General features: G+C 47.4%; 5 protein-coding genes across 5 annotated transcripts; 2 read left to right on the forward strand and 3 right to left on the reverse strand.

Annotated features, from left to right (window-relative positions):
- The first annotated feature begins 55214 nt into the window (after nt 1-55214).
- LOC138675149 (aldo-keto reductase family 1 member B1-like) lies at nt 55215-73805 on the forward strand. Its single transcript, XM_069763153.1, has 10 exons — nt 55215-55360; nt 69690-69857; nt 70012-70128; nt 71746-71823; nt 72074-72196; nt 72346-72452; nt 72661-72742; nt 72829-72912; nt 73004-73086; nt 73592-73805. The coding sequence occupies exons 1-10, from the start codon at nt 55238-55240 to the stop codon at nt 73632-73634; spliced, it is 1008 nt and encodes a 335-aa protein (XP_069619254.1). The 5' UTR covers nt 55215-55237; the 3' UTR covers nt 73635-73805.
- Nucleotides 73806-74854: 1049 nt separating this feature from the next.
- Nucleotides 74855-99941, reverse strand: PRDM4 (PR/SET domain 4). Its single transcript, XM_069763143.1, has 12 exons — nt 99792-99941; nt 92272-92342; nt 89559-89692; nt 89006-89191; nt 88062-88871; nt 87720-87869; nt 81696-81847; nt 81487-81572; nt 79219-79346; nt 78546-78872; nt 78298-78466; nt 74855-75283 (listed from the first exon to the last, which is right to left on the reverse strand). Exons 3-12 carry the CDS (start codon nt 89689-89691, stop codon nt 74992-74994), a joined length of 2433 nt encoding a protein of 810 aa, XP_069619244.1. The 5' UTR covers nt 89692; nt 92272-92342; nt 99792-99941; the 3' UTR covers nt 74855-74991.
- A 213-nt stretch (nt 99942-100154) lies between these two features.
- Nucleotides 100155-100838, reverse strand: LOC138674422 (keratin-associated protein 16-1-like). Its single transcript, XM_069762268.1, has one exon. The coding sequence runs from the start codon at nt 100836-100838 to the stop codon at nt 100155-100157; it is 684 nt and encodes a 227-aa protein (XP_069618369.1).
- A 165-nt stretch (nt 100839-101003) lies between these two features.
- On the reverse strand, nt 101004-113508 carry RTCB (RNA 2',3'-cyclic phosphate and 5'-OH ligase). Its single transcript, XM_069763148.1, has 12 exons — nt 112800-113508; nt 104746-104824; nt 104405-104472; nt 104200-104299; nt 103951-104107; nt 103716-103872; nt 103472-103631; nt 103221-103396; nt 102948-103136; nt 102663-102773; nt 102464-102583; nt 101004-102380 (listed from the first exon to the last, which is right to left on the reverse strand). Exons 1-12 carry the CDS (start codon nt 112890-112892, stop codon nt 102273-102275), a joined length of 1518 nt encoding a protein of 505 aa, XP_069619249.1. The 5' UTR covers nt 112893-113508; the 3' UTR covers nt 101004-102272.
- FBXO7 (F-box protein 7) lies at nt 113013-121318 on the forward strand. Its single transcript, XM_069763149.1, has 10 exons — nt 113013-113150; nt 113437-113565; nt 115533-115743; nt 115817-115987; nt 117818-117962; nt 118187-118270; nt 119191-119286; nt 119374-119550; nt 119739-119779; nt 119879-121318. The coding sequence occupies exons 2-10, from the start codon at nt 113444-113446 to the stop codon at nt 120194-120196; spliced, it is 1365 nt and encodes a 454-aa protein (XP_069619250.1). The 5' UTR covers nt 113013-113150; nt 113437-113443; the 3' UTR covers nt 120197-121318.
- The last annotated feature ends 578 nt before the right edge of the window (nt 121319-121896 follow it).

The following is a 121896-nucleotide window of genomic DNA, read 5'->3' on the forward strand; positions in this document are numbered from 1 at the left end:
CACACTGTGCCCCTATATTACCCCCTGTACACACATGATATGGGGTGCAGATATATCATATATCACACTGTGCCCCTATATTACCCCCTGTACACACATGATATGGGGTGCAGATATATCATATATCACACTGTGCCCCTATATTACCCCTTCTACACACATGATATGGGGAGCAGATATATCATATATCACACTGTGCCCCCCTATATTACCCCCTGTACACACATGAAATGGGGCGCAGATATATCATATATCACACTGTGCCCCTATATTACACCCTGTACACACATGATATGGGGTGCAGATATATCATATATCACACTGTGCCCCTATATTACCCCCTATACACACATGATATGGGGTGCAGATATATCATATATCACACTGTGCCCCTATATTACCCCCTGTACACACATGATATGGGGTGCAGATATATCATATATCACACTGTGCCCCTATATTACCCCCTGTACACACATGATATGGGGTGCAGATATATCATATATCACACTGTGCCCCTATATTACCCCCTGTACACACATGATATGGGGTGCAGATATATCATATATCACACTGTGCCCCTATATTACCCCCTGTACACACATGATATGGGGAGCAGATATATCATATATCACACTGTGCCCCCCTATATTACCCCCTGTACACACATGATATGGGGCGCAGATATATCATATATCACACTGTGCCCCTATATTACACCCTGTACACACATGATATGGGGTGCAGATATATCATATATCACACTGTGCCCCTATATTACCCCCTGTACATACATGATATGGTGTGCAGATATATCATATATCACACTGTGCCCCCTATATTAATCCTGTACACACATGATATGGGGGTGCAGATATATCATATATCACACTGTGCCCCCCTATATTACCCCCTGTACACACATGATATGGGGGAGCAGATATATCATATATCACACTGTGCCCCTATATTACCCCCTGTACACACATGATATGGGGGAGCAGATATATCATATATCACACTGTGCCCCTATATTACCCCCTGTACACACATGATATGGGGTGCAGATATATCATATATTACACTGTGCCCCTTTATTACCCCCTGTACACACATGATATGGGGAGCAGATATATCATATATCACACTGTGCCCCCTATATTACCCCCTGTACACACATAATATGGTGTGCAGATATATCATATATCACACTGTGCCCCCTATATTACCCCCTGTACACACATGATATGGGGTGCAGATATATCATATATCACACTGTGCCCCTTTATTACCCCATGTACACACATGATATGGGGAGCAGATATATCATATATCACACTGTGCCCCTATATTACCCCCTGTACACACATGATATGGGGGTGCAGATATATCATATATCACACTGTGCCCCTATATTACCCCCTGTACACACACGATATGGGGGTGCAGATATATCATATATTACACTGTGCCCCTATATTAACCCCTGTACACACATGATATGGGGGTGCAGATATATCATATATCACACTGTGCCCCTATATTACCCCCTGTACACACATGATATGGGGTGCAGATATATCATATATTACACTGTGCCCCCTATATTACCCCCTGTACACACATGATATGGGGTACAGATATATCATATATCACACTGTGCCCCTATATTACCCCCTGTACACACATGATATGGAGGAGCAGATATATCATATATCACACTGTGCCCCTATATTACCCCCTGTACACACATGATATGGGGTGCAGATATATCATATATCACACTGTGCCTCCTATATTACCCCCTGTGCACACATGATATGGGGTGCAGATATATCATATATCACACTGTGCCTCCTATATTACCCCCTGTACACACATGATATGGGGTGCAGATATATCATATATTACACTGTGCCCCCTATATTACCCCCTGTACACACATGATATGGGGTACAGATATATCATATATCACACTGTGCCCGCATATTACCCCCTGTACACATATGATATGGGGTACAGATATATCATATATCACACTGTGCCCCTATATTACCCCCTGTACACACATGATATGGAGGAGCAGATATATTATATATCACACTGTGCCCCTATATTACCCCCTGTACACACATGATATGGGGTGCAGATATATCATATATCACACTGTGCCCCTTTATTACCCCCTGTACACACATGATATGGGGAGCAGATATATCATATATCACACTGTGCCCCTATATTACCCCCTGTACACACATGATATGGGGGTGCAGATATATCATATATCACACTGTGCCCCTATATTACCCCCTGTACACACACGATATGGAGGAGCAGATATATCATATATCACACTGTGCCCCCCTATATTACCCCCTGTACACACATGATATGGGGTGCAGATATATCATATATCACACTGTGCCCCTTTATTACCCCCTGTACACACATGATATGGGGAGCAGATATATCATATATCACACTGTGCCCCTATATTACCCCCTGTACACACATGATATGGGGGTGCAGATATATCATATATCACACTGTTCCCCTATATTACCCCCTGTACACACACGATATGGGAGTGCAGATATATCATATATTACACTGTGCCTCTATATTACCCCCTGTACACACACGATATGGGGTGCAGATATATCATATATCACACTGTGCCCCCTATATTACCCCCTGTACACACATGATATGGGGAGCAGATATATCATATATCACACTGTGCCCCTATATTACCCCCTATACACACATGATATGGGGTGCAGATATATCATATATCACACTGTGCCCCTATATTACCCCCTGTACACACATGATATGGGGTACAGATATATCATATATCACACTGTGCCCCTATATTACCCCCTGTACACACATGATATGGGGTACAGATATATCATATATCACACTGTGCCTCTATATTACCCCCTGTACACACATGATATGGGGTGCAGATATATCATATATCACACTGTGCTCCCTATATTACCCCCTGTACACACATAATATGGGGTGCAGATATATCATATATCACACTGTGCCCCTATATTACCCCTTGTACACATGATATGGGGTACAGATATATCATATATCACACTGTGCCCCTATATTACCCCCTGTACACACATGATATGGGGTGCAGATATATCATATATCACACTGTGCCTCTATATTACCCCCTGTACGCACATGATATGGGGAGCAGATATATCATATATCACACTGTGCCCCCTATATTACCCCCTGTACACACATGATATGGGGTGCAGATATATCATATATCACACTGTGCCTCTATATTACCCCCTGTACACACATGATATGGGGAGCAGATATATCATATATCACACTGTGCCCCCTATATTACCCCCTGTACACACATGATATGGGGTGCAGATATATCATATATCACACTGTGCCTCTATATTACCCCCTGTACACACATGATATGGGGAGCAGATATATCATATATCACACTGTGCCTCTATATTACCCCCTGTACACACATGATATGGGGAGCAGATATATCATATATCACACTGTGCCCCCTATATTACCCCCTGTACACACATGATATGGGGTGCAGATATATCATATATCACACTGTGCCTCTATATTACCCCCTGTACACACATGATATGGGGAGCAGATATATCATATATTACACTGTGCCCCTATATTACCCCCTGTACACACATGATATGGGGGTGCAGATATATCATATATCACACTGTGCTCCCTATATTACCCCCTGTACACACATGATATGGGGTGCAGATATATCATATATCACACTGTGCCCCCTATATTACCCCCTGTACACACATGATATGGGGTGCAGATATATCATATATCACACTGTGCCTCTATATTACCCCCTGTACACACGTGATATGGGGTGCAGATATATCATATATCACACTGTGCACCCTATATTACCCCCTGTACACACATGATATGGGGTGCAGATATATCATATATCACACTGTGCCCCTATATTACCCCTGTACACACATGATATGGGGGAGCAGATATATCATATATCACACTGTGCCTCTATATTACCCCCTGTACACACATGATATGGGGTGCAGATATGTCATATATCACACTGTGCCCCTATATTACCCCCTGTACACACATGATATGGGGTGCAGATATATCATATATCACACTGTGCCTCTATATTACCCCCTGCACACACATGATATGGGGGAGCAGATATATCATATATCACACTGTGCCCCTATATTACCCCTGTACACACATGATATGGGGTGCAGATATATCATATATCACACTGTGCCCCTATATTACCCCATGTACACACATGATATGGGGTGCAGATATATCATATATCACACTGTGCCCCTATATTACCCCTGTACACAAATGATATGGGGTGCAGATATATCACATATCACACTGTGCCCCTATATTACCCCCTGTACACACATGATATGGGGCGCAGATATATCATATATCACACTGTGCCCCTATATTACCCCTGTACACACATGATATGGGGTGCAGATATATCATATATCACACTGTGCCCCTATATTACCCCCTGTACACACATGATATGGGGTGCAGATATATCATATATCACACTGTGCCCCTATATTACCCCCTGTACACACATGATATGGGGTGCAGATATATCATATATCACACTGTGCCCCTATATTACCCCCTGTACACACATGATATGGGGTGCAGATATGTCATATATCACACTGTGCCCCTATATTACCCCCTGTGCACACATGATATGGGGAGCAGATATATCATATATCACAATGTGCCCCTATATTACCCCCTGTACACACATGATATGGGGTGCAGATATATCATATATCACACTGTGCTCCCTATATTACCCCCTGTGCACACATGATATGGGGAGCAGATATATCATATATCACAATGTGCCCCTATATTACCCCCTGTACACACATGATATGGGGTGCAGATAAATCATATATCACACTGTGCTCCCTATATTACCCCTGTACACACATGATATGGGGTGCAGATATATCATATATCACAATGTGCCCCTATATTACAACCTGTACACACATGATATGGGGTGCAGATATATCATATATCACACTGTGCTCCCTATATTACCCCCTGTACACACATGATATGGGGAGCAGATATATCATATATCACAATGTGCCCCTATATTACCCCCTGTACACACATGATATGGGGTGCAGATATATCATATATCACACTGTGCCCCTATATTACCCCCTGTACACACATGATATGGGGTGCAGATATATCATATATTACACTGTGCCCCTATATTACCCCCTGTACACACATGATATGGGGTGCAGATATATCATATATCACACTGTGCTCCCTATATTACCCCTTGTACACACATGATATGGGGTGCAGATATATCATATATCACACTGTGCTTCTATATTACCCCTTGTACACATGATATGGGGTGCAGATATATCATATATCACACTGTGCTCCCTATATTACCCCCTGTACACACATGATATGGGGTGCAGATATATCATATATCACACTGTGCTCCCTATATTACCCCCTGTACACACATGATATGGGGTGCAGATATATCATATATCACACTGTGCCCCTATATTACCCCCTGTACACACATGATATGGGGTGCAGATATATCATATATCACACTGTGCCCCTATATTACCCCCTGTACACACATGATATGGGGTGCAGATATGTCATATATCACACTGTGCCCCCTATATTACCCCCTGTACACACATGATATGGGGGTGCAGATATATCATATATCACACTGGCCCTATATTACCCCCTGTACACACATGATATGGGGTGCAGATACAGTGGGGCAAAAAAGTATTTAGTCAGTCAGCAATAGTGCAAGTTCCACCACTTAAAAAGACGAGAGGCGTCTGTAATTTACATCATAGGTAGACCTCAACTATGGGAGACAAACTGAGAAAAAAAAATCCAGAAAATCACATTGTCTGTTTTTTTTAACATTTTATTTGCATATTATGGTGGAAAATAAGTATTTGGTCAGAAACAAAATTTAATCTCAATACTTTGTAATATATCCTTTGTTGGCAATGACAGAGGTCAAACGTTTTCTGTAAGTCTTCACAAGGTTGCCACACACTGTTGTTGGTATGTTGGCCCATTCCTCCATGCAGATCTCCTCTAGAGCAGTGATGTTTTTGGCTTTTCGCTTGGCAACACGGACTTTCAACTCCCTCCAAAGGTTTTCTATAGGGTTGAGATCTGGAGACTGGCTAGGCCACTCCAGGACCTTGAAATGCTTCTTACGAAGCCACTCCTTCGTTGCCCTGGCGGTGTGCTTTGGATCATTGTCATGTTGAAAGACCCAGCCACGTTTCATCTTCAATGCCCTTGCTGATGGAAGGAGGTTTGCACTCAAAATCTCACGATACATGGCCCCATTCATTCTTTCATGTACCCGGATCAGTCGTCCTGGCCCCTTTGCAGAGAAACAGCCCCAAAGCATGATGTTTCCACCACCATGCTTTACAGTAGGTATGGTGTTTGATGGATGCAACTCAGTATTCTTTTTCCTCCAAACACGACAAGTTGTGTTTCTACCAAACAGTTCCAGTTTGGTTTCATCAGACCATAGGACATTCTCCCAAAACTCCTCTGGATCATCCAAATGCTCTCTAGCAAACTTCAGACGGGCCCGGACATGTACTGGCTTAAGCAGTGGGACACGTCTGGCACTGCAGGATCTGAGTCCATGGTGGCGTAGTGTGTTACTTATGGTAGGCCTTGTTACATTGGTCCCAGCTCTCTGCAGTTCATTCACTAGGTCCCCCGCGTGGTTCTGAGATTTTTGCTCACCGTTCTTGTGATCATTCTGACCCCATGAGGTGGGATTTTGCGTGTAGCCCCAGATCGAGAGAGATTATCAGTGGTCTTGTATGTCTTCCATTTTCTAATTATTGCTTCCACTGTTGATTTCTTCACTCCAAGCTGGTTGGCTATTGCAGATTCAGTCTTCCCAGCCTGGTGCAGGGCTACAATTTTGTTTCTGGTGTCCTTTGACAGCTCTTTGGTCTTCACCATAGTGGAGTTTGGAGTCAGACTGTTTGAGGGTGTGCACAGGTGTCATTTTATACTGATAACAAGTTTAAACAGGTGCCATTACTACAGGTAATGAGTGGAGGAAAGAGGAGACTCTTAAAGAAGAAGTTACAGGTCTGTGAGAGCCAGAAATCTTGATTGTTTGTTTCTGACCAAATACTTATTTTCCACCATAATATGCAAAAAAAATGATAAAAAAACAGACAATGTGATTTTCTGGATTTTTTTTTCTCAGTTTGTCTCCCATAGTTGAGGTCTACCTATGATGTAAATTACAGACGCCTCTCATCTTTTTAAGTGGTGGAACTTGCACTATTGCTGACTGACTAAATACTTTTTTGCCCCACTGTATATCATATATTACACTGTGCCCCAATATTACCCCCTGTACACACATGATATGGGGTGCAGATATGTCATATATCACACTGTGCCCCCTATATTACCCCCTGTACACACATGATATGGGGTGCAGATATATCATATATCACACTGTGCCTCTATATTACCCCCTGTACACACATGATATGGGGTGCAGATATGTCATATATCACACTGTGCCCCCTATATTACCCCCTGTACACACATGATATGGGGGTGCAGATATATCATATATCACACTGTGCTCCCTATATTACCCCCTGTACACACATGATATGGGGTGCAGATATATCATATATCACACTGTGCCCCTATATTACCCCCTGTACACACATAATATGGGGTGCAGATATATCATATATCACACTGTGCCTCTATATTACCCCCTGTACACACATGATATGGGGTGCAGATATATCATATATCACACTGTGCCTCTATATTACCCCCTGTACGCACATGATATGGGGAGCAGATATATCATATATCACACTGTGCCCCCTATATTACCCCCTGTACACACATGATATGGGGTGCAGATATATCATATATCACACTGTGCCTCTATATTACCCCCTGTACACACATGATATGGGGAGCAGATATATCATATATCACACTGTGCCCCCTATATTACCCCCTGTACACACATGATATGGGGTGCAGATATATCATATATCACACTGTGCCTCTATATTACCCCCTGTACACACATGATATGGGGAGCAGATATATCATATATCACACTGTGCCTCTATATTACCCCCTGTACACACATGATATGGGGAGCAGATATATCATATATCACACTGTGCCCCCTATATTACCCCCTGTACACACATGATATGGGGTGCAGATATATCATATATCACACTGTGCCTCTATATTACCCCCTGTACACACATGATATGGGGAGCAGATATATCATATATTACACTGTGCCCCTATATTACCCCCTGTACACACATGATATGGGGGTGCAGATATATCATATATCACACTGTGCTCCCTATATTACCCCCTGTACACACATGATATGGGGTGCAGATATATCATATATCACACTGTGCCCCCTATATTACCCCCTGTACACACATGATATGGGGTGCAGATATATCATATATCACACTGTGCCTCTATATTACCCCCTGTACACACGTGATATGGGGTGCAGATATATCATATATCACACTGTGCACCCTATATTACCCCCTGTACACACATGATATGGGGTGCAGATATATCATATATCACACTGTGCCCCTATATTACCCCTGTACACACATGATATGGGGGAGCAGATATATCATATATCACACTGTGCCTCTATATTACCCCCTGTACACACATGATATGGGGTGCAGATATGTCATATATCACACTGTGCCCCTATATTACCCCCTGTACACACATGATATGGGGTGCAGATATATCATATATCACACTGTGCCTCTATATTACCCCCTGCACACACATGATATGGGGGAGCAGATATATCATATATCACACTGTGCCCCTATATTACCCCTGTACACACATGATATGGGGTGCAGATATATCATATATCACACTGTGCCCCTATATTACCCCATGTACACACATGATATGGGGTGCAGATATATCATATATCACACTGTGCCCCTATATTACCCCTGTACACAAATGATATGGGGTGCAGATATATCACATATCACACTGTGCCCCTATATTACCCCCTGTACACACATGATATGGGGCGCAGATATATCATATATCACACTGTGCCCCTATATTACCCCTGTACACACATGATATGGGGTGCAGATATATCATATATCACACTGTGCCCCTATATTACCCCCTGTACACACATGATATGGGGTGCAGATATATCATATATCACACTGTGCCCCTATATTACCCCCTGTACACACATGATATGGGGTGCAGATATATCATATATCACACTGTGCCCCTATATTACCCCCTGTACACACATGATATGGGGTGCAGATATGTCATATATCACACTGTGCCCCTATATTACCCCCTGTGCACACATGATATGGGGAGCAGATATATCATATATCACAATGTGCCCCTATATTACCCCCTGTACACACATGATATGGGGTGCAGATATATCATATATCACACTGTGCTCCCTATATTACCCCCTGTGCACACATGATATGGGGAGCAGATATATCATATATCACAATGTGCCCCTATATTACCCCCTGTACACACATGATATGGGGTGCAGATAAATCATATATCACACTGTGCTCCCTATATTACCCCTGTACACACATGATATGGGGTGCAGATATATCATATATCACAATGTGCCCCTATATTACAACCTGTACACACATGATATGGGGTGCAGATATATCATATATCACACTGTGCTCCCTATATTACCCCCTGTACACACATGATATGGGGAGCAGATATATCATATATCACAATGTGCCCCTATATTACCCCCTGTACACACATGATATGGGGTGCAGATATATCATATATCACACTGTGCCCCTATATTACCCCCTGTACACACATGATATGGGGTGCAGATATATCATATATTACACTGTGCCCCTATATTACCCCCTGTACACACATGATATGGGGTGCAGATATATCATATATCACACTGTGCTCCCTATATTACCCCTTGTACACACATGATATGGGGTGCAGATATATCATATATCACACTGTGCTTCTATATTACCCCTTGTACACATGATATGGGGTGCAGATATATCATATATCACACTGTGCTCCCTATATTACCCCCTGTACACACATGATATGGGGTGCAGATATATCATATATCACACTGTGCTCCCTATATTACCCCCTGTACACACATGATATGGGGTGCAGATATATCATATATCACACTGTGCCCCTATATTACCCCCTGTACACACATGATATGGGGTGCAGATATATCATATATCACACTGTGCCCCTATATTACCCCCTGTACACACATGATATGGGGTGCAGATATGTCATATATCACACTGTGCCCCCTATATTACCCCCTGTACACACATGATATGGGGGTGCAGATATATCATATATCACACTGGCCCTATATTACCCCCTGTACACACATGATATGGGGTGCAGATACAGTGGGGCAAAAAAGTATTTAGTCAGTCAGCAATAGTGCAAGTTCCACCACTTAAAAAGACGAGAGGCGTCTGTAATTTACATCATAGGTAGACCTCAACTATGGGAGACAAACTGAGAAAAAAAAATCCAGAAAATCACATTGTCTGTTTTTTTTAACATTTTATTTGCATATTATGGTGGAAAATAAGTATTTGGTCAGAAACAAAATTTAATCTCAATACTTTGTAATATATCCTTTGTTGGCAATGACAGAGGTCAAACGTTTTCTGTAAGTCTTCACAAGGTTGCCACACACTGTTGTTGGTATGTTGGCCCATTCCTCCATGCAGATCTCCTCTAGAGCAGTGATGTTTTTGGCTTTTCGCTTGGCAACACGGACTTTCAACTCCCTCCAAAGGTTTTCTATAGGGTTGAGATCTGGAGACTGGCTAGGCCACTCCAGGACCTTGAAATGCTTCTTACGAAGCCACTCCTTCGTTGCCCTGGCGGTGTGCTTTGGATCATTGTCATGTTGAAAGACCCAGCCACGTTTCATCTTCAATGCCCTTGCTGATGGAAGGAGGTTTGCACTCAAAATCTCACGATACATGGCCCCATTCATTCTTTCATGTACCCGGATCAGTCGTCCTGGCCCCTTTGCAGAGAAACAGCCCCAAAGCATGATGTTTCCACCACCATGCTTTACAGTAGGTATGGTGTTTGATGGATGCAACTCAGTATTCTTTTTCCTCCAAACACGACAAGTTGTGTTTCTACCAAACAGTTCCAGTTTGGTTTCATCAGACCATAGGACATTCTCCCAAAACTCCTCTGGATCATCCAAATGCTCTCTAGCAAACTTCAGACGGGCCCGGACATGTACTGGCTTAAGCAGTGGGACACGTCTGGCACTGCAGGATCTGAGTCCATGGTGGCGTAGTGTGTTACTTATGGTAGGCCTTGTTACATTGGTCCCAGCTCTCTGCAGTTCATTCACTAGGTCCCCCGCGTGGTTCTGAGATTTTTGCTCACCGTTCTTGTGATCATTCTGACCCCATGAGGTGGGATTTTGCGTGTAGCCCCAGATCGAGAGAGATTATCAGTGGTCTTGTATGTCTTCCATTTTCTAATTATTGCTTCCACTGTTGATTTCTTCACTCCAAGCTGGTTGGCTATTGCAGATTCAGTCTTCCCAGCCTGGTGCAGGGCTACAATTTTGTTTCTGGTGTCCTTTGACAGCTCTTTGGTCTTCACCATAGTGGAGTTTGGAGTCAGACTGTTTGAGGGTGTGCACAGGTGTCATTTTATACTGATAACAAGTTTAAACAGGTGCCATTACTACAGGTAATGAGTGGAGGAAAGAGGAGACTCTTAAAGAAGAAGTTACAGGTCTGTGAGAGCCAGAAATCTTGATTGTTTGTTTCTGACCAAATACTTATTTTCCACCATAATATGCAAAAAAAATGATAAAAAAACAGACAATGTGATTTTCTGGATTTTTTTTTCTCAGTTTGTCTCCCATAGTTGAGGTCTACCTATGATGTAAATTACAGACGCCTCTCATCTTTTTAAGTGGTGGAACTTGCACTATTGCTGACTGACTAAATACTTTTTTGCCCCACTGTATATCATATATTACACTGTGCCCCAATATTACCCCCTGTACACACATGATATGGGGTGCAGATATGTCATATATCACACTGTGCCCCCTATATTACCCCCTGTACACACATGATATGGGGTGCAGATATATCATATATCACACTGTGCCTCTATATTACCCCCTGTACACACATGATATGGGGTGCAGATATGTCATATATCACACTGTGCCCCCTATATTACCCCCTGTACACACATGATATGGGGGTGCAGATATATCATATATCACACTGTGCTCCCTATATTACCCCCTGTACACACATGATATGGGGTGCAGATATATCATATATCACACTGTGCCCCTATATTACCCCCTGTACACACATAATATGGGGTGCAGATATATCATATATCACACTGTGCCTCTATATTACCCCCTGTACACACATGATATGGGGTGCAGATATATCATATATCACACTGTGCTCCCTATTTTACCCCCTGTACACACATGATATGGGGTGCAGATATATCATATATCACACTGTGCCCCTATATTACCCCCTGTACACACATGATATGGGGTGCAGATATATCATATATTACACTGTGCCTCTATATTACCCCCTGTACACACATGATATGGGGTGCAGATACTGTATGTCATATATCACACTGTGCCCCCTATATTACCCCCTGTACACACATGATATGGGGGTGCAGATATATCATATATCACACTGTGCCCCTATATTACCCCCTGTACATACATGATATGGGGGTGCAGATATATCATATATCACACTGTGCTTCCTATATTACCCCCTGTACACACATGATATGGGGTGCAGACATATCATATATCACACTGTGCCCCTATATTACCCCCTGTACACACATGATATGGGGTGCAGATATATCATATATCACACTGTGCCCCTATATTACCCCCTGTACACACATGATATGGGGGTGCAGATATATCATATATTACACTGTGCCCCCTATATTACCCCCTGTACACACATGATATGGGGATGCAGATATATCATATATCACACTGTGCCCCTATATTACCCCCTGTACATACATGATATGGGGGTGCAGATATATCATATATCACACTGTGCCCCCTATAGTACCCCCTGTACACACATGATATGGGGCGCAGATATATCATATATCACACTGTGCCCCTATATTACCCCTGTACACAAATTATATGGGGCGCAGATATATCATATATCACACTGTGCCCCTATATTACCCCCTCTACACACATGATATGGGGTGCAGATATATCATATATCACACTGTGCCCCTATATTACCCCCTGTACAAACATGATATGGGGTACAGATATATCATATATCACACTGTGCCCCTATATTACCCCTGTACACACATGATATGGGGTGCAGATATATATCACACTGTGCCCCCTATATTACCCCCTGTACACACATGATATGGGGTGCAGATATATCATTTATCACACTGTGCCCCCTATATTACCCCCTCTACACACATGATATGGGGTGCAGATATATCATATATCACACTATGCCCCTATATTACTCCCTGTACACACATGATATGGGGTACAGATATATCATATATCACACTGTGCCCCTATATTACCCCTGTACACACATGATATGCGGTGCAGATATATCATATATCACACTGTGCCCCCTATATTACCCCCTCTACACACATGATATGGGGTACAGATATATCATATATCACACTGTGCCCCTATATTACCCCTGTACACACATGATAAGGGGTGCAGATATATCATATATCACACTGTGCCCCCTATATTACCCCCTGTACACACATGATATGGGGTGCAGATATATCATATATCACACTGTGCCCCCTATATTACCCCCTCTACACACATGATATGGGGTGCAGATATATCATATATCACACTGTGCCCCTATATTACCCCCTGTACATACATGATATGGGGGTGCAGATATATCATATATCACACTGTGCCCCCTATAGTACCCCCTGTACACACATGATATGGGGCGCAGATATATCATATATCACACTGTGCCCCTATATTACCCCTGTACACAAATTATATGGGGCGCAGATATATCATATATCACACTGTGCCCCTATATTACCCCCTCTACACACATGATATGGGGTGCAGATATATCATATATCACACTGTGCCCCTATATTACCCCCTGTACAAACATGATATGGGGTACAGATATATCATATATCACACTGTGCCCCTATATTACCCCTGTACACACATGATATGGGGTGCAGATATATCATATATCACACTGTGCCCCCTATAGTACCCCCTGTACACACATGATATGGGGCGCAGATATATCATATATCACACTGTGCCCCCTATATTACCCCCTGTACACACATGATATGGGGTGCAGATATATCATATATCACACTGTGCCCCCTATATTACCCCCTCTACACACATGATATGGGGTGCAGATATATCATATATCACACTGTGCCCCTATATTACTCCCTGTACACACATGATATGGGGTACAGATATATCATATATCACACTGTGCCCCTATATTACCCCTGTACACACATGATATGCGGTGCAGATATATCATATATCACACTGTGCCCCCTATATTACCCCCTCTACACACATGATATGGGGTACAGATATATCATATATCACACTGTGCCCCTATATTACCCCTGTACACACATGATAAGGGGTGCAGATATATCATATATCACACTGTGCCCCCTATATTACCCCCTGTACACACATGATATGGGGTGCAGATATATCATATATCACACTGTGCCCCCTATATTACCCCCTCTACACACATGATATGGGGTGCAGATATATCATATATCACACTGTGCCCCTATATTACCCCCTGTACATACATGATATGGGGGTGCAGATATATCATATATCACACTGTGCCCCCTATAGTACCCCCTGTACACACATGATATGGGGCGCAGATATATCATATATCACACTGTGCCCCTATATTACCCCTGTACACAAATTATATGGGGCGCAGATATATCATATATCACACTGTGCCCCTATATTACCCCCTCTACACACATGATATGGGGTGCAGATATATCATATATCACACTGTGCCCCTATATTACCCCCTGTACAAACATGATATGGGGTACAGATATATCATATATCACACTGTGCCCCTATATTACCCCTGTACACACATGATATGGGGTGCAGATATATCATATATCACACTGTGCCCCCTATAGTACCCCCTGTACACACATGATATGGGGCGCAGATATATCATATATCACACTGTGCCCCCTATATTACCCCCTGTACACACATGATATGGGGTGCAGATATATCATATATCACACTGTGCCCCCTATATTACCCCCTCTACACACATGATATGGGGTGCAGATATATCATATATCACACTGTGCCCCTATATTACTCCCTGTACACACATGATATGGGGTACAGATATATCATATATCACACTGTGCCCCTATATTACCCCTGTACACACATGATATGCGGTGCAGATATATCATATATCACACTGTGCCCCCTATATTACCCCCTCTACACACATGATATGGGGTACAGATATATCATATATCACACTGTGCCCCTATATTACCCCTGTACACACATGATAAGGGGTGCAGATATATCATATATCACACTGTGCCCCCTATATTACCCCCTGTACACACATGATATGGGGTGCAGATATATCATATATCACACTGTGCCCCCTATATTACCCCCTCTACACACATGATATGGGGTGCAGATATATCATATATCACACTGTGCCCCTATATTACCCCTGTACACACATGATATGGGGTGCAGATATATCATATATCACACTGTGCCCCCTATATTACCCCCTGTACACACATGATATGGGGTGCAGATATATCATATATCACACTATGCTCCTATATTACCCCTGTACACACATGACATGGGGTGCAGATATATCATATATCACACTGTGCCCCCTATATTACCCCCTGTACACACAAGATATGGGGTGCAGATATATCATATATCACACTGTGCCCCTATATTACCCCTGTACACACATGATATGGGGTGCAGATATATCATATATCACACTGTGCCCCCTATATTACCCCCTGTACACACATGATATGGGGTGCAGATATATCATATATCACACTGTGCCCCTATATTACCCCTGTACACACATGATATGGGGTGCAGATATATATCACACTGTGCCCCCTATATTACCCCCTGTACACACATGATATGGGGTGCAGATATATCATATATCACACTGTGCCCCTATATTACCCCCTATACACACATGATATGGGGGTGCAGATATATCATATATCACACTGTGCCCCCATATTACCCCCTGTACACACATGATATGGGGGTGCAGATATATCATATATCACACTGTGCCCCTATATTACCCCTGTACACACATGATATGGGGGTGCAGATATATCATATATTACACTGTGCCCCTATATTACCCCCTGTACACACATGATATGGGGGTGCAGATATATCATATATCACACTGTGCCCCCATATTACCCCCTGTACACAGATGATATGGGGGTGCAGATATATCATATATCACACTGTGCCCCTATATTACCCCCTGTACACACATGATATGGGGAGCAGATATATCATATATCACACTGTGCCCCTATATTACCCCCTGTACACACATGATATGGGGAGCAGATATATCATATATCACACTGTGCCCCTATATTACCCCCTATACACACATGATATGGGGGTGCAGATATATCATATATCACACTGTGCCCCTATATTACCCCCTATACACATGATATGGGGGTGCAGATATGTCATATATCACACTGTGCCCCTATATTACCCCCTATACACACATGATATGGGGTGCAGATATATCATATATCACACTGTGCCCCTATATTACCCCCTGTACACACATGATATGGGGAGCAGATATATCATATATCACACTGTGCCCCTATATTACCCCCTATACACACATGATATGGGGGTGCAGATATATCATATATCACACTGTGCCCCTATATTACCCCCTATACACATGATATGGGGGTGCAGATATGTCATATATCACACTGTGCCCCTATATTACCCCCTCTACACACATGATATGGGGTGCAGATATATCATATATCACACTGTGCCACTATATTACCCCCTGTACAAACATGATATGGGGTACAGATATATCATATATCACACTGTGCCCCTATATTACCCCTGTACACACATGATATGGGGTGCAGATATATATCACACTGTGCCCCCTATATTACCCCCTGTACACACATGATATGGGGTGCAGATATATCATATATCACACTGTGCCCCCTATATTACCCCCTCTACACACATGATATGGGGTGCAGATATATCATATATCACACTGTGCCCCTATATTACTCCCTGTACACACATGATATGGGGTACAGATATATCATATATCACACTGTGCCCCTATATTACCCCTGTACACACATGATATGCGGTGCAGATATATCATATATCACACTGTGCCCCCTATATTACCCCCTCTACACACATGATATGGGGTACAGATATATCATATATCACACTGTGCCCCTATATTACCCCTGTACACACATGATAAGGGGTGCAGATATATCATATATCACACTGTGCCCCCTATATTACCCCCTGTACACACATGATATGGGGTGCAGATATATCATATATCACACTGTGCCCCCTATATTACCCCCTCTACACACATGATATGGGGTGCAGATATATCATATATCACACTGTGCCCCTATATTACCCCTGTACACACATGATATGGGGTGCAGATATATCATATATCACACTGTGCCCCCTATATTACCCCCTGTACACACATGATATGGGGTGCAGATATATCATATATCACACTGTGCTCCTATATTACCCCTGTACACACATGACATGGGGTGCAGATATATCATATATCACACTGTGCCCCCTATATTACCCCCTGTACACACAAGATATGGGGTGCAGATATATCATATATCACACTGTGCCCCTATATTACCCCTGTACACACATGATATGGGGTGCAGATATATCATATATCACACTGTGCCCCCTATATTACCCCCTGTACACACATGATATGGGGTGCAGATATATCATATATCACACTGTGCCCCTATATTACCCCTGTACACACATGATATGGGGTGCAGATATATATCACACTGTGCCCCCTATATTACCCCCTGTACACACATGATATGGGGTGCAGATATATCATATATCACACTGTGCCCCTATATTACCCCCTATACACACATGATATGGGGGTGCAGATATATCATATATCACACTGTGCCCCCATATTACCCCCTGTACACACATGATATGGGGGTGCAGATATATCATATATCACACTGTGCCCCTATATTACCCCTGTACACACATGATATGGGGGTGCAGATATATCATATATTACACTGTGCCCCTATATTACCCCCTGTACACACATGATATGGGGGTGCAGATATATCATATATCACACTGTGCCCCCATATTACCCCCTGTACACAGATGATATGGGGGTGCAGATATATCATATATCACACTGTGCCCCTATATTACCCCCTGTACACACATGATATGGGGAGCAGATATATCATATATCACACTGTGCCCCTATATTACCCCCTGTACACACATGATATGGGGAGCAGATATATCATATATCACACTGTGCCCCTATATTACCCCCTATACACACATGATATGGGGGTGCAGATATATCATATATCACACTGTGCCCCTATATTACCCCCTATACACATGATATGGGGGTGCAGATATGTCATATATCACACTGTGCCCCTATATTACCCCCTATACACACATGATATGGGGTGCAGATATATCATATATCACACTGTGCCCCTATATTACCCCCTATACACACATGATATGGGGGTGCAGATATATCATATATCACACTGTGCCCCTATATTACCCCTGTACACACATGATATGGGGGTGCAGATATATCATATATCACACTGTGCCCCTATATTACCCCCTGTACACACATGATATGGGGTGCAGATATATCATATATTACACTGTGCCCCTATATTACCCCCTGTACACAGATGATATGGGGTGCAGATATATCATATATCACACTGTGCCCCTATATTACCCCCTGTACACACATGATATGGAGGAGCAGATATATCATATATCACACTGTGCCCCTATATTACCCCCTGTACACACATGATATGGGGTGCAGATATATCATATATCACACTGTGCCCCTATATTACCCCCTGTACACACATGATATGGGGCGCAGATATATCATATATCACACTGTGCCCCCTATATTACCCCCTGTACACACATGATATGGGGTGCAGATATATCATATATCACACTGTGCCCCTATATTACCCCCTGTACACACATGATATGGGGTGCAGATATATCATATATCACACTGTGCCCCTATATTACCCCCTGTACACACATGATATGGGGTGCAGATATATCATATATCACACTGTGCCCCCTATATTACCCCCTGTACACACATGATATGGGGTGCAGATATATCATGTATCACACTGTGCCCCTATATTACCCCCTGTACACACATGATATGGGGGTGCAGATATATCATATATTACACTGTGCCCATATATTACCCCCTGTACACACATGATATGGGGGTGCAGATATATCATATATCACACTGTGCCCCTATATTACCCCCTGTACACACATGATATGAGGTGCAGATATATCATATATCACACTGTGCCTCTATATTACCCCCTGTACACACACGATATGGGGTGCAGATATATCATATATCACACTGTGCCCCCTATATTACCCCCTGTAGACACATGATATGGGGGTGCAGATATATCATATATCACACTGTGCCCCTATATTACCCCCTGTACACACATGATATGGGGTGCAGATATATCATATATCACACTGTGCCCCTATATTACCCCCTGTACACACATGATATGGAGGAGCAGATATATCATATATCACACTGTGCCCCTATATTACCCCCTGTACACACATGATATGGGGTGCAGATATATCATATATCACACTGTGCCCCTATATTACCCCCTGTACACACATGATATGGAGGAGCAGATATATCATATATCACACTGTGCCCCTATATTACCCCCTGTACACACATGATATGGGGGTGCAGATATATCATATATCACACTGTGCCCCTATATTACCCCCTGTACACACATGATATGGAGGAGCAGATATATCATATATCACACTGTGCCCCTATATTACCCCCTGTACACACATGATATGGGGGTGCAGATATATCATATATCACACTGTGCCCCTATATTACCCCCTGTACACACATGATATGGAGGAGCAGATATATCATATATCACACTGTGCCCCTATATTACCCCCTGTACACACATGATATGGGGTGCAGATATATCATATATCACACTGTGCCCCCTATATTACCCCTGTACACACATGATATGGGGGTGCAGATATATCATATATCACACTGTGCCCCTATATTACCCCTGTACACACATGATATGGGGGTGCAGATATATCATATATCACACTGTGCCCCCTATATTACCCCCTGTACACACATGATATGGGGGTGCAGATATATCATATATTACGCTGTGCCCCTATATTACCCCCTGTACACACATGATATGGAGGAGCAGATATATCATATATCACACTGTGCCCCTATATTACCCCCTGTACACACATGATATGGGGTGCAGATATATCATATATCACACTGTGCCCCCTATATTACCCCTGTACACACATGATATGGGGGTGCAGATATATCATATATCACACTGTGCCCCTATATTACCCCCTGTACACACATGATATGGGGGTGCAGATATATCATATCACACTGTGCCGCCTATATTACCCCCTGTACACACATGATATGGGGCGCAGATATATCATATATCACACTGTGCCCCTATATTACCCCCTGTACACACATGATATGGGGTGCAGATATATCATATATCACACTGTGCCCCTATATTACCCCTGTACACACATGATATGGGGTGCAGATATATCATATATCACACTGTGCCCCCTATATTACCCCCTGTACACACATGATATGGGGTGCAGATATATCATATATTACACTGTGCCCCCTATATTACCCCCTGTACACACATGATATGGGGTGCAGATATATCATATATCACACTGTGCCCCTATATTACCCCCTGTACACACATGATATGGGGTGCAGATATATCATATATCACACTGTGCCCCCTATATTACCCCCTGTGCACACATGGTATGGGGGTACAGATATATCATATATCACACTGTGCCCCTATATTACCCCTGTACACACATGATATGGGGGTGCAGATATATCATATATCACACTGTGCCCCTATATTACCCCCTGTACACACATGATATGGGGGTGCAGATATATCATATATCACACTGTGCCCCTATATTACCCCCTGTACACACATGATATGGGGGTGCAGATATATCATATATTACGCTGTGCCCCTATATTACCCCCTGTACACACATGATATGGAGGAGCAGATATATCATATATCACACTGTGCCCCTATATTACCCCCTGTACACACATGATATGGGGTGCAGATATATCATATATCACACTGTGCCCCCTATATTACCCCTGTACACACATGATATGGGGGTGCAGATATATCATATATCACACTGTGCCCCTATATTACCCCCTGTACACACATGATATGGGGGTGCAGATATATCATATATCACACTGTGCCCCCTATATTACCCCCTGTACACACATGATATGGGGCGCAGATATATCATATATCACACTGTGCCCCTATATTACCCCCTGTACACACATGATATGGGGTGCAGATATATCATATATCACACTGTGCCCCTATATTACCCCTGTACACACATGATATGGGGTGCAGATATATCATATATCACACTGTGCCCCCTATATTACCCCCTGTACACACATGATATGGGGTGCAGATATATCATATATTACACTGTGCCCCCTATATTACCCCCTGTACACACATGATATGGGGTGCAGATATATCATATATCACACTGTGCCCCTATATTACCCCCTGTACACACATGATATGGGGTGCAGATATATCATATATCACACTGTGCCCCCTATATTACCCCCTGTGCACACATGGTATGGGGGTGCAGATATATCATATATCACACTGTGCCCCTATATTACCCCCTGTGCACACATGATATGGGGTGCAGATATATCATGTATCACACTGTGCCCCCATATTACCCCCTGTACACACATGATATGGGGGTGCAGATATATCATATATTACACTGTGCCCCCTATATTACCCCCTGTGCACACATGATATGGGGTGCAGATATATCATATATCACACTGTGCCCCTATATTACCCCCTGTACACACATGATATGGGGTACAGATATATCATATATCACACTGTGCCCCTATATTACCCCTGTACACACATGATATGGGGGTGCAGATATATCATATATCACACTGTGCCCCTATATTACCCCCTGTACACACATGATATGGGGGTGCAGATATATCATATATCACACTGTGCCCCCATATTACCCCCTGTACACAGATGATATGGGGGTGCAGATATATCATATATCACACTGTGCCCCTATATTACCCCCTGTACACACATGATATGGGGAGCAGATATATCATATATCACACTGTGCCCCTATATTACCCCCTGTACACACATGATATGGGGAGCAGATATATCATATATCACACTGTGCCCCTATATTACCCCCTATACACACATGATATGGGGGTGCAGATATATCATATATCACACTGTGCCCCTATATTACCCCCTATACACATGATATGGGGGTGCAGATATGTCATATATCACACTGTGCCCCTATATTACCCCCTATACACACATGATATGGGGGTGCAGATATATCATATATCACACTGTGCCCCTATATTACCCCCTGTACACACATGATATGAGGTGCAGATATATCATATATCACACTGTGCCTCTATATTACCCCCTGTACACACACGATATGGGGTGCAGATATATCATATATCACACTGTGCCCCCTATATTACCCCCTGTAGACACATGATATGGGGGTGCAGATATATCATATATCACACTGTGCCCCTATATTACCCCCTGTACACACATGATATGGGGTGCAGATATATCATATATCACACTGTGCCCCTATATTACCCCCTGTACACACATGATATGGAGGAGCAGATATATCATATATCACACTGTGCCCCTATATTACCCCCTGTACACACATGATAAGGGGTGCAGATATATCATATATCACACTGTGCCCCTATATTACCCCCTGTACACACATGATATGGAGGAGCAGATATATCATATATCACACTGTGCCCCTATATTACCCCCTGTACACACATGATATGGGGGTGCAGATATATCATATATCACACTGTGCCCCTATATTACCCCCTGTACACACATGATATGGAGGAGCAGATATATCATATATCACACTGTGCCCCTATATTACTCCCTGTACACACATGATATGGGGGTGCAGATATATCATATATCACACTGTGCCCCTATATTACCCCCTGTACACACATGTTATGGAGGAGCAGATATATCATATATCACACTGTGCCCCTATATTACCCCCTGTACACACATGATATGGGGTGCAGATATATCATATATCACACTGTGCCCCCTATATTACCCCTGTACACACATGATATGGGGGTGCAGATATATCATATATCACACTGTGCCCCTATATTACCCCCTGTACACACATGATATGGGGGTGCAGATATATCATATATCACACTGTGCCCCCTATATTACCCCCTGTACACACATGATATGGGGGTGCAGATATATCATATATTACACTGTGCCCCTATATTACCCCCTGTACACACATGATATGGAGGAGCAGATATATCATATATCACACTGTGCCCCTATATTACCCCCTGTACACACATGATATGGGGTGCAGATATATCATATATCACACTGTGCCCCCTATATTACCCCTGTACACACATGATATGGGGGTGCAGATATATCATATATCACACTGTGCCCCTATATTACCCCCTGTACACACATGATATGGGGGTGCAGATATATCATATATCACACTGTGCCCCCTATATTACCCCCTGTACACACATGATATGGGGCGCAGATATATCATATATCACACTGTGCCCTTATATTACCCCCTGTACACACATGATATGGGGTGCAGATATATCATATATCACACTGTGCCCCTATATTACCCCTGTACACACATGATATGGGGTGCAGATATATCATATATCACACTGTGCCCCCTATATTACCCCCTGTACACACATGATATGGGGTGCAGATATATCATATATTACACTGTGCCCCCTATATTACCCCCTGTACACACATGATATGGGGTGCAGATATATCATATATCACACTGTGCCCCTATATTACCCCCTGTACACACATGATATGGGGTGCAGATATATCATATATCACACTGTGCCCCCTATATTACCCCCTGTGCACACATGGTATGGGGGTGCAGATATATCATATATCACACTGTGCCCCTATATTACCCCCTGTGCACACATGATATGGGGTGCAGATATATCATATATCACACTGTGCCCCTATATTACCCCCTGTACACACATGATATGGGGGTGCAGATATATCATATATTACACTGTGCCCCCTATATTACCCCCTGTACACAGATGATATGGGGGTGCAGATATATCATATATCACACTGTGCCCCTATATTACCCCCTGTACACACATGATATGGGGTACAGATATATCATATATCACACTGTGCCCCTATATTACCCCCTGTACACACATGATATGGGGAGCAGATATATCATATATCACACTGTGCCCCTATATTACCCCCTATACACACATGATATGGGGGTGCAGATATATCATATATCACACTGTGCCCCTATATTACCCCCTATACACATGATATGGGGGTGCAGATATGTCATATATCACACTGTGCCCCTATATTACCCCCTATACACACATGATATGGGGTGCAGATATATCATATATCACACTGTGCCCCTATATTACCCCCTGTACACACATGATATGGGGTGCAGATATATCATATATCACACTGTGCCCCCTATATTACCCCTGTACACACATGATATGGGGGTGCAGATATATCATATATCACACTGTGCCCCTATATTACCCCCTGTACACACATGATATGGGGGTGCAGATATATCATATATCACACTGTGCCCCCTATATTACCCCCTGTACACACATGATATGGGGCGCAGATATATCATATATCACACTGTGCCCCTATATTACCCCCTGTACACACATGATATGGGGTGCAGATATATCATATATCACACTGTGCCCCTATATTACCTCTGTACACACATGATATGGGGTTCAGATATATCATATATCACACTGTGCCCCCTATATTACCCCCTGTACACACATGATATGGGGTGCAGATATATCATATTTTACACTGTGCCCCCTATATTACCCCCTGTACACACATGATATGGGGTGCAGATATATCATATATCACACTGTGCCCCTATATTACCCCCTGTACACACATGATATGGGGTGCAGATATATCATATATCACACTGTGCCCCCTATATTACCCCCTGTGCACACATGGTATGGGGGTGCAGATATATCATATATCACACTGTGCCCCTATATTACCCCCTGTGCACACATGATATGGGGTGCAGATATATCATATATCACACTGTGCCCCCTATATTACCCCCTGTACACACATGATATGGGGGTGCAGATATATCATATATTACACTGTGCCCCTATATTACCCCCTGTACACACATGATATGGAGGAGCAGATATATCATATATCACACTGTGCCCCTATATTACCCCCTGTACACACATGATATGGGGTGCAGATATATCATATATCACACTGTGCCCCCTATATTACCCCTGTACACACATGATATGGGGGTGCAGATATATCATATATCACACTGTGCCCCTATATTACCCCCTGTACACACATGATATGGGGGTGCAGATATATCATATATCACACTGTGCCCCCTATATTACCCCCTGTACACACATGATATGGGGCGCAGATATATCATATATCACACTGTGCCCCTATATTACCCCCTGTACACACATGATATGGGGTGCAGATATATCATATATCACACTGTGCCCCTATATTACCCCTGTACACACATGATATGGGGTGCAGATATATCATATATCACACTGTGCCCCCTATATTACCCCCTGTACACACATGATATGGGGTGCAGATATATCATATATTACACTGTGCCCCCTATATTACCCCCTGTACACACATGATATGGGGTGCAGATATATCATATATCACACTGTGCCCCTATATTACCCCCTGTACACACATGATATGGGGTGCAGATATATCATATATCACACTGTGCCCCCTATATTACCCCCTGTGCACACATGGTATGGGGGTGCAGATATATCATATATCACACTGTGCCCCTATATTACCCCCTGTGCACACATGATATGGGGTGCAGATATATCATATATCACACTGTGCCCCTATATTACCCCCTGTACACACATGATATGGGGGTGCAGATATATCATATATTACACTGTGCCCCCTATATTACCCCCTGTACACAGATGATATGGGGGTGCAGATATATCATATATCACACTGTGCCCCTATATTACCCCCTGTACACACATGATATGGGGTACAGATATATCATATATCACACTGTGCCCCTATATTACCCCCTGTACACACATGATATGGGGAGCAGATATATCATATATCACACTGTGCCCCTATATTACCCCCTATACACACATGATATGGGGGTGCAGATATATCATATATCACACTGTGCCCCTATATTACCCCCTATACACATGATATGGGGGTGCAGATATGTCATATATCACACTGTGCCCCTATATTACCCCCTATACACACATGATATGGGGTGCAGATATATCATATATCACACTGTGCCCCTATATTACCCCCTGTACACACATGATATGGGGTGCAGATATATCATATATCACACTGTGCCCCCTATATTACCCCTGTACACACATGATATGGGGGTGCAGATATATCATATATCACACTGTGCCCCTATATTACCCCCTGTACACACATGATATGGGGGTGCAGATATATCATATATCACACTGTGCCCCCTATATTACCCCCTGTACACACATGATATGGGGCGCAGATATATCATATATCACACTGTGCCCCTATATTACCCCCTGTACACACATGATATGGGGTGCAGATATATCATATATCACACTGTGCCCCTATATTACCCCTGTACACACATGATATGGGGTTCAGATATATCATATATCACACTGTGCCCCCTATATTACCCCCTGTACACACATGATATGGGGTGCAGATATATCATATTTTACACTGTGCCCCCTATATTACCCCCTGTACACACATGATATGGGGTGCAGATATATCATATATCACACTGTGCCCCTATATTACCCCCTGTACACACATGATATGGGGTGCAGATATATCATATATCACACTGTGCCCCCTATATTACCCCCTGTGCACACATGGTATGGGGGTGCAGATATATCATATATCACACTGTGCCCCTATATTACCCCCTGTGCACACATGATATGGGGTGCAGATATATCATATATCACACTGTGCCCCCATATTACCCCCTGTACACACATGATATGGGGGTGCAGATATATCATATATTACACTGTGCCCCCTATATTACCCCCTGTGCACACATGATATGGGGTGCAGATATATCATATATCACACTGTGCCCCTATATTACCCCCTGTACACACATGATATGGGGTACAGATATATCATATATCACACTGTGCCCCTATATTACCCCTGTACACACATGATATGGGGGTGCAGATATATCATATATCACACTGTGCCCCTATATTACCCCCTGTACACACATGATATGGGGGTGCAGATATATCATGTATCACACTGTGCCCCCATATTACCCCCTGTACACAGATGATATGGGGGTGCAGATATATCATATATCACACTGTGCCCCTATATTACCACCTGTACACACATGATATGGGGAGCAGATATATCATATATCACACTGTGCCCCTATATTACCCCTATACACACATGATATGGGGGTGCAGATATATCATATATCACACTGTGCCCCTATATTACCCCCTATACACATGATATGGGGGTGCACATATGTCATATATCACACTGTGCCCCTATATTACCCCCTATACACACATGATATGGGGTGCAGATATATCATATATCACACTGTGCCCCTATATTACCCCCTATACACACATGATATGGGGGTGCAGATATATCATATATCACACTGTGCCCCTATATTACCCCTGTACACACATGATATGGGGGTGCAGATATATCATATATCACACTGGGCCCCTATATTACCCCCTGTACACACATGATATGGGGTGGAGATATATCATATATTACACTGTGCCCCTATATTACCCCCTGTACACAGATGATATGGGGTGCAGATATATCATATATCACACTGTGCCCCTATATTACCCCCTGTACACACATGATATGGAGGAGCAGATATATCATATATCACACTGTGCCCCTATATTACCCCCTGTACACACATGATATGGGGTGCAGATATATCATATATCACACTGTGCCCCTATATTACCCCCTGTACACACATGATATGGGGCGCAGATATATCATATATCACACTGTGCCCCTATATTACCCCCTGTACACACATGATATGGGGCGCAGATATATCATATATCACACTGTGCCCCCTATATTACCCCCTGTACACACATGATATGGGGTGCAGATATATCATATATCACACTGTGCCCCTATATTACCCCCTGTACACACATGATATGGGGTGCAGATATATCATATATCACACTGTGCCCCTATATTACCCCCTGTACACACATGATATGGGGTGCAGATATATCATATATCACACTGTGCCCCCTATATTACCCCCTGTACACACATGATATGGGGTGCAGATATATCATATATCACACTGTGCCCATATATTACCCCCTGTACACACATGATATGGGGGTGCAGATATATCATATATCACACTGTGCCCCTATATTACCCCCTCTACACACATGATATGAGGTGCAGATATATCATATATCACACTGTGCCTCTATATTACCCCCTGTACACACGATATGGGGTGCAGATATATCATATATCACACTGTGCCCCCTATATTACCCCCTGTAGACACATGATATGGGGGTGCAGATATATCATATATCACACTGTGCCCCTATATTACCCCCTGTACACACATGATATGGGGTGCAGATATATCATATATCACACTGTGCCCCTATATTACCCCCTGTACACACATGATATGGGGAGCAGATATATCATATATCACACTGTGCCCCTATATTACCCCCTGTACACACATGATATGGGGTGCAGATATATCACATATCACACTGTGCCCCTATATTACCCCCTGTACACACATGATATGGGGGTGCAGATATATCATATATCACACTGTGCCCCTATATTACCCCCTGTACACACATGATATGGGGAGCAGATATATCATATATCACACTGTGCCCCTATATTACCCCCTGTACACACATGATATGGGGTGCAGATATATCATATATCACACTGTGCCCCTATATTACCCCCTGTACACACATGATATGGGGTGCAGATATATCATATATCACACTGTGCCCCTATATTACCCCCTGTACACACATGATATGGGGGTGCAGATATATCATATATCACACTGTGCCCCTATATTACCCCCTGTACACACATGATATGGGGTGCAGATATATCATATATCACACTGTGCCCCTATATTACCCCTGTACACACATGATATGCGGTGCAGGTATATCATATATCACACTGTGCCCCTATATTACCCCCTCTACACACATGATATGGGGTGCAGATATATCATATATCACACTGTGCCCCCTATATTACCCCCTGTACACACATGATATGGGGTACAGATATATCATATATCACACTGTGCCCCTATATTACCCCCTATACACACATGATATGGGGTGCAGATATATCATATATCACACTGTGCCCCCTATATTACCCCCTCTACACACATGATATGGGGTGCAGATATATCATATATTACACTGTGCCCCCTATATTACCCCCTGTACACACATGATATGGGGAGCAGATATATCATATATCACACTGTGCCCCTATATTACCCCCTGTACACACATGATATGGGGGTGCAGATATATCATATATCACACTGTGTCCCCTATATTACCCCCTGTACACACATGATATGGGGTGCAGATATATCATACATTACACTGTGCCCCCTATATTACCCCCTGTACACACATGATATGGGGTGCAGATATATCATATATCACACTGTGCCCCTTTATTACCCCCTGTACACACATGATATGGGGAGCAGATATATCATATATCACACTGTGCCCCTATATTACCCCCTGTACACACAAGATATGGGGGTGCAGATATATCATATATCACACTGTGCTTCCTATATTACCCCCTGTACACACATGATATGGGGTGCAGATATATCATATATCACACTGTGTCCCCTATATTACCCCCTGTACACACATGATATGGGGTGCAGATATATCATATATTACACTGTGCCCCCTATATTACCCCCTGTACACACATGATATGGGGTGCAGATATATCATATATCACACTGTGCCCCTATATTACCCCCTGTACACACATGATATGGGGTGCAGATATATCATATATCACACTGTGCCCCTATATTACCCCCTGTACAAACATGATATGGGGTACAGATATATCATATATCACACTGTGCCCCTATATTACCCCCTATACACACATGATATGGGGTGCAGATATATCATATATCACACTGTGCCCCCTATATTACCCCCTGTACACACATGATATGGGGTACAGATATATCATATATCACACTGTGCCCCTATATTACCCCCTGTACACACATGATATGGGGTGCAGATATATCATATATCACACTGTGCCCCAATATTACCCCCTGTACACACATGATATGGGGTGCAGTTATATCATATATCACACTGTGCCCCCTATATTACCCCCTGTACACACATGATATGGGGGTGCAGGTATATCATATATCACACTGTGCCCCTATATTACCCCCTATACACACATGATATGGGGTGCAGATATATCATATATCACACTGTGCCCCTATATTACCCCTGTACACACATGATATGCGGTGCAGGTATATCATATATCACACTGTGCCCCTATATTACCCCCTGTACACACATGATATGGGGGGCAGATATATCATATATCACACTGTGCCCCCTATATTACCCCCTCTACACACATGATATGGGGTGCAGATATATCATATATCACACTGTGCCCCCTATATTACCCCCTGTACACACATGATATGGGGTACAGATATATCATATATCACACTGTGCCCCTATATTACCCCCTATACACACATGATATGGGGTGCAGATATATCATATATCACACTGTGCCCCCTATATTACCCCCTCTACACACATGATATGGGGTGCAGATATATCATATATTACACTGTGCCCCCTATATTACCCCCTGTACACACATGATATGGGGTGCAGATATATCATATATCACACTGTGCCCCTATATTACCCCCTGTACACACATGATATGGGGGTGCAGATATATCATATATCACACTGTGTCCCCTATATTACCCCCTGTACACACATGATATGGGGTGCAGATATATCATATATTACACTGTGCCCCCTATATTACCCCCTGTACACACATGATATGGGGTGCAGATATATCATATATCACACTGTGCCCCTTTATTACCCCCTGTACACACATGATATGGGGAGCAGATATATCATATATCACACTGTGCCCCTATATTACCCCCTGTACAAACATGATATGGGGGTGCAGATATATCATATATCACACTGTGCTTCCTATATTACCCCCTGTACACACATGATATGGGGTGCAGATATATCATATATCACACTGTGTCCCCTATATTACCCCCTGTACACACATGATATGGGGTGCAGATATATCATATATTACACTGTGCCCCCTATATTACCCCCTGTACACACATGATATGGGGTGCAGATATATCATATATCACACTGTGCCCCTATATTACCCCCTGTACACACATGATATGGGGTGCAGATATATCATATATCACACTGTGCCCCTATATTACCCCCTGTACACACATGATATGGGGTGCAGATATATCATATATCACACTGTGCCCCTATATTACCCCCTATACACACATGATATGGGGTGCAGATATATCATATATCACACTGTGCCCCTATATTACCCCCTGTACACACATGATATGGGGTGCAGATATATCATATATCACACTGTGCCCCTATATTACCCCCTGTACACACATGATATGGGGTACAGATATATCATATATCACACTGTGCCCCTATATTACCCCCTGTACACACATGATATGGGGTGCAGATATATCATATATCACACTGTGCCCCTATATTACCCCCTGTACACACATGATATGGGGGTGCAGGTATATCATATATCACACTGTGCCCCTATATTACCCCCTATACACACATGATATGGGGTGCAGATATATCATATATCACACTGTGCCCCTATATTACCCCTGTACACACATGATATGCGGTGCAGGTATATCATATATCACACTGTGCCCCTATATTACCCCCTGTACACACATGATATGGGGGGCAGATATATCATATATCACACTGTGCCCCCTATATTAACCCCTCTACACACATGATATGGGGTGCAGATATATCATATATCACACTGTGCCCCCTATATTACCCCCTGTACACACATGATATGGGGTACAGATATATCATATATCACACTGTGCCCCTATATTACCCCCTATACACACATGATATGGGGTGCAGATATATCATATATCACACTGTGCCCCCTATATTACCCCCTCTACACACATGTTATGGGGTGCAGATATATCATATATTACACTGTGCCCCCTATATTACCCCCTGTACACACATGATATGGGGTGCAGATATATCATATATCACACTGTGCCCCTATATTACCCCCTGTACACACATGATATGGGGGTGCAGATATATCATATATCACACTGTGTCCCCTATATTACCCCCTGTACACACATGATATGGGGTGCAGATATATCATATATTACACTGTGCCCCCTATATTACCCCCTGTACACACATGATATGGGGTGCAGATATATCATATATCACACTGTGCCCCTATATTACCCCCTGTACAAACATGATATGGGGTACAGATATATCATATATCACACTGTGCCCCTATATTACCCCCTATACACACATGATATGGGGTGCAGATATATCATATATCACACTGTGCCCCCTATATTACCCCCTGTACACACATGATATGGGGTACAGATATATCATATATCACACTGTGCCCCTATATTACCCCCTGTACACACATGATATGGGGTGCAGATATATCATATATCACACTGTGCCCCTATATTACCCCCTGTACACACATGATATGGGGTGCAGATATATCATATATCACACTGTGCCCCCTATATTACCCCCTGTACACACATGATATGGGGGTGCAGGTATATCATATATCACACTGTGCCCCCTATGTTACCCCCTGTACACACATGATATGGGGGTGCAGATATATCATATATTACACTGTGCCCCCTATATTACCCCCTGTGCACACATGATATGGGGGTGCAGGTATATCATATATCACACTGTGCCCCTATATTACCCCCTGTACACACATGATATGGGGTGCAGATATATCATATATCACACTGTGCCCCCTATATTACCCCCTGTACACACATGATATGGGGTACAGACATATCATATATCACACTGTGCCCCTATATTACCCCCTGTACACACATGATATGGGGTGCAGATATATCATATATCACACTGTGCCCCTATATTACCCCCTGTACACACATGATATGGGGTGCAGATATATCATATATCACACTGTGCCCCCTATATTACCCCCTGTACACACATGATATGGGGGTGCAGGTATATCATATATCACACTGTGCCCCCTATGTTACCCCCTGTACACACATGATATGGGGGTGCAGATATATCATATATTACACTGTGCCCCCTATATTAGCCCCTGTGCACACATGATATGGGGGTGCAGGTATATCATATATCACACTGTGCCCCTATATTAGCCCCTGTGCACACATGATATGGGGGTGCAGGTATATCATATATCACACTGTGCCCCTATATTACCCCCTGTACACACATGATATGGGGTGCAGATATATCATATATCACACTGTGCCCCTATATTACCCCCTGTACACACATGATATGGGGTGCAGATATATCATATATCACACTGTGCCCCTATATTACCCCCTGTACACACATGATATGGGGTACAGATATATCATATATCACACTGTGCCCCTATATTACCCCCTATACACACATGATATGGGGTGCAGATATATCATATATCACACTGTGCCCCTATATTACCCCCTGTACACACATGATATGGGGTGCAGGTATATCATATATCACACTGTGCCCCTATATTACCCCCTATACACACATGATATGGGGTACAGATATATCATATATCACACTGTGCCCCTATATTACCCCCTGTACACACATGATATGGGGTGCAGATATATCATATATCACACTGTGCCTCTATATTACCCCCTGTACACTCATGATATGGGGTGCAGATATATCATATATCACACTGTGCCCCTATATTACCCCCTGTACACACATGATATGGGGGTGCAGATATATCATATATCACACTGTGCCCCCTATATTACCCCCTGTACACACATGATATGGGGTGCAGATATATCATATATCACACTGTGCTCCCTATATTACCCCCTGTACACATATGATATGGGGTACAGATATATCATATATCACACTGTGCCCCTATATTACCCCTGTACACACATGATATGGGGTGCAGGTATATCATATATCACACTGTGCCCCCTATATTAACCCCTCTACACACATGATATGGGGTGCAGATATATCATATATCACACTGTGCCCCTATATTACCCCCTGTACACACATGATATGGGGTGCAGCTATATCATATATCACACTGTGCCCCTATATTACCCCTGTACACACATGATATGGGGTGCAGGTATATCATATATCACACTGTGCCCCTATATTACCCCCTGTACACACATGATATGGGGTGCAGGTATATCATATATCACACTGTGCCCCCTATATTACCCCCTGTACACACATGATATGGGGTGCAGATATATCATATATCACACTGTGCCCCCTATATTACCCCCTGTACACACATGATATGGGGTGCAGATATATCATATATCACACTGTGCCCCTATATTACCCCCTGTACACACATGATATGGGGTGCAGATATATCATATATCACACTGTGCCCCTATATTACCCCCTGTACACACATGATATGGGGTGCAGGTATATCATATATCACACTGTGCCCCTATATTACCCCCTATACACACATGATATGGGGTACAGATATATCATATATCACACTGTGCCCCTATATTACCCCCTGTACACACATGATATGGGGTGCAGATATATCATATATCACACTGTGCCTCTATATTACCCCCTGTACACACATGATATGGGGTGCAGATATATCATATATCACACTGTGCCCCTATATTACCCCCTGTACACACATGATATGGGGGTGCAGATATATCATATATCACACTGTGCCCCCTATATTACCCCCTGTACACACATGATATGGGGTGCAGATATATCATATATCACACTGTGCTCCCTATATTACCCCCTGTACACACATGATATGGGGTACAGATATATCATATATCACACTGTGCCCCTATATTACCCCTGTACACACATGATATGGGGTGCAGGTATATCATATATCACACTGTGCCCCCTATATTACCCCCTCTACACACATGATATGGGGTGCAGATATATCATATATCACACTGTGCCCCTATATTACCCCCTGTACACACATGATATGGGGTGCAGGTATATCATATATCACACTGTGCCCCCTATATTACCCCCTGTACACACATGATATGGGGTGCAGATATATCATATATCACACTGTGCCCCCTATATTACCCCCTGTACACACATGATATGGGGTGCAGATATATCATATATCACACTGTGCCTCTATATTACCCCCTGTACACACATGATATGGGGTGCAGATATATCATATATCACACTGTGCCCCTATATTACCCCCTGTACACACATGATATGGGGTGCAGGTATATCATATATCACACTGTGCCCCTATATTACCCCCGGTACACACATGATATGGGGGTGCAGATATATCATATATCACACTGTGCCCCTATATTACCCCCTGTACACACATGATATGGGGTGCAGGTATATCATATATCACACTGTGCCCCTATATTACCCCCTATACACACATGATATGGGGTGCAGATATATCATATATCACACTGTGCCCCTATATTACACCCTGTACACACATGATATGGGGTGCAGATATATCATATATCACACTGTGCCCCTATATTACCCCCGGTACACACATGATATGGGGAGCAGATATATCATATATGACACTGTGCCCCTATATTACACCCTGTACACACATGATATGGGGTGCAGATATATCATATATCACACTGTGCCCTCTATATTACCCCCTGTACACACATGATATGGGGTGCAGATATATCATATATCACACTGTGCCCCTATATTACCCCCGGTACACACATGATATGGGGTGCAGATATATCATATATCACACTGTGCCCCTATATTACCCCCTGTACACACATGATATGGGGTGCAGATATTGGCAGACGCGGTACTGAATAAGGTGCGCGTCTCTGACTGGGGAGCACATAGAGAGCTGCACGTAAAGGTGGTCTGTGCCAGTTCCCCCCTAGCATCACTCCCCCCCCCCCCCTTTAGTGATGCACTAATTGGAAGACCCCCGGCCGGCCAGTGGGCACTAGAGGGGAGGGGTCCTACGGCCACTCCTACAGGGGTTAAATCCAGGTGTCCGGCCGAGAACTTTCTCTTTCACTCTCGGCAGGACACCTGGAAGCGTTTGTGCCTGCATCCCTGCAGTAATGTCGGACCCCCTGGTCGAGGCCCTGCGGAAAGGATTGGAACAGAGAGGTGAGCACTGGCTTCAGGCCATCCTTACCGGCCTCAGGGCTCACCTCCCTGGGCCTTCTCCTGACCCCGCTCTGTCTTTCTTCACCCCTTTGTCCCCTGGTCCCGTATGTCCGTCCTATATTACCCCATCGCCCGCTGGTCCCCTGGGTCCGTCCCCCAGTATCCCTTCTCCAGGGCTGTTCTCCCTCACCCCTCCGCCATCGGGCCCCCTCGGGCCTAGCTCACCTCCAAGACCTTCGGGAGCACCAGCGCCCTGCGGTCCGTCGTTAGGCCCGGCCCCGATCGGTGGACAGAGGCCCCTCTCTGCGCCGCTGTCGGTGCCGGACCCCTCGGCTGTAGGGGGTCTGGGGGCCTCTCGAAGGCGGCGGGGTAGAGCCGGGCGTCGCACCCGTCGGAGGGTGGCCGGCATCTCCTCGCCGGTTCTTGTCCGGACTCCGGTGGGGGCGGAGGGCAGCGATGGGCAGCCGGCGCCGGTTACTCCGTCCCGGCGGTGCGGGCCTACATCCGGCGGCGCCCGGCGGCGGACGGTGTCGCCCCCTTCCCCGGCCGCTCCGGAGAGGCCGGTGGTGGCGCCGGGTGGCAGGCGATCCGCCCGCTTGCCCCGCGCCCCGGAGCGGCTCCAGGTCGGGGAGGGGAGGGCCTCTCCGCCTCGCAGCTGCAGGCGTCTTCCGGAGGCCTCGGACACCGCTCGGAGTGCTGGGGAGGCTCCGCCCAGCCACTTCCGGTCCCCGCCCACCCACTTCCGGTCGCGGCAGATGAGCGCTGAACACAGCGCTGGCCAGTCCTCGGTTGCCTTCCCTGCGGGCACATATACGCCGCCCGCAGGGGGTAACATGGGGGCTGGTTTTAACCCCTCACTTTCCCCACAGTGCGCTGATCGGTCGAAATCGACCGATCAGCGTGCTGATTTATCACCTGGCCTGACCACCAGCCTACCCCCGGCAGACGCAGCACTGATGCCTGTACGGGGGTATCAGGGGTCAGGCCGGAGAGGTCACAGGGCGGCTGAGGAGCGCGTTGTTCGGTCCCATGGGACCGAGCAAGGCGCTCAACAGCCGCGCAGCGGGAATCATGGCGACACCTCAGTAAACGCACCAAACACAAACACATTATCACCTCCCCCCACTGCCCAAAATCTAAATAAAAATTATCCGTTAACCGCTGCCCCGTCAAATCCCAGCAATGGGGATGAATATGGTTACCTCCTGACGCCCCCCCTTCCGATTAGCGTTACAGGACCATCTACGGCCAATTATCCCCCTCTGTCTACTGATAGAATCCCCCCCATTGCACCGCATAATAACGGCGGACGAAGGCGTAGGCGCCGCACGTCCTCCCAATCTTCCTCCGATAACTCCCGTCGCCGTTCCCACTACTCCTCTAAACGCCCCTCCCGTCACCGTCGCAGACGCAGCTCCCATAGGAGCCGCCGAAGATCCCGGGCCTCAGGATGGCTTTCATCAGCAACATCCGAGGGGTCCGAGGTATCGCTAAGTCCGGATAAGATTCATCGTGAACGTGGCAAGTCCTCTAAATCGCGGGCACCCTCTAGGGCTTTCAGCCGGGGAGAACAATCCCCCACGGCTTCCAGCCACAACAACCATCACGCAGTCGCTGAAGACGGAGCCATCAATCCGCCACTATGTGGTAGTAATCGGGCTCCCCCCGCGGCTTCCAGCCACAACTACCACCGCGCAGTCGCTGAAGACGGAGCCATCAATCCGCCACTATGTGGTAGTAATCGGGCTCCCCCCGCGGCTTCCAGCCACAACTATCACCGTGCAGTCGCTGAAGACGGAGCCATCAATCCGCCACTTTGTGGTAGTAATCGGGCTCCCACGCACGATACTCAGCACATCGGCCAGTCCCACGCTGTAGCGGGAGCCAGAGTTTCCCCGTCCTGCGACATCCCCCCGTCAACATCGGCGGGGGTTCCTCCAGGATCGGTGTCCACTCGTCCAGAGTCACACAGTGGTGAGTGTTCCAAGGGTAGCGAGGAAACGTTACGCTACGGGGTTAATGTGAAGGAAATGGAGCTAACTTCAGCGTTAAAGGAGATAATCCTGCAATTGTCTCAGGCAAGGGGAAATGTGGTGAACAATTCACTACCACAATCCGCTAATCTACACAAAGACGCCTTCTTCTGCGGGATCAGTCCGCTAGGCGCTCATATAGACCAGGAAACAAGACTGAAGATATGGAGCAACGATTACATAGATATATGGTCGCTGTTATCAGCCGACCAACAAACGGTGGATAAAGCGAACGATAGGGGTTTTGATAGGGGGAGATCGAAAATTGCTCTAACCATGAATAATTGGATCCAGGCCTTCGCAGTATTGGGCTGTATTATGGGCCAGAAACATCCGGAACGCTGCTCCGAATTGTTTATATATCAGGACATGATATATAGTTCGTACAAGTCGCACGGCGGTTCAGCCTGGCGAAGGTACGACGAGGAGTTCCGCAGGCGTCTGGCCCTACAGCCCAATCTAGGCTGGGGGGTAAAAGCGACAGACGTGTGGTTGCGTATGATGTTGTCTCAAAAGCAGCCCCCCTTTTCAGCCACGACCACTAATTACTCCGGAGCCGCAGGTCAGAACTCAGTGGTCGTGCGAAAACCCGGGGCCTGCTGGCTATATAACGAGGGAAACTGCCGTTTCCACGCGCTATGCAAGTTCAGACACGAATGCTCCGCTTGCGGGGGGGGACACCAAGCATCAAGGTGCACTCGTCAGCCGCACAAAGGGCCTACAAGGCAGAACCCCAGTGAGCGTAACCGCGATGGCCCCCTGGCTAAAGCTCTACCCCAATAAGAAAGCGGCTCAGCAGCTGCAGGCGGGATTCTCCGACGGGTTCTTTATTCCCTTTAGGCTAACAAGAACGCCAACCCTATCCGATAACCTTAAATCGGCTCGCGAATTCCCCAAAATTCTTAGGCAAAAAATTGGAAAGGAGGTAGAATTGGGTAGGGTAGCAGGCCCCTTTACGTCGCTCCCCTTCAAAAACATTAAAATATCACCGTTAGGCATCATACCAAAAAAGGAACCCGGGAAATACCGCCTAATCCATCATTTATCTCACCCAAAGGGCGATTCGGTTAACGACGCAATTACTCCAGAAGAAGCTTCTGTCTCATACGCGTCTTTTGATAGGGCGGTAGAATTAGTGCGGGCAGCCGGGACCGGCGCCCTGCTCGCCAAATCGGACATTGAATCGGCATTCCGTTTACTACCCGTGCACCCCGAATGTTTCCACCTGCTGGGCTGCAAAGTGGACCAACACTATTACTTCGACATGTGCCTCCCAATGGGATGTTCCATCTCATGTCACTATTTCGAGCTATTCAGCACCTTCCTAGATTGGGTAGTTCAGTACGAAACGGGCAGTAAATCCCTAATTCACTACCTCGACGATTTCCTGTTCGTCGGCCCCAGAAATTCTAAACTCTGCTCCGATCTACTAGAAAAATTCAAATCTATCTCACTCAAATTCGGCGTGCCATTGTCACCGGAGAAAACGGAGGGTCCATGTAATGTATTGCCCTTTCTGGGCATTGAAATAGACACCAACTTGATGGTGTTCCGCTTACCAGAGGATAAAATACAAAAAACCCTGCAAATGTTGAAAGGCTTCCGCGAAGTTAAAAAGGTAACCCTACAGCAAATGCAGGCGTTATTGGGTCTACTGACGTTTGCCTGCCGCGTAATGCCGGTCGGCAGAGCATTCTCGCGCAGACTATCTCTGGCAACAAAAGGCGCTTCGCAGCCCGGCCATAGAATTAGGCTCACTCGTTCGCTAAAAGCTGATCTGCTGGTATGGCAGACGTTCCTACAATCGTACAACGGTCACACGTGTGTCATGGCTAGAGAGATCACAAGCAAGGAATTAGGGCTGACAATAGGGTGGAACAAAAAGGAGGGTTTCGCAGCAATCTATAAAAACCAATGGTGCAAATCTGGTTGGCCAGAAAGATGGACGACAACAAAGTGGGGGCAAGACCCAGCCCTATGGGAATTGTTTGCGGTAGTAGCAGCGTTGGAGATATGGGCCGATCTGTTGAGGAACATGAACATTCGTTTCCAAACTAAAAATGTGAAAACAGCGAGGAGTCTAAATCACATGTCGTCTTCATCCTTGCCCATACTCGCTCTCTTGCGACGGCTCGCACTGATATGCCTAGAAAACAATATTTGGTGTAGAGCCACCGTGGTGGCGGAGGTTGACGAGAATATCATTAACCCATTGTTATTTTCCAATTGGCAGGCTTTCAGAATCCAGCAGCCCAACGCGCAACCCCTGGGTATCCTGTGTCCACTGTCCCTATGGGATACAGTGGCCAATCATTGATGCCCTTAATCCGGGCCTCCGTTTCGCCAGCTACCTGGCAGGTGTATGGTAAGGCTTGGGAGGAGTGGTGCTCACTAATTCGGGGTAGGCCAGTCGATAAATGCGATCAAGCACGAAGCGCGGTGACGACTGATTTTCTAATGCGGATGAGAGGAGATGGGGCGTCGGGCACCTCGGCACAACGGAAATTATCGGGGCTAGCATTTTTCTTTCAATTATTGGGATGGGTAGACGTAACTAAGTCCTTTTGCATAAGACAAGCCATAAAAGGTTGGAAAAGGCTTCAGCCAAGCCAAGAATGTCGCCGCCCCATTTCACTGAGACTATTGCAGGACCTGATTGCGTTATCCCCGTCAGTCTGCTCATCGCAATACGAGGCAGCCCTCTTATCGGCAGCTTTTGCGACCGTCTTTTTCGGAGCACTGCGTATCAGTGAATTGCTACCGCGGTCAAAAAACGCGTCGGAAGGCGGCCTAATTTATGAGGACATAGTAATATGCAGCGACGCCCTGCGCATCAGGGTTAGAAAATCCAAATGCGATCCCACCGGTAGGGGAACATGGGTCCTGGTTAACTCCACTGATGGCCCAGCTTGCCCGCTAAAAATGGTTAGAAGATTCGCCGAGATAAGACACGCTGGTAGATTTTTCTTCACTCATACAGACGGGTCCCCCCTGACCAAGTACCAATTCCAGGCGATGTTCAAGCTATGCTTGGAAAAAAACGGCGCAAACCCAAAGGAGTACGGAACACATTCGTTCCGCATTGGGGCAGCCACGGAAGCGGCTAGGGCAGGAGTGTCAGAGGCCGAGGTGCAGAGAAGGGGTCGTTGGAAGTCCGCATACTTCGCCAGATACATAAGACCCGACTTGCTTAATTAACATGTGTTGTCTCTTACAGGCGTTGAAGTTTGGGTGGTAGGAGATTCCTACGTTTACTGGGCCGAAAAAAGGGCCGAACGGCGGCCAGGAGGGATAAATCTTTACCTCCCGGGCATAAAAGTTAAATGGAGGGGTGTCAGAGGCCTCCAGTGGAAACAGGTGTTCAAAGAGATGGTTGGAATAGCAGGGATGGCGGAACACCCGGTGATAATGGTGGTACACGCGTGTGGCAATGACCTTGGCAAACAAAAGGTGGCCGAATTGTACAAATGGGTGACAACTGATATGGAAAGGTTCAGCTGTCTATTCAGGAACATGATACTGGTGTGGTCGGATATAACACCACGGGCCGTCTGGCACGGAGCAAGAGATAAAAAAGCCATAGAGCGGACAAGGAGCAAATTCAATGCTCGGATTGGAAAATATGTGAGAGGAAGAGGCGGTATCGTGATTCGTCACCACCAGCTACAAGGGGATAACACGCCACAATTAAGACCGGACGGAGTTCACCTAACGGACATTGGCCTCGATATTTTTCTGTCTGGTTTACAGGATGGGGTTGAACAGGCCTTAACATTGAGGGGTGGGGTCGGAGTCCCGCGTAGGTAATACACGGGATCCTCCGTGGCGGAAAAAGCGGGGGAGGGCAAAGGTCGTGACCGCTCGTTGGGCCAATTCCCCTGTCGATCACGGACAGGAGCTCGGCGCGAGCCGCTCGTTACGATATGTAATTGCCCTTTCTCTGCTTATTTAATTAATAAACTGTGACCGACCTGTTCAACCCACCTAGGACTGTGTGTGTTTGATTACGGGACTGATGGGAGGGGGGAAGGCACTGGTTACGACACCCAGGTCTCCACAGTCTGGCAGACGCGGTACTGAATAAGGTGCGCGTCTCTGACTGGGGAGCACATAGAGAGCTGCACGTAAAGGTGGTCTGTGCCAGTTCCCCCCTAGCATCACTCCCCCCCCCCCCCTTTAGTGATGCACTAATTGGAAGACCCCCGGCCGGCCAGTGGGCACTAGAGGGGAGGGGTCCTACGGCCACTCCTACAGGGGTTAAATCCAGGTGTCCGGCCGAGAACTTTCTCTTTCACTCTCGGCAGGACACCTGGAAGCGTTTGTCCCACCCACCCTCCCTTTTAAAGGCTAATTATGATACTAACCCGCAGGAGAATGTAAATGTGTAAATTATGTTGTAATATTTAAAAAAAAAAAAAAAAAAAAAAAAAAAAAAGTGTTTTTTTTGCATACGTATGTGATATAACTAACCCTGGTAACCTTTATTAAGTCACAGCGGAAAAAGCGGGGGAGGGCAAAGGTCGTGACCGCTCGTTGGGCCAATTCCCCTGTCGATCACGGACAGGAGCTCGGCGCGAGCCGCTCGTTACGATATGTAATTGCCCTTTCTCTGCTTATTTAATTAATAAACTGTGACCGACCTGTTCAACCCACCTAGGACTGTGTGTGTTTGATTACGGGACTGATGGGAGGGGGGAAGGCACTGGTTACGACACCCAGGTCTCCACAGTCATCATATATCACACTGTGCCCCCATATTACCCCCTGTACACACATGATATGGGGGTGCAGATATATCATATATCACACTGTGCCCCTATATTACCCCCGGTACACACATGATATGGGGTGCAGATATATCATATATCACACTGTGCCCCTATATTACCCCCTGTACACACATGATATGGGGTGCAGATATATCATATATCACACTGTGCCCCCATATTACCCCCTGTACACACATGATATGGGGATGCAGATATATCATATATCACACTGTGCCCCTATATTACCCCCTGTACACACATGATATGGGGTACAGATATATCATATATCACACTGTGCCCCTATATTACCCCCTGTACACACATGATATGGGGTGCAGGTATATCATATATCACACTGTGCCCCTATATTACCCCCTATACACACATGATATGGGGTGCAGATATATCATATATCACACTGTGCCCCTATATTACACCCTGTACACACATGATATGGGGTGCAGATATATCATATATCACACTGTGCCCCTATATTACCCCCGGTACACACATGATATGGGGTGCAGATATATCATATATCACACTGTGCCCCTATATTACCCCCTATACACACATGATATGGGGTGCAGATATATCATATATCACACTGTGCCCCTATATTACACCCTGTACACACATGATATGGGGTGCAGATATATCATATATCACACTGTGCCCTCTATATTACCCCCTGTACACACATGATATGGGGTGCAGATATATCATATATCACACTGTGCCCCTATATTACCCCCGGTACACACATGATTTGGGGTGCAGATATATCATATATCACACTGTGCCCCTATATTACCCCCTGTACACACATGATATGGGGTGCAGATATATCATATATCACACTGTGCCCCCATATTACCCCCTGTACACACATGATATGGGGGTGCAGATATATCATATATCACACTGTGCCCCTATATTACCCCCTGTACACACATGATATGGGGTACAGATATATCATATATCACACTGTGCCCCTATATTACCCCCTATACACACATGATATGGGGGTGCAGATATATCATATATCACACTGTGCCCCCATATTACCCCCTGTACACACATGATATGGGGTGCAGATATATCATATATCACACTGTGCCCCTATATTACCCCCGGTACACACATGATATGGGGAGCAGATATATCATATATCACACTGTGCCCCTATATTACACCCTGTACACACATGATATGGGGTGCAGATATATCATATATCACACTGTGCCTCTATATTACCCCCTGTACACACATGATATGGGGTACAGATATATCATATATCACACTGTGCCCCTATATTACCCCCTATACACACATGATATGGGGGTGCAGATATATCATATATCACACTGTGCCCCCATATTACCCCCTGTACACACATGATATGGGGAGCAGATATATCATATATCACACTGTGCCTCTATATTACCCCTGTACACACATGATATGGGGTACAGATATATCATATATCACACTGTGCCCCTATATTACACCCTGTACACACATGATATGGGGGTGCAGATATATCATATATCACACTGTGCCCCCATATTACCCCCTGTACACACATGATATGGGGTGCAGATATATCATATATCACACTGTGCCCCTATATTACCCCCGGTACACACATGATATGGGGAGCAGATATATCATATATCACACTGTGCCCCTATATTACACCCTGTACACACATGATATGGGGTGCAGATATATCATATATCACACTGTGCCCCTATATTACCCCCTGTACACACATGATATGGGGTACAGATATATCATATATCACACTGTGCCCCTATATTACCCCCTATACACACATGATATGGGGGTGCAGATATATCATATATCACACTGTGCCCCCATATTACCCCCTGTACACACATGATATGGGGAGCAGATATGTCATATATCACACTGTGCCTCTATATTACCCCCTGTACACACATGATATGGGGGTGCAGATATATCATATATCACACTGTGCCCCTATATTACCCCCTGTACACACATGATATGGGGAGCAGATATATCATATATCACACTGTGCCCCTATATTACCCCCGGTACACACATGATATGGGGAGCAGATATATCATATATCACACTGTGCCCCTATATTACACCCTGTACACACATGATATGGGGTGCAGATATATCATATATCACACTGTGCCCCTATATTACCCCCTGTACACACATGATATGGGGTGCAGATATATCATATATCACACTGTGCCCCTATATTACCCCCGGTACACACATGATATGGGGGTGCAGATATATCATATATCACACTGTGCCCCTATATTACCCCCGGTACACACATGATATGGGGAGCAGATATATCATATATCACACTGTGCCCCTATATTACCCCCGGTACACACATGATATGGGGTGCAGATATATCATATATCACACTGTGCCCCTATATTACCCCCTGTACACACATGATATGGGGTGCAGATATATCATATATCACACTGTGCCCCCATATTACCCCCTGTACACACATGATATGGGGATGCAGATATATCATATATCACACTGTGCCCCTATATTACCCCCTGTACACACATGATATGGGGTACAGATATATCATATATCACACTGTGCCCCTATATTACCCCCTGTACACACATGATATGGGGTGCAGGTATATCATATATCACACTGTGCCCCTATATTACCCCCTATACACACATGATATGGGGTGCAGATATATCATATATCACACTGTGCCCCTATATTACACCCTGTACACACATGATATGGGGTGCAGATATATCATATATCACACTGTTCCCCTATATTACCCCCGGTACACACATGATATGGGGTGCAGATATATCATATATCACACTGTGCCCCTATATTACCCCCTATACACACATGATATGGGGTGCAGATATATCATATATCACACTGTGCCCCTATATTACACCCTGTACACACATGATATGGGGTGCAGATATATCATATATCACACTGTGCCCTCTATATTACCCCCTGTACACACATGATATGGGGTGCAGATATATCATATATCACACTGTGCCCCTATATTACCCCCTGTACACACATGATATGGGGTGCAGATATATCATATATCACACTGTGCCCCCATATTACCCCCTGTACACACATGATATGGGGGTGCAGATATATCATATATCACACTGTGCCCCTATATTACCCCCTGTACACACATGATATGGGGTACAGATATATCATATATCACACTGTGCCCCTATATTACCCCCTATACACACATGATATGGGGGTGCAGATATATCATATATCACACTGTGCCCCCATATTACCCCCTGTACACACATGATATGGGGTGCAGATATATCATATATCACACTGTGCCCCTATATTACCCCCTATACACACATGATATGGGGTACAGATATATCATATATCACACTGTGCCCCCTATATTACACCCTGTACACACATGATATGGGGTGCAGATATATCATATATCACACTGTGCCCCTATATTACCCCCTGTACACACATGATATGGGGTGCAGATATATCATATATCACACTGTGCCCCTATATTACCCCCTATAAACACATGATATGGGGGTGCAGATATATCATATATCACACTGTGCCCCCATATTACCCCCTGTACACACATGATATGGGGGTGCAGATATATCATATATCACACTGTGCCCCTATATTACCCCCTGTACACACATGATATGGGGGTGCAGATATATCATATATCACACTGTGCCCCTATATTACCCCCTGTACACACATGATATGGGGGTGCAGATATATCATATATCACACTGTGCCCCTATATTACCCCCTGTACACACATGATATGGGGGTGCAGATATATCATATATCACACTGTGCCCCCTATATTACCCCCTGTACACACATGATATGGGGGTGCAGATATATCATATATCACACTGTGCCCCTATATTACCCCCGGTACACACATGATATGGGGAGCAGATATATCATATATCACACTGTGCCCCTATATTACACCCTGTACACACATGATATGGGGTGCAGATATATCATATATCACACTGTGCCCCTATATTACCCCCTGTACACACATGATATGGGGTGCAGATATATCATATATCACACTGTGCCCCTATATTACCCCCTATAAACACATGATATGGGGATGCAGATATATCATATATCACACTGTGCCCCCATATTACCCCCTGTACACACATGATATGGGGGTGCAGATATATCATATATCACACTGTGCCCCTATATTACCCCCTGTACACACATGATATGGGGGTGCAGATATATCATATATCACACTGTGCCCCTATATTACCCCCTGTACACACATGATATGGGGGTGCAGATATATCATATATCACACTGTGCCCCTATATTACCCCCTGTACACACATGATATGGGGGTGCAGATATATCATATATCACACTGTGCCCCTATATTACCCCCTGTACACACATGATATGGGGGTGCAGATATATCATATATCACACTGTGCCCCTATATTACCCCCTGTACACACATGATATGGGGGTGCAGATATATCATATATCACACTGTGCCCCTATATTACCCCCTGTACACACATCATATGGGGGTGCAGATATATCATATATCACACTGTGCCCCTATATTACCCCCTGTACACACATGATATGGGGGTGCAGATATATCATATATCACACTGTGCCCCCTATATTACCCCCTGTACACACATGATATGGGGGTGCAGATATATCATATATCACACTGTGCCCCTATATTACCCCCTGTACACACATGATATGGGGGTGCAGATATATCATATATCACACTGTGCCCCTATATTACCCCCTGTACACACATGATATGGGGGTGCAGATATATCATATATCACACTGTGCCCCTATATTACCCCCGGTACACACATGATATGGGGAGCAGATATATCATATATCACACTGTGCCCCTATATTACACCCTGTACACACATGATATGGGGTGCAGATATATCATATATCACACTGTGCCCCTATATTACCCCCTGTACACACATGATATGGGGAGCAGATATATCATATATCACACTGTGCCCCTATATTACACCCTGTACACACATGATATGGGGGTGCAGATATATCATATATCACACTGTGCCCCCTATATTACCCCCTGTACACACATGATATGGGGGTGCAGATATATCATATATCACACTGTGCCCCTATATTACCCCCTGTACACACATGATATGGGGGTGCAGATATATCATATATCACACTGTGCCCCCTATATTACACCCTGTACACACATGATATGGGGGTGCAGATATATCATATATCACACTGTGCCCCTATATTACACCCTGTACACACATGATATGGGGTGCAGATATATCATATATCACACTGTGCCCCTATATTACCCCCTGTACACACATGATATGGGGAGCAGATATATCATATATCACACTGTGCCCCTATATTACACCCTGTACACACATGATATGGGGGTGCAGATATATCATATATCACACTGTGCCCCCTATATTACCCCCTGTACACACATGATATGGGGGTGCAGATATATCATATATCACACTGTGCCCCCTATATTACCCCCTGTACACACATGATATGGGGTGCAGATATATCATATATCACACTGTGCCCCCTATATTACCCCCTGTACACACATGATATGGGGAGCAGATATATCATATATCACACTGTGCCCCTATATTACACCCTGTACACACATGATATGGGGGTGCAGATATATCATATATCACACTGTGCCCCCTATATTACCCCCTGTACACACATGATATGGGGAGCAGATATATCATATATCACACTGTGCCCCTATATTACACCCTGTACACACATGATATGGGGGTGCAGATATATCATATATCACACTGTGCCCCCTATATTACCCCCTGTACACACATGATATGGGGAGCAGATATATCATATATCACACTGTGCCCCTATATTACCCCCTGTACACACATGATATGGGGGTGCAGATATATCATATATCACACTGTGCCCCTATATTACCCCCTGTACACACATGATATGGGGAGCAGATATATCATATATCACACTGTGCCCCTATATTACACCCTGTACACACATGATATGGGGAGCAGATATATCATATATCACACTGTGCCCCCTATATTACCCCCTGTACACACATGATATGGGGTGCAGATATATCATATATCACACTGTGCCCCTATATTACCCCCTGTACACACATGATATGGGGGAGCAGATATATCATATATCACACTGTGCCCCTATATTACACCCTGTACACACATGATATGGGGAGCAGATATATCATATATCACACTGTGCCCCTATATTACACCCTGTACACACATGATATGGGGAGCAGATATATCATATATCACACTGTGCCCCTATATTACCCCCTGTACACACATGATATGGGGGTCCAGATATATCATATATCACACTGTGCCCCTATATTACACCCTGTACACACATGATATGGGGTGCAGATATATCATATATCACACTGTGCCCCTATATTACCCCCTGTACACACATGATATGGGGAGCAGATATATCATATATCACACTGTGCCCCTATATTACACCCTGTACACACATGATATGGGGGTGCAGATATATCATATATCACACTGTGCCCCCTATATTACCCCCTGTACACACATGATATGGGGGTGCAGATATATCATATATCACACTGTGCCCCCTATATTACCCCCTGTACACACATGATATGGGGGTGCAGATATATCATATATCACACTGTGCCCCCTATATTACACCCTGTACACACATGATATGGGGGTGCAGATATATCATATATCACACTGTGCCCCCTATATTACCCCCTGTACACACATGATATGGGGAGCAGATATATCATATATCACACTGTGCCCCTATATTACACCCTGTACACACATGATATGGGGGTGCAGATATATCATATATCACACTGTGCCCCCTATATTACCCCCTGTACACACATGATATGGGGAGCAGATATATCATATATCACACTGTGCCCCTATATTACACCCTGTACACACATGATATGGGGGTGCAGATATATCATATATCACACTGTGCCCCCTATATTACCCCCTGTACACACATGATATGGGGAGCAGATATATCATATATCACACTGTGCCCCTATATTACCCCCTGTACACACATGATATGGGGGTGCAGATATATCATATATCACACTGTGCCCCTATATTACCCCCTGTACACCCATGATATGGGGAGCAGATATATCATATATCACACTGTGCCCCTATATTACACCCTGTACACACATGATATGGGGAGCAGATATATCATATATCACACTGTGCCCCCTATATTACCCCCTGTACACACATGATATGGGGTGCAGATATATCATATATCACACTGTGCCCCTATATTACCCCCTGTACACACATGATATGGGGGAGCAGATATATCATATATCACACTGTGCCCCTATATTACCCCCTGTACACACATGATATGGGGGTGCAGATATATCATATATCACACTGTGCCCCCTATATTACCCCCTGTACACACATGATATGGGGTGCAGATATATCATATATCACACTGTGCCCCTATATTACACCCTGTACACACATGATATGGGGAGCAGATATATCATATATCACACTGTGCCCCTATATTACACCCTGTACACACATGATATGGGGAGCAGATATATCATATATCACACTGTGCCCCCTATATTACCCCCTGTACACACATGATATGGGGTGCAGATATATCATATATCACACTGTGCCCCCTATATTACCCCCTGTACACACATGATATGGGGGTGCAGATATATCATATATCACACTGTGCCCCTATATTACCCCCTGTAAACACATGATATGGGGGTGCAGATATATCATATATCACACTGTGCCCCCTATATTACCCCCTGTACACACATGATATGGGGATGCAGATATATCATATATCACACTGTGCCCCCCTATATTACCCCCTGTACACACATGATATGGGGTGCAGATATATCATATATCACACTGTGCCCCTATATTACCCCCTGTACACACATGATATGGGGTGCAGATATATCACATATCACACTGTGCCCCCTATATTACCCCCTGTACACACATGATATGGGGATGCAGATATATCATATATCACACTGTGCCCCCCTATATTACCCCCTGTACACACATGATATGGGGTGCAGATATATCATATATCACACTGTGCCCCTATATTACCCCCTGTACACACATGATATGGAGGAGCAGATATATCATATATCACACTGTGCCCCCCTATATTACCCCCTGTAAACACATGATATGGGGGTGCAGATATATCATATATCACACTGTGCCCCTATATTACCCCCTGTACACACATGATATGGGGGTGCAGATATATCATATATCACACTGTGCCCCTATATTACCCCCTGTACACACATGATATGGGGATGCAGATATATCATATATCACACTGTGCCCCTATATTACCCCCTGTAAACACATGATATGGGGGTGCAGATATATCATATATCACACTGTGCCCCCTATATTACCCCCTGTACACACATGATATGGGGTGCAGATATATCATATATCACACTGTGCCCCCTATATTACCCCCTGTACACACATGATATGGGGATGCAGATATATCATATATCACACTGTGCCCCCCTATATTACCCCCTGTACACACATGATATGGGGTGCAGATATATCATATATCACACTGTGCCCCTATATTACCCCCTGTACACACATGATATGGGGTGCAGATATATCATATATCACACTGTGCCCCTATATCACCCCCTGTACACACATGATATGGGGGTGCAGATATATCATATATCACACTGTGCCCCCTATATTACCCCCTGTACACACATGATATGGGGCGCAGATATATCATATATCACACTGTGCCCCTATATTACCCCCTGTACACACATGATATGGGGCGCAGATATATCATATATCACACTGTGCCCCTATATTACCCCCTGTACACACATGATATGGGGTACAGATATATCATATATCACACTGTGCCCCTATATTACCCCCTGTACACACATGATATGGGGGTGCAGATATATCATATATCACACTGTGCCCCTATATTACTCCCTGTACACACATGATATGGGGATGCAGATATATCATATATCACACTGTGCCCCCCTATATTACCCCCTGTACACACATGATATGGGGGTGCAGATATATCATATATCACACTGTGCCCCCTATATTACCCCCTGTACACACATGATATGGGGCGCAGATATATCATATATCACACTGTGCCCCTATATTACTCCCTGTACACACATGATATGGGGTACAGATATATCATATATCACACTGCGCCCCCTATATTACCCCCTGTACACACATGATATGGGGAGCAGATATATCATATATCACACTGTGCCCCTATATTACCCCCTGTACACACATGATATGGGGGTGCAGATATATCATATATCACACTGTGCCCCTATATTACCCCCTGTACACACATGATATGGAGGAGCAGATATATCATATATCACACTGTGCCCCTATATTACCCCCTGTACACACATGATATGGGGTGCAGATATATCATATATCACACTGTGCCCCCTATATTACCCCTGTACACACATGATATGGGGGTGCAGATATATCATATATCACACTGTGCCCCTATATTACCCCCTGTACACACATGATATGGGGGTGCAGATATATCATATATCACACTGTGCCCCCTATATTACCCCCTGTACACACATGATATGGGGAGCAGATATATCATATATCACACTGTGCCCCTATATTACCCCCTGTACACACATGATATGGGGGTGCAGATATATCATATATCACACTGTGCCCCTATATTACCCCCTGTACACACATGATATGGGGGTGCAGATATATCATATATCACACTGTGCCCCTATATTACCCCCTGTACACACATGATATGTCGGTGCAGATATATCATATATCACACTGTGCCCCTATATTACACCCTGTACACACATGATATGGGGGTGCAGATATATCATATATCACACTGTGCCCCTATATTACCCCCTGTACACACATGATATGTCGGTGCAGATATATCATATATCACACTGTGCCCCTATATTACCCCCTGTACACACATGATATGTCGGTGCAGATATATCATATATCACACTGTGCCCCTATATTACCCCCTGTACACACATGATATGTCGGTGCAGATATATCATATATCACACTGTGCCCCTATATTACCCCCTGTACACACATGATAGTTTTTTCAACTCTTTGGAGAGAAAAATCTCCGGCGCTGGAAGGGTTACCCAGACGAAGTCGCTTTTTACTTTGCGCATGCGCACCTAAGTCTCCTCGTTCCTCTCTGTCTCACCAATCAGCGGCCGCCTTCTCCGCTCTATTAGCGCATGCGCTGTGGGGCGGCAGCAGTCAGTGTCAGTCAGAGCGCGGGAGCAGAGATGGAGGGACCGGAGAGCGTCGTGCTGAGCACCGGGGCCAAGATGCCCATCCTCGGCCTGGGGACATGGAAGGTGAGGCCGCCACGTTCTTGTGTCTGCACCCGGGCTCTCAGTCGTGCAGACACCCTCTAGTCACGTGACGCGGCTTTCCCTCTGTTCTGGCGGGTCTCCAGGAAAGTCGCAGCGTTTAGTCGCCGCTCTGTGGGACTGGACGCGACTTGCAGCATCTCCGGTGGTGACTGCGACCCCCACAGTGTGTGCGGCCGGTGGTCGGTCCGTGGGGTTTGTCCCCTCTATTGCCGCGGACGGGACGGACTAAACTGCATATTGGGATGATGGGCTGCAATACTAGACTCCACCACTAGATGGCAGCACATTTTACAAATGCAGCCCAGGAAATGACTTCTTGTAATATAGCAAGAAGGGAATATGGGTATAACTATTGTTCTGTATGGAGATTATGGGTGAAATATCACAAATACACATGCCCAGGAACATATTTCATCTACTTCTGATAGGAATATGGGTATAATTATTGTTCTGTATGGGGATTATGGGTGAAATATCACAAATACACATGCCCAGGAACATATTTCATCTACTTCTGATAGGAATATGGGTATAAAACCTATTATTTTATTAAAAGTTATTTTAAAAAAATTCTATATATCTCCATTAAAAGTTATTGATGTCAACAAACCTAAGTAACCAATAAAATCCTGCAAAACATCCAACATCCTATAAAGAACAATGTATTGAGAATAATATAGGTATATAAGGAAGAAGTATGGTGCAAGACTGCTCATCTCTATGACATGGCCGGCCTAATAAGGAGGTGGGAACACTGGGTCACAGACCTATGATGCCAGGGCTCACATCTCCCAGGGGTGGGAGAAGTCAATGGACATGTAATCCTGTCAGATGCAAATAGGTTACAGGATCTGTATATCCATAGCATTCTGACCATAACCCCATATAGAATAACTAGATTGTGGCCCGATTCTAACGCATCGGGTATTCTAGAATATGCATGTCCCCGTAGTATATGGACAATGATGATTCCAGACTTCGCGGCAGACTGTGCCCGTCGCTGATTCGTCGAGGCAACCTTTATGACATCATCGTCGCCATGGCAACCATTATGACATCTACGTCGATACTGTGCCCGTCGCTGGTTGGTCGAGGCGAATTCGCGGCAGACTGTGCCCGTCGCTGATTGGTCGAGGCAACCTTTATGACATCATCGTCGCCATGGCAACCATTATGACATCTACGTCGATACTGTGCCCGTCGCTGAATCAGAAACGTGGGATTTCTACGTCCTTTATGACATCATCGTCGCTGTGCCCGTTGCTGATTGGTCGAGGCCTGGCGGCCTCGACTAATCAGAGATGCGGGATTTCCAGGACAGACAGACAGACAGAAAGACAGACAGACGGAAAAACCCTTAGACAATCTATATATATAATTGTCTAAGGGTTTTTCCGTCTGACTGTCTGTCTGTCCTGGAAATGACGATGATGTCATAAAGGACGTAGACATCCCGCGTTTCTGATTCAGCGACGGGCACAGTATCGACGTAGATGTCATGGTTGCGATGGCGACGATATCATAAAGGTTGCCTCGACCAATCAGCGACGGGCACAGTCTGCCGCGAATTCTGGAATCATCATTGTCCATATACTACGGGGACATGCATATTCTAGAATACCCGATGCGTTAGAATCGGGCCACAATCTAGTTATATATATAGATAAATATACCCATATTCTTACCGGAAGTTAATGAAATGTTTCATCATATTTTAGCAATAATCAACATATAAAACAATAATTGTACACATACGTGTTCTTACCAGGAATTGATTGAATATGACACTGGGCATGTGTATTCATGATATATCACCTATAATACCCACAAAGAACCATTATACCCATATTCCTATCAGAAGTAGATGAAATATGTTCCTGGGCATGTGTATTTGTGATATTTAACCCATAATCCCCATACAGATCAATAGATATACCCATATTCCAATCAGAAGTAGATGAAGTATGTTCCTGGGCATGTGTATTTGTGATATTTAACCCATAATCCCCATACAGAACAATAGATATACCCATATTCCTATCAGAAGTAGATGAAATATGTTCCTGAGCATGTGTATTTGTGATATTTAACCCATAATCCCCATACAGAACAATAGTTATACCCATATTCCTATCAGAAGTAGATGAAGTATGTTCCTGAGCATGTGTATTTGTGATATTTCACCCATAATCCCCATACAGATCAATAGATATACCCATATTCCAATCAGAAGTAGATGAAGTATGTTCCTGGGCATGTGTATTTGTGATATTTCACCCATAATCCCCATACAGAACAATAGATATACCCATATTCCAATCAGAAGTAGATGAAGTATGTTCCTGAGCATGTGTATTTGTGATATTTCACCCATAATCCCCATACAGAACAATAGATATACCCATATTCCTATCAGAAGTAGATGAAGTATGTTCCTGGGCATGTGTATTTGTGATATTTCACCCATAATCCCCATACAGAACAATAGATATACCCATATTCCTATCAGAAGTAGATGAAATATGTTCCTGGGCATGTGTATTTGTGATATTTCACCCATAATCCCCATACAGAATAGTTATACCCATATTCCTATCAGAAGTAGATGAAATATGTTCCTGGGCATGTGTATTTGTGATATTTAACCCATAATCCCCATACAGATCAATAGATATACCCATATTCCTATCAGAAGTAGATGAAATATGTTCCTGGGCATGTGTATTTGTGATATTTCACCCATAATCCTCATACAGAACAATAATTATACCCATATTCCTATCAGAAGTAGATGAAATATGTTCCTGGGCATGTGTATTTGTGATATTTCACCCATAATCCCCATACAGAATAGTTATACCCATATTCCTATCAGAAGTAGATGAAGTATGTTCCTGGGCATGTGTATTTGTGATATTTCACCCATAATCCCCATACAGAACAATAGTTATACCCATATTCCTATGAGATGTTGATGAGATATATCACCAGGCGTGTGTAACCTGATATTCTACACATAATCCCATATAGTTACAATCTTTTTTCCCTGGTTCTATTATTAAACTTTAATCCAGCCCTGTGGATGTTCTGATTCATTTAAGTATTTCCATTGAATTCCCTTCTTGCTATATTACAAGAAGTCATTTCCTGGGCTGCATTTGTAAAATGTGCTGCCATTTAGTGGTGGAGTCTAGTATTGCAGCCCATCATCCCATAATCCCAATATGCAGTTTAGTCCGTCCCCCGCGGACGGATGGGGTGGAATTGGTCCCCTGCATAAAGTCCTCAGGTGGAAATGCTGGGAGTTGTAGTTCTTCCCCCTACCGTTGGAGGAGACCCCAGTTAGGTAACGTTCACACTAGCGTCATGCGCCTCTATATTTAACATGGGGGACGCATGCGTTTTTGTTTGTTGCGTTGTGCGACGCATGCGTCTTTTTTGCCGCAAGCGTCGGACCAAGAAAACGCAACAAGTTGCATTTTTCTTGCGTCCGATATTTGGCAAAAAACGACGCATGCGTCGCAAAACGCAGCGTTTTTGCGTGCGTTTTGCTGCATTGTGCGTTGCGTCGCCGACGCAGCGGCGCACAACGCTAGTGTGAACGTAGCCTTACCTGGAGCTGGCGATCTAGTCCCCTCCCCCGCGAGATCTCCAGGTAATAGCGCGCCAGCCGGTGATGTAGGGTCCGCGGGGCCGGACCATCGCTTCCAAGGTCTGCGGTTCATCGTCTAGGACCTCACCCACCAGGATAACTAAGGAGGCCGTAGGAAAGGGCGAGGTGGGAGACCCCTATGGGGAGACGGGGGGGTCGCGTCTGTCGCGTCGCTGTTGCATTGCGTCTGTTGCGTCTGTCGCTGTTGCGTCGCGCCTGTCGCTGTTGCATTGCGTCTGTCGCGCCTGTTGCGTCTGTCGCTGTTGCGTCGCGCCTGTCGCTGTTGCATTGCGTCTGTTGCGCCTGTCGCTGTTGCGTCGCGCCTGTCGCTGTTGCGTCGGTCGCGCCTGTTGCGTCTGTCGCTGTTGCGTCGGTCGCTGTTGCGTTGCGTCGGTTGCGCCTGTCGCTGTTCCTGCGTTCTGAGTCTCGCAGCATGAAATTAATCTTCCACGTGACATAATAAAGGTGTAGGGCCGGAGGGGGGGGGGGGGGGCGGGAGTTATCTTTTTCCTTGTGGTCTCTGGGGGCGTTTGGCCGTCATAGTTCGGGCTGTGGTTGCTGTTATCGTTGCTGGTGGGCCTGGAGCACGCTGACTCCGAGGTACGTCGGGGGTCTTCAGTGCACACGCCGCAGTGTCCTGTGCTTACAGTTTCCAGAGCCATTCCCGCAGCCCCCCAGCCTGACCAATGTGGGTCTAGTGAGCCTATCCGTTGGCCACAGAATAGGACACTGGCCCGCGGCAATATGCCCCCCCGCCTCTGATCTACACAGACTACTGCTGCCTATATGGAGGGGTGTGAATACTTTTGTCCATGACTGTATATGGAGGGGTGTGAATACTTTTGTCCGTCGTCACTAGAGTTGAGCGACCTTGACCTTTTTAGAGTCGAGCCGGGTTTCGCGAAACCCGACTATCTCAAAAGTCGGGTCGAGTGAAATCGGCCGATTATGACGTAAAGTCGGGATCGACCGATACACGAAACCCAATGCAAGTCAATGGGGCAGCATAGTCGGCAGTGAGTGGGGGCCAGGAAAACACCTAGAGTGCCCATTTTAATGTCAAAACCATCCATTCTTCTTAATGAAGCTTGTCAATCGTAATTTACCTTATAATAATTGGAAGGCATTTGAAATTGGGGGTCATTTGGCTAAAGTTGTGGTGGGTAGGGCTGGTTCAAGTAATTAGTGGGCCCAGGAAATCTGGACCACGTCACGGCAGTGGAGCAGGGAGAGGTAAGTATTTCAACTTTGCAAGTGCTGTGATCCTGAGCAAGCAGGGGGGGCCCACTTGTTGGCATTGGCACTGGCACAGGGCCCCTCAAAGTACAGCAGTGTGTTTGCACGGCGGGGGCGCCTCCCACCGGCAGCAACACTTTTGCGTACCATGAGAGGCCCTGTGCCAGTGACGTCGCCAACTAGTATTCCTCCCCCCACCTGATGAAGGAACCTGCACTTTCATCTGCACCTTCCTCTTTGTCCCCGTGTAAGGTGGTATGGTATGCGGGAAGGGGGACCTGACTTTCAGCAGGGTCACAATGTTGTTGTGTAGCATGCACGGGGAATGTTGCGTTATGGGTCAATGTACCAGCAGCCTCATCTATCACTGGCTGGGCAATGGGCAGGATGAGGAGGAAACACAGATATAGGCCCAAAGAATAAAGTGGGCTAAATGCAGTTCAAAATTGGTAACACAGGACTAATCAGGGGGCATTGCAGTGGAGGACAACTGGAATGAGAGGCTGACACAGAGAGTAGGGCCAAATCAGTAAGTAGTCGAAATGCAGTTCAAAATTGGCAACAGTAGTAAACAGGCGGCACAGCTTTGTTCAGTGGAGGAGAACAGCAAGGAGTGGCAGACACCGATAGTAGGCCCCAACCCAACTAGTAGGCCAAATGCAGTCTAACATTAACAACTACTTAACGAGCGCCTGAAAACGGAATTTCAGGACAGGAAACCAGGAGAACAGCAAGGAGCGGCAGACACCGATAGTAGGCCCCAAACCAACTAGTACGCCAAATGCAGTTGTTCCGTTTAACCACAATTTAATGAGAGCCTGAAGATAGAAGTTCAGGAAAGGCAACCTGGAGAACACCTTGGAGTGGAACACACCATCTCTCTACACCCCATACCCAATTTGTAGGTCTAATGCAGCGTAGTTTCCAACAACTACTAAACGAGACCATGAAGATCGAAGCATTGGAGAGGAAACCTGGGGAACACCTTGGAGTGTAACACACCATCTCTCTACACCCCATACCCAATTTGTAGGCCCAATGCAGCGTAGTTTCCAACAACTACTAAACGAGAGCCGGAAGATCGAAGCTCAGGAAAGGCAACCTGGGGAGCACCTTGGAGTGTAACACACCCTCTCTCTACACCCCATACCCAATTTGTAGGCCTAATGCAGCGTAGTTTCCAACAACTACTAAACGAGAGCATGATGATCGAAGCATTGGCGAGGAAACCTGGGGAACACCTTGGAGTGGAACACACCATCTCTCTACAGTGGAACACACCATCTCTCTACACCCCATACCCAATTTGTAGGCCTAATGCAGCGTAGTTTCCAACAACTACTAAACGAGAGCTGGAAGATCGAAGCTCAGGAAAGGCAACCTGGGGAACACCTTGGAGTGGAACACACCATCTCTCTACACCTCATACCCAATTTGTAGGCCCAATGCAGCGTAGTTTCCAACAACTACTAAACGAGAGCCGGAAGATCGAAGCTCAGGAAAGGCAACCTGGGGAACACCTTGGAGTGTAACACACCCTCTCTCTACACCACGGAAGGGCTGATTCTTAGGATGGAAGGCTGTCGGAAAGAAGCAGGGCGCGTCCGAGGGTGATTATATTCTTATTAGGTATATACTCACCCTCGGACGCGCCCTGCTTCTTTATTTGTAATGAATGTTTATTTGCAATGTGGTTTTGACTTACTCTGTTTTTTTGGTAAATAATGATTTTATTATTTTCATTGTTTTGCATCTTCTTGGCAATAATATAAAGAAGACGCGACAGGACAACACTCGGTGGATGCCATATCTGTGTTTAAAATTGAAAAAACCTTTCAGTTAACTACTTGCAGGAGAAAGTTATTGTAGCTGGTGGCCATTTTTAGTACTGTACCAGATTTTTGTTGTATGTGTTTGTTTTTAATGTTAAAATGTCTGCATTTGATATCTCTCCAGTATTTTCTTTTTTATAAGCAAAATACTTATTTTTATATTTTCTGATGTTGGTTCCAGGGGTACACGGGCAGCAGTGGTGTGGTCAGTGGAGGCCTAGTGGAAGGAGTGACCGCAGACAGGCATCGAAGGCCTAAAATAATAACACATGGCTGTAGGCAATTTTAAATTGGTTCCAGGGGTACACGGGCAGCAGTGGTGTGGTCAGTGGAGGCCTAGTGGAAGGAGTCACCGCAGACAGGCATCGAAGGCCTAAAATAATAACACATGGCTGTAGGCAATTTTAAATTGGTTCCAGGGGTACACGGGCAGCAGTGGTGTGGTCAGTGGAGGCCTACTGGAAGGAGTGACCACAGACAGGCATCGAAGGCCTAACATAACAAAAATGTCAATACAATGGTATTGTCAGTGGCAGGCATTGAAGGATGTCAGCGCATAGACTAAACATTGGTGGAGCTGTGAGATAATTTTGCAAGTGGTAGAGCACTGTTTGAGCTGGGGGGGGGAACTGTCTTGTGGCCGGCGGTACAGGCACAGGGCCCCTCATATTACAATGGTGTGTCTGACGTTGGGTGCGCACCACCACCGCCAGAGACACTTTATTGTACTAGGAGGGACCCAGTGGCAGTGCCGTCGACCAAAAGCGGGCTCACCCACCTCTTCAGACAAACTGCACTCTCACGGGTGCTGTCGCCAAGTGTCGATACCACGGCCCCGTGTGGGGAGTTTGGCCATTTAGTGAGGTGTAAACATGTCGTATGCTGGACAATCAGGTGCAGAAAATTACGAGATTGGAAAAGGCATTCAGAATAGTCCACAGGCAAGACCTTTTCATAGGAAAGCTAGGTGTCAGCCGGGCAGGGTGGGGCAAAAGATTTCGAAATCCAGTTGTGGTTCATTTTAATGAAGGTTAGATCATCTACATTTTGGGTAGCCAGACGAGTCCTTTTTTCTGTTAGTATTGAACCTGCAGCACTGAATACTCTTTCTGATAGGACACTAGCTGCCGGGCAAGCAAGCTCCTGCAATGCATATTCTGCCAATTCTGGCCAGGTGTCTAATTTTGATGCCCAGTAATCAAATGGGAATGACGGTTGAGGGAGAACATCGATAAGGGATGAAAAATAGTTTGTAACCATACTGGACAAATGTTGTCTCCTGTCACTTTGAATTGATGCTGCAGTACCTGTCCTGTCTGCGGTCATAGCAAAATCACTCCACAACCTGGTCAGAAAACCCCTCTGGCCAACGCCACTTCTGATTTCTGCCCCTCTAACACCTCTGGTCTGCTGGCTCCTGCAGCTCGTGTGAGAACGATCACGGGCGCTGTGTGCAGGGAATGCCAGAAGCAAACGGTCAACAAGAGTTGATTGTTTGGTTGCTAATATTAGTTCCAAGTTCTCATGTGGCATAATATTTTGCAATTTGCCTTTATAGCGAGGATCAAGGAGGCAGGCCAACCAGTAATCGTCATTGTTCATCATTTTAGTTATGCGTGTGTCCCTTTTGAGGATACGTAAGGCATAATCCGCCATGTGGGCCAAAGTTCCAGTTCTCAAATCTGCGGTTGTGCTTGGTTGAGGGGCAGTTTCAGGCAAATCCACGTCACTTGTGTCCCTCAAAAAACCAGAACCCGGCCTTGCCGCGCCACCAATTTCCAGTGGCCCCGGAAAAGCTTCCTCATTAAAAATATAATCATCCCCATCATCCTCCTCGTCCTCCTCCTCCTCTTCGCCCGCTACCTCGTCCTGTACACTGCCCTGGCCAGACAATGGCTGACTGTCATCAAGGCTTTCCTCTTCCTCTGGTGCAGACGCCTGATCCTTTATGTGCGTCAAACTTTGCATCAGCAGACGCATTAGGGGGATGCTCATGCTTATTATGGCGTTGTCTGCACTAACCAGCCGTGTGCATTCCTCAAAACACTGAAGGACTTGACACATGTCTTGAATCTTCGACCACTGCACACCTGACAACTCCATGTCTGCCATCCTACTGCCTGCCCGTGTATGTGTATCCTCCCACAAAAACATAACAGCCCGCCTCTGTTCGCACAGTCTCTGAAGCATGTGCAGTGTTGAGTTCCACCTTGTTGCAACGTCTATGATTAGGCGATGCTGGGGAAGGTTCAAAGAACGCTGATAGGTCTGCATACTGCTGGAGTGTACGGGCGAACGGCGGATATGTGAGCAAAGTCCACGCACTTTGAGGAGCAGGTCGGATAACCCCGGATAACTTTTCAGGAAGCACTGCACCACCAGGTTTAAGGTGTGAGCCAGGCAAGGAATGTGTTTCAGTTGGGAAAGGGAGATGGCAGCCATGAAATTCCTTCCGTTATCACTCACTACCTTGCCTGCCTCAAGATCTACAGTGCCCAGCCACGACTGCGTTTCTTTCTGCAAGAACTCGGACAGAACTTCCGCGGTGTCTGTCGCCCAAACACTTCATAGCCAATACAGCCTGCTGACGTTTGCCAGTAGCTGCCCCATAATGGGAGACCTGGTGTGCAACAGTGGCAGGTGCGGATGGAGTGGTTGTGCGACTGCGGTCTGTGGACGAGCTCTCGCTTCTGCAGGAGGACGAAGAGGAGGAGGAGGGGGTGCGAACGGCTACAGCCAATTGTTTCCTAGACCGTGGGCTAGGCAGAACTGTCCCAAACTTGCTGTCCCCTGTGGCCCCTGCATCCACCACATTTACCCAGTGTGCCGTGATGGACACGTAACGTCCCTGGCCATGCCTACTGGTCCATGCATCTGTTGTCAGGTGCACCTTTGTGCTCACAGATTGCCTGAGTGCATGGACGATGCGCTCTTTAACATGCTGGTGGAGGGCTGGGATGGCTTTTCTGGGAAAAAAGTGTCGACTGGGTAGCTCGCAGCGTGGTACAGCGTAGTCCATCAGGTCTTTGAAAGCTTCGCTTTCAACTAACCGGTAGGGCATCATCTCTAACGAGATTAGTCTAGCTATGTGTGCGTTCAAACCCTGTGTACGCGGATGCGAGGCTAAGTACTTCCTTTTTCTAACCATAGTCTCATGTAGGGTGAGCTGCACTGGAGAGCTGGAGATCGTGGAACTAGCGGGGGTGCCGGTGGACATGGCAGACTGAGAGACGGTGGGAGATGGTATTGTTGCCACCGGTGCCCTAGATGCAGTGTTTCCTACTACGAAACTGGTGATTCCCTGACCCTGACTGCTTTGGCCTGGCAAGGAAACCTGCACAGATACTGCAGGTGGTGCGGAAAATGGTGGCCCTACACTGCCGGAAGGGATGTTGCGTTGATGACTAGCTTCATTGGCCGAGGGTGCTACAACCTTAAGGGACGTTTGGTAGTTAGTCCAGGCTTGCAAATGCATGGTGGTTAAATGTCTATGCATGCAACTGGTATTTAGACTTTTCAGATTCTGACCTCTGCTTAAGGTAGTTGAACATTTTTGACAGATGACTTTGCGCTGATCAATTGGATGTTGTTTAAAAAAATGCCAGACTGCACTCTTTCTAGCATCGGATACCTTTTCAGGCATTGCAGACTGAGCTTTAACCGGATGGCCACGCTGTCCTCCAACAGGTTTTGGCTTTGCCACGCGTTTTGGGCAAGATACGGGCCCGGCAGATGGAACCTGTTGCGATGTTGATGCCTGCTGCGGCCCCTCCTCCTCCGCTTCAGAACTGCTGCCGCCTGCACCCTGTTCCCCCAATGGCTGCCAATCGGGGTCAACAACTGGGTCATCTATAACCTCCTCTTCTAGCTCGTGCGCAACTCCGTCTGTGTCACCGTGTCGGTCGGTGGTATAGCGTTCGTGATGGGGCAACATAGTCTCATCAGGGTCTGATTCTTGATCAGCACCCTGCGAGGGCAATGTTGTGGTCTGAGTCAAAGGACCAGCATAGTAGTCTGGCTGTGGCTGTGCGTCAGTGCACTCCATGTCAGATTCAATTTGTAATGGGCATGGACTGTTAACTGCTTCACTTTCTAAGCCAGGGACGGTATGTGTAAAGAGCTCCATGGAGTAACCCGTTGTGTCGCCTGCTGCATTCTTCTCTGTTGTTGTTTTTGCTGAAGAGGACAAGGAAGCGACTTGTCCCTGACCGTGAACATCCACTAACGACGCGCTGCTTTGACATTTACCAGTTTCAAAAGAGGAGGTAAAAGAGCTAGAGGCTGAGTCAGCAAGATAAGCCAAAACTTGCTCTTGCTGCTTCGGCTTTAAAAGCGGTTTTCCTACTCCTAGAAAAGGGAGCGTTCGAGGCCTTGTGTAGCCAGACGACGAACCTGGCTCCACAGCTCCAGACTTAGGTGCAATATTTTTTTTCCCACGACCACCCGATGCTCCATTACCATCATTACCAGCTGGCAATGAACGCCCACGGCCACGACCTCTTCCACCAGACTTCCTCATTGTTTTAAAAACGTAAACAAACTAACGGTATTTGTTGCTGTCACACAAATTACACGGTGAGCTATAACTTCAGTATGATTTAGCTACCCCTTTACAGGTGAGTGAGACCACAACGAAAATCAGGCACAATGTTACACACTCTGTTGTTGGTGGCAACAAATGAGAGAGATGCCCCACACGCAGGACTGTCACTGAAGCACAAATGTAAATATTAATCTCCCACTGATTTGATTTTTTTTTTTTTTTTTTAAGGGAGACTTTAGGAAAAAAAAAAAATAGAATAAAATGATTTTTTTCAGGAAGAATTTAGAAACCAAAGAAAACAAAAAAAGGCTTTGTAGGGCCCACTGAGTGAGAGAGGACGCACACAGGAGTCAGGAGTGGCACACAAGCCCAGAGGCCAATATTTATCTCCCACTTTTTTTTTTTTTGTTCCAGGGAAAATTTATAAACCCAATAAAAAAAATAATAAGTAGGTTTTCTATGGCCCACTATCTGAGAGACAGAGAGAGATGGCACGCTTAGGACTGGCACACAAGCCCAAAGGCCAATATTAATCTCCCACTGATTGATTTATTGATTTTTTTCAGGTAGAATTTAGAACCCAAATAAAGCAACAAAAAAAAAAAAAAAAAAGGGCTTTCTATGGCCCACTGAGTCAGTGATGATGCACACAGGAGTCAGGAGTGGCACACAAGCCCTGAGGCCAATATTTTTCTCCCACTGATTGATGTAGTGATTTTTTCAGGTAGATTTTAGAACCAAAATCAAGCAAAAAAATAAATAGGCTTTCTATGGCCCACTGAGTGAGAGATGACACAGACAGGGATGGCACTCTAGCAGAAATGTCAATCTTAATCTCCCACCAAAAAAAAAAAAAAAAAAAAAAGGAACTGTCCTTCAATTACTATCTCCCTGCAGTAATCTCAGCCAGGTATGGCAGGCAGCAATAAGGAGTGGACTGATGCACAAATGAAATAAAAAGTGTGGACAAACAAAAAAGATAGCTGTGCAGAAAGGAAGGAACAAGAGGATTTGTGCTTTGAAAAAAGCAGTTGGTTTGCACAGCGGCGTACACACAGCAATGCAGCTATCAGGGAGCCTTCTAGGGCAGCCCAATGAGCTACAGCGCTGAGGGGGGAAAAAAAAATGTAGCTTCCACTGTCCCTGCACACCGAAGGTGGTGTTGGGCAGTGGAAATCGCTACAACACAAGCGGTTTTGTGGTTAATGGACCCTGCCTAACGCTATCCCTGCTTCTGACAAAGCGGCCGCAACCTCTCCCTAAGCTCAGATCAGCAGCAGTAAGATGGCGGTCGGCGAGAACGCCTCTTTATAGCCCCTGTGACGCCGCAGACAGCAAGCCAATCACTGCAATGCCCTTCTCTAAGATGGTGGGGACCAGGACCTATGTCATCACGCTGCCCACACTCTGCGTTTACCTTCATTGGCTGAGAAATGGCGCTTTTCGCGTCATTGAAACGCGACTTTGGCGCGAAAGTCGCGTACCGCATGGCCGACCCCGCACAGGGGTCGGATCGGGTTTCATGAAACCCGACTTTGCAAAAAGTCGGCGACTTTTGAAAATGAACGACCCGTTTCGCTCAACCCTAGTCGTCACGGATAGGTTGGTGAAGACGAGGGCCGGATGCCTGGACTCCGTTATATAAGGCTTGTGTTCTCCGGGATCTCTCGGCTTTCGGAGACCCGATCCCGTGATCCATTTTGTCACGGTCACACAGTAATGGCCCCTCGTACTGATTAAGTGGGGAAGAGGCTTCCTCTCTTGTCTCAGGGGGGAAAACTGCGAAACAGAATCCTCAGTGTTGAGGGCGCCGGTCTCCTCCGCCCAGGATCAGCTGCAGCGAGATTCCTCCGGAGCAGTGACCCACTTATCACGCATGAATCCTCTTTTCTCCCGGCAAGTAGAGAAGTGTGATGTCTGAGTTTCTCCAGTGTGTCGGGAAACCAGAGCGGTGACGTCCCGGAGGAGAAACCAGACTGCTGAGCGTCCGCCACATAAATGTGCCACGGTCCTGATGGAGGAAAGCGAGGCGCCAGGGAAACACTGGGCTCTCTGTATCATCGCTGCTCCAGGATACGCGGCACGCATGTTTGGGGGGCTCGGAAATGTTTTGCACGTGGGCCAGTCGTGACCGCCGTGGGCTCCTTCATCCCGGCGACTTTCTCATCCCTTTTCTCTTTACTTCTGGACTCCTCCAGAAGTAGGAAAAATGGCTCGAGGCGCAAGTAAACCATAAAATATCCTGCACCCAACTCCCCCATAGTCAGAGCAGAACTCCCCCAGTCTGCAGACGAGTGATCCTCCCAGTGTTCACAGCAGGGCGCCCCAGTGTATCCAACTCTATGAATCCTCGACTTTCCTGGTCATCAGAGAAGGATTTTTCCCCCAGTAGTCACAGCGGAGCCTCCCATGCATTCAACTTTTGACAGGACGCTTAGTGAGACCACCGGTGACTGATGTGTATGACCCATCCCGGTGGCATATACTATACTTTTATGATCTTATACTCGCCCCCTCCACCCCCAGTAGTCAGAGCAGAGCATGAGGTACCTCTGTGTGATACAACGCCTTCCCCCTCCAATAGTCAGTCATAACCTTCATTTTCCTCCCTAGTAGTCACAGCGGAGCCTCCCATTCTCCCTTCTCCTCTTGCTCCATCCTCGCTGCTAGATTGAGACCAATTTACTCATTCCTGTCGCTCTATTTCATATTTTTACAACCTGTACTTTTTTTTTTTTCCCCCCCTTTAGTCAGATCAGAGCTCCCCCCAGCCATTCTCTTCTCCGATTAGTCAGGTCCGTGTTCTGTACATACACCTCTGATCAATCCCAGCATCATCCTTCATACCTGGTCATATCCTCCACTTTCCCAATCATTAGAATAGCAACTCTCCTCCCAGTAGTCACAGCAAAGCCGACCGTGTTCTCGATTCCTGAAACACGTCTCTACTCGAGCAGCTATTACCCCCAGTAGTCACAGCAGAGTCTCCATGTTCTCTTCTCCTTCGATGCTGGCAGGAATCCCCCCCTAATTTCTATTTTCTTGCAGTCCGAGCCCGGAAAAGTGACGGTGGCCGTGACTAAAGCCCTGGAGGTCGGGTACCGGCATCTGGACTGCGCCTTTGTCTACCAGAATGAGAGCGAGGTCGGGGAAGGCATCCAGCAGAAGCTCAAGGACGGCACGCTGAAGAGAGAGGAGCTGTTCGTCACCAGCAAGGTAACTCCGGCCCAGCGTCCGGGCTACACCATGTTATTTGGGATTCCAGCTTGGCTCCGTTTACTTCAGCTGCAGTACCAAACATGGCCACCTATAAAATGGTGGCGCTGTTACTACAAAAATTGTAAACTTTTTTTTTGTTTTGTTTTTTAAGTTGTGGTCAACATTTCATGAAAAGTCCTTGGTCCGTGGAGCCTGTGAAAAAACCCTCGCTTCTCTGAAACTTGATTACCTGGACCTCTACCTCATGCATTGGCCAACAGGATTTAAGGTACGGTCTCAAGGATCTCCCTCTAATCCAGACTTCGGTTGTCATAGAATACACTCAGTTATGGAATAAGAACCTTAAAGAGTAACTGCAAACTTGTACCCTAAGGCCGGACAACCCCTTTAAGGAAACATGTGACTTCCAATGTTTCAACTCTAGCCCAGGACGTTGTGGTGCTTATATCTTCATAGGTGCAGAAGCTCCTTTTTCTCTACTCCTTCTATGTGGAGATCAGTGATGAAACAAACTACCTGCAGCCACCAACTCCACTAAGATATATGTATATAGTGAGGTCCCCCTAATGGTGACTGTACGGTCTGTATGTAGTGAGCTCCCTCTAGCGGTGGCTGTATATATAAATCTGTATGTAGTGAGCTCCCTCTAGTGGTGGCTGTATATATAAATCTGTATGTAGTGAGCTCCCTCTAGTGGTGACTGTATATATATAAATCTGTATGTAGTGAGCTCCCTCTAGTGGTGGCTGTATATATAAATCTGTATGTAGTGAGCTCCCTCTAGTGGTGACTGTATATATATAAATCTGTATGTAGTGAGCTCCCTCTAGTGGTGGCTGTATATATAAATCTGTATGTAGTGAGCTCCCTCTAGTGGTGGCTGTATATATAAATCTGTATGTAGTGAGCTCCCTCTAGTGGTGGCTGTATATATAAATCTGTATGTAGTGAGCTCCCTCTAGTGGTGACTGTATATATAAATCTGTATGTAGTGAGCTCCCTCTAGTGGTGGCTGTATATATAAATCTGTATGTAGTGAGCTCCCTCTAGTGGTGGCTGTATATATAAATCTGTATGGACTGAGCTCCCTCTAGTGGTGGCTGTATATATAAATCTGTATGTAGTGAGCTCCCTCTAGTGGTGGCTGTATATATAAATCTGTATGTAGTGAGCTCCCTCTAGTGGTGGCTGTATATATAAATCTGTATGTAGTGAGCTCCCTCTAGTGGTGGCTGTATATATAAATCTGTATGTAGTGAGCTCCCTCTAGTGGTGGCTGTATATATAAATCTGTATGTAGTGAGCTCCCTCTAGTGGTGGCTGTATATATAAATCTGTATGTAGTGAGCTCCCTCTAGTGGTGGCTGTATATATAAATCTGTATGTAGTGAGCTCTCTCTAGTGGTGACTGTATATATAAATCTGTATGTAGTGAACTCTCTCTAGTGGTGACTGTATATATAAATCTGTATGTAGTGAACTCCCTCTAGTGGTGGCTGTATATATAAATCTGTATGTAGTGAGCTCCCTCTAGTGGTGGCTGTATATATAAATCTGTATGTAGTGAGCTCCCTCTAGTGGTGGCTGTATATATAAATCTGTATGTAGTGAGCTCCCTCTAGTGGTGGCTGTATATATAAATCTGTATGTAGTGAGCTCTCTCTAGTGGTGACTGTATATATAAATCTGTATGTAGTGAACTCCCTCTAGTGGTGGCTGTATATATAAATCTGTATGTAGTGAGCTCCCTCTAGTGGTGGCTGTATATATAAATCTGTATGTAGTGAGCTCCCCCTAGTGGTGGCTGCAGTAGCACACTTCTATCTGTACTATTCTGTGAATTTGGTGCAATGTATCAGAAACAAAATTGTGATTCCTGTTTCAGGCTGGAGATTTGTTTTTCCCCGTTGACGAGCAGGGGCTGGTGATACCCAGTGATACCCATTTCTTAACCGCATGGGAGGTAGGTAACACCCCGGTGGGTACGATGAGACCACCCTTTTTTTTTTTTTTTTTTATGTAAATGACCGAGCTGAAACAAATAATTTTTGCCAAGGCGAGATAATTTACCTGCAGCGCCCTCTACAGGGGGAAATTTAGTATTGCAGGGTGACTTGTCAGACGGCTGGTGGTCTATGTACTTCGTGGAGTCTTCCCGAGTACGGGGGTCCCGACTAATGACACATCCCCCCTTACATTCCTCTCTGCCTCAGGGTATGGAGGAGCTCGTGGACGCCGGCTTGGTCAAAGCCATCGGAATCTCTAACTTTAACCACAGCCAAATAGAGCAGCTGCTGAACAAGCAGGGACTGAAGTACAAGCCGGCGGTGAACCAGGTAGGTGAGGTCCTGATCTTTAATTTTGGAAGCGTTAGAACCCTAAGAGGCAAAAGAACTTGATCCCTTTAAGGGGGGGGGGGGAGGGGGGCAAATGACTTGTTTTGAGTGTGGGGGTCTCATGAATTTTCCTGTAACTTGTATTCCAGATTGAGTGTCATCCGTACCTGACCCAGAATAAACTCATCGAGTATTGTCAATCCAAAGGCATCGCTGTCACAGCGTACAGCCCCCTGGGGTCACCAGACCGCCCCTGGTCAGTAAATCGGGACTGAAAGGGGATCGAAATAAAGCAAAATTCTGTTACAGCTGCTGTATCATCTGCCGCCACTAGATGGAGCTCACTGCATTACAGCTCTACAGTGGAGGCGAATGTAGTGCAGTGAGCTCCCCCAAGTGGTGACGATGGGGAGTGCTAATTTTATTGTTTATCGTGGTTTTTTTTTTGTTTTTTTTTATTTCAGGGCCAAACCTGAGGACCCACACCTTCTGGAAGAACCAAAAATCAAAGACATTGCTGCCAGGCATAATAAAACAGCTGCCCAGGTACTGTAGTGGCGTAATAACAAGACTCCTTCGCGTATAATGCTGAGAAGCTTTATATCATCAGACACGGTTATTTGTTCCCACAGGTCCTGATCCGCTACCATATCCAGAGGAACGTGGTCGTCATCCCGAAGTCTGTGACCGATAAACGCATCGAAGAGAACTTCCAGGTATAAGAAAAAAAAAATCTGTGTTTATACTCCAGAGCTGCGCTCACTGTTCTGCTGTCCATCTCACTGACTTGTCATTCTGTATCTCTAGGTGTTTGACTTTCAGTTGACCCCAGAAGAGATGAAGGACATTTCCAGCTTTGATCGGGGGTGGAGGGTCTGTGCCTTAACATCGTAAGTCCACCTAAAACTGAGCAAACCTGTACATGACAGTAGAAACCTCTGTATTAGGCTGTTGCTATGCAATGGTCTTCCTAGTAACTAGGACGGCGGCCTCCACAACCCCCCATTCTCTGAGGAGTAACCGCCATCCTGACCCCATTGGTCACTGTAAGAAATGGATGGGATACGACCAACAATTGACTGGTTGCTATGGACCTTGTGTGATGACACCATATATGCAGCTGTGGTTGCTAGGACACAATGCATAGCAACCACACACTTATATGGTGGCATCACAGTCACTGGGCTGCTCAGTGCATTGGATGTATCTAAATCGGCAGCCTGGGTGTAGTCACATGGCAGTATCCCTGCCTCAGGCAGCACCTGCAGCTTTCTGCCAACAGAAGAGATCCCCTTAAAGTGACAGCACCATATATTTAATTTGGCCTCCTTGTAGAAGGCATAAATGTCTGTGCTCAGAAATGGCAAACTTCTTTTTTTCTTTTCTGTCTCACAGAGCCAAGAAACACCGGGACTATCCATTCAACGTGGAGTTTTGAGGGCGCTCGAATGTGAAAGCTTCGGTTGTGTTCGGTCATTGTTGCCTTTTCTAGTATTTTGTTATTTCTAGTATTGTTGCACAGATGGTATAGGATTATCTGAGCCCGTTCTGCACTCCGGTATCTGCAGCCCCCTGTAATGTAGCGTATACAATAAACCAGTATAATGTACCAGTCTCCTGCCTGTAATAACATCTAACAGTACATTACTGGTCCTGTATTATACCCCAGAGCTGCACTCACTATTCTGCTGGTGCAGTCACTGTGTACATACATTACTGATCCTGAGTTACATCCTGTATTATACCCCAGAGCTGCACTCACTATTCTGCTGGTGCAGTCACTGTGTACATACATTACTGATCCTGAGTTACATCCTGTATTATACTCCAGAGCTGCACTCACTATTCTGCTGGTGCAGTCACTGTCTGTAAGCTCGGAGTTTGGCAGGAGCAGGTTCCCTTGTGTGCAGGTTTCTTATACCATGCGTGTCAGTTTCAGGAGTTCTGGTACCTAAACCTACTTACTTTTAGAACCGTTCCCCGCCATGATGAGCAGTACTGAACCTACTAAAGCTTCATATTTAAAGGGGTTGTCCAGTGAAACACAAGCCATCGTGTGTAGGATGAGTGATACAATACTGATCGTTGGGGATTTGATTGGGGACCGAAACCTCTATCTAAATAGCAGCGGGGGAAGGAATGGGCAGTGGTCACTTTTTAGCGCCAATGTAATGTGGATTAAAGTTCCCTGTTTTTCGGATCTCTGACTCAGACCTGTACTGATCAATACATTATTGCCAATCCTGTGGAGAGGAGAAGGTGATGTATTAAAGGAATTATCCTATGACAAGTTATGTAATCTGAAAGTAGCATGATGTAGGGGCAGAGACCCCGATTCCAGCAATAGGTTACTGGCCTGTGTTATAGTTTCAAAACCGTGCTTTATCAGCAGGAGATTATCACTGCAGGACCAGGCGGCACGTGCACAGTGGTCAGGCTGATCCGTAACCCCACACTCAACACGGATTGGCAGTGCACACCAGAAGCCACCAATCAGGTGTGTTGGCGGGGTTAGACAGTGCCCAGCATTCTGTGCAGAGAAAATAGAATCTTGAGCAAAGCTGCAGCGAGTGACATTCCCAGAATCAGGGTCTCTGCCCCTGCACAAGTAGATTCCAAGGATGAGTGTCTCTCCTATGCACGTAGCACAGCTGCAGACCCAGAACAAAGTGTTTTATTTTTTGGATGTTGATAATGATACACTTCCAGAGCCTGGATGGGCTTTATTCATACGTAGGGGTCTATACACAGGGAGGGGAACGACATGTAATAAATAATATAAATAGAGCGCAGGGTCACGTGTGCGGCGGGAGATGTGCGTCTGCACTGAACACGGGGCAGTCTGCGCTCAGTAACTCTCCCTCCTCCTCGGAGTCGTCTTCTTCCTCGTCCTGGTCGGTCAGGGGGGCTGGGCTGGGACCTTTGCAGATCTTCAGGTGGCGGGTGAGGTGGTACTTGGTGAGGAAGGCCTTGGAGCACTTCTCGCACACATAGTCCCTCTTTCCCTCGTGGGAGTTCAGGTGTTTCTTCAGGTGGTTCGTCCGGCAGAAGTGCTTGTCGCATTTCGGGCACTTCAGGGGTCGCTCTCTGTATGGGGGAGGAGACAAAGCAGGGAAAGTGTGAGCTACTGCTGACATACTCTGTGTTGCTGGGATTCCCCTTATCAAGTCATGACAATACCATGAGCTCAGCAGTCTCCTAAAATACTCTGTGCCACTGGCATTACACTTGTGCACTCGTGACACTGGACCAAGCTCTGCCTAATCTCCTCCAATACTCTGTGCTACTTAGGGCTGTGGAGTCAATATAAAATGGACCAACTCCTAAAATATTTATATTCATAAGTAGTGAAGCTCCTCCTCTACAGATAAGGGGGAAAAATAACACACATAGGGAAGGAATGCCTGCATTCATCTCAGAACTTCTGGAGTGAACAGGAAGCAGGATTACGGTAAATACTTCTTAAAGCATGGCTAAACTTTCAATAAACTGTGCATAAATCAATAGTCCAGTATATGTTGTCTCTGTATGCTTTATATTTTAGTTTGTTTTTCCTCTTAGATCCTGTTTGGAGAAATTAGCTGCTCTAATGACTTGTATACACTATACATAGAACACAATCCCCCCCCCCGCCTTATAACAGGATCGATGAGGATATATATTTGTGTATGGGTTCTGCAATATGACTCAGCACAAACATGCTCCCTCCCCTCTTCATAGACTGTGAAGAAATACGATGTAAAGCATTTAGTGAGCTGTACCCTGAGACAAGCCCGACATTGAAAGTTCAGAGTAAAGCTAAGAACATATTTATTATTTTGAGATTGAAATTACAAAATTTCTAAGAAGCATCTTATGAAGTCAGCTGTATTTGACCATTTCACAGTGACTCAAGATAAAAAAAAAACATTGTGTCACTGTATAAGTGACCCAGATGAAAACAAATGCCGTGATGCCAAAATCAGTGCATACTCAGGCAGAGATAAAAATGCTCCTTCAAGAGCTTCCAATCTAAAAAGACATTTGCAATGCTGCCACCCAGAAGTTTACAAAGCTGTGACTGAAAAAGATCACAGCAGCACCAAGAAACCAGAGACCAGCACTTCCCGCCAGGCAAAGGAGGAGGAAAGAGCGTCTGAAACATCAGTTACAAGATATTTTGTAAGTGACAAAGTTAATGTAACAATGACAGCAGATGTGTTTAAAAGACAGTTCATCGAGCTTGTTGTGAAGGACTGTGTACCGTTATTACTTGCACGACTAGCTTTTACAGCTCTTAATGGAGAAATGGCTTGCAAACTTTGTGTTTCTCTAAAAAGAGAAAGTATTAGAAAATTAGTGATTGAAGAAGCCCTTAACCAAAAAGAAGATCTTGAACTCTCAAACATTTTGTTTCTTAAAATGGATGTCTGCACACATCACAGAGTGAACTATTTTGCCATCAACGTTCGATATGTTTGTGACCACAAAAAAAATTGTTACTAATATGCCGGCAGTAAAAGATACTAAAGCTCATCACAGCAGCCAGTTTCTCCAGACCTTAGTGGAAAAAGTTGTGCAAGATTATGAACTCAAAAAAGAACAGGTTCTTGCTATTGAGACTGATAATGCTGCAAACATGATAAGTAGAATTAAACCGATGAATGAGAATAATGAAGGTGAACAGCAGCTATAAGAACATTTCACATTCAGTATGTTGGAGATGGAAGGCCACAGTCCTGTTCCCATAACAGAGAAACAAACAGATATTACTACAGAAGAACAGCAAAATGATTCTTTACAATTAGATGATCTTGTCGAAGCTGCTTCACACCTCTTTCCTATTCATCACAGGCGCTGTGTTGTACACAAGCTGCAGCTGGCAATAAGACAATCTGCAAGAGGGACATGCTGGAGCCCTAAGTGAGGAATTTGGCTATTGCTGCCAGAACTCCTAGAATTGATTCCATCTTGAAGACACGTGCTGGAAAAGGGGCAATTGTGGATCAAGCCACTCGGTGGGGCAGCACCTGTTTAATGATTGAGCTGAAACCCTTCCTTGTAAATATGGCTCAGGTAACACTACATGAAGGTCAATGGACACAGGTGGCTGAATGGAAGGAATTGCTTCATCACCCATTTACAAAAGTTACAAGCTGAGAATTTACCGTAACTCTTGGCATTTTTATAAAGGAGTGCAAGAACTTGTTGTTTTGCCTGTCCCAAAGAGGAGGTTTAATGTCAGATGGCATTGCTGCTTCAATGAAGCGGGAAGAAACACTACTATTAGAAAATAAAATTCTTCAGGCAGCTGTTTATGTGGACCAGAGTCATTGTATATTGCTGGATGATCAACAGCTTACTAAAGGAAAAGACGCTCTGATTGAGGTAGCAGTTAGGATGAGTGGTCTACAGGACGGCCAAGAGGAAGAGGACTCGGGCCCTGCCAGCGCTGCTGCTGCCGTTCCTTCATCCTCATGCCGCAGGGAAAAAGACTCCACTCCCATAAAAAACAGTGACCATACTTCAGCAACATTTTTCATTTGCTATCGTAGAAGAGTTCAGTCGATACTATTTCTCAGAACAAATTCATAGACTGCACAAATGCTATTCAGTACGTTTTTGTTGAAAACTGTATTTTTCCGCTTACTGCAGAGTGTATAATAAACTGTAATAAAGATTGAAAGCCTGATGTTCCCATTTTACTACAGTAAATTTATCACTTAAACATGAGCCGTGTATGAGGGAGTCGGAGGTTTGGCGTACCGACTCCACAGCCCTTGTGCTGCGGCTGGGATTACACTTGTGAATCCCCGACTCGGGCCCAAGCTCTGCCTAATCTCCTGCTGAAATACTCTGCACTGCTAAGATCCCCCCCGGTCACTGCAATTATTGGACTTTGAAAAAAAAATTAAAATATAACTTTTAATTTGTCATTTAAAATGTGGAGGTAAAAAATATACAAGACAAAAGCCATAAATATTATAAAGCCTAAGGGGACACGGTTTTACCCCTGTTCCGTCTCTCAAATGGCGCAGGTGGTGCCCCACTGGGGCTGATCCTGAAACCCTCTGTGCTGCTGCTGCTTGTGTCTACGCGGCCGCCCCCTAGTGGTGACTCACCGCGTGTGCGTGAGGATGTGCTGCTTCAGGTCCTGCCTCCTCATGAACAGCTTCTCGCAGAAGTCGCACTTGAAGTTCTTCTCGCCCGTGTGGGTCACCATGTGAGAGGCCACGTGGGCCTTCTGGGTGAAGGACTTGCCGCAGAGGACGCAGTGATGGTTCTTCTGTCCTGAGGGGACCACAACAGACAATCTGTGTTTGTTCCTGGTGATTTGTGGGGGGAAAAGGTGAATATTTGGGGGTCTTACCTGTGTGGATGCGGAGGTGGGTGCGCAGGTTGCTGGGGTCGCTGAAGGCCTTGCTGCAGAACTCGCACTTGTGGGGCTTCATGCCCATGTGGCCCATGTAGTGCACGTTCAGCTTGGTGGAGGAGGAGAAGGATCGGGGGCACACCGTGCACTTCCACTTCCGCTCTTTGCTGGTAGTCACCGCTTGGCCCGTGTCCTCGCTGCTCAGGGACTCCCCGCCGGGGAGGTGGCCCCCGATATGGCTGTTCAGGTGGGACTTGAACTCGGCGTAGGACAGACACTCCTTCCCGCAGTGACACAGCAGCATCTCCGGCTGTTCCGGTAAACCTGACGGGAAGAGGATGGGTAAGTGACAGCTGCCGGACCCCCGCGGATCCCTGCCAGTATACCAGCTGCTGACCCAGCCCACAAACTGCAGCAAGCAGTATAACGGTATCCCTGGTGGTCTAGGAGCAAGATGATTAATGCCAGAAGCCCTGGTGGTCCGGGGGAGTGAAGGGGTTTAATGTCAGTATTCCTGGGGGGTCTATCAGTATCCGGAGCGCTCGCTCATCACCAGTCCTCAATGCTTTATAGCTGCACACATTCATATACGGGGCGGAGCGAGCAGCCCCCGATTACCAGCCACAAGGGTGCACAATGGGAGTAGTGACCTGATGGGGAGAGTAGTTACCCATCTGCTGAGCGTAGTCCCGGCTGTAATAGAACAGCAGCTCCTCCTGGGCCGGGATGTCCCGCGTGGTGTAGAAGTAGATCTTCCCGTCATGGGGATAAGCCACGAGATTCTGCTCATCCGTATTCCTGAAAATGAGAAAGGTTGTGACAATGGTGGGAGAAGGGGCAGGGCCACACACACCCAGGGGGCGGGCCACCCACACACCCAGGGGGCGGGCCACACACACACCCAGGGGGCGGGCCACACACACACACACGGGGCGGGCCACACACACACACAGGGGGGCGGGCCACCCACACACCCAGGGGGCGGGCCACACACACACACAGGGGGTGGGCCACACACACACACACACAGGGGGCGGGCCACCCACACACCCAGGGGGCGGGCCACACACACACACAGGGGGTGGGCCACACACACACACAGGGGGGTGGGCCACACACACACCCAGGGGGCAGGCGACACACACAGGGGGGTGGGCCACACAGGCACAGGGGGGTGGGCCACACACACACACACAGGGGGCGGGCCACACACACACACGGGGGGGTGGGCCACACACACACACAGGGGGGTGGGCCACACACACACACACAGGGGGGTGGGCCACACACACACACACAGGGGGCGGGCCACACACACACACGGGGGGGTGGGCCACACACACACACAGGGGGGTGGGCCACACACACACACACAGGGGGGTGGGCCACACACACACACACAGGGGGCGGGCCACACACACACACGGGGGGGTGGGCCACACACACACACAGGGGGGTGGGCCACACACACACACAGGGGGGTGGGCCACACACACACACGGGGGGCGGGCCACACACACACACGGGGGGCGGGCCACACACACACACGGGGGTGGGCCACACACACACACGGGGGTGGGCCACACACACACACAGGGGGGTGGGCCACACACACACAGAGGGGGGTGGGCCACACACACACACGGGGGGGTGGGCCACACACACACACGGGGGGGTGGGCCACACACACACACAGGGGGGTGGGCCACACACACACACGGGGGGCGGGCCACACACACACACGGGGGGCGGGCCACACACACACACGGGGGTGGGCCACACACACACACGGGGGTGGGCCACACACACACACAGGGGGGTGGGCCACACACACACACAGGGGGTGGGCCACACACACACACAGGGGGTGGGCCACACACACACAGGGGGGTGGGCCACACACACGGGGCGGGCCACACACACGGGGGTGGGCCACACACGCACAGGGGGGTGGGCCACACACACACACACACAGGGGGGTGGGCCACACACACACACACACGGGGGTGGGCCACACACACGGGGGTGGGCCACACACGCACAGGGGGGTGGGCCACACACGCACACACAGGGGGGTGGGCCACACACGCACACACAGGGGGGTGGGCCACACACGCACACACAGGGGGGTGGGCCACACACACACACACAGGGGGGTGGGCCACACACACACACAGGGGGGTGGGCCACACACACACACACAGGGGGGTGGGCCACACACACACACAGGGGGGCGGGCCACACACACACACAGGGGGGCGGGCCACACACACACACACACAGGGGGGCGGGCCACACACACACACACACACAGGGGGGCGGGCCACACAGACACACACGGGGGGCAGGCCACACACACACACGGGGGGCGGGCCACACACACGGGGGGCGGGCCACACACACGGGGGGCGGGCCACACATGCAGGGGGCGGGCCACACACGCAGGGGGTGGGCCACACACACGGGGGGCGGGCCACACACACACACGGGGGCGGGCCACACACACACACGGGGGGGGGCAGGCCACACACACACACGGGGGGCGGGCCACACACACGGGGGCGGGCCACACACACGGGGGCAGGCCACACACACACACGGGGGGCGGGCCACACACACACACGGGGGGCGGGCCACACACACGGGGGCGGGCCACACACGCAGGGGGCGGGCCACACACGCAGGGGGCGGGCCACACACGCAGGGGGCGGGCCACACACACACGGGGGGCGGGCCACACACACGGGGGGCGGACCACACACACACACGGGGGGCGGGCCACACACACACACGGGGCGCGGGCCACACACACACACGGGGCACGGGCCACACACACACACACGGGGCGCGGGCCACACACACACACACGACGGGGGGCGGGCCACACACACACACACACAGGGGGCGGGCCACACACACACACGGGGCGGCCGCGTACCTCGCTTTACGGACAAACATCATCCAGTTACATTCATTCTCGTCTGTGGTGATGATGCAGAACTCCATCACGTTGTTGCTGTAAATCTGCCACGAGATAACAAGTCACCCACCCGAAAGGGAGACGCCACAGCCCCCCAAGCCAATGCCCCCCGTTTTCTCCCCTTGCTGCCGGTGTCACTCCCCATGGCAGTTCTGGGGGCATCGTACCTTCCAGATGTGGTTGGCAGATTTATCCGTCCATCCGGCAACTTCTAGGGATTGGCTCTCATGCCCTATAAGGGGACCAAAGCAGGTCCGAACCGAAATACTGTCCTGTGTCCACACCCCATGAAACAAATAATCACTGGTGCGAGATAAATCTGCAATGATCAGAGGAAGAGAGATCAAAACGACACCGCCCATCCCCTGCTTAAAGGGGTTCTCCAGCACCATTCCTTCAAGCGTTCTGGGAATGTACAAGTGCTCTGGTTATCAGTACCATCCTCCACCTGATGAGGCGCCAGATAACTCAGACACAACACTATGGTATCGGCACGCGGTCCAAACAGAAATACTGACAAGATCCTGTCTGCAGCCACCACTAGGGGGAGCTCCCTGTATACAGAGATACATGATAAGATCCTGTCTGCAGCCACCACTAGGGGGAGCTCCCTGTATACAGAGATACATGATAAGATCCTGTCTGCAGTCACCACTAGGGGGAGCTCCCTGTATACAGAGATACATGATAAGATCCTGTCTGCAGCCACCACTAGGGGGAGCTCCCTGTATATAGAGATACATGATAAGATCCTGTCTGCAGCCACCACTAGGGGGAGCTCCCTGTATACAGAGATACATGATAAGATCCTGTCTGCAGCCACCACTAGGGGGAGCTCCCTGTATACAGAGATACATGATAAGATCCTGTCTGCAGCCACCACTAGGGGGAGCTCCCTGTATACAGAGATACATGATAAGATCCTGTCTGCAGCCACCACTAGGGGGAGCTCTCGATATACAGAGATACATGATAAGATCCTGTCTGCAGTCACCACTAGGGGGAACTCCCTGTATACAGAGACACATGATAAGATCCTGTCTGCAATCACCACTAGGGGGAGCTCCCTGTATACAGAGATACATGATAAGATCCTGTCTGCAGCTACCACTAGGGGGAGCTCCCTGTATACAGAGACACATGATAAGATCCTCTCTGCAGTCACCACTAGGGGGAGCTCCCTGTACACAGAGACACATGATAAGATCCTGTCTGCAATCACCACTAGGGGGAGCTTCCTGTATACAGAGACACATGATAAGATCCTGTCTGCAGCCACCACTAGGGGGAGCTCCCTGTATACAGAGATACATGATAAGATCCTGTCTGCAATCACCACTAGGGGGAGCTCCATGTATACAGAGACACATGATAAGATCCTGTCTGCAGTCACCACTAGGGGGAGCTCCCTGTATACAGAGACACATGATAAGATCCTGTCTGCAGCCACCACTAGGGGGAGCTCCCTGTATACAGAGATACATGATAAGATCCTGTCTGCAATCACCACTAGGGGGAGCTCCATGTATACAGAGACACATGATAAGATCCTGTCTGCAGTCACCACTAGGGGGAGCTCCCTGTATACAGAGACACATGATAAGATCCTGTCTGCAGCCACCACTAGGGGGAGCTCCCTGTATACAAAGATACATGATAAGATCCTGTCTGCAGCCACCACTAGGGGGAGCTCCCTGTATACAGAGATACATGATAATATCCTGTCTGCAGCCACCACTAGGGGGAGCTCCCTGTATACAGAGATACATGATAAGATCCTGTCTGCAATCACCACTAGGGGGAGCTCCATGTATACAGAGACACATGATAAGATCCTGTCTGCAGTCACCACTAGGGGGAGCTCCCTGTATACAGAGACACATGATAAGATCCTGTCTGCAGCCACCACTAGGGGGAGCTCCCTGTATACAGAGATACATGATAAGATCCTGTCTGCAATCACCACTAGGGGGAGCTCCATGTATACAGAGACACATGATAAGATCCTGTCTGCAGTCACCACTAGGGGGAGCTCCCTGTATACAGAGACACATGATAAGATCCTGTCTGCAGCCACCACTAGGGGGAGCTCCCTGTATACAAAGATACATGATAAGATCCTGTCTGCAGCCACCACTAGGGGGAGCTCCCTGTATACAGAGATACATGATAAGATCCTGTCTGCAATCACCACTAGGGGGAGCTCCCTGTATACAGAGATACATGATAAGATCCTGCCTGCAGTCACCACTAGGGGGAGCTCCCTGTATACAGAGATACATGATAAGATCCTGTCTGCAGTCACCACTAGGGGGAGCTCCCTGTATACACAGATACATGATAAGATCCTGCCTGCAGTCACCACTAGGGGGAGCTCCCTGTATACAGAGATACATGATAAGATCCTGTCTGCAGCTACCACTAGGGGGAGCTCCCTGTATACAGAGATACATGATAAGATCCTGTCTGCAGCCACCACTAGGGGGAGCTCTCGATATACAGAGATACATGATAAGATCCTGTCTGCAGTCACCACTAGGGGGAACTCCCTGTATACAGAGACACATGATAAGATCCTGTCTGCAATCACCACTAGGGGAAGCTCCCTGTATACAGAGATACATGATAAGATCCTGTCTGCAGCTACCACTAGGGGGAGCTCCCTGTATACAGAGACACATGATAAGATCCTCTCTGCAGTCACCACTAGGGGGAGCTCCCTGTACACAGAGACACATGATAAGATCCTGTCTGCAATCACCACTAGGGGGAGCTTCCTGTATACAGAGACACATGATAAGATCCTGTCTGCAGCCACCACTAGGGGGAGTTCCCTGTATACAGAGATACATGATAAGATCCTGTCTGCAATCACCACTAGGGGGAGCTCCATGTATACAGAGACACATGATAAGATCCTGTCTGCAGCCACCACTAGGGGGAGCTCCCTGTATACAAAGATACATGATAAGATCCTGTCTGCAGCCACCACTAGGGGGAGCTCCCTGTATACAGAGATACATGATAATATCCTGTCTGCAGCCACCACTAGGGGGAGCTCCCTGTATACAGAGATACATGATAAGATCCTGTCTGCAATCACCACTAGGGGGAGCTCCATGTATACAGAGACACATGATAAGATCCTGTCTGCAGTCACCACTAGGGGGAGCTCCCTGTATACAGAGACACATGATAAGATCCTGTCTGCAGCCACCACTAGGGGGAGCTCCCTGTATACAGAGATACATGATAAGATCCTGTCTGCAATCACCACTAGGGGGAGCTCCATGTATACAGAGACACATGATAAGATCCTGTCTGCAGCCACCACTAGGGGGAGCTCCCTGTATACAAAGATACATGATAAGATCCTGTCTGCAGCCTCCACTAGGGGGAGCTCCCTGTATACAGAGATACATGATAAGATCCTGTCTGCAGCCACCACTAGGGGGAGCTCCCTGTATACAGAGATACATGATAAGATCCTGCCTGCAGCCACCACTAGGGGGAGCTCCCTGTATACAGAGATACATGATAAGATCCTGTCTGCAGTCACCACTAGGGGGAGCTCCCTGTATACACAGATACATGATAAGATCCTGCCTGCAGTCACCACTAGGGGGAGCTCCCTGTATACAGAGATACATGATAAGATCCTGTCTGCAGCCACCACTAGGGGGAGCTCCCTGTATACAGAGATACATGATAAGATCCTGTCTGCAGTCACCACTAGGGGGAGCTCCCTGTATACAGAGATACATGATAAGATCCTGTCTGCAGCCACCACTAGTGGGAGCTCCCTGTATACAGAGATACATGATAAGATCCTGTCTGCAGCCACCACTAGGGGGGGCTCCCTGTATACAGAGATACATGATAAGATCCTGTCTGCAGCCACCACTAGGGGGAGCTCCCTGTATACAGAGATACATGATAAGATCCTGTCTGCAGCCACCACTAGTGGGAGCTCCCTGTATACAGAGATACATGATAAGATCCTGTCTGCAGCCACCACTAGTGGGAGCTCCCTGTATACAGAGATACATGATAAGATCCTGTCTGCAGCCTCCACTAGGGGGAGCTCCCTGTATACAGAGATACATGATAAGATCCTGTCTGCAGTCACCACTAGGGGGAGCTCCCTGTATACAGAGATACATGATAAGATCCTGTCTGCAGTCACTACTAGGGGGAGCTCCCTGTATACAGAGATACATGATAAGATCCTGTCTGCAGTCACTACTAGGGGGAGCTCCCTGTATACAGAGATAAATGATAAGATCCTGTCTGCAGTCACCACTAGGGGGAGCTCCCTGTATACAGAGATACATGATAAGATCCTGTCTGCAGCCACCACTAGGGGGAGCTCCCTGTATACAGAGATACATGATAAGATCCTGTCTGCAGTCACCACTAGGGGGAGCTCCGTGTATACAGAGATACATGATAAGATTCTGTCTGCAGTCACCACTAGGGGGAGCTCCCTGTATACAGAGATACATGATAAGATCCTGTCTGCAGTCACCACTAGGGGGAGCTCCCTGTATACAGAGATACATGATAAGATCCTGTCTGCAGTCACTACTAGGGGGAGCTCCCTGTATACAGAGATACATGATAAGATCCTGTCTGCAGTCACTACTAGGGGGAGCTCCCTGTATACAGAGATACATGATAAGATCCTGTCTGCGGCCACCACTAGGGGGAGCTCCCTGTATACAGAGATACATGATAAGATCCTGTCTGCAATCACCACTAGGGGGAGCTCCCTGTATACAGAGATACATGATAAGATCCTGTCTGCAGTCACCACTAGGGGGAGCTCCATGTATACAGAGATACATGATAAGATTCTGTCTGCAGTCACCACTAGGGGAGCTCCCCGTATACAGAGATACATGATAAGATTCTGTCTGCAGTCACCACTAGGAGAGCTCCCTGTATACAGAGATACATGATAAGATCCCGTCTGCAGTCACCACTAGGGGGAGCTCCCTGTATACAGAGATACATGATAAGATCCTGTCTGCAGTCACCACTAGAGGGAGCTCCCTGTATACAGAGATACATGATAAGATCCTGCCTGCAGTCACCACTAGGGGGAGCTCCCTGTATACAGAGATACATGATAATATCCTGTCTGCAGTCACCACTAGAGGGAGCTCCCTGTATACAGAGATACATGATAAGATCCTGCCTGCAGTCACCACTAGGGGGAGCTCCCTGTATACAGAGATACATGATAAGATCCTGTCTGCAGCCACCACTAGGGGGAGCTCCCTGTATACAGAGATACATGATAAGATCCTGTCTGCAGCCACCACTAGGGGGGGCTCCCTGTATACAGAGATACATGATAAGATCCTGTCTGCAGCCACCACTAGGGGGAGCTCCCTGTATACAGAGATACATGATAAGATCCTGTCTGCAGCCACCACTAGTGGGAGCTCCCTGTATACAGAGATACATGATAAGATCCTGTCTGCAGCCACCACTAGGGGGAGCTCCCTGTATACAGAGATACATGATAAGATCCTGTCTGCAATCACCACTAGGGGGAGCTCCCTGTATACAAAGATACATGATAAGATCCTGTCTGCAGCCACCACTAGGGGGAGCTCCCTGTATACAGAGATACATGATAAGATCCTGTCTGCAGCCACCACTAGGGGGAGCTCCCTGTATACAGAGATACATGATAAGATCCTGTCTGCAGTCACCACTAGGGGGAGCTCCCTGTATACAGAGATACATGATAAGATTCTGTCTGCAGCCACCACTAGGGGGAGCTCCCTGTATACAGAGATACATGATAAGATCCTGTCTGCAGCCACCACTAGGGGGAGCTCCCTGTATACAGAGATACATGATAAGATCCTGTCTGCAGTCACCACTAGGGGGAGCTCCCTGTATACAGAGATACATGATAAGATCCTGTCTGCGGCCACCACTAGGGGGAGCTCCCTGTATACAGAGATACATGATAAGATTCTGTCTGCAGCCACCACTAGGGGGAGCTCCCTGTATACAGAGATACATGATAAGATCCTGTCTGCAGTCACCACTAGGAGGAGCTCTCTGTTTACTGTCCTATTAAGTTTTATGTATATACCATACGCATAGCTCCCCCTAGTGGTGGCTGCAGACAGGCAGAACAGAGACACAATGCTAGAACACCCACTACTTACCTACATTTGCTCCGGTCACCGACTGTCTCAGCACCAGCTGTTTGGGGAGGGACAGTCGCGCCCGGCTCTCGATGGGGCTGTCTTCTATGAAGGTGATGGGGCCGTGCTCGGGGCAGTCGGCGGGATAGGCCCGGTTACACAGCGTGCACCCTGGGGAAACAGTAGACAGTAGGCAGACAGATGACTTAGGCACATATAGTCACATATTTCACTTTCTTATGCTTATTATATAAAAACATATTTTTTTATATAATAAAAATGTAAATAATTTTTTGTGTTTTTTTCACATTATTTTTTTTACATTTTCAGTAGATTGATGAGAAAAAGCTGCGGGGGACTCACAGATGGTGAACAGCGTGGCCATATTCTCCTTGTTGGAGTTGGAGTCCATGCGTAGGGAGGACGGGACGAAGGTCAGGCTGGCGGCGTCCACGTGCGGCAGGTCGACCACGTCCGGCGTGATGGAGGACACGGTGACAGGCTCCAGGCTGAGGCCGTTCCCGTGTAAAGACACGGCGGTCAGGGAGGAGAGCGGGTGCGAGGTAGATAGGGCCACGCTGACTGGGTTACTGCTCAGGGCCACGGTGTGGATGGCGTCGGTGAGGGAGCTGTCCGACAGGCCGGACCTGGCGTCCATGTGATGCTCCGACTCCATCACGACGGGAAGCTCCAGGGACCCGCTGTGCAGAGGCAGCACCCCCGCGTGGCCCACGGCGTCGGGAGGCAGGTTGGCGTCCACGGCGAGAGGCTCGTGGGGACGTGACGTGATCTGTCCGTGCTCGCCCGTCACCCCCTCTATGGTCAGCTCCTCGCTTGTGATTGGGCTGTTCACCCGGGAGACGTTATCCATGCCCGAGACGTTATCCATGCCCGAGACGGTATCCATGCCCGAGACGGTATCCATGCCCATCCCTGCATCCAGCGCCACCTCGTGGGCGTCGCTGGGGTGTAAGCTCTGCCCGCCGTGGTCGCCCACCGAGCGGGAGTCCAGGGACACTATGCCGCTCTCCAGTCCTACAGAGGGTCCCGAATGGTACAAATCCAGGGAGGGATTACTGGAGGATACCGAGAGCCCGCCAGACGAGTCAACGCTCAGTGAGCTGGGGTGTATGTACTGAGGAGGAGGGCGGTCCGCCAGATACGACAAGATGCCTGGGGGGGGGGGGAAGAAAGAAGACGTCACGACCAGAAAGAAAAGGAGCCACGGAGGAGACAAGGCGTCCATGTTACCAGGACTTATACAGGCGTCATGTAATACCACAGCTCGTCAGCAGGGGGCATCGTACCGGGGAGTAAGTGACGGAAGTAGCTGTTCTCCAGGTGCGGGTACGGAGGCGGCGGGAGAGGGAAGTTACGTTCCGGGAGTCCACACATGACGCCGCACTCGCCGATCCCCATAGGAAGCATGACGGAGAGGGCCGAGGGCAGCGAGCCGAGAGACGGCCCCAGGTTAGGGATGGCCACCGGCAAACCTGCGAGGGGGAAGAAGACAGGAAAAGAAACGTAACATATCGCTCTCTGTTATCAGCCACATAAGGACGGGAAGGAACTGGCGGATATCAGGGTTACTGGCCCTTTAACCCCAGTCCCACCAAGTGACATCCGTAAATCAACATCAAGGGAATGGAGTTTTTTGTTGCATTCCCCCCCCAAAAAAATTAAAATGTTTTGTGTGCCCCAATTTTGGACCGATAAAAACAAAAACAAAAGAACTGCATCTACCACCACGTACGTCTGCAGAAGGCGGCACAATACGGACTGGCCGGGTGGTGTTGCAGATTTGGCTGTGGGTGGAGGAGTAGACTTGGGCTGCTGCACACTGAGGAGTGCCCCTCTTACCTGTGGCGGTGAGAGCGTTGTGCGGCGGTGACGCCGTCAGACCCAGGTGAGTTCCCGCCACGGTCAGGGTGTTGGCCACAGAGGAGGGGCCCAGCGGCTCCATGCCCACCGCACTCAGGGTCAGCTCATTCATTCTGTGCAGACACAAGAAAGGAAACTCCTCAGTCAGTGCCGGACGCAGGTGAGGTCGCCCCCTCCTCCAGGGTCACAGGCATAGAACCTGCAGCTGCATCTCCCCCCTCCTCCAGGGTCACAGGCATAGAACCTGCAGCTGCATCTCCCTCCTCTCCCCGGTCACTGACATAGAACTTGCAGCTGCATCTCCCCCCTCCTTCCCAGTCACTGACATAGAACCTGCAGCTGCATCTCCCCCCTCCTTCTCGATCACAGGCATAGAACCTGCAGCTGCATCTCCCCCCTGATCGATCACAGGCATAGAACCTGCAGCTGAATCTCCCCCATCCTCCACGGTCACAGGTATAGAACCTGCAGCTGCATCTCCCCCCTCCTCCACGGTCACAGGCATAGAACCTGCAGCTGCATCTCCCCCCTCTCTCCAGTCAGACATAGAACCTGCAGCTGCATCTCCCCCTTCTCCCCGGTCACAGATATAGAAACTGCAACTGCATCTCCCCTCTCCTCCCCGGTCACAGACATAGAACCTGCAGCTGCATATCCCCCCTCTCCCCGGTCACAGATATAGAAACTGCAGCTGCATCTCCCCTCTCTCCTTGGTCACAGACATAGAACCTGCAGCTGCATCTCCCCACTCCTCCCCGGTCACAGACATAGAAACTGCAGCTACATCTCCCCCCTCTTCCTCGGTCACAGACATAGAACCTGCAGCTGCATCTCCCCCCTCCTCCCTGGTCACAGACATAGAACCTGCATCTCCCCCCTCCTCCCGGTCACAGAAAAAGAAACTGCAGCTGTACCTCCTTCCTCTTCCCCGGTAACAGACATATAAACTGCATCTCCCCCCTCCTCCCCGGTCACAGACATAGAACCTGCAGCTGCATCTCCTCCATCATCCCCGTTAACAGACATAGAACCTGCAGCTGCATCTCCCCCCTCCTCCCCGGTAACAGACATAGAACCTGCAGCTGCATCTCCCCCCTCCTCCCTGGTCACAGACATAAAATCTGCAGCTGCATCTCCTCCATCATCCCCGGTAACAGACAGAGAAACTGCATATCCCCCCTTTCCCCGGTCACAGACATAGAAACAGCAGCTGCATTTCCCCCCCTCCTCCCCGGTCACAGACATAGAACCTGCATCTGCATCTCCCCCCTCCTCCCCGGTCACAGACATAGAACCTGCAGCTGCATCTCCCCCCTCTCCCCGGTCACAGATATAGAACCTGCAGCTGCATCTCCCCCCTCCTCCCCGGTCACTGCCATAGAACCTGCAGCTGCATCTCCCCAATCCTCCCCGATCACTGACATACAACCTGCATCTCCCCCTCCTCCCAGGTCACAGACATAGAACCTGCAGCTGCATCTCCCCCCGATTACAGACATAGAAACTGCATCTCCCCCCTCCTCCTCGGTCACAGACATAGAACCTGCAGCTGCATCTCCCCCCTCCTCCCGGTCACATACATAGAACCTGCAGCTGCATCTCCTCCCCGGTCACTGACATAGAACCTGCAGCTGCATCTCCCCCCTCCTCCCCGGTCACTATCATAGAACCTGCAGCTGCATCTCCCCCTTCCTCCTCGGTCACTGACATAGAACCTGCAGCTGCATCTCCCCCCTCCTCCCCGGTCACAGACATAGAACCTGAAGCTGCATCTCCTCCCTCCTCCCCGTTAGACACAGAACCTGCATCTCCCCCCTCCTCCCCGGTCACAGACATAGAACCTGCAGCTGCATCTCCCCACTCTCCCCGATCACAGACATAGAACCTGCAGCTGCATCTCCCTTCTCCTCCCCAGTCACAGACATAGAACCTGCAGCTGCATCTCCCCCTCCTCCCCGATCACAGACATAGAACCTGCAGCTGCATCTCCCCCCTCCTCCCCAGTCACAGACATAGAAACTGCAGCTGCATCTCCCCCCTCTTCCTCGACCACAGACATAGAACCTACAGCTGCATCTCCCCCCCTCCTCCCTGGTCACTGACATAGAACCTGCATCTCCCCCCTCCTCCTCGGTCACAGATATAGAAACTGCAGCTACATCTCCTCCCTCCTCCCCGCTAACAGACATAGAACCTGCATCTCCCCCCAACTCCCCGGTCACAGACATAGAACCTGCAGCTGCATCTCCTCCATCATCCCCGGTAACAGACATAGAACCTGCAGCTGCATCTCCCACCTCCTCCCCGGTCACAGACATAGAACCTGCAGCTGCATCTCCTCCCTCCTCCCCGGTCACAGACATAGAACCTGCAGCTGCATCTACCCCCTCCTCCCCGGTCACAGACATAGAACCTGCAGCTGCATCTCCGCCCTCCTCCCCGGTCACAGAAATAGAACCTGCAGCTGCACCTCCCCCCTCCTCCCCGGTCACAGACATAGAACCTGCAGCTGCAGCTCCCCCCCCCCCCCCCCGTTCACAGACATAGAACCTGCAGCTGCATCTCCCTCCTCCTCCCCGATCACAGACATAAAACCTGCAGCTGCATCCCCTGTCTCTATTCCAATTTAAACCACAGCCAGCGGATGAAAGGGAGAAAGAAGCCGACACCCCGAGAGCAGCCATTGCCGTACCTGAATCATCCCCCGATACAGACCGACCTGGACAGGATCAATGGAGTGATGAAAACCCAGTCACAGCCGACCTGCAGCAAGGCAGAAGACACAGTCACATCCGAGGCAATGACGCCAGTGAGTGAGTGCAGCTCTGGAGTATAACAAAGGATGTAACTCAGGATCAGTAATGTAATGTATGTACACAGTGACTGCACCAGCAGAATGGTGAGTGCAGCTCTGGAGTATAATACAGGATGTAACTCAGGATCAGTAATGTAATGTATGTACACAGTGACTGCACCAGCAGAATAGTGAGTGCAGCTCTGGGGTATAATACAGGATGTAACTCAGGATCAGTAATGTAATGTATGTACACAGTGACTGCACCAGCAGAATAGTGAGTGCAGCTCTGGGGTATAATACAGGATGTAACTCAGGATCAGTAATGTATGTACACAGTGACTGCACCAGCAGAATAGTGAGTGCAGCTCTGGGGTATAATACAGGATGTAACTCAGGATCAGTAATGTAATGTATGTACACAGTGACTGCACCAGCAGAATAGTGAGCGCAGCTCTGGGGTATAATACAGGATGTAACTCTGGATCAGTAATGTAATGTATGTACACAGTGACTTCACCAGCAGAACAGTGAGCGCAGCTCTGGGGTATAATACAGGATGTAACTCAGGATCAGTAATGTAATGTATGTACACAGTGACTGCACTAGCAGAACAGTGAGCGCAGCTCTGGGGTATAATACAGGATGTAACTCAGGATCAGTAATGTAATGTACGTACACAGTGACTGCACCAGCAGAATAGTGAGTGCAGCTCTGGGGTATAATACAGGATGTAACTCAGGATCAGTAATGTATGTACACAGTGACTGCACCAGCAGAATAGTGAGTGCAGCTCTGGGGTATAATACAGGATGTAACTCAGGATCAGTAATGTAATGTATGTACACAGTGACTGCACCAGCAGAATAGTGAGCGCAGCTCTGGAGTATAATTCAGGATGTAACTCAGGATAAGTAATGTAATATATGTACACAGTGACTGCACCGTCCGGCAGAATAGTGAGTGCAGCTCTGGAGTATAATACAGGATGTAACTCAGGATCTGTAATGTAATGTATGTACACAGTGACTGCACCATCAGAATAGTGAGTGCAGCTCTGGGGTATAATTCAGGAAGTAACTCAGGATCAGTAATGTAATGTATGTACACAGTGACTGCACCAGCAGAATAGGGAGTGCAGCTCTGGGGTATAATACAGGAGGTAACTCAGGATCAGTAATGTAATGTATGTACACAGTGACTGCGCCAGCAGAATAGTGAGTGCAGCTCTGGAGTATAATGCAGGATGTAACTCAGGATCAGTAATGTAATGTATGTACACAGTGACTGCACCAGCAGAATAGTGAGTGCAGCTCTGGAGTATAATACAGGAGGTAACTCAGGATCAGTAATGTAATGTATGTACACAGTGACTGCACCAGCAGAATAGTGAGTGCAGCTCTGGGGTATAATACAGGATATAACTCAGGATCAGTAATGTATGTACACAGTGACTGCACCAGCAGAATAGTGAGTGCAGCTCTGGAGTATAATACAGGAGGTAACTCAGGATCAGTAATGTAACGTATGTACACAGTGACTGCACCAGCAGAATAGTGAGTGCGGCTCTGGAGTATAATACAGGAGGTAACTCAGGATCAGTAATGTAATGTATGTACACAGTGACTGCACCAGCAGAATAGTGAGTGCAACTCTGGGGTATAATACAGGAGGTAACTCAGGATCAGTAATGTAATGTATGTACACAGTGACTGCACCAGCAGAATAGTGAGTGCAGCTCTGGAGTATAATACAGGATGTAACTCAGGATCAGTAATGTAATGTATGTACATAGTGACTGCACCAGCAGAATAGTGAGTGCAGCTCTGGGGTATAATACAGGAGGTAACTCAGGATCAGTAATGTAATGTATGTACATAGTGATTGCACCAGCAGAATAGTGAGCGCAGCTCTGGAGTATAATACAGGAGGTCACTCGGGATCAGTAATGTAATGTATGTACACAGTGACTGCACCAGCAGAATAGTGAGTGCAGCTCTGGAGTATAATACAGGATGTAACTCAGGATCAGTAATGTAATGTATGTACACAGTGACTGCACCAGCAGAATAGTGAGTGCAGCTCTGGAGTATAATACAGGAGGTAACTCAGGATCAGTAATGTAATGTATGTACACAGTGACTGCAGCAGCAGAATAGTGAGTGCAGCTCTGGGGTATAATACAGGATATAACTCAGGATCAGTAATGTAATGTATGTACACAGTGACTGCACCAGCAGAATAGTGAGTGCAGCTCTGGGGTACAATACAGGAGGTAACTCAGGATCAGTAATGTAATGTATGTACACAGTGACTGCAGCAGCAGAATAGTGAGTGCAGCTCTGGGGTATAATACAGGAGGTAACTCGGGATCAGTAATGTAATGTATGTACACAGTGACTGCAGCAGCAGAATAGTGAGTGCAGCTCTGGGGTATAATACAGGAGGTAACTCGGGATCAGTAATGTAATGTATGTACACAGTGACTGCACCAGCAGAATAGTGAGTGCAGCTCTGGAGCATAATACAGGATGTAACTCAGGATCAGTAATGTAATGTATGTACACAGTGACTGCACCAGCAGAATAGTGAGTGCAGCTCTGGAGTATAATGCAGGATGTAACTCAGGATCAGTAATGTAATGTATGTACACAGTGACTGCACCAGCAGAATAGTGAGTGCAGCTCTGGAGTATAATACAGGATGTAACTCAGGATCAGTAATGTAATGTATGTACACAGTGACTGCACCAGCAGAATAGTGAGTGCAGCTCTGGAGTATAATACAGGAGGTAACTCAGGATCAGTAATGTAATGTATGTACACAGTGACTGCAGCAGCAGAATAGTGAGTGCAGCTCTGGGGTATAATACAGGATATAACTCAGGATCAGTAATGTAATGTATGTACACAGTGACTGCACCAGCAGAATAGTGAGTGCAGCTCTGGGGTACAATACAGGAGGTAACTCAGGATCAGTAATGTAATGTATGTACACAGTGACTGCAGCAGCAGAATAGTGAGTGCAGCTCTGGGGTATAATACAGGAGGTAACTCGGGATCAGTAATGTAATGTATGTACACAGTGACTGCAGCAGCAGAATAGTGAGTGCAGCTCTGGGGTATAATACAGGAGGTAACTCGGGATCAGTAATGTAATGTATGTACACAGTGACTGCAGCAGCAGAATAGTGAGTGCAGCTCTGGGGTATAATACAGGATGTAACTCAGGATCAGTAATGTAATGTATGTACACAGTGACTGCACCAGCAGAATAGTGAGTGCAGCTCTGGAGTATAATACAGGATGTAACTCAGGATCAGTAATGTAATGTATGTACACAGTGACTGCACCAGCAGAATAGTGAGTGCAGCTCTGGAGTATAATACAGGATGTAACTCAGGATCAGTAATGTAATGTATGTACACAGTGACTGCACCAGCAGAATAGTGAGTGCAGCTCTGGAGTATAATACAGGATGTAACTCAGGATCAGTAATGTAATGTATGTACACAGTGACTGCACCAGCAGAATAGTGAGTGCAGCTCTGGGGTATAATACAGGAGGTAACTCAGGATCAGTAATGTAATGTATGTACACAGTGACTGCACCGGCAGAATAGTGAGTGCAGCTCTGGAGTATAATACAGGATGTAACTCAGGATCAGTAATGTAATGTATGTACACAGTGCACCAGCAGAATAGTGAGTGCAGCTCTGGAGTATAATACAAGATGTAACTCAGGATCAGTAATGTAATGTATGTACACAGTGACTGCACCAGCAGAATAGTGAGTGCAGCTCTGGAGTATAATACAGGAGGTAACTCAGGATCAGTAATGTAATGTATGTACACAGTGACAGCAGAATAGTGAGTACAGCTCTGGAGTATAATACAGGATGTATAATACAGGATCAGTAATGTAATGTATGTACACAGTGACTGCACCAGCAGAATAGTGAGTGCAGCTCTGGGGTATAATACAGGAGGTAACTCAGGATCAGTAATGTAATGTATGTACACAGTGACTGCAGCAGCAGAATAGTGAGTGCAGCTCTGGGGTATAATACAGGAGGTAACTCGGGATCAGTAATGTAATGTATGTACACAGTGACTGCACCAGCAGAATAGTGAGTGCAGCTCTGGGGTATAATACAGGATGTAACTCAGGATCAGTAATGTAATGTATGTACACAGTGACTGCACCAGCAGAATAGTGAGTGCAGCTCTGGAGTATAATACAGGATGTAACTCAGGATCAGTAATGTAATGTATGTACACAGTGACTGCACCAGCAGAATAGTGAGGGCAGCTCTGGAGTATAACACATGAGGTAACTCAGGATCAGTAATGTAATGTATGTACACAGTGACTGCACCAGCAGAATAGTGAGTGCAGCTCTGGGATATAATACAGGGTGTAACTCAGGATCAGTAATGTAATGTATGTACACAGTGACTGCACCAGCAGAATAGTGAGTGCAGCTCTGGGGTATAATACAGGATGTAACTCAGGATCAGTAATGTAATGTATGTACACAGTGACTGCACCAGCAGAATAGTGAGTGCAGCTCTGGGGTATAATACAGGAGGTAACTCAGGATCAGTAATGTAATGTATGTACACAGTGACTGCACCAGCAGAATAGTGAGTGCAGCTCTGGAGCATAATACAGGATGTAACTCAGGATCAGTAATGTAATGTATGTACACAGTGACTGCACCAGCAGAATAGTGAGTGCAGCTCTGGAGTATAATGCAGGATGTAACTCAGGATCAGTAATGTAATGTATGTACACAGTGACTGCACCAGCAGAATAGTGAGTGCAGCTCTGGAGTATAATACAGGATGTAGCTCAGGATCAGTAATGTAATGTATGTACACAGTGACTGCACCAGCAGAATAGTGAGTGCAGCTCTGGAGTATAATACAGGATGTAACTCAGGATCAGTAATGTAATGTATGTATACAGTGACTGCACCAGCAGAATAGTGAGTGCAGCTCTGGAGTATAATACAGGATGTAACTCAGGATCAGTAATGTAATGTATGTACACAGTGACTGCACCAGCAGAATAGTGAGGGCAGCTCTGGAGTATAATACATGAGGTAACTCAGGATCAGTAATGTAATGTATGTACACAGTAACTGCACCAGCAGAATAGTGAGTGCAGCTCTGGGGTATAATACAGGGTGTAACTCAGGATCAGTAATGTAATGTATGTACACAGTGACTGCACCAGCAGAATAGTGAGTGCAGCTCTGGAGTATAATACAGGATGTAACTCAGGATCAGTAATGTAATGTATGCACACAGTGACTGCACCAGCAGAATAGTGAGTGCAGCTCTGGGGTATAATACAGGAGGTAACGCAGGATCAGTAATTTAATGTATGTACACAGTGACTGCACCAGCAGAATACTGAGTGCAGCTCTGGAGTATAATACAGGAGGTAACTCAGGATCAGTAATGTAATGTATGTACACAGTGACTGCACCAGCAGAATAGTGAGTGCAGCTCTGGGGTATAATACAGGAGGTAACTCAGGATCAGTAATGTAATGTATGTACACAGTGACTGCACCAGCAGAATAGTGAGTGCAGCTCTTGAGTATAATACAGGATGTAACTCAGGATCAGTAATGTAATGTATGTACACAGTGACTGCACCAGCAGAATAGTGAGTGCAGCTCTGGAGTATAATACATGAGGTAACTCAGGATCAGTAATGTAATGTATGTACACAGTGACTGCACCAGCAGAATAGTGAGTGCAGCTCTTGAGTATAATACAGGATGTAACTCAGGATCAGTAATGTAATGTATGTACATAGTGACTGCACCAGCAGAATAGTGAGTGCAGCACTGGGGTATTATACAGGATGTAACTCAGGATCAGTAATGTAATGTATGTACACAGTAACTGCACCAGCAGAATAGTGAGTGCAGCTCTGGGGTATAATACAGGGTGTAACTCAGGATCAGTAATGTAATGCATGTACACAGTGACTGCACCAGCAGAATAGTGAGTGCAGCTCTGGAGTATAATACGGGACGTAACTCAGGATCAGTAATGTAATGTATGTACACAGTGACTGCACCAGCAGAATAGTGAGTGCAGCTCTGGAGTATAATACAGGATGTAACTCAGGATCAGTAATGTAATGTATGTACACAGTGACTGCAGCAGCAGAATAGTGAGTGCAGCTCTGGAGTATAATACAGGATGTAACTCAGGATCAGTAATGTATGTACACAGTGACTGCACCAGCAGAATAGTGAGTGCAGCTCTGGAGTGTAATACAGGATGTAACTCAGGATCAGTAATGTAATGTATGTACACAGTGACTGCACCAGCAGAATAGTGAGTGCAGCTCTGGGGTATAATACAGGATGTAACTCAGGATCAGTAATGTAATGTATGTACACAGTGACTGCACCAGCAGAATAGTGAGTGCAGCTCTGGAGTATAATACAGGATGTAACTCAGGATCAGTAATGTAATGTATGTACACAGTGACTGCACCAGCAGAATAGTGAGTGCAGCTCTGGGGTATAATACAGGAGGTAACTCAAGATCAGTAATGTAATGTATGTACACAGTGACTGCACCGGCAGAATAGTGAGTGCAGCTCTGGGGTATAATACAGGATGTAACTCAGGATCAGTAATGTAATGTATGTACACAGTGACTGCACCAGCAGAATAGTGAGTGCAGCTCTGGAGTATAATACAGGATGTAACGCAGGATCAGTAATGTAATGTATGTACACAGTGACTGTACCAGCAGAATAGTGAGTGCAGCTCTGGGGTATAATACAGGATATAACTCAGGATCAGTAATGTAATGTATGTACACAGTGACTGCACCAGCAGAATAGTGAGTGCAGCTCTGGAGTATAATACAGGATGTAACTCAGGATCAGTAATGTAATGTATGTACACAGTGACTGCACCAGCAGAATAGTGAGCGCAGCTCTGGAGTATAATACAGGGTGTAACTCAGGATCAGTAATGTAATGTATGTACATAGTGACTGCACCAGCAGAATAGTGAGTGCAGCTCTGGAGGATAATACAGGATGTAACTCAGGATCAGTAATGTAATGTATGTACATAGTGACTGCACCAGCAGAATAGTGAGTGCAGCTCTGGAGGATAATACAGGATGTAACTCAGGATCAGTAATATAATGTATGTACACAGTGACTGCACCAGCAGAATAGTGAGCGCAGCTCTGGAGTATAATACAGGGTGTAACTCAGGATCAGTAATGTAATGTATGTACACAGTGACTGCACCAGCAGAATAGTGAGTGCAGCTCTGGAGAGCGATTACAATAGAGAGCCGTCTATGGCTGGCAGGGCATGCTGGGATATGTAGTCCATTCCTTAGCTTAGTGAAAACCTGCATGGACGACTCACCCCTAAAATCCCTGAGGACACCTGTCCCCGCCGCCGTCACTCACACCCGTCTCTCCCGGCGCTCCGCTCTTTCATTCTTTGCTTTTTTCCTTCAACCCTCCCCTCACTGTTCTCTATTTCTTCCACTCCCAAGATGGCGCACGCGGAAGTGACGTCAGAGAGACCGAAGGAGCCAATCACGCCCTACTGGGAGGTGTCGCCGACTGGGTGGGCGGGGCTTCAGTGGAGTGTGCTTCTTTGGTGTTGCTATGGAGACGAGAGAGTCCAGTGCGCGCTGCTATGAGCGTGCGTGTATAGTAATGGGGGGGGGGGTCTGCGCCAATTTTTTTTATGTTGCCATTTTACATTGTGTTGTGCATTTATTTATTTTCCTTCCTTTCTTCCAAGAGTCAGCTTTTTTCGGTCCACATCGTAGCACGGGGACTCGCAGGACGGGGGCTCGCAGGACGGGGGCTCGCAGGACGGGGGCTCGCAGGACGGGGGCTCGCTGGACGGGGGCTCGCAGGACGGGGGCTCGCAGGACGGGGGCTCGCAGCACGGGGGCTCGCTGGACGGGGGCTCGCAGGACGGGGGCTCGCTGGACGGGGGCTCGCTGGACGGGGGCTCGCAGGACGGGGGCTCGCTGGACGGGGGCTCGCTGGACGGGGGCTCGCAGGACGGGGGCTCGCTGGACGGGGGCTCGCTGGACGGGGGCTCGCAGGACGGGGGCTCGCTGGACGGGGGCTCGCTGGACGGGGGCTCGCTGGACGGGGGCTCGCTGGACGGGGGCTCGCAGGACGGGGACTCGCAGGACGGGGGCTCGCTGGACGGGGGCTCGCAGGACGGGGGCTCGCAGCACGGGGGCTCGCTGGACGGGTGCTCGCAGGACGGGGGCTCGCAGGACGGGGACTCGCAGGACGGGGACTCGCAGGACGGGGGCTCGCTGGACGGGGGCTCGCAGGACGGGGGCTCGCTGGACGGGGGCTCGCAGCACGGGGGCTCGCAGGATCCTTGGCTGATCTCCTGAGACACACAGATTTCTTTATTTCTCAGTTTTCCTTGTGACATAAAGGCGAAGTAGGATCAAACTGGGGCATAAATTCTTTATGTCTGTATCCACCACTAGGGGGAGCTCACTGCACCCGGCTCTTATGCTCCACCTAGTGGTAGCTGGTTTTTGTAAAAAAAAAAAAAAATCTCCATAAAAACTGCAAAAAAATAAAAATCACTCAGTTTTTGCTCCTTGTGACATTTTTTAATGGCAAAATAAAATAATTAATTTGAACAGAAATGTCATTATTTCCCCCAACTTGAGTCACGGAGTATACAGAGGACTTACTGCAGTCTTTCCCAAATCTTAAAGAACATTGCCCAAAAGGGTTCATATACTTTTGAAACAATTTGTTTCATTTTTATAATAAGCACAAAATTAAAAAGGTGTAAGTGCAAAATATTCCAATTAGAAAGGTTCAGTCCGTTTTGTGTATACAGCTCTCATGCAGTCCTGCGTGGCTCCATGGTATCAGCTAACCATGCCCCGTGTGGCAGATCCTGCAGTCTGGTGTCAGTCGGCTCCCAGGTGGCAGAGGGAGGGATCAAAGTGCACATGGTCAGTTTGTAGTCTGTAACCATGGAGACACATAGGTCTGCATTGGAGCTGAAGACCCAAAACGGTAGATTTCTGGGGTGTATAGAAAAGAAGGGGGGCAGCAACCAAAATTCATCAGAGCCGATAAGTGGCTGCCATATAATTAATGCCCCGTGGTGATCCAGAGCCACTAAAATAGGAGCTGAGCTGCAGTACTGATAGCCGCCACTGCACGTCCAGCCGCCACTGCACGTCCAGCCGCCACTGCACGTCCAGCCGCCACTGCACGTCCAGCCGCCACAGGTGCTGAACAGCTGAACCAAGCAGGGTGGGGGACAGTTATCAGATCAGTGGGGGACTGACATGGAGTCCTGGACAGCCCCTTTAAGTGCTGCCATTTCTCAGTGGCACACATAGAGGTTTAAGAGCTCCTAGTTCTAACGATAGGAGACGGTTCAAGAGGTGGGACGCCGTGCCATCAGGTTATTTTTGTGGGAGAGCATTGCCTGTGAATATGCCATCAATTCTTAAAGGGATATTCCAGTACTGCTCACTTCCTCAGCGGGAGGTTGGCAGCACCCGGTGACGTCTACAGATACCTGGCGGGTCGCAGGCACGATACACGAGGAACAATCCCAGCAGGTATCTGTAGACATCATCGGGTGCTGCCAACCTCCCGCTGAGGAAGTGAGCGGTGCCGCAATATCCCTTTAATTTATACTTTCATATCCTGCGTCTGTGGTCTGGACTGATCGCTTCCCGGAGCAGGGGAGCCATGTCTAGGTCTCTACATGAGGATGGGATCGAAAAGGTTAACTTAAAGGGAAGTAAACAAATGTTCCGGATTTCGGCTCCAGTCCTGTTGCGGGGCGGGGGGGAAGGAGACTCCGCGTTCGGCCCTTTAGAGTTCGTGCTCAGCCCTTGATGACAGCGATGGGGCGCAGCTTGATGGCTTTCTTACTGATCCCGGCATCATGGCAGGTGTTCACTACGTCCGTCACGTTCTTGTACGATTCGGGGGCCTGAGGGGACACAATGGATGTGAGTCGTCGTTCCCTCCGCGTCACTGACGGCGATAATATATACGCCGCACGGGTCCGCTCACCTCCTCCATCACCAGCTTGGGAGAGGCCACGCGGATGGCTATGCCCAGGTCCGCCAGCTTGTCCAGAACGTCTTGGAAGTCCAGGTTGCGTCTAGATTTGGCTCTGGACAGCGCCCGACCCTGAAGAATGGAAGAGGGGGTGTCAGAGACGCCATCTTATTAACCCCCACGCGGACGGGAGGACGGCGGCGCTACTCACCGCTCCGTGGCAGGTGGTCCCGAATGTCTCCGTCATGCCTTGCTCGGTGCCGGTCAACACGTAGCTGCAGGTGCCCATGGTGCCGCCGATCAGCACCGGCTGCCCGGTCAGCTGCGGAGAGGAGACACGGCCTCACATCAACAGCATTTTACTTTTATTTTTTTTTTAATTTTACCAGTTTAAAACAAATAAAATATTATCGGGCTACGACATCGGCGCTTCCATCACGTCCCTCCTACCGGATCGAAACGATGGCAGCAACGATTGGACTCCGATAGATCTCACCTGGTAATCGACGGCGATCAGTGGGTGGTGCGGCGGGAAGGCGCGGGTGGAGCCCTTCCGGTGGACCAGCAGCGTCATCTCCTTCCCGTCCACCACGTGCTGCTCCACCTTGGCGATGTTGTGCGACACGTCGTAGATCACGTGCATGTCCAGGTCGTCGGGGGTCGTGTTGAAGACTTTGGCGAACGCCTTGAAGACGGAAAACAGAATGAGCCCCCCCCCGGAGATCTCAGAAGCCGAATATTACCCCCGCTCCAGCCCCGTCCTCCTTACTTGTCTGGTCAGGAAGGTCATGGAGGAGCGGTTCACCCAGGCGTAGTTCCCGGCGCCGGCCATACCCTTCAAGTAGTCCTGTCCCTCGGGGGAGGAGATCCTGGCGCACGCCAGCTGCCGGTCGTTCACGGTAATCTTGTCTCGCTTCATGGCTTTCTCCATGGCGACGAGGGCATCTGGAGAGGAGACCGATATGGGTGAGCGGCTGATAACAGGGAGCCATAGAGAGGATCTACGACGGATACACGCACCTGTCGCCACCTGGTGGCCGAGGCCGCGGCTGCCGCTGTGAATCATCACGCACACCTGCCCCTTGTGGTCGATGCCCATTTTCTTGGAGGCGTACTCGTCGTAGATCTCGTCCACCACCTGAATCTCTGCGTAGTGGTTTCCGGCTCCCAGGGTGCCGAGCTGCAAACCGAAAACGGCAAGGAAAAGAAAAATCAGGGAGGAATTCATTGCAGAATTATGAGTTCAGCTCCTGAGGTCCCCTACCTGCGGCAGCCCCCGCTTCTTGGCCTTGGAGGACACCTTGCTGGGGTCGGCCTGCAGCATCCGGCCGTACTCCTCGCAGTGCTCCTTGTCTTCGGCCCATGCGTAGCCCTCCCGGAGGGACCAGTCCACCCCCATCTCCAGCGCTTCTTCTAGGTCTCTGGGTAAGAAGAGAGGACGGATTAGGACCCCAGGCCGATAGCTTAGGACCCCTTTAAGATTTAGGCCCCCCACATACTTGGCGGTCATGGGGATCACCCCCTTCGATCCCACCCCGACGGGAATGTGGTCGAACATGGACTGTGCGAGCTGCTCCTTCACCGGCTGCACGTCCCCCTCATCCAGATTGGTGCGAAGCAGACGGACCCCGCAGTTAATGTCAAATCCGACGCCCCCTGCAGGGCAATGGACGAAACGGCAGCTGAGCAGGCGGAATGATGAGGGGCCAGGGTCTCTTTTAAAAGTTCATAGATCTGTTCCCTCCTACCTGGGGAGACCACTGCATCCGGGTTATCCATATCGAAGGCCGCCATGTTTCCGATAGCGAAGCCGTAGCCGGAGTGAACGTCGGGAAGCCCGATGGATCTCTACAGGGGGAGAGAATGAAAGGTGAGGATGGTACGACACAGGCCGGGACCCCCGCAGCGCCCCCAACACTCCCTGCACGTCATCACACATATCCCTCAGCTTACGTGCACGATTCCGGGCAGAGCCGCCACGTTCCCAATCTGCTTCATCGCAGGAAGAAAACCGCCAGCGCCTGAGAAAGGAAAGAGAAGAAAGGTCGCTCTACACCGGTGTAACGGATCACAGAGGAATGAACAACCGCTGCCATCGCTTCTTGTACGCAGCTCCTGTGCAGAACGATGTGTCTCCACGGTTACAGACTACAAACAATAACGTGGCACTCATCGATTAATCCATCATAAGAGATAAGGGGGAGAAATAACACAGGGAAGACCCCCGATATTACAGACACGATCCCCTATAGAAAATCAGCTACTGGATCTAATAGAAAGATACCACAACGTACCGCCACCTCGACAGGCGTTCCTCAGCTCCTCAAACATCAACTTCTCCAGGGGATCATTCACATAGAAAACACCTTCCACCTGAGAGCGAGACGGACAATTACCTCCTGTATTATACTCAAGAGCTGCACTCACTATTCTGCTGGTGCAGTCACTGTGTACATACATTACATTACTGATCCTGAGTTACATCCTGTATTATACCCCAGAGCTGCACTCACTATTCTGCTGGTGCAGCCACTGTGTACATACATTACATTACTGATCCTGAGTTACCTCCTGTATTATACCCCAGAGCTGCACTCACTATTCTGCTGGTGCAGCCACTGTGTACATACATTACATTACTGATCCTGAGTTACCTCCTGTATTATACCCCAGAGCTGCACTCACTATTCTGCTGGTGCAGTCACTGTGTACATACATTACTGATCCTGAGTTACATCCTGTATTATACCCCAGAGCTGCGCTCACTATTCTGCTGGTGCAGTCACTGTGTACATACATTACTGATCCTGAGTTACATCCTGTATTATACCCCAGAGCTGCGCTCACTATTCTGCTGGTGCAGTCACTGTGTACATACATTACATTACTGATCCCGAGTTATATCCTGTATTATACTCCAGAGCTGCACTCACTATTCTGCTGGTGCAGTCACTGTGTGCATACATTACATTACTGATCCTGAGTTACATCCTGTATTATACCCCAGAGCTGCACTCACTATTCTGCTGGTGCAGTCACTGTGTACATACATTACTGATCCTGAGTTACATCCTGTATTATACTCCAGAGCTGCACTCACTATTCTGCTGGTGCAGTCACTGTGTACATACATTACATTACTGATCCTGAGTTACATCCTGTATTATACTCCAGAGCTGCACTCACTATTCTGCTGGTGCAGTCACTGTGTACATACATTACATTACTGATCCTGAGTTACATCCTGTATTATACTCCAGAGCTGCACTCACTATTCTGCTGGTGCAGTCACTGTGTACATACATTACTGATCCTGAGTTACATCCTGTATTATACTCCAGAGCTGCACTCACTATTCTGCTGGTGCAGTCACTGTGTACATACATTACTGATCCTGAGTTACATCCTGTATTATACCCCAGAGCTGCACTCACTATTCTGCTGGTGCAGTCACTGTGTACATACATTACTGATCCTGAGTTACATCCTGTATTATACTCCAGAGCTGCACTCACTATTCTGCTGGTGCAGTCACTGTGTACATACATTACTGATCCTGAGTTACATCCTGTATTATACTCCAGAGCTGCACTCACTATTCTGCTGGTGCAGTCACTGTGTACATACATTACATTACTGATCCTGAGTTACATCCTGTATTATACTCCAGAGCTGCACTCACTATTCTGCTGGTGCAGTCACTGTGTACATACATTACATTACTGATCCTGAGTTACATCCTGTATTATACTCCAGAGCTGCACTCACTATTCTGCTGGTGCAGTCACTGTGTACATACATTACTGATCCTGAGTTACATCCTGTATTATACTCCAGAGCTGCACTCACTATTCTGCTGGTGCAGTCACTGTGTACATACATTACTGATCCTGAGTTACATCCTGTATTATACCCCAGAGCTGCACTCACTATTCTGCTGGTGCAGTCACTGTGTACATACATTACTGATCCTGAGTTACATCCTGTATTATACTCCAGAGCTGCACTCACTATTCTGCTGGTGCAGTCACTGTGTACATACATTACATTACTGATCCTGAGTTACATCCTGTATTATCCCCCCAGAGCTGCACTCACTATTCTGCTGGTGCAGTCACTGTGTACATACATTACATTACTGATCCTGAGTTACATCCTGTATTATACTCCAGAGCTGCACTCACTATTCTGCTGGTGCAGTCACTGTGTACATACATTACTGATCCTGAGTTACATCCTGTATTATACTCCAGAGCTGCACTCACTATTCTGCTGGTGCAGGCACTGTGTACATACATTACATTACTGATCCTGAGTTACATCCTGTATTATCCCCCCAGAGCTGCACTCACTATTCTGCTGGTGCAGTCACTGTGTACATACATTACATTACTGATCCTGAGTTACATCCTGTATTATACTCCAGAGCTGCACTCACTATTCTGCTGGTGCAGTCACTTTGTACATACATTACTGATCCTGAGTTACCTCCTGTATTATACTCCAGAGCTGCACTCAGTATTCTGCTGGTGCAGTCACTGTGTATATACATTACATTACTGATCCTGAGTTACATCCTGTATTATACTCCAGAGCTGCACTCACTATTCTGCTGGTGCAGTCACTGTGTACATACATTACTGATCCTGAGTTATCTCCTGTATTATACTCCAGAGCTGCACTCACTATTCTGCTGGTGCAGTCACTGTGTACATACATTTACATTACTGATCCTGAGTTACATCCTGTATTATACTCCAGAGCTGCACTCACTATTCTGCTGGTGCAGTCACTGTGTACATACATTACATTACTGATCCTGAGTTACATCCTGTATTATACTCCAGAGCTGCACTCACTATTCTGCTGGTGCAGTCACTGTGTACATACATTACTGATCCTGAGTTATATCCTGTATTATACTCCAGAGCTGCACTCACTATTCTGCTGGTGCAGTCACTGTGTACATACATTACTGATCCTGAGTTACATCCTGTATTATACCCCAGAGCTGCACTCACTATTCTGCTGGTGCAGTCACTGTGTACATACATTACTGATCCTGAGTTACATCCTGTATTATACTCCAGAGCTGCACTCACTATTCTGCTGGTGCAGTCACTGTGTACATACATTACATTACTGATCCTGAGTTACATCCTGTATTATCCCCCCAGAGCTGCACTCACTATTCTGCTGGTGCAGTCACTGTGTACATACATTACATTACTGATCCTGAGTTACATCCTGTATTATACTCCAGAGCTGCACTCACTATTCTGCTGGTGCAGTCACTGTGTACATACATTACTGATCCTGAGTTACATCCTGTATTATACTCCAGAGCTGCACTCACTATTCTGCTGGTGCAGTCACTGTGTACATACATTACATTACTGATCCTGAGTTACATCCTGTATTATCCCCCCAGAGCTGCACTCACTATTCTGCTGGTGCAGTCACTGTGTACATACATTACATTACTGATCCTGAGTTACATCCTGTATTATACTCCAGAGCTGCACTCACTATTCTGCTGGTGCAGTCACTTTGTACATACATTACATTACTGATCCTGAGTTACCTCCTGTATTATACTCCAGAGCTGCACTCAGTATTCTGCTGGTGCAGTCACTGTGTACATACATTACATTACTGATCCTGAGTTACATCCTGTATTATCCCCCCAGAGCTGCACTCACTATTCTGCTGGTGCAGTCACTGTGTACATACATTACATTACTGATCCTGAGTTACATCCTGTATTATACTCCAGAGCTGCACTCAGTATTCTGCTGGTGCAGTCACTGTGTGCATACATTACATTACTGATCCTGAGTTACATCCTGTATTATACTCCAGAGCTGCACTCACTATTCTGCTGGTGCAGTCACTGTGTACATACAATACTGATCCTGAGTTACATCCTGTATTATACTCCAGAGCTGCACTCACTATTCTGCTGGTGCAGTCACTGTGTACATACATTACATTACTGATCCTGAGTTACATCCTGTATTATACCTCAGAGCTGCACTCACTATTCTGCTGGTGCAGTCTCTGTGTACATACATTACATTACTGATCCTGAGTTACATCCTGTATTATACCCCAGAGCTGCACTCACTATTCTGCTGGTGCAGTCTCTGTGTACATACATTACATTACTGATCCTGAGTTACCTCCTGTATTATACTCCAGAGCTGCACTCACTATTCTGCTGGTGCTGTCACTGTGTGCATACATTACATTACTGATCCTGAGTTACATCCTGTATTATACTCCAGAGCTGCACTCACTATTCTGCTGGTGCAGTCACTGTGTACATACATTACTGATCCTGAGTTACATCCTGTATTATACTCCAGAGCTGCACTCACTATTCTGCTGGTGCAGTCACTGTGTACATACATTACATTATTGATCCTGAGTTACATCCTGTATTATACTCCAGAGCTGCACTCACTATTCTGCTGGTGCAGTTACTGTGTACATACATTACATTACTGATCCTGAGTTACCTCCTGTATTATACTCCAGAGCTGCACTCACTATTCTGCTGGTGCAGTCAGTGTACATACATTACATTACTGATCCTGAGTTACCTCCTGTATTATACTCCAGAGCTGCACTCACTATTCTGCTGGTGCAGTCACTGTGTACATACATTACTGATCCTGAGTTACCTCCTGTATTATACTCCAGAGCTGCACTCACTATTCTGCTGGTGCAGTTACCGTGTACATACATTACATTACTGATCCTGAGTTACATCCTGTATTATACCCCAGAGCTGCACTCACTATTCTGCTGGTGCAGTCACTGTGTACATACATTACATTACTGATCCTGAGTTACCTCCTGTATTATACCCCAGAGCTGCACTCACTATTCTGCTGCAGTCACTGTGTACATACATTACATTACTGATCCTGAGTTACATCCTGTATTATACTCCAGAGCTGCATTCACTATTCTGCTGGTGCAGTCACTGTGTACATTACATTACTGATCCTGAGTTACATCCTGTATTATACCCCAGAGCTGCGCTCACTATTCTGCTGGTGCAGTCACTGTGTACATACATTACTGATCCTGAGTTACCTCCTGTATTATACCCCAGAGCTGCACTCACTATTCTGCTGGTGCAGTCACTGTGTACATACATTACATTACTGATCCTGAGTTACCTCCTGTATTATACTCCAGAGCTGCACTCACTAGTCTGCTGGTGCAGTCACTGTGTACATACATTACATTACTGATCCTGAGTTACATCCTGTATTATACCCCAGAGCTGCGCTCACTATTCTGCTGGTGCAGTCACTGTGTACATACATTACATTACTGATCCTGAGTTACATCCTGTATTATACCCCAGAGCTGCACTCACTATTCTGCTGGTGCAGTCACTGTGTACATACATTACATTACTGATCCTGAGTTACCTCCTGTATTATACCCCAGAGCTGCACTCACTATTCTGCTGGTGCAGTCACTGTGTACATACATTACATTACTGATCCTGAGTTACCTCCTGTATTATACTCCAGAGCTGCACTCACTAGTCTGCTGGTGCAGTCACTGTGTACATACATTACATTACTGATCCTGAGTTACATCCTGTATTATACCCCAGAGCTGCACTCACTATTCTGCTGGTGCAGTCACTGTGTACATACATTACATTACTGATCCTGAGTTACCTCCTGTATTATACCCCAGAGCTGCACTCACTATTCTGCTGGTGCAGTCACTGTGTACATACATTACATTACTGATCCTGAGCTACATCCTGTATTATACTCCAGAGCTGCACTCACTATTCTGCTGGTGCAGTCACTGTGTACATACATTACATTACTGATCCTGAGTTACCTCCTGTATTATACTCCAGAGCTGCACTCACTAGTCTGCTGGTGCAGTCACTGTGTACATACATTACATTACTGATCCTGAGTTACATCCTGTATTATACCCCAGAGCTGCACTCACTATTTTGCTGGTGCAGTCACTGTGTACATACATTACATTACTGATCCTGAGTTACCTCCTGTATTATACCCCAGAGCTGCACTCACTATTCTGCTGGTGCAGTCACTGTGTACATACATTACATTACTGATCCTGAGCTACATCCTGTATTATACCCCAGAGCTGCACTCACTATTCTGCTGGTGCAGTCACTGTGTACATACATTACATTACTGATCCTGAGTTACATCCTGTATTATACCCCAGAGCTGCACTCACTATTCTGCTGGTGCAGTCACTGAGTACATACATTACATTACTGATCCTGAGTTACCTCCTGTATTATACCCCAGAGCTGCACTCACTATTCTGCTGGTGCAGTCACTGTGTACATACATTACATTACTGATCCTGAGCTACATCCTGTATTATACCCCAGAGCTGCACTCACTATTCTGCTGGTGCAGTCACTGTGTACATACATTACATTACTGATCCTGAGTTACCTCCTGTATTATACCCCAGAGCTGCACTCACTATTCTGCTGGTGCAGTCACTGTGTACATACATTACATTACTGATCCTGAGCTACATCCTGTATTATACCCCAGAGCTGCACTCACTATTCTGCTGGTGCAGTCACTGTGTACATACATTACATTACTGATCCTGAGTTACATCCTGTATTATACCCCAGAGCTGCGCTCACTATTCTGCTGGTGCAGTCACTGAGTACATACATTACATTACTGATCCTGAGTTACATCCTGTATTATACCCCAGAGCTGCACTCACTATTCTGCTGGTGCAGTCACTGTGTACATACATTACATTACTGATCCTGAGTTACATCTTGTATTATACCCCAGAGCTGCACTCACTATTCTGCTGGTGCAGTCACTGTGTACATACATTACATTACTGATCCTGAGTTACCTCCTGTATTATACCCCAGAGCTGCACTCACTATTCTGCTGGTGCAGTCACTGTGTACATACATTACATTACTGATCCTGAGTTACATCTTGTATTATACCCCAGAGCTGCACTCACTATTCTGCTGGTGCAGTCACTGTGTACATACATTACATTACTGATCCTGAGTTACCTCCTGTATTATACCCCAGAGCTGCACTCACTATTCTGCTGGTGCAGTCACTGTGTACATACATTACATTACTGATCCTGAGTTACCTCCTGTATTATACCCCAGAGCTGCACTCACTATTCTGCTGGTGCAGTCGCTGTGTACATACATTACATTACTGATCCTGAGTTACATCCTGTATTATACTCCAGAGCTGCACTCACTATTCTGCTGGTGCAGTCACTGTGTACACACATTACATTACTGATCCTGAGTTACATCCTGTATTATACCCCAGAGCTGCACTCACTATTCTGCTGGTGCAGTCACTGTGTACATACATTACATTACTGATCCTGAGTTACCTCCTGTATTATACCCCAGAGCTGCACTCACTATTCTGCTGGTGCAGTCACTGTGTACATACATTACATTACTGATCCTGAGTTACCTCCTGTATTATACCCCAGAGCTGCACTCACTATTCTGCTGGTGCAGTCACTGTGTACATACATTACATTACTGATCATGAGTTACATCCTGTATTATACTCCAGAGCTGCACTCACTATTCTGCTGGTGCAGTCACTGTGTACATACATTACTGATCCTGAGTTACCTCCTGTATTATACCCCAGAGCTGCACTCACTATTCTGCTGGTGCAGTCACTGTGTACATACATTACATTACTGATCCTGAGTTACATCCTGTATTATACTCCAGAGCTGCACTCACTATTCTGCTGGTGCAGTCACTGTGTACATACATTACATTACTGATCCTGAGATACATCCTGTATTATACCCCAGAGCTGCACTCACTATTCTGCTGGTGCAGTCACTGTGTACATACATTACATTACTGATCCTGAGTTACATCCTGTATTATACCCCAGAGCTGCACTCACTATTCTGCTGGTGCAGTCACTGTGTACATACATTACATTACTGATCTTGAGTTACATCCTGTATTATACTCCAGAGCTGCACTCACTATTCTGCTGGTGCAGTCACTGTGTACATACATTACATTACTGATCTTGAGTTACATCCTGTATTATACTCCAGAGCTGCACTCACTATTCTGCTGGTGCAGTCACTGTGTACATACATTACATTACTGATCCTGAGTTACATCCTGTATTATACCCCAGAGCTGCACTCACTATTCTGCTGCAGTCAGTGTCAGTAGCGCCACCTATAGCCCGTACTCCGGCATTACACTGGCTATACACAGCTGTGTGGCCCCTGCACTGCTCACGGCGCCCCCTCTCGGCCGGATACGGACCTGCATGTTGGGGACGAATCCCTTGCGGATCCTCCAGCAGTTCTTGTGGATCTTGTCCAGATACTGTAACTCGTCATTGTAGCTGCGGCTCATGGTGACGGGTCCTCGCCTCACAAACACAGTCTGCCAGCCGGCACCGGAACTGAGTGGACGTCACTTCCGGAAGACGTTCCCTGCGTCACTCAAACCTATTTTGTTCCGCCACACTCTCAATGGCCGTCATATTCGGACACCGCGTGCTACCACGTGATTTGACGTTTACACACGCGCGTTTCCTCCAGTTTTCCTTTTAGCTTGTGACCGTGATGTCATCACGTTTGGTGTGACGCTTTCTGTGTTGTTTGTGCGCAGGTAAGGAAAAGCAGCAGCGGCTCATTATCTCCCTCTGCTGGTAGAGGTTGGTATCACCTGGTTGTTTGGCGCTGGACCGAGGAGCTTGCGCTCTATTTGTGTACTGCGTCTCCTGGTTACCGACACCGCAGGCATTAACCCTTCATTACCGTGTGCTCCTTCCTATGTGGCAGCGTCAGGTTTCGCTCTCGGTCTTATATTTCTCACTTTGCGTTGCCTCGAAAGTGAAAGTGAAAGTCCCGGTCGGGGGCGGGGCGCGGAGCTGACGGCTGCTGTCTGCTATTAGTCGCAGGATGAAGCTGAGGGTCCGCGCCGGGAAGCAGAGCGGCCGCCTGGAGCTGCGGGACGGCGAGGAGACGCTGGGGGCGCTGCGGAGCCAACTGCGCGGGAGCTTCCTGCCCGGCCTGGGGTTCAGGTAGGTGAGAGGGCGGCGGGCCCGGGGGCCAGAGGCTGAGGGGAGCCCGGGGGCCAGAGGCTGAGGGGAGCGCGGGGGCGAGAGGCTGAGGGGAGCCCGGGGGCCGGAGGCTGAGGGGAGCGCGGGGGCCGGAGGCTGAGAGGAGCGCGGGGGCCGGAGGATGAGAGGAGCCCGGGGGCCAGAGGCTGAGAGGAGCGCGGGGGCCGGAGGATGAGAGGAGCGCGGGGGCCGGAGGATGAGAGGAGCGCGGGGGCCGGAGGATGAGAGGAGCGCGGGGGCCGGAGGATGAGAGGAGCGCGGGGGCCGGAGGCTGAGGGGAGCGCGGGGGCCGGAGGCTGAGAGGAGCGCGGGGGCCGGAGGATGAGAGGAGCGCGGGGGCCAGAGGCTGAGAGGAGCGCGGGGGCCGGAGGCTGAGAGGAGCCCGGGGGCCGGAGGATGAGAGGAGCGCGGGGGCCGGAGGATGAGAGGAGCGCGGGGGCCGGAGGATGAGAGGAGCGCGGGGGCCAGAGGATGAGAGGAGCGCGGGGGCCGGAGGATGAGAGGAGCGCGGGGGCCGGAGGATGAGAGGAGCGCGGGGGCCGGAGGCTGAGAGGAGCGCGGGGGCCGGAGGCTGAGGGGAGCCCGGGGGCCAGAGGCTGAGGGGAGCGCGGGGGCCACAGGCTGAGGGACCGTGTCCAGCGGAGTACTGGGGCCGCGTCCGGGGGCCACAGGCTGAGGGGCGGCGTCCAGCGGAGTCCGAGGGCCACAGGCTGAGGGGCGGCGTCCAGCGGAGTCCGGGGGCCACAGGCTGAGGGGCCGCGTCCAGCGGAGTCCGGGGGTCACAGGCTGAGGGGCCGCGTCCAGCGGAGTCCGGGGGCCACAGGCTGAGGGGCGGCGTCCAGCGGAGTCCGGGGGCCACAGGCTGAGGGGCCGCGTCCAGCGGAGTCCGGGGGCCACAGGCTGAGGGGCCGCGTCCAGCGGAGTCCGGGGGTCACAGGCTGAGGGGCCGCGTCCAGCGGAGTCCGGGGGCCACAGGCTGAGGGGCCGCGTCCAGCGGAGTCCGGGGGTCACAGGCTGAGGGGCCGCGTCCAGCGGAGTCCGGGGGCCACAGGCTGAGGGGCCGCGTCCAGCGGAGTCCGGGGGCCACAGGCTGAGGGGCCGCGTCCAGCGGAGTCCGGGGGCCACAGGCTGAGGGGCCGCGTCCAGCGGAGTCCGGGGGCCACAGGCTGAGGGGCCGCGTCCAGCGGATTCCGGGGGTCACAGGCTGAGGGGCCGCGTCCAGCGGAGTCCGGGGGCCACAGGCTGAGGGGCCGCGTCCAGCGGATTCCGGGGGTCACAGGCTGAGGGGCCGCCTCCAGCGGAGTACGGGTGTCACAGGCTGAGGGGCCGCGTCCAGCGGAGTCCGGGGGTCACAGGCTGAGGGGCCGCCTCCAGCGGAGTCCGGGGGTCACAGGCTGAGGGGCCGCCTCCAGCGGAGTACGGGTGTCACAGGCTGAGGGGCCGCGTCCAGCGGAGTCCGGGGGTCACAGGCTGAGGGGCCGCCTCCAGCGGAGTCCGGGGGTCACAGGCTGAGGGGCCGCCTCCAGCGGAGTACGGGTGTCACAGGCTGAGGGGCCGCGTCCAGCGGAGCATGGGGGAAAATTAGTTTTCCTTAAACACCCTCCCTCGCCCACAGTGTTTCCTCCCCTGCAGAGCCCCCCCTCACACAGTATATAAGGACCCCCGCGCACACTGTGACATCCCCCCCATGCACACTATGACGTGCCCCCCGGAGCCCACTAACCCTGCACAGGCGACTGTCCCCACAGAGCCCCTGTCGTCGGCCTATTCCTGTCTTATCCACCAGGGGAGATTATGAGCACCGGAGAAAGCTTCTCCCGAGAGCAGGGCGCCTGACCTTTGCCCTCTCCTGAGGCATGATGGGAGGCAGGGGGTCCCTTGTGTGCCGCTGCTCACGGTCGTTTCGCTCCGGTTCTTTCCGCCCTCAGCCCTGATGTGGATTTCTCCATCACACTGAATGGCAGCGACTGCCTGGCGGAGGACGAGCGCAGCCTGGAGTCCTTGGGGATCGTATCCGGGGATCTGATCGTCATAGTAACCGATGAGCTCCCCGCCCCGGAGCAGCCGGCGCCTGCAGCCGCCACCGACACCAAAGATGTCGGGTACAAAAGACAGAAATATGAGGGAGAAGCCGCTGAGGTGAGACGGAGTCGGCGCTGCTGCAGGAATTGCTTTTCTAGCGATTGTCTCATGTAAACCTGTTTCTCTGCAGGTGGAAGCGGCGGCAAACCGCTGCTCCCCGGAGCCCATGCTGATCAGCGAGGCCGCGGACGGGAAGATTCCGCACTCCCTGGAGGCGCTGTACCCCGACTGCAGCTGCGCCAGCGACGCCCTCGTAATCGTTACCCACCGCCTCATGGTGGAGACCGGATACAAGGAGCAGGTGAGGAGTGACAGCGAGCGGCCATCGGGGGGCAGCAGAATAGTGAGTGCAGCTCTGGAGTATAATACAGGATGTAACTCAGGATCAGTAATGTAATGTATGTACACAGTGACTGCACCAGCAGAATAGTGAGTGCAGCTCTGGGGTATAATACAGGATGTAACTCAGGATCAGTAATGTAATGTATGTACACAGTGACTGCACCAGCAGAATAGTGAGTGCAGCTCTGGAGTATAATACAGGATGTAACTCAGGATCAGTAATGTAATGTATGTACACAGTGACTGCACCAGCAGAATAGTGAGTGCAGCACTGGAGAATAATACAGGAGGTAACTCAGGATCAGTAATGTAATGTATGTACACAGTGACTGCACCAGCAGAATAGTGAGTGCAGCTCTGGAGTATAATACAGGATGTAACTCAGGATCAGTAATGTAATGTATGTACACAGTGACTGCACCAGCAGAATAGTGAGTGCAGCACTGGAGAATAATACAGGAGGTAACTCAGGATCAGTAATGTAATGTATGTACACAGTGACTGCACCAGCAGAATAGTGAGTGCAGCTCTGGGGTATAATACAGGATGTAACAGGATCAGTAATGTAATGTATGTACACAGTGACTGCACCAGCAGAATAGTGAGTGCAGCTCTGGGGTATAATACAGGATGTAACTCAGGATCAGTAATGTAATGTATGTACACAGTGACTGCACCAGCAGAATAGTGAGTGCAGCTCTGGAGTATAATACAGGAGGTAACTCAGGATCAGTAATGTAATGTATGTACACAGTGACTGCACCAGCAGAATAGTGAGGGCAGCTCTGGGGTATAATACAGGATGTAACTCAGGATCAGTAATGTAATGTATGTACACAGTGACTGCACCAGCAGAATAGTGAGCGCAGCTCTGGAGTATAATACAGGATGTAACTCAGGATCAGTAATGTAATGTATGTACACAGTGACTGCACCAGCAGAATACTGAGCGCAGCTCTGGAGTATAATACAGGATGTAACTCAGGATCAGTAATGTAATGTATGTACACAGTGACTGCACCAGCAGAATAGTGAGTGCAGCTCTGGAGTATAATACAGGATGTAGCTCAGGATCAGTAATGTAATGTATGTACACAGTGACTGCACCAGCAGAATAGTGAGTGCAGCTCTGGAGTATAATACAGGATGTAGCTCAGGATCAGTAATGTAATGTATGTACACAGAGACTGCACCAGCAGAATAGTGAGTGCAGCTCTGGGGTATAATACAGGATGTAACTCAGGATTAGTAATGTATGTACACAGTGACTGCACCAGCAGAATAGTGAGTGCAGCTCTGGAGTATAATACAGGAGGTAACTCAGGATCAGTAATGTAATGTATGTACACAGTGACTGCACCAGCAGAATAGTGAGTGCAGCTCTGGAGTATAATACAGGATGTAACTCAGGATCAGTAATGTAATGTATGTACACAGTGACTGCACCAGCAGAATAGTGAGTGCAGCTCTGGAGTATAATACAGGATGTAACTCAGGATCAGTAATGTAATGTATGTACACAGTGACTGCACCAGCAGAATAGTGAGTGCAGCTCTGGAGTATAATACAGGATGTAACTCAGGATCAGTAATGTAATGTATGTACACAGTGACTGCACCAGCAGAATAGTGAGCGCAGCTCTGGAGTATAATACAGGATGTAACTCAGGATCAGTAATGTAATGTATGTACACAGTGACTGCACCAGCAGAATAGTGAGTGCAGCTCTGGAGTATAATACAGGATGGATTTCTTTCACTCTCCTTATTGCCTGTTCTTGCACTTTCCAGGGTGTGACGCACAAGGTGTCTTCCATGCCTGAGGACTGGAGAAGTGGTGACGGCGTCTACAAGCTCCACTACTCCCATCCGCTGTGCGGTGACAGCTCCACAGCGCTGGTCTGTGTGCCAATGGGCAAACTTCTGATCATCAATGGTGAGCCCGGTATTACAGTGAGGGAGATGTCTCTTCTTCAGTCGGCTCCCGAGCCGCATTCACAACTCCACTGTGTCTTTTGTGGAGTGTCTTGCTGCGTTGTTATATACCATAGTCTGTGGGATCACTAGTAATCGGTTGTGGCTTGTGATGCAGCTTTAGATGTGAGTGGAGTACGGAGTCTCGCGTCTGATCTTACATTACTCTGTCTTGTCTCTTTGCAGCCACTTTAACCATCGGCGGTGAGCTGAGGTGCATGAAGAGGCTGCAGATTCTCATCGATTCCTACATCTCCTTCCCGCAAGAAGGTAAGAAAGTCACGGCAGGACTGTACAGACTGGACAAAGGCCACATAACAGCCCACAGGGACCCCCTTCTCTGTACAGCGGCTGGTCTTGCTGTGATGCGAAACTGCGCTGTGAGCCAAATAGATTGTGCCAGCTTCTCCTTCTACCCTCTCACAGCATGAGTCTCACAGGCTGAAATGACTCCTCATCTTCTTTCTCTCACAGCAGGAGTCTCGCAGAGAGGCTGTAATATGACTCCTCATCTTTCTCTCACAGAGAGGCTGTAACATGACTCCTCATGTTCCTTCTCTCACAGCATGAGTCTCACAGAGAGGCTGTAATATGACTCCTCTTGTCTCACAGCATGAGTCTCTCACAGTGGCTGTAATATGACTCTTCATCTTCCCTCTCTCACAGCATGAGTATCACAGAGGGGCTGTAATGTGACTCCTCTACCTTCACCCCCTCTCACAGCATGAGTCTCACAGGCGTAATATGACTCCTCATCTTTTTCTCACAGAGAAGCTGTAACATGACTCCTCATGTTCCTTCTTTCACAGCATGAGTCTCACAGAGAGGCTATAATATGACTTCATCTTCCTTCTCTCACAGCATGAGTATCACAGAGGGGCTGTAATGTGTCTCCTCTACCTTCTCCCCCCTCTCACAGCATGTGTCTCACAAAGAGGCTGTGATATGACTCCTCATCTTCCTTCTTCTCCTCCCCCATCCCCCCCCCCCCATTTCACCCAGTGACTCATGTCTGTAACACCATCCCTCCTCCTTCTCTTTTTTTTTTCCCCCATCCCACAGCAAGAGTCTCAAGCAGACCGTGAATGAGAAATTCCTCTGCAGCTGCATCCCCCTCCTCCCTCTCTATCTGCCCTGAGACCGCAGTCATCATCACATTATACTACCAATGCAAATCACTTTCCTTTTAGACCGTTCTGTGGCCTCGGTGTACAGGGACTTGCAGAAGTTATCACGCCTCTTCAAAGATCAGGTGGTGTACCCTTTACTTGCTGCTACTCGGCAAGGTAAGAGCTCAGCGGCGCCCCCATAGGGGACTGGGGGGAGGGCTGCAGCTAGTGGATCTGACCATTTCGCACTCCTCCATCCCACAGCCCTGGGTCTTCCCGATGTCTTTGGTTTGGTGGTTTTGCCCCCGGAGCTGAAGCTGCGGATCTTCCGTCTTCTGGACGTTCGCTCCATCTTGTCGCTTGGCGCCACATGTAAAAATCTGCACGCGGACGTCGAAGACCCTTCCCTGTGGAGGTTCCTCTACCGGCGAGATTTCAAGGGTAAAGCGATGGTGTTATGTAGTGTCTTATACTCCACTCCCACACAAAGCTGCGTTCTCAGCTCTGCAGGATTCCTGAGGACTCTCAAGCATTCTAACTGCAGCTTTGGCTGTGACTAGAGTATAAGACGATCTTACTCCTGATGCGTTTGTGCTTGATAAGTAACCGTTGTCTCTGTTTATAATTAGATGGCAGCGAACGAGACCCCCACCACACAGACTGGAAGGAGGTAGGTGCCCACTTCCCTATCCTCACACCCCTCTCCCCCCGGTCACACAGTGACTGACCCCTTAACAGACGCCGCTCGTCTCCTTCTTGTGTCTTGCAGCTTTATAAGAGTAAGCAGACTCAGCTCAGAGTCCTGCGCCTTACACGCCATCCCTACAACCCGGACTACCCACCGTTTCGCCCCGACCCTTTCCATCCTGACCAGTTGCCACCCAACTATCCCTACCCGCCGGGCATCATCGGGGGCGAGTATGACCAGCGCCCCACGTTTCCATTTCCTAGAGATCCCCTTTCATTATTAAACCCGCGCAGACCTTACGACCCGGGACTTTTTCAGGTCCCCAGGCCCCGGTTTAACCCCCCGTTACCCGGTCATTTTGGTGAATCGTCACGTTCAAGACGGGGGCCTTTCTTGTGAAAGAGATCAAGTGCCCCCCTATCGTATTCGGGACCCTGGACCGATCCTACTGAGGTACGCTGGCCAATCGGAGGCACTACTACTCCCAGGAGAGGATGGGAGGTCGCACCGCTCCTGTTTATCCTCTTCAGATGGAGTTTATGTTCTCATTTACTAATTTGTTAAAGGGAAAGTCCACCGAGGAGCAAACTGCCTTATTTACAGTTTACGTTTTTTTTTTCCCTTTTGAAGGGGGCTAGTAACAGCTGAGCCCCTTTTAATAACCCAGCGGGGTCATACCTAGGGGTACACTTACTTCACTTAGTACATTATTGTACCCATCATCCAAAATTTTGAAAAAATTCTGGTGACTGCAATTTTCCCCCAATTTTTCACTCCCTTTGTCTGGCTCTATGGGGTCCAGGAAGCTGAGATTTGGGGGGTGGTTTGATGGGGTCCTTACACTGCCGAGCTGCTGGGAAGTTTGGTCGCTGGCAATTAATTCCTTAACGGGCATCTCGTCATATAGCTCAACTTCCTATGATCGTTATTAAGTAGACCGCCCTCCATTTTTTTTTTCTTTTATGGCTTGAAAGCATCTAAAATAAAAGATGGAGCGAGACAGTGATTAAAAAAAAAAATCTACCGTTTTGCGTATACAGCTATTATGCAGAACTATGCATCACTGTGGTAACAGACTACAAACAAAACACCCCATGTAGTCCGATCCTCCCCCAACGCCCTTCCAACTGTTCTCTTCCTGATGGAACGACAACTCCCATATTTCAGAGGGAGGGGCAGAGGCGAGGCAGCGATGCTCACAAGATCTGACTACATGGAGTTTGTAGTCTGTTTCCATAGAGACAAGTTGAACCTAAAACTGAAATCTGTCCATCACAAAGTTATACTTTTTTTTTTTTGTGTGTGTGTGCGTTTCCATCAATAGACGATCAGCATAAGGTGGGGTAAAGCTCTCCGGCTGGTGTTAGATTGTAAGCTCTTTGGGGCAGAATAAGTTGGAAATATTTCAGATTTCAGTTGAATGAAGTTATAAAATGGCTTTTTACATTGTTTGTTGCTAATTTTGTCCTATACTGAGGACAATAATAATTAAAAAAAAGAAAAAAAAGTTGCTTATAAAAAGTTCCAGACTCTAATATCTTTAATTACAGTTGTGTCTGAGCTAGTGGGTAGAAACCAGCTGCTGTGATGTGTCTCCCATATACAACACACAGACATGAGGGATTCCTGCTCTCTTATCTAGCACATGTTCAGACCCAGCAGCTGCACAGATGATATAATACAGCAGTGTGGCTGTGAATCCAGCTGTAAGATAAATTAAAACACGGGGACATTATACAGCAGTACTGAGCAGTGTAGCTGTGCATCCAACACTGGGATGAGCTACAGCCCTTACAATGCTAGTAAACATCTTCTCGCTTCTCCCCCCTCCCTCCCTCTCTGCTCTCCCTCTTGCTCACTGCTCTTCCCCCCCCCCCTCGCTCGCTGCTCTCCTTTCCCGCTCGCTGCTCTTCTCCCCATTCTCTTTTGCTGCTTTTTTCAATCTCTAGTGCCATCAATAAACGGCTTTGACCTGATTCCTCAGTGGGCAGCCTGTCTTGTATACAGCTGGATGGATTCGAGCCGTTTTTTAGAGTGGAGAAGTGGCTCATAAGTGGAGAAAGACAGTTTTTGTTTTTTTCTGAATTATATTGTACTGT

Source organism: Ranitomeya imitator, chromosome 4 (assembly GCF_032444005.1).
Source record: "Ranitomeya imitator isolate aRanImi1 chromosome 4, aRanImi1.pri, whole genome shotgun sequence".
Classification (NCBI taxonomy): Eukaryota; Metazoa; Chordata; class Amphibia; order Anura; family Dendrobatidae; genus Ranitomeya; species Ranitomeya imitator.

What these genes read in the sequence shown, in the direction of transcription:
- LOC138675149 (XM_069763153.1), top strand. Translation starts at nt 55,238, where the DNA reads ATGCGCTGTGGGGCGGCAGCAGTCAGTGTCAGTCAGAGCGCGGGAGCA. An exon ending in TCGGCCTGGGGACATGGAAG is followed by an intron (nt 55,361 to 69,689) that starts GTGAGGCCGCCA and finishes ATTTTCTTGCAG; the next exon opens with TCCGAGCCCGGAAAAGTGAC. An exon ending in GCATCGAAGAGAACTTCCAG is followed by an intron (nt 72,913 to 73,003) that starts GTATAAGAAAAA and finishes CTGTATCTCTAG; the next exon opens with GTGTTTGACTTTCAGTTGAC.
- PRDM4 (XM_069763143.1), bottom strand. Translation starts at nt 89,691, where the DNA reads ATGAATGAGCTGACCCTGAGTGCGGTGGGCATGGAGCCGCTGGGCCCC. An exon ending in CAACGCTCTCACCGCCACAG is followed by an intron (nt 89,192 to 89,558) that starts GTAAGAGGGGCA and finishes TCCCCCTCGCAG; the next exon opens with GTTTGCCGGTGGCCATCCCT. An exon ending in CTGCCAACCACATCTGGAAG is followed by an intron (nt 81,573 to 81,695) that starts GTACGATGCCCC and finishes ATCTCGTGGCAG; the next exon opens with ATTTACAGCAACAACGTGAT.
- LOC138674422 (XM_069762268.1), bottom strand. Translation starts at nt 100,838, where the DNA reads ATGTCACAAGGAAAACTGAGAAATAAAGAAATCTGTGTGTCTCAGGAG.
- RTCB (XM_069763148.1), bottom strand. Translation starts at nt 112,892, where the DNA reads ATGAGCCGCAGCTACAATGACGAGTTACAGTATCTGGACAAGATCCAC. An exon ending in GTGATCCCCATGACCGCCAA is followed by an intron (nt 103,873 to 103,950) that starts GTATGTGGGGGG and finishes CTTCTTACCCAG; the next exon opens with AGACCTAGAAGAAGCGCTGG. An exon ending in GGACCACCTGCCACGGAGCG is followed by an intron (nt 102,584 to 102,662) that starts GTGAGTAGCGCC and finishes TCCATTCTTCAG; the next exon opens with GGTCGGGCGCTGTCCAGAGC.
- FBXO7 (XM_069763149.1), top strand. Translation starts at nt 113,444, where the DNA reads ATGAAGCTGAGGGTCCGCGCCGGGAAGCAGAGCGGCCGCCTGGAGCTG. An exon ending in AGACCGGATACAAGGAGCAG is followed by an intron (nt 115,988 to 117,817) that starts GTGAGGAGTGAC and finishes TGCACTTTCCAG; the next exon opens with GGTGTGACGCACAAGGTGTC. An exon ending in ACTTGCTGCTACTCGGCAAG is followed by an intron (nt 119,287 to 119,373) that starts GTAAGAGCTCAG and finishes TCCATCCCACAG; the next exon opens with CCCTGGGTCTTCCCGATGTC.